This window comes from Dendropsophus ebraccatus, chromosome 8 (genome assembly GCF_027789765.1).
Source record: "Dendropsophus ebraccatus isolate aDenEbr1 chromosome 8, aDenEbr1.pat, whole genome shotgun sequence".
NCBI lineage: Eukaryota > Metazoa > Chordata > Amphibia > Anura > Hylidae > Dendropsophus > Dendropsophus ebraccatus.
The window spans coordinates 104069235-104213413 of NC_091461.1; positions in this window are offsets into that span (position 1 = coordinate 104069235).

Here is a 144179-nt window from a genome sequence, read left to right on the forward strand (position 1 = left end):
TGTTCTTATGTCTCCTGCTGATTACCCAAGATTACTGGAAGAAGAAAAGAATGAGGCGCCCAACATGCCAGCGTCATCTTGTAGATTCTTACTGCATTCCTGGAGCATGATACTCCATGTAAGGAGAATTACCAAGTGTAATCCACATCATCACCAGTACTACACTGACCGGTGACCTAGAGACCCCATACTGTGTGCTGTATGTAACCCAGGTCATACCCAATACCCAGGTTATACCAGCATGTTCCATATATACAAGAGATATGTAACGTATACTAACTGTACATATGTAATTATTTACAGGAGATACCCAGATTATCCCAGATGTACATATATATTATATACAGGAGATGCCCAGGTTATACCAGCTGTAAATATATAATTATATAGAGGAGATAGCCAGGTTATCCCAGCATGTTCCATATCAATATATACAGGAGAGGTATAACTTATGCCAGCTGTACATATATAATTATATACAGGAGATAGCCATGGTATCCCAGCATGTTCCATATCACTATATACAGGAGAGGTATAACTTATGCCAGCTGTACATATATACCGTGTTTCCCCGAAAATAAAACACCATCCTAAAGTAATACACCCCAACTACTCTACCCTCTAATGTACTGTCTTATTTTCTTTCTTCTTTCTTATTTGGTGTAACCAGTGTGTAGGTGCTGGTTCAATTATCACTGAGTCCCAGTAGTATAAATGAAGTATTGTAACAGGTGACTTCTGAGATACAGACTTGAGTTCACTGAATCTGTGCTGAGAGATGCTGAAGTGCTGAGGTAGAATAGCAGTGCTGGTTCAGTTGAGTTTTGAATAGAGTAGAAGAGTGGAGAAGAGTTTATCGGTAGAGCCGCAACCCAGTTTAGTAATGTGCTCTGCTGGAACTTGTAAGGAGAAATACTTAAAGAATATTTGTGAAGAAGAGAATACTTGTGCCTGTGTTTCGACTGAACATTGCTATAACCACCTTCTGCCCTGCAATGTTGGGTTACCGGTCCGACGAAGGTGACACAAGCCCAAGTCTTGGTTACCTGAGTGTAGCTAAGTGTCCGAATGTTTCCAGTGTCAACTGCGCTGCAAGATAGAGTATGTGGGCAGGGCTGGCGTTAGGGGGGGCAAGCAGGGCAAATGCCCAGGGCCCCCATCCCCCAGGGGCCCCCTACCGCAGTTCCAGTAGGAGAGGAGAGCACAGACAGCGTCCTGCAGCGTCTGGGAGTGATCCCTGGCTGCTGCTATCAGGGGTCACGCAGAGGCTGCAGGATGCTGGGCTCCATGTCTGCTCCCCCTCCCTCCAGCTCCTCTTACTGCACGTGACTTCCTCCTCTGGTGTGGAGCTGTCGGGACGATGGAGGAGAGGACTGCAGGGCGAGGATGACAGCCTACTGCTGCAAGGAGCATGAGGGGGATTCACCACTACACCCAGCATGCTAGAGGGGGTAAGTATACTGTACATGTAGTGTGTGTATGAATGCTATGTGTATAATGGATGAATGTAGTGTGTGTTACATGTCATGTGTGTGGTGGATTGACTGGATGGTTTGTATCTGTATAATGTGTTTTCATGTATGTGTGAGTGTGAGTGTGTGTGTGCATATATATATATATACAGGCCCGCTTCTGCCATGAGGCGGAATGAGCGGCATTATCTCCCCCCTGCTGTCATTTTTGTTAAGTATCACTTAACAAAAATGACAGCGGCCGCTCACCTGTCCCGTCGCCTGCGCTCTCCACATCCCGTCAGGTCCCGCGATGTCACCCTGCAGCTGTCACGGACCTCCAGGCTGTGGTGAGTGCCCGGGGTCGGTGGGGGACGCGCTGGGGTGATCGGGTCGCACGGGGCCGCCCTGCGCGACCCGATCTTCCCACTCACTCACCACAGCCTGGAGGTCCGTGACAGCTGCAGGGTGACATCGCGGGACCTGACGGGATGTGGAGACAGCGGAGAGCGCGGGCCGGCTGCGGCGTGGGACAGGTGAGCGGCTGGCTGCGGGGGGGGGGGGGGGATGCCGGCCATCACTCAGGCGGCAGAAACCCCAGAATCGGCCCTGTATATATAATGGTGTGTGTGTGTGTGTGTGTATTAGCACTGCTGACTCCAAGTGTTGAGGTGAATAGACTGTATTTAGGAGCTGCAGCCATTCTCTGGCCTCCTCAGTCCTATGTAATTGCTGCAGGTGACCACTGAGGCCGCTGATTGGCTGCAGCTCCTATGTATATAAGGCAATATGGTGTATTTTATTGAGAGAAAAAAATAAGGTGTTATTTAGTCCTTAGGTGGTGGTCACTGTATGGCGGTAATATTGGTCTGTATGTAGTGTCATTATGCAGTGGTCACTCTTTGGCATTAATATTGGTCTGTATATAGTGTATATATATAGTCATTACTGCCATAGATTGACTACCACATAATGACACTATATACAGACCTATATTACGGCCATACAGTGACCACCACATAATGACTCTATATACACTATATACAGACCAATATTACCGCCATACAGTGACCACCACATAATGACTCTATATACACTATATACAGACCAATAGTACAGCCATAGAGTGATCGCCACATAATATTGGTCTGGATACAGAGTCATTATGCAGTGATCAATCTATGGCGGTAATATTGGTCTGTATATAGTGTGTATATAGAGTTATTATGTGGTGGTCAGTCTATGGCGGTAATATTGGTCTGTATATAGCGTATATATAGAGTCATTACTGCCATAGATTGACTGCCACATAATGACTCTATATATACACTATATACAGACCAATAGTACAGCCATAGAGTGACAGCCACATAATATTGGTCTGTATACAGTGTATATAGAGTCATTCATTATACAGTGGTCAGTCTATAGCGGTAATATTGGTCTGTATATAGTGTATATAGAGTCATTATGCGGTGGTCACTCTATGGCGGTAATTTTGGTCTGTATATAGTGTATATAGAGTCATTATGGGGCGGTCACTTTATGGTGGTAATAGTGGCCTATATATAGTGTGTTTTCTTCAATAACGGTATGGAGGTAATATTTGGTCCTGATTATAGTGATTTTTTTTTTTTAAAGCAATTCATATAAATAGTTCTTGTGTTTACACCACTAGTGGCAGTCCTGACATGTAGCGGCAGTCCCAGAATATAGCGGCAGTCCTGACATGTAGCGACAGTCCCAGAATGTAGCGACAGTCCCAGAATGTAGCGGCAGTCCCAGCATGTAGGGGCAGTCCCGGCATGTAGCAGCAGTCCCAGAATGTAGGGGCAGTCCTGGCATGTTGCGGCAGTCCCAGAATGTAGGGGCAGTCCCGGCATGTAGCGGCAGTCCCAGAATGTAGGGGCAGTCTTGGCATGTAGCGGCGGTCCCGGCATGTAGCGGCAGTCCCGACATGTAGCGGCAGTCTCGGCATATAGGGGCAGTCCTGACATGTAGCGGCAGTCCCGGCATGTAGGGGCAGTCCGGACATGTAGGGGCAGTCCCGGCATATAGCGGCAGTCCCGGCAGGTAGCGGCAGTCCTGGCATGTAGCGGCAGTCCCGGCATGTAGGGGCAGTCCCGAAATGTAGCGGAGGTCCCGGCATGTAGGGGCAGTCCCGGCATATAGCGGCAGTCCCGGCATGTAGAGGCAGTCCCTAAATGTAGCGGCGGTCCCGGCATGTAGGGGCAGTCCCGAAATGTAGCGGCGGTCCTGGCATGTAGCGGCAGTCCCGGCATATAGCGGCAGTCCCGGCATGTAGCGGCAGTCCCGGCATGTAGCGGCAGTCCCGGCATGTAGCGGCAGTCCCGGCATGTAGGGGCAGTCCCGGCAACCTTCTGAACTGAGTAAGGGCCCTAATACATGGAGTTAAAATTGTCCGAATCAGGACGATTTCGCTCTGTGAGGACACCGGGGAACATGATCAGGTAGTATATATCACAGACACGGCCTGAGGACACCGGGGAACGTGATCAGGTAGTATATATCTTTATTGTTTACTATATACAGCAAGGATTGCACACACATCACTAATGATATACTGTATATACACATAGGGGGAGATTTATCAAACATGGTGTAAAGTGAAACTGGCTCAGTTGCCCCTAGCAACCAATCAGATTCCACCTTTCATTACTCAGATTCTAAGTAGGTGGAATCTGATTGGTTGCTAGGGGCAACTGAGCCAATTCTTCTTTACACCAGTTTGATGAATCTCCTCCATAGCTTTTGCTGCATCATAAAAGAGCCATGTAGTAGGCTCTCTAAGCGAGCTCCATTCTACCAGATTGGCGCGCACTTCTGCAGAATATCAGGCCGTATAATACGGCCTTAAAAGTGGCCGTACACTTCCAATAACTGCTGGCTGAACAATCCTTCAGCTGACAATTATCTCTCCTATCCGGTCCCGTCCTCCCCATACACAGAAATTTGGCACATCTGAGTGTTCCTGTGTTCTCTATGAGAGGGGAAAGCCATAGCCATACGGATCTGATGGTTACTTATCTCTCTGAGAACAAAGAGGTTGGGCGTTGATTTTCCATCAAGCCCGACCCCCTATGTCCACTGATATCATCTGTCAGAGGACTGTCCAGAGAGCCCCATACACCTTACACTGATGGCCGAACCCACCAGGAGCAACAGGTACTACCAACAAAAGAGTAAAATGTATGAGGACCTTAAATTGTTGCTAAAATATTTCAGCATTTGGGGCCCCACCTTCAACTTTGCCCAGGGCCACATCTAGTCTAAAACCGGCACTCTATGTGGGCGTGGGCTGGAGTGTTCTCTGACCTATCGTCTTCTAGTAACTTAGCACTGCATAGTGTCTGTAAGTATAGCTTGAGAAAAGAAAGTCTCTGCGTTCTCCATACACGTCTGGTCTGTCCTGGACAGGGAACCTGGCAGAGCCAGGCCCTGGCTAAGTACTGCAGGGTTGCCTGGGCTGTGTGTGTCCTACTCCTCGGAGAATCAGACGGGACCTAACTAGGGTGACGCTTACATTTCCTCTCCCCATGTGACTACTTCCTACAGGGTGTGTAAGGATCGCTGTGAGTGGTGGAGAAGAGAGTGTGCAAAGAAAAGAGGATAAAGATAGGCAGAAGGAAAAAAGCATCTCTCATTGGTTCACAGAATTACAAAAGAGTAACCCTATAGTGACTACAGCTGTGCAACATATACAAAAATCATACATAGTGATATCTTGTGGCGAAACTCATACATAACTTCATCACCACTTTACTTTTAAATACAAGACTTTTGCGACAGGTGTCCAGACTAGTAACACCCGTGGTGGGAAACCACACATTTACCATTATATCCAGCTTATAGCAGCATGCTCCATATCCCTGTATATTTATATATGATAGTAATATCTGTAGTAATCAGTGTTCGTGCGGTTTTCCCTGATTCTTTTGCTTTTCTCTTCCTACGCTATGACTTGTGTTATTTTATCGTCTTTCATCCTCCTTCAGCTTCTCGGTCTTCATTACGTCAGCTCCTAGGCGGCTTCGGATCCTTCACATTAGTTGTGTCCTGCCGTTTCTTCTAGATTACGTCGAGTGTTTTTTTCCAGACCCTGAGCTCTTAGAATCGTTCCTTTGTGATAAGCTTTATCTTAAGTTCCCTGAAAAAATATGGTTACCCTGTGTCCCCGCGGCTCCTCCTGCGCCTCTAGTCCATTATCAGGAACTGGACAGGAAGCGGTCGCTGCGCTCGCATCATGTAGTGACAGGGCGTCAGTGTGCGCACAATGCTGGCCAGGACATGAAAGAGACGACATTTACCAATTATACAGAATCACATATGAAAACATAGACAACTTAGGGGCTTTATTTTTTCTTTCCTTTCTACAGATATTTCACAGGCCTGGGGTAAAGATATTATAGCTGACCCACGCCAATGGCCCATACTGGTTTGGGAGGCCATTTGGCCTCTGAAGACAGATCAGATCAGATGTGACCGAGGCCCCTGACCTTCAGGAAGAACAGAGGAAGAAATAAAAGATCTGGAGGCATGATGTTCATAGCGTTAGGCCACACCACAGCCCACGGGGAAGATAAGAATGGGATTTGGAGGTCTGTATTAGTAAAACCGAATTCCTGTATAGATGTTTTAAGTAAGAAAGGTGCACGACTTCAATCTAATACCTGCTGCTCATTATGTTTTCTATGTGTGCTGTCAGTTTCCAGATCACAAGCAGCAATCTATACTTACCATTCACACTGCTTCTAATCCGGTATCTGGCTCTCTGCCTCCTCCGGCTGCTAATCATTCTGGAGAAGGCAGCAGCATGAAGATACAGCCGATGGCTGGAGGACTAGAGAACCAGATGCCGGATCAGAAGCAGCATGGATGGTAAGTATAGACTGTTGCTTGTGATCTAGAAACTGACAGCACAGATATATACATATCCTTTATACAGTCATGGCCAAGTTTTGAGAATGACACAAATATTATATTTTCACATGATCTGCTTCCCTCTGGTTTTTATGTGTGTTTGTCAGATGTTTTTATCACATACAGAAATATAATTGCAAACATATTATGAGTAACAAAAGCTTATATTGACAGTTAGAATGAGTTAATGCAGCAAGTCAATATTTGCAGTTTTGACCCTTCTTCTTCAGGACCTCTGCAATTCTCCCTGGCATGCTCTCAATCAACTTCTGGACCGAATCCTGACTGATAGCAGTCCATTCTTGCACAATCAATGCTTGCATTTTGTCAGAATTAGTTTTTTTTGTTTGTCCACCCGTCTCTTGATGATTGACCACAAGTTCTCAATGAGATTAAGATCTGGGGAGTTTCCAGGCCATGGACCCAAAAATCTCTATCTTTTGTTCCCTGAGCCATTTAGTTATCACCTTTGCTTTATGGCAAGGTGCTCCATCATGCTGGAAAAGTCATTGTTGATCGCAAACTGCTCTTGGACAGTTGGGAAAAGTTGCTCTTGGAAGACATTCTGCTACCATTCTTTATTCATGGCTGTGTTTTTAGATTCCCTTGGCTGAGAAGCAACCCCACACATGAATGGTTTCAGGATGCTTTACAGTTGGCAAGAGACAAGACTGGTGGTAGTGCTCACCTTGTCTTCTCCGAATAAGCTGTTTTCCAGATGTCCCAAACAATCAGAAAAGGGGATTCATCAGAGAAAATGGCTTTACCCTAGTCCTCAGCAGTCCACTCCCTGTGCCTTTTGCAGAATATCAGCCTGTCCCTGATGTTTTTTCTGGAGAGAAGTAGCTTCTTTGCTGCCCTCCTGGAGACCAGGCCTTGCTCCAAGAGTCTTCGCCTTACAGTGCGTGCAGATGCACTCACACCTGCCTGCTGCCATTCCTGAATAAACTCTGCACTGCTGGTAGCCCGATCCCGCAGCTGAAACACTTTTAAGAGACGGTCCTGACGCTTGCTGGTCTTTCTTGGGGGCCCTGGAGCCTTTTTGGCAACAATGGAACCTCTCTCCTTGAAGTTCTTGATGATGCGATAGATTGTTGACTGAGGTGCAATCTTTCTAGCTGCGATACTCTTCCCTGTTAGGCCATTTTTGTGCAGTGCAATGATGACTGCAAATGTTTCTTTAGAGATAACCATGGTTAACAGAAGAGAAACAATGATGCCAAGCACCAGCCTCCTTTTAAAGTGTCCAGTGGTGTCATTCTTACTTAATCATGACAGATTGATCTCCAGCCCTGTCCTCATCAACACCCACACCTGTGTTAATGGAGCAATCACTAAAACGATGTTAGCTGGTCCTATTAAGGCAGGGCTGCAATGATGTTGAAATGTGTTTTAAGGGATAAAGTTCATTTTCTAGGCAAATATTGACTTTGCAAGTAATTGCTGTAAAAGGGGTACTCTGGGGGGGGGGCGCACTGGGACCGGGGAGGAGGTGACCAAGGGAAAAGACATCCACTCACCTCCCCAGTTCCAGCGGCGGGTCCCGCATCGCGGCTCTCCGGTGCCCGGTTCCCGGACGCTTCCGGGTGTCTGATGCGGGCCCGAGTTGTGACGTCTCATGTCCGCTCAGCCACTCAGTGAAGGAGGCAGGATCCTTTTTAAGTCCGCTCAGATCCTGCCTCTGTCACAGACACCCGGAAGCGGCCGGGAACCGGAGCGCCGCGATGCGGGACTCGCCGCTGGAACCGTGTAGGTGAGTGGACGTCTTTTCCCTAGGCGACCTCCTCCCCGGTCCCAGCAAAAAAGTGCCCCCCCACCCGCTTGAGTACCCATTTAAGCTGATCACTCTTTATAACATTCTGGAGTATATGCAAATTGCCATTTTAAAAACTGAAGCAGTAGACTTTGTAAAAATTAATATTTGTATCATTCTCAAAACTTTTGGGCATGACTGTACATACCTGTGCTGTCAGTTTCTCTTGATCTTTCTGGGCTACACAAACCACTGTTTAGACAAAGAGATGTGGGGCCGATAAATTTTTGAGCAGGGACCTTTTGCACAGGCTGCAGGAATGTTTCTACCTATGCTCCTGGCTTGTAATCGGCCCATGTAAAAGGACCCTTACCTCTTGGCTTAAACTAAGTTGTTTTGTAATTACAGGTGGGCCAAACTTGTATCTAGGTTTGCCCTTATTACACATCTTTTTACAGTTTCCTGATACAACTTCTGTTCCCAAGATATGTTGGTTTATAGTTTGTCTGACAATTCAGTTAAAGGGGTACTCCGGAGAAAAAAATAGCTTTTAAATCAACTGGTGTCAGAAAGTTATAAAGATTTGTAAATTACTTGTATAAAAAAAAGTTGAATTCTTCCAGTACTTATCAGCTGCTGTATGTCCTGCAGGAAGTGGTGCATTCTTTCCAGTCTGACACATTGCGTTTTGCTGCCACATCTGTCCATGTCAGGAACTGTCCAGAGCAAGGGATGGTTTGTATGGGGATTTGCCACTGCTCTGGACAGTTCCTGACACAGACAGAGGTGGCAGCAAAGAGCACTGTGTCAGACTGGAAAGAATACACCACTTCCTGCAGGACATACAACAGCTGAGAAGTACTGGAACACTGGAGATTTTAAAATAGAAGTAGTTTACAAATCTATACAACTTTCTGACACCAGTTGATTAAAAAAAATATATAATTATTTAAATAAATAAATAATAAAAAAAAAAACGCATAGGGTCCCCCCTATTTTTATAACCAGCCGGGTTAAAAACCAAATGACAGCAGCCTGGTAACACCAGGGTGGGAAGAGCCATTGGTTTAGGCCCTCCCCAGCCTAAATCTTACCAGCCTGCTGCCGCCCGGTCCAGGAGCGCCAATTTTTACGCTCCGGGACCACTGGCACCCGGCTCTTCCCAGTACCCCTGGTGGCATTGGGTACTGGGGTAATAATGGGGGGTTAGTGTTAGCCATTTTATACCGGCTAACACTAGGCCCCAACTTAGTAATGGATTCCGTCTATTAGACGGCTTCCACTACTAAGTCTATAAAGTAAAGAAATAAAGAAAAGACACAAGTTAAATTTTTTTTTTATTCAAATAAAAACACCCCCACACCCCTCATTGACCATTTTATTAAAAAAAACAACAAACAACCGCTGGTCATCGACGTAGTCCACAGAATCCGACGTAATCCCCAGGATACCGATATCTGAAAAACAAAAAGGGAGAAACACACAAAAAACACACAAACAGGAGCACAACACCCATCATTGTGAGCGGTGTTGTGCTCCTTACAGTATGCAGCATCTTTACAGATCGCTGCTTACAGTCTGGCCCCCAAGGGGTTAAGGGAGGATGTATTGTATCCCCCTTAACCCCTTGGGGGCCAGACTGATGTCAGACTGCACCCATCCAAGCAAGGAAGGGGTTAAGTGACCCCCCTCCCTTGCTGGGAGGGGTGCAGTGCTGGGGAGGGGGTGGGGAGAGCTCTATACTCACCCCGATGTGTCCTCTTCGCTGGTCCGCAGCACAATGAAGTGACTGTACTGCGGACCGGCTTATTATATGTGCGCTGAGACGATCAGCCAATCAGCTGAGCGCACATATAATTCTAAATGTTTCTTCTAATGCTATTGTCACAACATAATTAGAAGAAACATTTGATGTTTTCATTAAAGTAAAGTGATGATTAGTACAGAATGCTCTATTGCCGGGAATATGAATTAACGGCTTATGGAGCTTCCTGTACTAATTAATATTTAATTAATAAAACACATTTTTGTTGAAATAAAATCAGTTTCGTTGTTCAATAATTTAATTCTAACGAATCCATCATTGTGCAATTAAATATACTGTCAAAAAATAAATATATATATAAATATACATTTATTTATATATATATTTATTTTAACAGTATATTTAATTGCCAAAGGGACTTTATTACAAAGAAAATCTGTTTTATTAATTTAATATATTAACTATTAGAGGCATCGGCATTCGGCATCATTGTCGGCTATTTTTAAAGTACTCCGTACGGACCGCCTGTCAATCCACGGCCGCATGTCCAGCCGCAAACAATGGTCTTGTTCATTTTTTACGGGTCCGTTTACGATAGGGCCGTAGATTCATACATAGTGTGCACTGTGCAGCCGTATATCGTATACTTTCCAGCGTACGCATGAACCACCAAAAATACCGCCGCACAATTACAGCCGCAAATACAGCCGCACAGTTACATAGTGTGAACCTAGCCCTATACTGGATATATAATTGTTTTTTACAATAATAAAACGAAAGAGCTGTTCCACTCCTTTACAGGACGCAGACTGCACAAATCAGTAGTAGCAAGATAACAGCTATTATCCCGCAATCAGGGCCGTATTTACCACTAGGCACCCGTGGTCCGGTGCCTAGGGCGGCGCCCAGCAGGGGGCGGCACCCGCAGGGAACAATATTTTTTTTTTTCTAAAAAAAAAATTTTTTTCACCCCCGCCGCCGTAGACACCGGCCCACGGGTGCCTGGTCCGCGACCGGGGGGGGGGGGGTGTTGTGCCTCTTCGGTCCGGTGAGCTTCCGGCACACGCTGCCTCTATCACTGGCCGGAAGCTCACAGCTGCAGCCCTGCGGTCCTTCTCTCCTGCTCGGCAGCGGCGCACGTGACGTCATCGCGCCGAGCAGGAGAGAAGTTCCTGGACCGCGGGGCTGCAGCTGTGAGCTTCCGGCCAGTGATAGAGGCAGCGTGTGCCGGAAGCTCACCGGACCGAAGCTGCATGCGAAGGGGGGACCTGCCAAGCCTGCCTCACCTGCCTCTGCTCCCCCGGCCGCTCCCTCTTCCCCCAGCCTCTCCTCCTGTACCCCCCCTCCAGCCTCTCCTCCTGTACCCCCCCCTCCAGCCTCTCCTCCTGTACCCCCACTCCAGCCTCTCCTCCTGTATCCCCCCCTCCAGCCTCTCCTCCTGTACCCCCCTCCAGCCTCTCCTCCTGTACCCCCCCTCCAGCCTTTCCTCCTGTATCCCCCCCTCCAGCCTCTCCTCCTGTACCCCCCTCCAGCCTCTCCTCCTGTACCCCCCCTCCAGCCTCTCCTCCTGTATCCCCCCCTCCAGCCTCTCCTCCTGTATCCCCCCCCTCCAGCCTCTCCTCCTGTACCCCTCCTCCAGCCTCTCCTCCTGTACCCCCCCTCCAGCCTCTCCTCCTGTACCCCACCTCCAGCCTCTCCTCCTGTACCCCCCTCCAGCCTCTCCCCCTGTACCCCCCTCCAGCCTCTCCTCCTGTACCCCCCAGCCTCTCCTCCTGCACCCCCCAGCCTCTCCCCCAGCCTCTCCTCCTGCACCCCACAGCCTCTCTTTCTGCACCCCACAGCCTCTCCCCCAGCCTCTTCTCCTGCACCCCCAGCCTCTCCTCCTGCACCCCCAGCCTCTTCTCCTGCACCCCCAGCCTCTCCTCCAGCCTCTTCTCCTGCACCCCAGCCTCTCCTCCAGCCTCTCCTACTGCACCCCACAGCCTCTCCTCCTTCACCCCCAGCCTCTCCTCCTGCACCCCACACCCTCTCCTCCTGCACCCCCAGCCTCTCCTTTTGCACCCCCAGCCTCTCCCCCAGACTCTTCTCCTGCACCCCCCAGCCTCTCCTCCTGCACCCCACAGCCTCACCCAGCCTCTTCTCCTGCACCCCTCAGCCTCTCCTCCTGCACCCCACAGCCTCTTCTCCTGCACCCCCAGCCTCTCCTCCAGTCTCTCCTACTGCACCCCACAGCCTCTCCTCCTGCACCCCACAGCCTCTCCCTCAGCCTCTCCTCATGCACCCCCAGCCTCTCCCCCAGCCTCTTCTCCTGCACCCCCAGCCTCTCCTCTAGCCTCTTCTCCTGCACCCCCAGCCTCTCCTCCAGCCTCTCCTACTGCACCCCACAGCCTCTCCTCCTACGCCCCCCAGCCTCTCCTCCTGCACCCCCAGCCTCTCCTCCTGCACCCCCAGCCTCTCCTCATACACCCCCCAGCCTCTCCTCCTGCACCCCCCAGCCTCTCCTCCTGCACCCCCAGCCTCTCCTCCTGCACCCCCCAGCCTCTCCTCCTGCACCCCCAGCCTCTTCTCCTGCACCCCCAGCCTCTCCTCCTGCACCCCCCAGCCTCTTCTCCTGCACCCCCCAGCCTCTCCTCCTGCACCCCCCAGCCTCTCCTCCTGCACCCCCCTGCTTCTCCCCCAGCCTCTTCTCCTGCACCCCCAGCCTCTCCTCCAGCCTCTTCTCTTGCACCCCCAGCCTCTCCTCCAGCCTCTCCTCCTGCACCCCCCAGCCTCTCCTCCTGCACCCCCCAGCCTCTCCTCCTGCACCATCCAGCCTCTCCCCCAGCCTCTCCTCCTGCACCCCACAGCCTCTCCTCCTGCACCCCACAGCCTCTCCCCAGCCTCTTCTCCTGCACCCCCCAGCCTCTCCTCCTGCACCCCCCAGCCTCCTCTCCTGCACCCCTAGCCTCTCCTCCAGCCTCTTCTCCTGCACCCCCAGCCTCTCCTCCAGCCTCTCCTACTGCACCCCACAGCCTCTCCTCCTACACCCCACACCTTCTACTCCTGCACCTTACACCCTCTCCTCCTGCACCCCACACCCTCTCCTCCTGCACCCCACACCCTCTCCTCCTGCACCCCCAGCCTCTCCTCTTGCACCCCCAGCCTCTTCTCCTGCACCCCCCAGCCTCCTCTCCTGCACCCCTAGCCTCTCCTCCAGCCTCTTCTCCTGCACCCCCAGCCTCTCCTCCTGCACCCCACAGCCTCTCCTCCTGCACCCCCCAGCCTCTCCCCCAGCCTCTCCTCCTCTACCCCCCAGCCTCTCCTCCTGCAACCCCCAGCCTCTCCCCCAGCCTCTCCTCCTGCACCCCACAGCCTCTCCTCCTGCACCCCACAGCCTCTCCCACAGCCTCTCCTCCTGCACCCCCAGCCTCTCCCCCAGCCTCTTCTCCTGCACCCCCCAGCCTCTCCCCCAGTCTCTTCTCCTGCACCCCCAGCCTCTCCTTCAGCCTCTCCTACTGCACCCCACAGCCTCTCCTCCTACACCCCCAGCCTCTCCTCCTACACCCCCAGCCTCTCCTCCTGCACCCCACACCCTCTCCTCCTGCACCCCCCAGCCTCCCCTCCTGCACCCCACAGCCTCTCCCCCAGCCTCTTCTCCTGCACCCCCCAGCCTCTCCTCCTGCACCCCACAGCCTCACCCAGCCTCTTCTCCTGCACCCCTCAGCCTCTCCTCCTGCACCCCACAGCCTCTTCTCCTGCACCCCACAGCCTCTCCCCCAGCCTCTTCTCCTGCACCCCCAGCCTCTCCTCCAGCCTCTCCTCCTGCACCCCACAGCCTGTCCTCCTGCACCCCACAGCCTCTCCCCCAGCCTCTTCTCCTGCACCCCCAGCCTCTCCTCCAGCCTCTCCTCCTGCACCCCACAGCCTCTCCTCCTGCACCCCACAGCCTCTCCTCCTGCACCCCACAACCTCTCCCCCCAGCCTATCCTCCTGCACCCCCAGTCTCTCCTCCTGCACTCCAAAGCCTCTCCTCCTGCACCCCACAACCTCTCCCCCCAGCCTATCCTCCTGCACCCCCAGCCTCTCCTCCTGCACCCCACAGCCTCTCCCCCAGCCTTTCCGTCAGCACCCCCCCCAGCCTCTCCTCCTGCACCCCCTAGCCTCTCCACCAGCACCCCCAGCTGCTCTCCCGGCCCCCCAGCTGCTCCTCCTGCCCCCCATCTTCTCCCCCTGCCCCATCTGCTCCTCCGCCTGTCCCCCATCTTCTCCCCCTGCCACCCCAGCTGCCCAATCTTCTCCCTGCCACCCCAGCTGCTCCTCCTGCCCCCCATCTACTCCCCCTGCCACCCCAGCTGCTGCCCCCGAGCTGATCCCTCTGCCCCACATTGCTCCCTCTGCCCCCCATCTGCTCCTCCCCCTGCCCCCAGCTGCTCCCTCTGCCTCCCCAGATTCTCCCCCTGCCACCCCTAGCTGCTCCCCCTCCTCGTCACCCCAGCTGCTTTCCTTCCCCCTGTCACCCCAGCGGCTTCCCTTGCCACCCCCAGCTGCCTCCCTTCCCCTGCCACCCCCAGCTGCCTCCCTTCCCCTGCCACCCCCAGCTGCCTCCCTTCCCCTGCCACCCCCAGCTGCCTCCCTTCCCCTGCCACCCCCAGCTGCCTCCCTTCCCCTGCCACCCCCAGCTGCCTCCCTTCCCCAGTCACCCCCAGCTGCCTCCCTTCCCCAGTCACCCCCAGCTGCCTGCTTGCAGACTAGTTGTGATCGGAGAAGTCTTCTTGATTGCTGCGCCAGATGGAGAAGAAAGCAAAAAGTGAGCGACGGCAATCGGAGAAGACGTCACCTGTGAGTCATTAGTAACTGCACTGTAATCACTTCTATAGTGTGCAGAGCCTGTGTACCATTGGGGTCTAAATGGGTCAGTGTATTGTTTGCGGTAGTGTACTGACACAGCCTTGCGGTCACTACAGTACACTAGCGCAAACTTTTAAACTAGGACCCAACTACAACAGCCGCAGGCACTACAACTCCCAGCATATGCTGAGGGCTGCAGACTGTCAGTAAATGCTGGGAGTTGTAGTGCCTGCAGCTGTTGTAGTTGGGTCCTGGGTGCATTATACACTGGATGCTTTGTAGCATATAAGAATACAGAGATCTGTGGGGGCTCAGTGCAGGGAAGTGACCCCAGAACATCACTAATAGGGGATAGTGGTAGATGTTTTTGTTCTATCCCCTATTAGTGCTGTTCTGGGGTCACTTCCCTGCACTGAGCCCCCACAGATCTATGTATTCTTATATGTCACAAAGCATACAGTGTATAGGACCTAACTACAACAGCTGCAGGCACTACAACTCCCAGCATGTACTGACAGTCTGCAGCCCTCAGAGTATGCTGGGAGTTGTAGTACAGTGTAGACAGATGTATTGCTGGACCTTCAGGGCTGATGGTTGTCACCCACAGATTGCAGCCACCAGGAGCCTCTGTACACAGTGATTTATTACAGGGTTGTCCTCTCAGAGACTACAACTCCCAGCATACCCTGAGAGCTGTATAAATGTAGGGATTTGTCACAAATACAGACGAATTCAGGAAAGGAGCGGGTCAGCATGTCGTGTCTCACTGGTTCTATATTGGTGGGCCCCAGGTCCCCCAGTCCGACACTGGACAGAGATACGTAACAAAGAAAGCGGCAAGGTGCACTCACCATTTTGCAGTAGTGTAGCTTTATTTAGGATGAAAGTTCAATCCATGCGGGTAATGTGGACGCCAACACCCTCCACTGGGATGACAGCCGTTTCACGCCCTAATTCGGCGCTTCGACACTGGACAGAAGCGGCCCCCAAACTAAGACGTCCCCGGCCTCCTTCCTTTCTCCATCACATTTGTTTGATGAGAACAGCGGGCATCAAGCAGAGCAGCACCCAAGTGTCAGGGTATATACCATGCATGTACAGTAATGGGGGGGGGGGGGCGCCTCAGCGTGCAAAGTGCCTAGGGCAGCATAAACTCTAAATACAGGCCTGCCCGCAATCACAATATATCAGTAGATGTCTGAACACACTGCCTGTCTCAGAACAGCTTCTAAATATATGGGTTTTTATACTTTTAGCCCCAACAAGGGCTTTTGGGGGACCCTTGCTACCAGGGGCGTAGCTAAAGGCTGATGGGCCCTGGTGCAAAATGTTAGCTTGGGGCCCCCCATCTCACCCGATCAGGCAAAGTCCTATCTAACGTTATATCCTATTACTCTTATGTGCCACCATGTTCTAATGCCCTGTCACTGCCTCCACCTCATGTACTGCACTACTGCCCCCTATAATTAATGGACTGTACTGTGTCATTGTCTAATCATTGTATTCCAATCTTTGACTCTACAGCTGAAAAACTACAACTCTCATCATGAACTGCCAGTTGGAAACGATGGGGGTTGTAGTGCTGCAACCTGAAGAGCCACATGCTGCAAAACTACAACTCCCATTATAAACTGTCAGCAGGGCATGATGAAGTTTGAACTTCTGCAACCTGGAGAAGTCACCTGATATCACCTGCAGTCCTATGTAACACCACAGATAACAGTGATATCCCTCTGAGTACAGATAATGTAGTAGTCATCTGCAGTCCTATGTAACACCACAGATAACGCAGTGATATCTCTGAGTACAGATCATGTAGTAGATGTCCCCTGCAGTCCTATGTAACACCACAGATAACACAGTGATATCTCTGAGTACAGATAATGTAGATGCAGCACAAGCTGGAGCTCAACGCAGTAAAGATACGGCCATAGGACATAGCTTGGGCCGCCAAGGCAGATGTCTGGAGGAGGGGGCGCTGGTACTTGCTGTCATCTGATTAGGTAAGAGGCCCAATCAGATGACAGCATGTGCCAGCGGGCGCAGCGGGACAGATTAGCGCAGTGCTTCCCAACCTTTTCCACCTCGGGGCACCCCTACTAAATGATGTTCTACAAAATAAGAAAACCGTCATACAGTGACTCACAGGTGACGTCTTCTTTGATCTGAGGCGTCACTTTCCCTTTTCCTCTCCATCCCGTCCAGTCCTCCAAGATGATTCCTTCCAGATACGTTTCATCCCCTTAGAACCTGCGAGACAAACAATTTAGGCTCCGCACATTTCTAGCACCTTCCTTCCCTTCCTCCCTCCTGTAGGCTCCCATAGTAACTGCACTGTTTGGTGTTATGTGCAGTAAAGTGAGTAGGAATGTGGGATGCCCCCTGTATGTAGGATCCCCTGCTGTGCCCCCATGAGCTAATAATGGCCCCAGAGGTGCCCCCATACAATAATAATGCCCCCAGAGGTGCCCTCATGAGCTAATAATGCCCCCAGAGGTGCCCTCATGAGCTAATAATGCCCCCAGAGGTGCCCTCATGAGCTAATAATGCCCCCAGAGGTGCCCCCATGGACTAATAATGCCCCCAGAGGTGCCCCCATCAACTAATAATGCCCCCAGAGGTGCCCCCATCAACTAATAATGCCCCCAGAGGTGCCCCCATGAGCTAATAATGCCCCCAGAGGTGCCCCCATGAGCTAATAATGCCCCCAGAGGTGGCCCCCATGAACTAATAATGCCCCCAGAGGTGCCCCCATGAACTAATAATGCCTCCAGAGGTGCCCCCATGAACTAATAATGCCCCCAGAGTTGCCCCCTATGAACTAATAACGCCCCCAGAGGTGCCCCCATGAGCTAATAGTGCCCCCAGAGGTGCCCCCATGAACTAATAATGCCCCCAGAGGTGCCCCCATGAGCTAATAGTGCCCCCAGAGGTGCCCCCGTGAACTAATAATGCCCCCAGAGGTGCCCCCATATACTAATAATGCCCCCAGAGGTGCCCACATGAGCTAATAATGCCCCCAGAGGTGCCCGCATCAACTAATAATGCCCCCAGAGTTGCCCCCATAAGCTAATAATGCCCCCAGAGGTGGCCCCCATGAACTAATAATGCCCCCAGAGGTTCCCCCATATACTAATAATGCCCCCAGAGGTGCCCCCATATACTAATAATGCCCCCAGAGGTGCCCCCATACAATAATGATACCCCCAGAGGTGCCCCCAAGAACTAATAATGCCCCCAGAGGTGCCCCCATACAATAATGCCCCCAGAGGTGCCCCCATACAATAATAATGCCCCCAGAGGTGCCCCCATACAATAATAATGCCCCCAGAGGTGCCCCCCAAGAACTAATAATGCCCTCAGAGGTGCCCCCATATACTAATAATGCCCCCAGAGGTGTCCCTAAAAAAACAAACATCCTACTCACCTAATCCGCGCTGTGCAGGCAGCAGCTCTTCCTCCTCCTCTTCGGGCTCCATCTTGCGAGCCGCAGGGACGGGACTTCCGGCAGGCATGATGACGTCACATGATCACGCCTGCCGGAAAGGTCACGTCCCGGCCTCCCATAGGCTGCTGGTATGAAGTGCCGGCAGCCTATGGGAGAGAATACAGGAGGAGGACGCTGACAGGTCCTTCTCCTGTATTCTGATCGCTTTAATGTTCCGCCCGCTCACTGTGCGGGCGGAACATCAAAGCGATCTGTGCATCCCGAGAAGCTGCGCGGCCGCAGCTTCTCGGGATGCTTAAAGTGACAGTATCACAAGTGGCAAGGGGGGGCCGTGCGGGCCCCCCTAGCGTAGGGGCCCGGTCGCCATGGCGACCCCGGCGACCCCTATAGCTACGCCACTGCTTGCTACCTAGCTTCACCTAAAAGCTTTCTCTCCCTGGTATACAGCCTGTTCCTCTCTAGCTCCAACCAGCAAGTGACACAAATCTGATTCTTATATTCAGGAGGTGACATAGTTTAGCCAGCCAATCACAGTTAGAGGGTTTCTTTTAAGTCCTGCCTATTTCTAGTGCCTGTCCCTACCCCTGCATGTTTATTGGCTGGAACAAAGCATTGGGGGTGGGGTGGGGGTGGGTTGCGCGAATTGAATTTTTACTGCGTTATCGTTCAAATATTCGAATGCAATTGAATAGTGTGAATAGCGTACTATTCACTCATCACTAAAAATAAATACAGGTCATAAATAATGAGCATGTTCATTACTTGTATGCCTGTACTCAACAACAGTCAATTCTGCATAGAATTCAATTGACCACCAGGGACCATAACACTAACATCTTTACTGCCCTAGACCACCAGGGATCATTACACTAACCTATTTACTGCCCTAGACCACCAGGGACCGTTCCACTAACCTCTTTACTGCTCTAGACCACCAGCGATCATTACACTAACCTCTTTACTGCCCTAGACCACCAGGGATCTTACATTAACCTTTTACAGCCCACAGACCACAAGGGACTGTGGAAATGCCATTTGACTGTCCCAGATCGCCAGGTATACTAACATAAACCCTTTACTGCCCAAGACGACAAGGGGATATTGGAATGCTAGAGGGGCTGCAGAAGGGCTGCACGGATGATCTTTAAATCCTCCTTTTAGTGGTGGCAGCAGCAGATCGTTGCTCTCGTCGTCTTTCATCTTTCAACACGTTGAAAGACGTTAAAAGACAACGATCAGCCGACATTGTGCATGTCAGCTGATGGTTGCCTTTTATTACACTAAGCAATTATTGGCCATAGTGGTCAATAATCGGCCAAGTACGCCTGATAATCACTTTGTGTAATAGGTCCTTTGTAATAGGTCCCTAAATCAACAACACATGACCAATTTTTTTAACATTGCCGGAAATTACACAGGACGATTGTCGTTTAAATTCTAACAATATAACGATTTTCTGCACGATAATCGCCCCGTGTAATATTGCCCTAACACTAACTTCAAGAACATCAGATGCCAACAAGCAGTTACAAGGTTCTTTCCTTAAAATGAATGCGCATCATTCCTTGACCCTTTCTGAATATATTATGTGATCGCTCGCTGATTTATATTGCGCGTCATTTCACAGAATAAAAATGACTTGTAGAAGGAAATTTCCTGGCAAAACCGAACAATTTCCACAGCTGTCGCTGCACATTTCTGGTACTGAGCCCAGACCCCTGTCCGCCAATGACGTCTTTTCTTTCTTTTTCTGCCTGTGTCATAGGACGGGGCTGGGTGTGGGCACAGTGACTGGTACCTGAGCGTGCAGAGAATATTACTAGGGCACTCTGGGTTCTTGTGTTTTACACTGTTAGATAACCCTAGTGATTCTGCTTTCAAACCAGACATTCCAGCTGATAAAGCCGGGAAACAGAAACCAGTTGTGCAAAGCAAAAAAAAGAACAACCGGATGATAGGAGTTTGGATCCAATAAATTTTTTTGCTCTGCACTGCTGCTCCATGCCAGTAGAGGGCAGACAAATACCATACATACATATGTACATAATATATAAATATATATATATATATATATATATATAGTCTTTTTAAAATTATTACACATGGATGTTAATACCCAGCTTTCCACTGACTCTGAGCAGCACATAAAATAAGAGGTTTAACTCTAGGGCCCCAATGCAAAATCTGCAAGAGCCCCCCAACACACACACACTCACACTCCATGTGCCATTTATAATACTGGGGTCTTTTTATGTAGCAGAGTTGTCTTTGGGCACCAGGGCACATATGCAACTGTTAGCTTTACACCCTCTATAGCAGGGGTAGGGAACTTTTTTGGCTGAGGGAGCCATGAATGTCATTTTTAAAAGATGTAATTCCGTGAGAGTCATATAATATGTTTATAACTAAATTAAAAGTAAATGTGTGCATTTTATGTAAGACCAACACTTGTTAAAGCGACTCTGTACCCACAGTCTGTGCCCCCCCAAATCACTTGTACCTTCATATAGCTGCTTTTAATCCAAGATCTGTCCTGGGGTCCATTCGGCAGGTGATGCAGTTATTGTTTTAAAAACGACTTTTAATCCGGCAGCGCTGTGTATAACGGCCTGGGCTTACATTAGTATATGCATTAAGCTGGTACACCCTCTCTGTCCTTCCTCCCCACCCTCCTCAGGATTAGGAATGCTCCAGGCAGATTGCTTCCTATTCCCCACCTGTGTGCATAATGAACATGGATCGTTAAGACACCTGTGCAAAGCTCAAACCGCAGTAAATGTTTCTGGATCATTCCTAATGCTGAGGAGGGCGGGGAGGAGGGAAGGAGAGGTGGTGCCAGCCTAATGCATATACAAATGTAAGCCCCGGCTGTTAGACACAGCGCTGTAGGATTAAAAGTTGTTTTTAGGACAATAACTGCATCACCTGACGAACAGACCCCAGGACAAATGTTTCTGGATCATTCCTAATGCTGAGGAGGGCGGGGAGGAGGGAAGGAGAGGTGGTGCCAGCCTAATGCATATACAAATGTAAGCCCCGGCTGTTAGACGCAGCGCTGTAGGATTAAAAGTTGTTTTTAGGACAATAACTGCATCACCTGACGAACAGACCCCAGGACAGATCTTGGATTAAAAGCAGCTATCTGAAGGTACAAGTGGTTTGGGGGAGGGGGGGTGTCAGATTGTGGGTACAGAGTCGCTTTAAGTACAATAAGCCTTTGAATTATTTTTTAGTAATGTTGCTATGTTGTTGCTAATCAATGAAGAATAAAGCACCTCTTACCATCAATGTGACTTCTGGTGCTGTATGGTTTTGTTGATGGCTTTGTGAGTGCAGCACATTTAAGGACCCACACATATTGCACTACTACACAGTATATGCAAAGCAACAGCAGCGAGATCCCACCTGGCCTTGTCTCATGTACCAATCTCTCTCATGAACCAGTCTCTCCTTGGCCTGATAATACCCCTGCCCCCAGGGACAGAGCTAAAAGCAAATTTATTATAGTTAAACCTCAACTTAATCTTACAAACAGCAAAAAAAAAAAGTTACCCTATCTGACCCCCCCTCCCCATCAGATCTCTGTGTAGCGCCCAGCATGCTCCTCCATGTACGTGTTGATTGGATGCGTGCTCCATGCACCTGCCCGCCTATATAGAATTTTTTTACAGGAGAAATACCAGCTTGCAAAAGTGGAGCAGGACTGTGGGGCCGGCCGTGAAGCACGCATACTGTCACTGTGGCTCCGGTGGGCTGTGGGCCAGATGTGGCCATCAAAAGAGCCACATCTGGTTTGCGAGCCATAGGTCCAGACCCCTGCTCTATAGTAATGTTCCCCTCTCTGTGGCTACCCATATGCGGCTCAACTACATCTCTCATCTACCATCTACACAATTTATTACTAACTTGGGGCTCTTCAGTGGTTGCACATCTACAACTACTATCATGCACTGACAGCCCTTGGTATCACCATAGCAGTGTTTCCCAACCAGTGGCAGTCTAAATGTTGCACAACTACAGCTCTCATCATGTCCGGACAACCTTTGGTACCCCCTATATCCCAACCTGGGCCTGTCTAGCTGTTGCAGAACCACGGTTTCCATCATGTCTTGACACACTTCAGCACTCACTATAGAAATGTTTTCCAAATCATAGCTCTACAGCTGTTTCAAAACTACAACTCCTAGCATGTTCTGACATCCTGTGATGCACACACCAATGCCTAGTATTCCTCAGTGCGTGGCTTTTCAATCATTACAAACTACAACTCCCAGCATGCCCAGGCACCCTTTAGCTCCTCATTTGGTATTAATTTGTGTATATGCAGCTGTAACTTTAGGTTTGTACATTGTACTTCATCCCTGAGGTCTCTAGCAAGAAACATATCTGAGGCTTCATGAGGTCAGCTGCTAATGACCAAAGAACCAAAACGCGCCTGCTATCGTCTCAACCCTGGAATTTTAGGCATTTTAATACGTCCCGTGCTCCAGGTTGGGCTCTGGCGACACCTATATTTATGAACATTCAAAATAAACTTCAATGGAGAAGTCATCTATATTTCATTTTTACACTTGACAAGTCAGGAAGCCTGCAGGTGTCACATGTCACAGGCACCCGCGTTTCTTTACTTGACAGCATCACCTCAAGCGAAATTCCAGTAACGTCTTAATGGAGACTCTGGTGATTCCCACTGAGGTCTCTGTGTTCCAGGAAACAAGAAGAATACTATAAATCAGTCCACAGTGTCCTTATCTGCAGCACTTCATATGTGCCATAGTCATGGTGCTAGATAATAGTGAGAACAGCGTGAAGTGTGATTCCAGGAGCTGACACTATGTTATCACCATCAGGCCTCTTACTTTACACTTATGTCAATTCTAATAGTTTATTATTAAAGCTTAATGTAGACTAATGAGAAAAGTCTTCTGAAAAGAATCTGTGGTGGGGCTATGGGGGTAAAGAGGGTACAGATGTATGTACAAGAATATAACTACTATAATTCTGCCCCCTATATACAAGAATATAACTACTACAATACTGCTCCCTATATACAAGAATATAACTACTATAATACTGCCCCCTACAGTATATACAAGAATATAACTACTACAGTACTGCCTCCGATATACCAGAATATAACTACTATAATACTGCTCCTATATACAAGAATATGACTACTATAATACTGCTCCTATATGCAAGAATATAACTACTATAATACTGCTTCTATGTACAAGAATATATCTACTATAATACTGCCCCCTATATACAAGAATATAACTACTATAATACTGCTCCTATATACAAGAATATAACCACTATAATACAGTCCCAATATACAAGAATATAACCACTATAATACTGCCTCCTATGAACAAGAATATAACTACTATAATACTGCTCCTATATACAAGAATATAACTACTATAATACTGCTCCTATATACAAGAATATAACTACTATAATACTGCTCCTATATACAAGAATGTAACTACTATAATACTGCTCCTATATACAAGAATATAACTACTATAATACTGCTCCTATATACAAGAATGTAACTACTATAATACTGCTCCTATATACAAGAATATAACTACTATAATACTGCCCCCTATGTACAAGAATATAACTACTATAATACTGCCCCCTATATACAAGAATATAACTACTATAATACTACTCCTATATACAAGAATATAACCACTATAATACAGTCCCAATATACAAGAATATAACCACTATAATACTGCTCCTATATACAAGAATATAACTACTATAATACTGCTCCTATATACAAGAATATAACTACTATATTACTGCTCCCTATGTACAAGAATATAACTACAGTGGTACCTCGGTTTTCGAACATAATTGGTTCTGGAGGGCTGTTCCATAACCGAGCAGTTCGAAAACCGAGCTGTAAGTTCCCATAGGGAACAATGTAAATGTGATTAATTGGTTTTTACACTCCGTGGGTCAGGTGCAGAGCACCCGGCCCACAGAGTGCAAAAACACTCCACATCCCCCGCAACAGTGAGAGGCAGGAGCGGGCGGCTATTTAAACTTGCCGCCGTGCTCCTGCTCCAATCAGCTGCGGGGGACACCCTGTAAAGAAGTGGGGAATCCCGTCATAATGATGGGATTCCCCACTTCTTTACACGGTGTCCCCGGCAGCTGAGAGGAGCAGGAGCACGGCGGCAAGTTTAAATAGCCGCCCGCTCCTGCCTCTCACTGCGGGGACAGGCTGTAAAGAAGCCGTCTCCCAGCGCTGTCCTCCTGTCTCTCCCCACCAGCCCCTCCGCCCCCCCGCCGGCCCGGAGCGCTGTACACCCCTATAGACTGCGGCGCGCCCGCAGCCCCGCTCGCCAGCTTCTTGCTTCGCTGCTCCCCGCCGCCTCTGCAGGGTAAGAGAGAGTCTGCAGAGGCGGCGGGGAGCAGCGGGAGCAAGAAGCTGGTGAGCGGGGCTGCGGGCGCACCGCAGTCTATAGGGGTGTACAGCGCTCCGGGCCGGCGGGGGGGCGGAGGGGCTGGTGGGGAGAGACAGGAGGACAGCGCTGGGAGACGGCTTCTTTACAGCCTGTCCCCGCAGTGAGAGGCAGGAGCGGGCGGCTATTTAAACTTGCCGCCGTGCTCCTGCTCCTCTCAGCTGCCGGGGACACCCTGTAAAGAAGTGGGGAATCCCATCATTATGACGGGATTCCCCACTTCTTTACAGGGTGTCCCCCGCAGCTGATTGGAGCAGGAGCACGGCGGCAAGTTTAAATAGCCGCCCGCTCCTGCCTCTCAGTGTTCCGAACACCTCTAACTGTCAGCTGAACATCAGTTCAGCTGACAGTTATCCCCCTGGTTTTGTTCGGATACCGAGCAAAACTTCAGGGGGAAATTTAGTTCGAAAACCGAATTGTTCGAACTCCGAGGTGTTCGGAAACCAAGGTTTTACTGTACTATAATACTGCCTCCTATGTACAAGAATATAACTACTATAATACTGCTCCTATATACAAGAATATAACTACTATAATTCAGGAAAAGAAACACGTAGTAGCACTCACCCGTACTTCAGCTTAGCGACTTTATTGCATCCACAAGTTGTGGGGAGGGGAAGAGTTCAGGTGTGTTCGCGTCCTGGGACGGCCGTTTCGGGGATACGCCCCCTTTGTTGACCTGGTCGACAAAGGGGGCGTATCCCCGAAACGGCCGTCCCAGGACGCGAACACACCTGAACTCTTCCCCTCCCCACAACTTGTGGATGCAATAAAGTCGCTAAGCTGAAGTACGGGTGAGTGCTACTACGTGTTTCTTTTCCTGAACTTTGGTATGTCTTGCCTCTGTAGTCTGCACCCCCACCCAGCAGCCGTATCCACATTTATTGTCTGGCTCAAGATCGTTCCACAGACCCATTCCACACAGTGTAATATTTGGAGCGGTGCAGGTCTCTACGTCTCACAACCTACATAACTACTATAATACTGCTCCTATATACAAGAATATAACCACTATAATACCGCTCCTATATACAAGAATATAACTTCTATATTACTGCTCCTATATACAAGAATGTAATTACTATAATACTGCTCCTATATACAAGAATATACCTACTATAATACTGCCCCTATATACAAGAATATAACTACTATAATGTGGCTCAGGGAAGAAACAGAGTGCTGCACATCACACCTATGGCTGATACTAGTGCCGCTTGGCTAAATAAAAAACACATCAGAATTTTGTGTATGAATTGATCAAGCCATACTGCCCCATGTACCTCGTGCCGGTATCTGATACACATGGGTCCCTACACTAAGTCCACACCGTGCCAGTCAGTGGCCACCAACCCCGCAGGCGTGCACAGCCAGGGAACGGGGGCCATGGGACGGCCCTGCGACCCCCATGCCACAGGACCAGACCCAAAAACACCACACCAGAACCCGGCCAGCACCGCCGGCGGAGAAGGTCGCCCCCAAGCAGCACAAGTCTGGATAAGGTATTGCGCTCACCATAGCTGCAGCAAACAGAATGGGAAAAAAAAAAAAAAAAAAAACAGGAGGGATTAAAACCATGTGCACTCAGGTGTCTCCTGCTAATTGCGGTCATGTGGGTCTCACCAGGAGGAGTGCAAAACACGGAGAAAAGAGAGAAACAAAATGTGGCTCAGGGAAGAAACAGAGTGCTGCACATCACACCTATGGCTGATACTAGTGCCGCTTGGCTAAATAAAAAACACATCAGAATTTTGTGTATGGGACCCATGTGTATCAGATACCGGCACGAGGTACATGGGGCAGTATGGCTTGATCAATTCATACACAAAATTCTGATGTGTTTTTTATTTAGCCAAGCGGCACTAGTATCAGCCATAGGTGTGATGTGCAGCACTCTGTTTCTTCCCTGAGCCACATTTTGTTTCTCTCTTTTCTCCGTGTTTTGCACTCCTCCTGGTGAGACCCACATGACCGCAATTAGCAGGAGACACCTGAGTGCACATGGTTTTAATCCCTCCTGTTTTTTTCCCATTCTGTTTGCTGCAGCTATGGTGAGCGCAATACCTTATCCAGACTTGTGCTGCTTGGGGGCGGCCTTCTCCGCCGGCGGTGCTGGCCGGGTTCTGGTGTGGTGTTTTTGGGTCTGGTCCTGTGGCATGGGTCGCAGGGCCGTCCCATGGCCCCCGTTCCCTGGCTGTGCACGCCTGCGGGGTTGGTGGCCACTGACTGGCACGGTGTGGACTTAGTGTAGGGACCCATGTGTATCAGATACCGGCACGAGGTACATGGGGCAGTATGGCTTGATCAATTCATACACAAAATTCTGATGTGTTTTTTATTTAGCCAAGCGGCACTAGTATCAGCCATAGGTGTGATGTGCAGCACTCTGTTTCTTCCCTGAGCCACATTTTGTTTCTCTCTTTTCTCCGTGTTTTGCACTCCTCCTGGTGAGACCCACATGACCGCAATTAGCAGGAGACACCTGAGTGCACATGGTTTTAATCCCTCCTGTTTTTTTCCCATTCTGTTTGCTGCAGCTATGGTGAGCGCAATACCTTATCCAGACTTGTGCTGCTTGGGGGCGGCCTTCTCCGCCGGCGGTGCTGGCCGGGTTCTGGTGTGGTGTTTTTGGGTCTGGTCCTGTGGCATGGGTCGCAGGGCCGTCCCATGGCCCCCGTTCCCTGGCTGTGCACGCCTGCGGGGTTGGTGGCCACTGACTGGCACGGTGTGGACTTAGTGTAGGGACCCATGTGTATCAGATACCGGCACGAGGTACATGGGGCAGTATGGCTTGATCAATTCATACACAAAATTCTGATGTGTTTTTTATTTAGCCAAGCGGCACTAGTATCAGCCATAGGTGTGATGTGCAGCACTCTGTTTCTTCCCTGAGCCACATTTTGTTTCTCTCTTTTCTCCGTGTTTTGCACTCCTCCTGGTGAGACCCACATGACCGCAATTAGCAGGAGACACCTGAGTGCACATGGTTTTAATCCCTCCTGTTTTTTTCCCATTCTGTTTGCTGCAGCTATGGTGAGCGCAATACCTTATCCAGACTTGTGCTGCTTGGGGGCGGCCTTCTCCGCCGGCGGTGCTGGCCGGGTTCTGGTGTGGTGTTTTTGGGTCTGGTCCTGTGGCATGGGTCGCAGGGCCGTCCCATGGCCCCCGTTCCCTGGCTGTGCACGCCTGCGGGGTTGGTGGCCACTGACTGGCACGGTGTGGACTTAGTGTAGGGACCCATGTGTATCAGATACCGGCACGAGGTACATGGGGCAGTATGGCTTGATCAATTCATACACAAAATTCTGATGTGTTTTTTATTTAGCCAAGCGGCACTAGTATCAGCCATAGGTGTGATGTGCAGCACTCTGTTTCTTCCCTGAGCCACATTTTGTTTCTCTCTTTTCTCCGTGTTTTGCACTCCTCCTGGTGAGACCCACATGACCGCAATTAGCAGGAGACACCTGAGTGCACATGGTTTTAATCCCTCCTGTTTTTTTCCCATTCTGTTTGCTGCAGCTATGGTGAGCGCAATACCTTATCCAGACTTGTGCTGCTTGGGGGCGGCCTTCTCCGCCGGCGGTGCTGGCCGGGTTCTGGTGTGGTGTTTTTGGGTCTGGTCCTGTGGCATGGGTCGCAGGGCCGTCCCATGGCCCCCGTTCCCTGGCTGTGCACGCCTGCGGGGTTGGTGGCCACTGACTGGCACGGTGTGGACTTAGTGTAGGGACCCATGTGTATCAGATACCGGCACGAGGTACATGGGGCAGTATGGCTTGATCAATTCATACACAAAATTCTGATGTGTTTTTTATTTAGCCAAGCGGCACTAGTATCAGCCATAGGTGTGATGTGCAGCACTCTGTTTCTTCCCTGAGCCACATTTTGTTTCTCTCTTTTCTCCGTGTTTTGCACTCCTCCTGGTGAGACCCACATGACCGCAATTAGCAGGAGACACCTGAGTGCACATGGTTTTAATCCCTCCTGTTTTTTTCCCATTCTGTTTGCTGCAGCTATGGTGAGCGCAATACCTTATCCAGACTTGTGCTGCTTGGGGGCGGCCTTCTCCGCCGGCGGTGCTGGCCGGGTTCTGGTGTGGTGTTTTTGGGTCTGGTCCTGTGGCATGGGTCGCAGGGCCGTCCCATGGCCCCCGTTCCCTGGCTGTGCACGCCTGCGGGGTTGGTGGCCACTGACTGGCACGGTGTGGACTTAGTGTAGGGACCCATGTGTATCAGATACCGGCACGAGGTACATGGGGCAGTATGGCTTGATCAATTCATACACAAAATTCTGATGTGTTTTTTATTTAGCCAAGCGGCACTAGTATCAGCCATAGGTGTGATGTGCAGCACTCTGTTTCTTCCCTGAGCCACATTTTGTTTCTCTCTTTTCTCCGTGTTTTGCACTCCTCCTGGTGAGACCCACATGACCGCAATTAGCAGGAGACACCTGAGTGCACATGGTTTTAATCCCTCCTGTTTTTTTCCCATTCTGTTTGCTGCAGCTATGGTGAGCGCAATACCTTATCCAGACTTGTGCTGCTTGGGGGCGGCCTTCTCCGCCGGCGGTGCTGGCCGGGTTCTGGTGTGGTGTTTTTGGGTCTGGTCCTGTGGCATGGGTCGCAGGGCCGTCCCATGGCCCCCGTTCCCTGGCTGTGCACGCCTGCGGGGTTGGTGGCCACTGACTGGCACGGTGTGGACTTAGTGTAGGGACCCATGTGTATCAGATACCGGCACGAGGTACATGGGGCAGTATGGCTTGATCAATTCATACACAAAATTCTGATGTGTTTTTTATTTAGCCAAGCGGCACTAGTATCAGCCATAGGTGTGATGTGCAGCACTCTGTTTCTTCCCTGAGCCACATTTTGTTTCTCTCTTTTCTCCGTGTTTTGCACTCCTCCTGGTGAGACCCACATGACCGCAATTAGCAGGAGACACCTGAGTGCACATGGTTTTAATCCCTCCTGTTTTTTTCCCATTCTGTTTGCTGCAGCTATGGTGAGCGCAATACCTTATCCAGACTTGTGCTGCTTGGGGGCGGCCTTCTCCGCCGGCGGTGCTGGCCGGGTTCTGGTGTGGTGTTTTTGGGTCTGGTCCTGTGGCATGGGTCGCAGGGCCGTCCCATGGCCCCCGTTCCCTGGCTGTGCACGCCTGCGGGGTTGGTGGCCACTGACTGGCACGGTGTGGACTTAGTGTAGGGACCCATGTGTATCAGATACCGGCACGAGGTACATGGGGCAGTATGGCTTGATCAATTCATACACAAAATTCTGATGTGTTTTTTATTTAGCCAAGCGGCACTAGTATCAGCCATAGGTGTGATGTGCAGCACTCTGTTTCTTCCCTGAGCCACATTTTGTTTCTCTCTTTTCTCCGTGTTTTGCACTCCTCCTGGTGAGACCCACATGACCGCAATTAGCAGGAGACACCTGAGTGCACATGGTTTTAATCCCTCCTGTTTTTTTCCCATTCTGTTTGCTGCAGCTATGGTGAGCGCAATACCTTATCCAGACTTGTGCTGCTTGGGGGCGGCCTTCTCCGCCGGCGGTGCTGGCCGGGTTCTGGTGTGGTGTTTTTGGGTCTGGTCCTGTGGCATGGGTCGCAGGGCCGTCCCATGGCCCCCGTTCCCTGGCTGTGCACGCCTGCGGGGTTGGTGGCCACTGACTGGCACGGTGTGGACTTAGTGTAGGGACCCATGTGTATCAGATACCGGCACGAGGTACATGGGGCAGTATGGCTTGATCAATTCATACACAAAATTCTGATGTGTTTTTTATTTAGCCAAGCGGCACTAGTATCAGCCATAGGTGTGATGTGCAGCACTCTGTTTCTTCCCTGAGCCACATTTTGTTTCTCTCTTTTCTCCGTGTTTTGCACTCCTCCTGGTGAGACCCACATGACCGCAATTAGCAGGAGACACCTGAGTGCACATGGTTTTAATCCCTCCTGTTTTTTTTTTTTCCCATTCTGTTTGCTGCAGCTATGGTGAGCGCAATACCTTATCCAGACTTGTGCTGCTTGGGGGCGGCCTTCTCCGCCGGCGGTGCTGGCCGGGTTCTGGTGTGGTGTTTTTGGGTCTGGTCCTGTGGCATGGGTCGCAGGGCCGTCCCATGGCCCCCGTTCCCTGGCTGTGCACGCCTGCGGGGTTGGTGGCCACTGACTGGCACGGTGTGGACTTAGTGTAGGGACCCATGTGTATCAGATACCGGCACGAGGTACATGGGGCAGTATGGCTTGATCAATTCATACACAAAATTCTGATGTGTTTTTTATTTAGCCAAGCGGCACTAGTATCAGCCATAGGTGTGATGTGCAGCACTCTGTTTCTTCCCTGAGCCACATTTTGTTTCTCTCTTTTCTCCGTGTTTTGCACTCCTCCTGGTGAGACCCACATGACCGCAATTAGCAGGAGACACCTGAGTGCACATGGTTTTAATCCCTCCTGTTTTTTTCCCATTCTGTTTGCTGCAGCTATGGTGAGCGCAATACCTTATCCAGACTTGTGCTGCTTGGGGGCGGCCTTCTCCGCCGGCGGTGCTGGCCGGGTTCTGGTGTGGTGTTTTTGGGTCTGGTCCTGTGGCATGGGTCGCAGGGCCGTCCCATGGCCCCCGTTCCCTGGCTGTGCACGCCTGCGGGGTTGGTGGCCACTGACTGGCACGGTGTGGACTTAGTGTAGGGACCCATGTGTATCAGATACCGGCACGAGGTACATGGGGCAGTATGGCTTGATCAATTCATACACAAAATTCTGATGTGTTTTTTATTTAGCCAAGCGGCACTAGTATCAGCCATAGGTGTGATGTGCAGCACTCTGTTTCTTCCCTGAGCCACATTTTGTTTCTCTCTTTTCTCCGTGTTTTGCACTCCTCCTGGTGAGACCCACATGACCGCAATTAGCAGGAGACACCTGAGTGCACATGGTTTTAATCCCTCCTGTTTTTTTCCCATTCTGTTTGCTGCAGCTATGGTGAGCGCAATACCTTATCCAGACTTGTGCTGCTTGGGGGCGGCCTTCTCCGCCGGCGGTGCTGGCCGGGTTCTGGTGTGGTGTTTTTGGGTCTGGTCCTGTGGCATGGGTCGCAGGGCCGTCCCATGGCCCCCGTTCCCTGGCTGTGCACGCCTGCGGGGTTGGTGGCCACTGACTGGCACGGTGTGGACTTAGTGTAGGGACCCATGTGTATCAGATACCGGCACGAGGTACATGGGGCAGTATGGCTTGATCAATTCATACACAAAATTCTGATGTGTTTTTTATTTAGCCAAGCGGCACTAGTATCAGCCATAGGTGTGATGTGCAGCACTCTGTTTCTTCCCTGAGCCATAACTACTATAATACTGCCCCTATATACAAGAATATAACTACTATAATACTGCCTCTATGTACAAGAATATAACTTCTATATTACTGCTCCTATATACAAGAATGTAACTACTATAATACTGCTCCTATATACAAGAATATAACTTCAATAATATAATACTGCTTATACTAGTTACATTCTTGTATATAGGAGCAGTATTATAGTAGTCATTGAGAAATCGACTGCCAGTCCACACACCATATAGAATAATGGCTGTGATTTATTACGACTGTTAAAATAATAAACATGCTCATTATTTACCACCTGCTTTTGAAAAAAACTGCTGTTTTTTCCCACCTGTTTAAACATTGTTTTATTTTCCCTCCAACTGACATCTGTATTTTGGCATTATTTTACTGTGTGTGTACATAGCCTGAATCTGATATTTCATTGTGTATTACAGTGATTGCAACAATATGAAGTGAATGTATCCTGTAGAATTGTAATATGCTGAATATTTCAGGTTGCATTTAGGCTTTTATATCCTCTGTGTACAGCAAAAGACTGGTACTACAGCAAAAGATGGTGGCTAACAGGTCAGTCAACATACTGCTGATATTTTCGGGTATTTTATACTTTTGAAGTTAACTTTTATGGCTCTTATATAATATATATAAAATATAAAATACAATTGAAGTAACTCTGATAAAGCAAATCCTATTGTTTTGTGTCTCCAACTCTTATGCTGCGTTTACACGTAACGATTATCGTGCAAATTTGCGTGATAACGATCGAATTCGAAAGATAATCGTACGTGTAAACACAGCGAGCGATCAAACGACGAACGAGAAATCATTCGTTTTGATCTTTCAACATGTCATCAAATCGTCGCTCGTCGTTCGCAAAAAATCCGTGTAAACAGTTGTTGCGCGATAGTCCGGCCGCCCGCAGCCCCGCCTGCTGCCCGGTCCCCCGCGCGCAGCCTGGCCCCCTGCTCATCCGCAGCCCCCTGCGCCGGCTTGAACGCCACCCCCCGCCGCCACTCTGATCGCCACCCCTGCCGCTGCTCCTATCGCCCGCCGCCACTCCGATCGCCACCCCCCTGCCGGGGGGCCGGGCTGCGGGCGGGCCGGGCTGCGGGCGCACGATCGCTAAACGTTCGCAAAAGATTTTTCCGTACGATATATCGTACCGTCTAAACGCTGATCGTTATGAAAAAAAATCATTACTCCGACATCGTTATTTCGTACGATCGGGCCAATCATCATTTCGTGTAAACGCAGCATTATGCAAAGCAATATGTTTCCATGGTTACAGACTACAAATAATCTAGTCAGATCCTGAAGTCATTTGTCTGTCTCCCACAGCCAATCAATAGAGTCAGCAAGATGCAGGGAGAGTAGAGTAAAACAGGACTGCGGGATCAGACTGCAAAAGCTGTGTTTGTTGTCTGTAACCATGGAGACACTTAGATTTATAATAGTAATAATAATATGCAATAGTAGTAACAATAATGCATTAAAGCGAATATACCATCAAGTACATTGTTTTAAAATGTTTACATCCATAGACTGGCATCCGCCTCCAGTGCTTCAGGCAGGGTCGGTGCCTGGGAATAGATCGGCGCTGTGCGTGGGAACTGCGCTGCAGTTCAAAAAAGGACTGGGGCATTTCCGCTGGTAGCGCAGTATTACGGTTTGAGAAACAATGCATAAATTTTAAATTCTAGCTTTTTCATAGATAAATGTTGACACCTGGAAAACATCAACAAGTTGCTGTTGACAGGTGTGGAAAAGTAGAAGCCGGCTGCAAGCCAGACCGAACCCATGCACTATATTAAAAGGGTTATCCAGCGCTACAAAAACATGGCCACTTTTCCCCCTACTGTTGTCTCCAGTTCAGGTGCAGTTTGCAATTAAGCTCCATTTACTTCAATGGAACTGAGTTTCAAAACACCACCTAAACTGGAGACAACAGTAGGGGGAAAGTGGCCATGTTTTTGTAGCGCTGGATAACCCCTTTAAAGGGGTGGGGTTTAAAACTCAGTTCCATTGAAGTAAATGGAGCTTAATTGCAAACCACACCTGACCTGGAGACGAGAGAGGGATAAACGTGCCCATGTTTTTGTAGCGCTGGATAACCCCTTTAAAAATACCTTTGGAAAAACAAAGCATAAAATGGATGTTATTTTAGAAAAAAAATTGGTGTCTTTGTTTGAACATACTGATGGTTTCCAGGAAGCAACAGATTTTTTTCTGCAATAAGTGAAAAATGATATCTCAAACATAGGTTTTGCTACATTATCAGTTTGCAAGGATTGCAGACAAGTGGCGCTCTCGCTCCATGAGAATTCCAGTCTAATCTGCTTGTTTTAAATTAGCATTAGTTCATTAATCCTCATGGAAGCTGAAGTGACCTGAGTTAGTGAAATGACGTTGGATGGTGATTGGCTGTGACATGACTCCCTTGACCTGTGTCGCATGACAGAACTGGTTACAGGAGAGTGACAAAGGTTTTGGTGCAGGATATTGTTCTGGTTCAGGGTCCTGTATGCGCATTGTCATGGAGTCTTGACCAGTGGCGGATCATAATGTAGGTGGTTCTGGAGGACCCTTTGGCCCGAGGCTCCTGGGGGGCCCACAGCTGCCCAAGCTGCCCACATCTGCTCTTGTCCTGCAGCAGCAGTTCGCCAAGTGAATTGCAGCTGCAGGGCCGTCCCCGAGCGCACACTATTCCATTGTTCAGCTGAATTCTATTGTTAAGCTGAATGCTGACAGCCAGTCGCAACTTTCTGCGCAGGCATCATCTGTCACACATGGTGCCTGTGCCAGAAAACAGAAGAGTCAGTGTTCACGTAAGAACAGCGGCAGCAACATATGAGCATGTGGGAGGTGAGTTTCCTCCCCCCCCCCCCCATCTTTTATTTTTATAATAGGGACCATCTACCAAAGAGGTACCTACACAGGGGGCCATCTACAAAGGGGGCCTGGGGGCCATCTAGTATATGGGGACTCCACAAGGGGCTTTCTACTATAGGCTGTCTATTATAAGGAGACTAAACAGGGGGCTATCTACTATATGGGACTGACACAGTAGGCTGTCTACTACAGGGGGACTACACAGGTGGCTATGTACTATCAGGTGACTACTATAGGGGGACCTACAAAGGGGGTTATCTACTATAGGAGACACATCAGTGTACTGCACAAGGAGGTGATTGCTGGGTTGACTTTTTATCATCAACAAAAAAGGATGAAAAGTTTTCAAACTTTGTAATAACATTAGTGTTCCATGTCCACCATTATCTAATCTCTGCTAGCTTTCAGCAAATAGAAACCTTGCTGCTGAGTATCCTAAAAGTTACAGCTGACCACCAGGGGGCATCAGTTCACTGTCAGGGACACTTCTAACATAAAAGTTTTGTAACCTTCCGATATAGTTTATGTTTCAAGTCCATCCTGTCCTGATCTCTGTTATCTGTCAGTGATCACAACATTTCCGACCCTGATCTCACAGGCTTGTTACACTGTATCTGCATTTCCGAGATCAGGATGAGGTTTCCATTCACTGACAGCAAGCACAAAATGAGAAATTGTAACAATATACTAGAAACAGAATAATATTTTTTTGGATAGAACTGGAAAACACATTAAAGGGTCCCGTTACCTTTTATTTGCCCTTTAAACATAATCCCAGGAAGCAGTGTATTATATTATATTACATTATATTATGGTATGTTACATTATATTTTTATTAGGTTACATTATATTATATTTCCATCTCATCTAGCTAGAAACTAAACGGCTGATAACCCTTTACTGTGTATAGTACCCCCTCCCCCCATCGCCAATCCACCGGCTGGACCTCCAATGAAGACTCCTCTGTATTACTTCCTTTGGCAAACCGACTGCGCCATTCCAGACGGCTTCCTGGAAATATCAAAGATCCAGCCTCCAAACCTCGCATTCCTATTAATGGGCAATTAGCGAATAAAATATCCGCCCGGCCGCCTGGTCTGTAAATTTCCCTTATAAAACCCTTCTAGCTCCTCGCAGCTTCTGCCAATTTTTTTGACGTGAATTTCTGGCAGGGGGAGCGCAACGCTTCTTCTTCTACCGGCTCCAAAAATGGAAGAAAAGCCAATTATTTTGCAACTAATAAACAGAGACTTGGAAATGTTGGGCTGCGTTCTGCGGGCCGGAGGCCAGCTAGGAAGATTCCATGAAAGCAGACAATTGGGATTTGTTCCTTGCAAACAAAAGGAATAATAATAAAGATATAATGGATAGGTAGGTAGCCCTGTGTGTGGGGGTGGAGGGGGAGGCAATGGGCTCTGTGTTCAGGTGGGACTGGAATAGAAACTGGATAACAGAGGTGACCCTGAAGCCCTGGTCATAAGGGGAAGAATTGTTTTTTTGATTATTATTATTATTATTATTATTATTAATATTATTTGTTGTTATAGCATTAACTTATACCGCAGCACTGTACATAGAGGATAAGGGTGAGTGGTAACAAATTACATTAAATTACAAGTCTCTGAAGGTTCTCAGCACTATTATAGTAACCATCCATGGTGCTCAGCTACTTCTCATTCTCTGCATTTAATGGGACTGTATCAGAGCTGGGCTGTTTTTAGGTAGTATGCAGGTTCATCCTTTCCATTTATTCTCTGGCCACAGTACAGCACAGCACATACTCCTTCCTGCTGTGCCACAACATAGTGCTGGCGAATGTGCTTGCACTGTGCTTGGCTAATAATTTATGCAGTACACTACTATAGATTGCATTTGAGGGGAGAAGTGGTGCACTGGATTTGCAATGAGCTGTGTTAGCAGAAAGGAAAGAAACAATGATAGCACAGCAATCAGAGGGTTACTGAAATCTTACAGAAACCCTTTGCTTGAGTGTACATTATCTGGAGACACAGCTTGTAGGTGTAAAGTCAAGGATCTCTAAAGATTTTGCTCTTTCTCTCTCCGATCTCTTGCACAGGGCACATGTTATGCCCCAATCCCACTTCCTGCAATCTGTCTTGCTCAGGCTGTTATTATAGACAGATTTCCCTTGACAACAAACAGTGGACGGCAGAAAAGGGAAAGACCTAGATGCCAAGACTTTGTAGTTGCTTTTTTGGAAATTATATAAGAAAAGCCAATTATTTTGCAACTAATAAACAGAGACTTGGAGACTTGGAAGCCAGGAAGATTCCATGGGAGCAGACAATTGGGATATGTTCCTTGAAAACAAAAGGAATAATAATAATAATTTTTTTTGTAGGTAAGGAGTCATTTTTGGTTAATTAAATGCTTTACAAAAATGAAAGGAAGGTATTTGAAATCACTGTGACCATTTAAATGGTTGATAATCAGGAGCAGGTATAGACTTATCATTTGTATCATATAAACTACTTATACCATGGCTATTCAGTATTCACCGACCAGTATTCACTGTCCATGGGCTCCATTAGCAGCACAAGGATTTGTAGCATAGTAAGATTATTATTATCTTTATTTCCACTTATTTTATTTCCATCCTTGGCCTCTACATTCCATGTCATATTATACAATTCCAAGAAAAAAAGTGAACCCATTGCAATTACTAGCAGTTACTTCCACTAAGAAACTTTAGGTGGTGGAATTTGATGATAAAAGATCTACAGGTTACTAAGTTCAGTTACTTTTTTCTCCCTGCACTGTGGGTATTTATTCAGTGTGCTCAATTAAAGAGATGAACCCTGAGCAACTGTCTTATTTACATTTGGGGGGAACTTATAAAAGCTGCGTCTAGCAAAAAATGTGTTCAGAATTTACTACACACACAGGCCTAAATTGTAGGGTAAATTCCCAGCTTGGAGGTGTGTATCGCTTAATAAATCTTTTGTGGGTAGAAGGGGCAGAATTTCGGTAAGTCTAAAGTATGGATAGGCCAGTCTTGATGAAGTCTCCCTTTGTGTTTGTTCATAATTGTGGGCTCTCTTAAATTGACCAATTATCTGGCAGATATTATTGAGACTAATAGGGCTAGTAATTAGCCAACGAACTAGCTAATCGCTCAGTTCTGTCAAGAATCTGCTGTCAGTTGCACAGCTCCCCATGTGAAAGGAGATGTATGGCTGAAAAAATGCTTTATATAGCCTTTAGGGAACAGACCATATTTTTTTTTATTAATCTAGGTAGCTCCACAGAATTCATTTTCTTTTTCTTCCTGCACAGTGGATGTTTACTCTGTTCTCAGTAAGAGGCACGAACACCACACCTGTCTGTGCGTTATTAGTTCAGTTATTTTGTGTTTATTTTAGTCATAATTATAGAAATCAGAATACATTACATTAATAATACACACAGAAATCCAGATAATTCCACAGGGCTTTTTTGTTTACTTTTCTTCCTGCACTGTGGATGTTTACTCAGTGTTCTAATTAAGGGCCTGTTCACACTGAGGCAGAAATTATGAGCGGAACCCCCACCATGGACTCCGCTTGAAATCCTGCCTGCTTGATGTCTCAATGTAATCTGTTGTGCGCCCGCCGCTCTTGGACGTACTCTGCTCAAAAGATTGAAACGTCAATTCTTTGAGCGGAGGCACGCACCAGATTACATTGAGGCAGGCGGAGTCCGCAGCGGGGGTTCCGATTGGAATTTTCTCCTTTTTTACAAATAGCTGTTTGCGTGTTACTAGTTTATTTATATTGCATTTGCCTATAATTATGACTTAGAGAACAATACAGTTCTAGTATACTGTACTGTATTGTATACAAAACAATAGAGTATTAGAGATGAGCAAAACAGTAAGTTCAGGTTTGCACAAACCGAGTGCTAGGCATTTGACTCCCGGTGGCTGAAGAAGATTGATGCCGCCTCTTTCCCTTATCTCTAATATTTTTGCATGTTGCAGGGTTGCTCTCCAGTTGCAGTAACCTCATCAGTGTGTGGGGGGGGGGATGTAGTTTTGTCTCACTGACCCCATGACTTTTGCCCTGACCTTTTACTACTTCCAGGTCCTTATCTTTCTTTTCCTTTCTTGTGTTGCTTCAGTATTTCCTGACAATTTCCTGTGATTCTTCACATTACTTTGACCTTGTCTATGACTTTGTTGTTAAGGCTTTTGACCTGTTTCTTGTTCTATGTCTGACACCTTAGATCTTTATGTTTTTTTTTACTTTCACCTTTTTGACTGCTCTAGGATGTATCTACAAGTGGCCATAGTGGTGTGGAGGGGGCATCTGATAGACTCTTAGGGCCCTATTCCACCGGACGATTATCGTTCAGATTATCGTTAAATCGTTCGAATCTGAACGATAATCGTTCGGTTGAAATGCAGTTAACGATTAACGACCGAACGAGAAATCGTTGATCGCTTTATAAGACCTGGACCTATTTTTATCGTTGCTCGTTCGCAAATCGTTCGCATTGAATAAGACATCGTTCGGTCGTTCGCAATAGATACGAACGCAATAGCGAATAAATAGCGAAGAGAAACGATCGCAATTACGATCATAAGTAACGATTATCGTTCCATGGAAATGACCGAACGTTTTCAGGTCTTTCGCAATAGCGGTCGTTTGAGATCGTTAATCGTTAACGATTATGCAAACGATAATCGTCCGGTGGAATAGGGCCCTTAGATCAGCCAGCAACGTGAAGATTCACTAAGGGGCCTATTCCACGCAGCGATAATCAGCCGAATCGGCCCGATTCAGCCGATTATCGCTCTGTGGAATAAATACAACGATCAGCCAATGACAACAATCATCGGCTGATCACTGATAAAGGTTTGAACCTATAATTGTCGGTCGCCGATCGCACATCATTTCGTGTAATAGTGGTGCGCCGTCGGCAACTGATGATTTACATTACCTATCCAGGCTGCAGGGCTCCTCTTGCGGTCTACTTCTCCCCTGGGTCCGGCGCGCTCCAGCTCTCAGACCGGCCTGTCTGAGCTGACAGGCGGCTCAGCCAATCACTGGCCGGGACCGCCGCGGTCATTGATTGGCTGAGCAGCCTGTCAGCTGAGACAGGCCGCTCTGAAGCTGGAGCGCGCGGGACTCAGCGAGAAGAAGACCGCAAGAAGAGCCCTGCAGCATGGATAGGTAATGTATAAAGTTTAAGCAAGGGCTGCTAGGACATCGGTAACTATGTCCTTGCAGCCCTTGTTAAACAATTATCGGGCCATGTAATAGGCCCAGTAAACAAGCGACGATCTAGCAGACTGGCGCTCGTTTACAGTTATTATCATCGGCCCATGTAATAACATCCTACTTCTGTGGCACTGACCTGTTCCTAGATTGTAAGCTCTGGTGGCATGTAGAGGCATATATTATAGCAATCCGACTACTCCCACAGGGACAACTTTTAATGTCACCCAGGTCAACAGGGGTCCATCTCTGGCTGGACCCTCTCCTATTCATTGGGGGCCCCTACTCAGAGCCCATTGACATTTACAGCAGTCACAGAGTCATGGGCAGAATGTAATTGCTCCATTTACCCCACAGACTATTGCTATATAAGGGTTTAGAGATCACCTTATTAGAGCACCACTAGTAATATGTAAGAAAAGTTGAAATAAAGCTAAATATGGGGTTTTGGCTCATAAAGGGAATCGACTTAGAGGAGAAGTCTGGTGAGGGGACTTTTTTTTTTTCTTTAAAAGGCAGGGGCAGGGGGGAACAATTAAAACAAGCCTAACTCACCTCTCCCCGTGCCTCTCCAGCATTGGATCGCCACTGCGTGACCCCTGCCGGGCTCTGGGATCTTCCGCCAGCCTACGTCACAACCCGGTTGATTGACTGCCAATCAGTGACTGGGGCAGGACGCCACTGCAGTCACTGATTGGCTAAGCGGGCAGTCCATCAGCCAGGAAGGCATTTTCCCTCGCATCAGGACATCATCAGGACTTGGGGGAAAATGCCTTCCAGCAGGGATCCTGGAGCCAGTGTAGCTGCATGGCGCAGGAACGTGGAGAGGTAAGTTAGTATTCCGTAGTAAGCTCCCCCCTGCTCCTGCCAGCTGCCCAAAAATAAAAATGGCCAAGAGGAGAAGAGCCAAAAAATATATAGTTTTGTGGGGGTGATTGAGCAGAACTAGGAATTATTTATTCATAACTGTCAGTCACTGATTAGGACCGCCCACTGGGTCCCTAAGACCAGAATGAGCAGAAGTTAAGAAAAATTACTATTTCTGCTATATATTTTCCCATTATGGGGGAGATTTGTCAGACAAGGTGTAAAGTGAAACTGGCTCAGTTGCCCCTAGCAACCAATCAGATTCCACCTTTCATTCCTCACAGACTCTTTGGAAAATGAAAGGTGGAATCTGATTGGTTGCTAGGGGTTTCACTTTACACCATGTTTGATAAATCTCAAGGAATTCCCTAGGGGTACAAAATTGATATCATATGGGGTGGTGGTCCATTTTAAAGATCTCTGCTTGCTGTAAATGTTCAGTATACTGAGCTGATAGTCCTGATTAGGGATGGTCCGAACCCTCCGAGGTTCGGGTTCGTATGAACCCAAACGCTCGGCATCAGATTCCCGCTGTCTGCCCACTCCGTGGAGCGGGTGGATACAGCTGGAGGACCGCCTGGAAAACTGGGATACAGGCTATGGCTGTATCCCAGTTTTCCAAGCGGTCCTCCCGCTGGATCCGCCCGCTGCACGGAGCGGGCAGACAGCGGGAATCATTACCGAGAGTTTGGGTTCGTACGAACCCGAACCTCGGAGGGTTCGGACCATCCCTAATCAGGACTATCAGCTCAGTATACTCTGTTCGGACCATCCCTAGTCCTGATAGGGTGTAACAATTGTATCCAGCCCGCTGCGATGGCTTCTGATACATTGTACCTGCCCTGAAACATTGTAGCAAAAAATCATGATAGACATCTAATTTGTGCTGATAATGAGTAGCTCACAGAGAATTGGATACAATTGTAACAAACCCTCAGCTGTGAGAACCATTAGATCAGGATATATGTTACAACCAGGATGCTAAGGGTGCCTTTACACGGACAGATTTATCTGACAGATTTTTGAAGCTAAAGCCAGGAACAGACTATAAACAGGAAACAGGTCATAAAGAAAAGACTGAGATTATTCCTCTTTAAAATCCATTGCTGGCTTTGGCTTCAAAAATCTGTCAGATAAATCTGCCTATGTGAAGGCACCCTAACAGTACTGCCCCGTTCCCAGCCAGCAGAGGTCTTGATAATGGGGATGAACTGAGATATTAGAAAGTTGCAGAGCTGTTAGTGATAGTTCGGTATACAGCTCCCGGGCTCTGTGGTGGGGTCCAGTATTTCAGAGTCTCTGGAGTCAATCACTTATAACCAGAGCGTGTCAGGGATGTATGAGGAGAAGGTGACACCTGGATTCATTTAGGTTTAGTTCTCTATGCGGCCATTAGAGCCATATTGTAATAAGCAGCTCCAGAGGCTTCTCCTGTGACCCGGACTGCCTGTCCAGGGAGGGCACCATGACAGCGAACGAACGTCCCAGGCTGAATTGCGTAACACTAGTGCGCTCCACCCGGGGCCCCCGAGGAAGGTGATGTTTATGGCCCGCAGCTTATTTTCCAGCAACACATGTTCTGGGCTCCTTGGGTGATACATTGTTCTCTGCTTTCAATTACCACTATCTGATGGAGCTCGTGTTTGGCGCATTTCACATTCTGCTTATGTGTAAACAACAAATCGTCACTCCGCTAACTCTCATCAGGTTCACTGGTCTCTGGGGCTGATGAATGGGACGATGTCACGGAACGCCGGTAATACGGTAGCATTGGACGCAATTTAGGAGCAATTTACATGTTATGTCATATGGTAGGTGTCTTCTTTTGTGGGGCAGAAAAGACACAATTATGGCCTTCATCAGGGATTACTGGGTTACTTCGGAGCAAAAAAAAAAAAACCCTTTTCAGATCAACTGGTGTCAGAGGGTTATACAAATTTGTAAATCACTTCTTTTTTAAAATCTCACATCTTACCGTACTTATCAGCTGCTGTATGTCCTGCAGGAAGTGGTGTATTCTTTCCAGTCTGACACACTGCTGTCTACCGACACCTCTCTCCGTGTCAGGAACTGTCCAAAACAGGGAGAGATTTTCTATGGGGATTTGCTACTGATCAGGACAGTTCTTCTCATGAACACATGAACACACCACTTCCTGCAGGACTTACAGCAGCTGATAAACCGCGATTGGCTGAGCACAGTTATGACGCGGCAGAGGGGGGGGGGCGGTGGCAGGGATTCGGCCGTCCGTCCGAAGATGACGTATGGCACAAGATGGCGGACGGGCTCGACACGGATCAGGTAATGTATAATGCACCACACTTCCGGGTACACGTGTGGGGGTGGGGGGACACGGGGAACGGGGCGATTCACAGACATAACATACATTACAAAGTTGTTTAACTTTGTAATGTGTGTTATTCTGTGAATAATTTATTAGCGCCGCACTACCCCTTTAAGGCTATGTATCATATACACACTAGAAGCCTTCCCTGGGGGCATCTACATAATGTATTCACATAGCGTGATGTGAATACAGCCCTACTGCACAGCCACACAGTTGTCTCTCTGATCAGGCAGAGCGATTTATGAGCACTCTGCCTGATCATTAAAGAAAAAACTCAGGGAGTCTGCTCAGGAAGTCCTGAGCCCGGAAAAAAGATAGCTTAGAATAGGATATTTGCGGTATGTGTGAATACTAAGAAGAGATCTATTATAAGAAGTCCACAGCAGCTTATTGAAGCTTTCACGTAGCCATAAATATTTTTTAAAAAAGGGAAAAAAATGTAAACTTTCTGATTATTACATCTGTATCTCTACTTCCTGCTGAAAGTATAAGACTGGGGCTATGTTCACACAACGTATTTTTTCGTAAAACCACGGCCATTGTACAACGGCCATGATTATTACAAAAATATACGTTACCTTGCTGTCTATGGGATCCCGGCCGGAGTGTATACACATAGTATATGCTCCGGCTGGGATCCCTAGCGCCACCGCAAACAAATGACATGTCAGTTTTCTGTGGCCGCATAAAACCCTTTCAGTGCACACTATGGAGCGAGCGGCTCCAGCCGCACGCTCCATAGTGTGCTGTGGGGAGTCCTGATGCGGGCACGCACGGATGCGCCGGCATCAGAACTCCGCAGCTGCAAAAATCATCCGGCTGGTACTGCAGTACCGGCCAGGATGATCTTTTCAGAGACCGGCCACGGCCTGTCTCTTACATAGTGTGAACATAGCCTGAGGCTGTGTTAACATTGCCATCTCCATCGGTCACAAATTCCTTCATAACACAGCAGCGGAACCCGAGAACTCAAGGGGTCTGTCAGTCTCCATTGGTATCTGTCATGTAAAAGGATCCAGAGTATATGACATACAAACGGATCATGGTAAGACCCTGTTCACATCTGTTTGTAAATACAGAATATTCCTTGTGCACAACCCTCATACTTCTGAACACAATCCCTCTGGTGGCCTCTGTGCACATATTTGTATTATGGAAAGATTTTCTGGGAAATTACACGATGCCAATGAAGTCTGGGACAATCTGTATCTCTCAGTTACAAGTGCACAGAGCGTTGGAATCCATCTCTGTTTATAGTCTTTATAGATTTTAGTGCTGGCTCAGAAGATATCTGCAGATCATCGCACATATCCAAAACATAAAGAGCTCAGTCCTATATATAGGATAGTGGACTGAACCACCACAATGACCCTAATGTCTCTGTGGCCAATACTGCCTGCATTTAAATAGCGATATTTTGCCAGGAATGGCTCAATTTGTGGCAAATTAGCGCTAATTAAATGCTATACGTTAACATAGCCTCATGGTGCGTTTATACGGAACAATTATCGTTAAAATTGTCACGATAACGATCGCATAATCGGCTCGTGTAAACACAGCGGATGATCGAGCAATAAATCCTGCATTGTGATCTTTCAACAAGTTCTCAAATCGCCGTTGGACGTTCACTGAAAATTCGCAGACTGCTTTGTGTAAGCAGTCTTTTACCGATTCACCCTATGTGTGAGATGGGCTTAAGCGATCTTAAAATGATCGCAATAACGATTTTTCGAAATGATATATCGCCCCGCCTAAATGCTGATTGTTATAAAAAAAACACATTGTTACTTCGAAATCGTTAATCGTTTGATGGGGCGAATTATCGCTCAGTGTAAACGCACCATTATAGGTACGCGTATCCTGGATTATATTCAGCTGTTCCTGGCTTGTTAGCCTCATAAAAACCGCGGCTTTATGGAGTATGGGGCCAACCAGACGTAGTATAACATAGTGTTGTAGCAACCACTGAGACTGACCCTGTTTGCTGTCATAGCACCTACCAGGGATTGCTCACTGTGTACAGATTCTAACAACCCCCATTGAGTTCATTTCTGTCTATATAAATATTTAGCAGTAAGCGTCTTCTAGTTGTGGCTGTACAAAGCAAAGCTACAGGCAGGCATAGCATAGCCAGATGGACTGTTGTCTTCTTTCAACTTTATTAACTATGTTACTATAATGTGGTATTGTACTAACCATCATGGCAGGGCACATGGCTAACCTTGCTTGTTGTCATTGCATGTACCAGTTATATATATAAACTAGTGGGCACCACTAATAATCATGGAGTGCTAAACCAATGCATATAAGTAGTACATCATCCTCTCAAAAGAAAAATAACATATGCACAAAAAATGGTAGCACATCACAAAAATCTTAATTATGTGACATCCCTGAGGAAGCCGCTAGACGGCGGAACGTGTGGGGTGATTTCTTATCCCATCCTAATTCTGTTGTACTGTATATGGTGATCTTTTCCAATTTTTTTCCTATTCTCCATTATTTGTGGTTATATTTTGTTTTACTGGGTCTCTGTCTAGGTAGAGATGTTGGATTTTTGTTATTGTACATACAGTCCAGAGTCAGAGTGGTAGATCAGTCCCGGCTGGAACGCCAGCAGGACTTATGGTGAAATTTTAGTGTTTTTAATGTAGAGCAGTATTTGGGGTGTTGTCTCCCTCATTTTACTACTCCTGTACATTCATTTATTTATGTGGTATTTTGTATCTATGTCAGTGCTATAATAAAGATTTTCGTGATGTGCTAACATTTTTTGTGGATATGCTATTTTTCTTTTGAGAGGATAGCGTGTACCAGGGCTACTTCAATGCACATAGACGTATGCAAGTCTCATTTCTATCTTTAAAAATCTGTATGGAGTATTTGCCCTCTAGTGGCGGCTGCTGGTAGCCAGAATTGTATCATTTTCCAGGAGGAAGGATTTTTTCTTAGTATTGGAGGATAGTGGTAGCAGCACACACATCCCTTGAGGGCACTGTTTTAAAAAAATAAATAAATAAATCGTTTTTCAATCTTAAACAACCAATTTAAAGGGGTTTTTCAATTTAAATGGACTTGTACCCTATCCACAGAAGTGTGAGATCGCAGAAGGTCTGACCTCTGAGCTTCCCGGCGAGTGCTGTATTGATTTCTCGCCGGTGGCTCCACAGAGAGTGAATAGAGGTACAGGTCAGGGACCAGGGTGCAGATCTAGAGATCCCAGGGGGCACAGCGGTTAGAACCCTGCAATCTCATTCTTAGATAGGGGACAAGTAGGGTTAAATTGATAAACTCCTTTAAGCAACAAATGACTGGACTACAACAACTTTTGTGCTCAGTCATTGTACTGATCTAATTATTACACCCTGCCTAAGGCCTCTGGTAGGTGGTGTGGTGTACCCCGGAGGTGTTATATAGGAGGGGAGGACGGCAGGGCCATTTCTACCACCGTGCACGCCGGGCGGCCGGCTGGGGCGCTGACAGGGAGGAGGGCGCAGTAACCCGCACTGACATCTGATCACCGCTCCCCCGGCACATATGATCGCTGCAGCGCCACCCCCCGGCACATGTGATCGCCGCCCCTCCTGGGACACCTGATCGGCGCAGTGTCGCCCTCAGGAACTTGTGATCGCCGACGACCCGGCACACCTGATTGCCGCAGCGCCGCCCCCCGGCACATGTGATCGAAAGCACTAATGGGGGGGGGGGGGTTGCGGCGATCAGGTGTGCCGCGGAGGGTGCTGTTAGGTGAAGTTGCAGCCCCCTCTATGCCTGGCTACATCCCCCGCCCACTGTGACGTGCCTACGTCACCTCCACGGTTCCCGGCTCACATCCCTAGCGCTGCCCTTACTACTCAGACGCCGCCCTCACGTTCCCAGGGCCCCCCTCTTCTCTCCAGCGCCGCCCTCGCCCCTGATCTTGTTCTTGGCCGCCATTTGCAGATTCCCGCCTGGCCTGTAGTGAGGAGCAGAGAAAGGCTGCACAGGAGCAGCAGCAGGTAGTAAAAATAAGTATAAATGAAGAAAACCGTGTGGAAGCTGGGCCCCTAGAATTAAAAAAAATAGATTATAATGAAAAATTTGGAACTACACCTCCCAGCATGCCCTGACACTGTCATTTATAAACCTTCAGGAACTGCTGGGAGTGGTAGTTCTCCCAACAAAATAAAAATAGATGTATTTTGTAGGGAGAACTATAACTCCCAGCAGTTACTGAAGGCATGCTGTCAGTGCATGCTAGGAGTTGCAGTTCCCAATCTATGTGGTTGGGTGTTACATTTTTTAATCATGTAAATGAATTTTCCAGAACTATGTAACACCCAACCCCATAGATTGGGAACTACAACTCCCTTCATGCCCTAGCAGCTAGAAACCTTTAGGAACTGCTGGGAGTTGTAGTTCTCCCAATTAAATGAACATAAAATAGGATGTTATAGGGAGATCTATAACTCCCAGCAGTTACTGAAGGTATATAGCTGTCAGGGCATGCTAGGAGTTGTAGTTCACAATCTATGCCAGGGGTATTCAACAACTTTTAGTGAGGAGCCACTTACTGGGGTCTATTGTCAGGTGAAGGTCTGAGCTGAACATCAGTAGTAAACGTGTTGCGCTTCCCAAGTTACTCCCCCAGTAGTATATAGACCCCTGTGCGCTCCCACAGTAGTATATAGACCCCTGTGCGCTCCCCCAGTAGTATATAGACCCCCTGTTACTCCCCCAGTAGTATATAGCCCCGTTACTCCCTCAGTAGTATATAGACCCCTGTTACTCCCCCAGTAGTATATAGACCCCTGTGCGCTCCCCCAGTAGTATATAGTCCCCCTGTTAATCCCCCGGTAGTATATAGCCCCCCTGTTACTCCCCCAGTAGTAAATAGACCCCCTATTACTCCCCCAGTAGTATATAGACCTCTGTGCGCTCCCCCAGTAGTATATAGACCCCCTGTCACTCCTCCAGTAGTATATAGACCCCTGTGTGCTCCCCAAGTAGTATATAGACCCCTGTGTGCCCCTGAATTACTACTGTTTGAAGCCTGTGTGCTCCTGTATTGCTGCTGTTCGAAGCCTAAGTGCTCCTGTATTGTTCCTGTATGGAGCCTGTGTGTCAGTATTTATTTTATTTTATTGACACATTATTTGCCTTTCAGAGTATTATTTGCTAAATTGTATTATTTGGAAATAGAGACGTTTAAAAAATGTATATGTATCCGAACCTTTTTTTTTTTTTTTTGGGGGGGGAGGCGCTTTTTTTTACATTCGCCCTGTAGCTAAAATGTCCTAGAAACTGCCCTGGCGGACGGTCACTTGCTAAGTGTTGTAGTGTGACGCCACTCCTTTGCTGGATGGCCGAGATACAACTGGACCTTAATGGATTGTCATATGACGCCAGTCTTATGGCACGCCTGCTTTTAATGTGTAAGGCCGGTTGTAACCTTTTCCTCTGTGGTCTGTGTCCTGCCGGGTTGCTACCGGGTCCCTTGGGATAGTGTCACAGATGATGTAGTCACAGATACCACAGAAAGGGGAAGTGTCCCAAGGTTGCAGTGTATATGCTGTGTTGGTGATGATGAATGACCACAGACTTTTGAGATAACGTTGAGTTGGTTTACAACTTGTAGATGTGCAACAGGTAATACAGAAGATCTTTGATATACACTTGACAAAGTTCCAATAAAAACTTGAACATAGGACAACCAGATCTGAAGGATAAGTGCAGTGTAGGAGATAGTTGTGTCGATAGAGTTGTGCTGAGGTTGAGTAGCAGAGAGGAGGATGCCGTGAGAGTCTCAACCCATGTAGTAATGTGCTCTGCAGGGATGTTGGAGGATATAATGAAATACTTGTAGAAAAAGAAGAACACCTATGCCTGTGTATTAACCTTTACTTTAGTCTTTTACACACCACCACTATTGGCCAAACCGTACTAATGGGTGACACAGGCCTTAGACCTTGTTGCCTGGGTTGAGCGGAATGCTAAGGGTTCCGTGCTGACTCCCTCACTGCGAGATGGAGTTTATAGGCTTACTGCAACTTTGCTTCAACCAGATCAGTTCCTAGCTGTTTGGCTCTATAGTGGATACTGTCCTACACCAGGGCCGCTTCTGTCATGAGGTGAAATGATTTTGCGCTCCTGCAGGGGGTGGGAAACAGCAGCTTTGCAGCCGCCGCGCTGTCCTGCCGCCAACGCTCACCGTTGTCCCCCGCCGGACTCCCACGCCATCAGCCAGCATCCAGCCGTCCTGTCCTGCTGCTGTCTGTTCAATGATGTCCCCCCGGGGCCGCGGTCGGATCAGAGCGCCGGGAGGTGGGTTGGTGGGTGGCTGCCGGTGGGAGATGGGGGATTTCTATTAGGTTTGTGCCGGGGGGGATTTCTATTAGGCTTGCTGCTGCGGGGGAGGGGGGGGGGGTATTTCTATTAGGTTGCTCCGGGGGGTTGCTAGTGAGGGGGGCCGCCTGAGGTTTGCCTCAGCCGGCAGGGACCCCAGAAACGGCCCTGTCCTGCACTATAACTTCTCCTTGTCCACGTCATAGGTTGAGGTTATCCTTTGGCTAGTCCTCTCCTGAGAGGTTTATCACTGCATAGTGCTTTGTGTGGGTACTAGTAAGAAGGTCGGTAACAGTGTGCTGTCTTGCGTCCTGCCCATGCGGGGTACTGGCTGAGACTTACTAACACTTCCTCTTTCCCGTTTGACTCACTTCCTCTACAGCGTGTAGGGTGCGCTTTGATTGAGTGAACAGAGTGCAATAGAAGAACAGAAAGGAGAGGCAATAGGAAAGAAGAAAGCAGAAATCCTACTGGTTTTACAGATTCTGGTACACACAAACACAATAACCCTTTGTGATCTGCAGCTGTGCAGCTTCCATACAATAGTACACAATACAGCGACATCTAGTGGTCAACTCCTAATACTACTTTCACCATAATACCACAAAAAGTACAGACTTTTGCAAAGGGTGTATGCAATAGTAACACTCCTAGTGGCACACCACAGTTGTACTAGGAGTACAATCATGGCTGGTATGGAGGCCATCATTACCATGACAGCAGACCTGTTTATTGTGACCTGTTGTTGGCTATTGACACTCATCATTGAAGGCCACACCGGATTATAACCTCCACTTCGACCCTGTAGACGCCACTGACGTCACAGAGCTTGCGAGTTTCCTCCCTCCGCTACACATCGGCTTCTGTTTCCACCAGCTCCATTCATGAAATGCCTCAATAACAATAATAATGTGTTTAAAAACTTTCTACATTTCCCCAAATTATTTAATGATAAAATATTACGGTCTCTTTTTATTGAACGTTTCCTACAGATCCGCGGAGGTTTTTTTTATGAGCTTCCCCAGGAACTGTTTGTCTTGTACCTGGGGAAATATTACTAAAAACCACATGGCACGGCACAGAGCTCCCGGCGGGGCCGCCAAATGTGTCAAAGTATCGAAAAAGGAGAAAAAGAAAAACACTGAAGTGATAAATGAGGAGGGTAACACTGAACAGTCTCTGCAGCGCCATGTCCCCCCTCCCCTCTGCCTCACCTGCTGCAGATAAAGCCAGGACCATTACCTCAGTAGGAAATATGGCTTGAATTACATGTAGAACACAAGGCCAGACTCCTGGGCACTACAGGGCCCCACGCTGACTTTTACAGTTCAGCTCAGAAAAGGAGGTTTATACTTTGAAAAGTTGGAAGAAAAGTTTGTTTTAAGTTCTCCTCCTGCTTATCGAGAAACTGAGTGATAAAAGGTGGAGGGGGCATCAAAAGAATCCCTGTGACAGGAGAGTATACAGTCCAAACGCCAAGGGGCGAAATCATAAAGTGAGGAAAACATTTTGAGCCAGACCACAACACAAGGGCCGTAATCATGGGGACTGGCTACAAGACCACCACTGAAAGCAGTGTTATCTAAGCACCAGCTTCAAAGGCTGTCAGGGCATGCTGGGAGTTGTAGTGATACAGCAGCTGGAGACCCAGAGCTCAACAATAGGATGCATCATTAGAATGTACTAATAAGGAATCATGAGAGTTGTAGTTCTGTAACAGCTGGAGAGACACCGACTGAAAAAAGAATTAATTAGTAGTATTCAGTGAATGCTGTCATGATGGGAGTTGTAGTTTTGAAAAAGCTTAAAATCCACAGGTTAAAGCAGGGATTAGGGAACCTGCAGCCCTCTAGATGCTGCAAAACCACAATTCCTATCATTCCTGGACAGACAAAGCCAAAGGTTTGCAATATTGTAGTATTGCAACAGCTGCAGGACTGCAGGTCCCCCCATCCCTGGGATAGGGCATGTGCACACTGAGGAATAGGCGAGGAATTGAAGAGGAATACGCTCTTAATTTCCGCTTGAAAGTTATCCCCTCAAATATGAACAGAGTGATGTCCCATTGCGTTCAATGAAATTTCCACTCTGTTGTTCACACTGCAGAATATTCTGCCGCAGATCTACTTTCCACCCAAAGAATTGACATGTCAATTCTTTGGGTGAATTCTGGTAGAGAAATCCTATAGAAGTCAATGGGGGCTGAAATTTCTCTCAAATTCCGCTCAAATTTTGCTCAAATTCTGCTGCTGTTCTGCTCCTATTCTGCCAGAGCTGACTTGGTGAGGAGTTTCAGGCAGAAAACTTTCCTCTTCAATTCCTCGTCTATTCCTCAGTGTGAACGCACTGAAAAGATGCAAAGGTGGGATGTACTGAAGGGTGTCAGAGCATGACGGGAGTTGTCGTTTTTTCTACAGCTGGAGAGGCAATGGTTGGAGGATAGGATGCATTGTTAGGGTGGGTTCACACCACGGAATCCTGGTTGATACCCGGCCATGGATTCCGTCACTCGTGCCCGCGCGCATCTCTGCCCGTATTCCGCCTGACCATAGAATGGAGTCTATTGCACAGGCGGAGATGCGCGCAGACGTGAGCCACGGAATCCGCGGTGGGTTATCCGCCCCTATTCTGTAGTGTGAACTCACCCTTAGGATACACTAAAGGCTGTCAGGGCATGCTGGGAGTTAGCTTTGCAACAGCTAAAAATAGCCAGAGGTTGAGGAATAGAATGTATCAATGTGTCTGGGGGATACACTAAAGTAGATAAGGTTTCACCCTCACAATGCAGAAGAAATCAGTAAGGGAAACTGACCTGTGGTGAGATCTGAGATTTGCATTTGGATTTTTTTTTCTCCCATGACATCAATGGTCACGATCTGAAATCTATAGATATCAAGTAGCTTCCAAATGCACGCAACTATTCAGCGACAAAACCCCCATGAGTTGCAGATATATCAGCACTAAAACAGTGGCCCTCAAGGATGGCTATATGTGTTGCGGATGAGCCATGGTAACTGCATATGAAATACTGGTTATTGTAGTTCTTCACTTGTGCTTTATAACAGGTCAACAATTAAAACAAATAATAAATAATATTCCATTGTGAATTCTGCGCCTTGTCATCTGTACTTGAATATTTCATTCACTGAAAGTAAGAACAAAACGGAGAGGATTGAAATCATAATTTGGATACAAAAGGGTTACAGGAGGGTTCAGGATGGTGGCAGGGGGGGGAGGCGGCTGGTGAGGGTCACATGACCAGAAAATAATCTGTTACATATTAGGCAACATATGGCATAAAACAAATCTTCTTCATTGCAGTAAACCTATTGTGGTCCTCATAAATGCATTACTCACTGCAATCCATAGTGATGGCTCTGCCTCAGAGGGGGCTCTCCCTTAGGGTCTCGCTGATATCCCTAATGGTATCCAGAAGGGCAGAGATATTACATCCCCCTGCCCATACCCGCTCTGATCTTGTAGATCAATAAGTCATTCCATGTTTCTGCTTCTTTTACAGAACACAACACTCATTCCAACCATCTGGATCTTGAATACTCCCCCCACCCCCGGCCCTCTGAGTCCAGGGCCCCACTGATTATAAATCTCTGTTGTATAAATGCAAGCTGATAACACAACCTGATAGGTGTCAGTCCACAGCAAGCAGGCCCCATAGATCTAAGCAGCGACTTACTAGAAAATATGAGCTGCTGAGACTGGGGGACACCACACTGAATGAAAACAGACTGCTCTCTGTGTATGGACATACAACCTGTCCACTGTGTAGACTAATGTAAAGGATCACATGGCGTGAACAAGACAGGGCCTAGTGTCCCTGCCATCAAGATTACCACAATGACATTCGAAGGGAAACTACTACAACACTACCTCCCTTATACAAGAATATAACAACTATAATACTGCCTCCTTTATACAAGAATATAACTACTATAATACTGCCTCCTTTATACAAGAATATAACTACTATAATACTGCCTCCTTTATACAAGAATATAACTACTATAATACTGCTCCTATATACAAGGATATAACTACTATAATACTGCCCCTATATACAAGAATATAACTACTATAATACTACTCCTATATACAAAAATACAACTACTATAATACTACCTGCCTTATACAAGAATATAACAACTATAATACCACCTCCCTTATACAAGAATATAACAACTATAATACTGCCTCCTTTATACAAGAATATAAAACTATAATACTGCTCCTATATACAAGAATATAACTACTATAATACTGCCCCCTATGTAGAATAAAAATACTATAATAGTTCTCCCTATATACAAGACTATAACTACTATAATACTGCTCCTATATACAAGAATATAACTACTATAATACTGCTCCCTATATACAAGAATATAACTACTATAATACTGCTCCATACTGCCAGACCTGACGAAGCGGAAGTCCGCGAAAACGTTTGTCTGATTGCACCCGCTCCTCCACCTTCCCCCTTCCCCGCTATGTTCATTCCTGGATGAATAAAGAATCTTCGGCATCTAACGTGGTGAGTGACCGCCTCAATTCTTCTACCTACTCCAAGTTGGACTGTTTGCTTTGGCATTGGGCACCTCCACTAGCCGCATACTTTATCCAGTTTTGAGCTTGCCTGTCCGCCTTATCGCATACTGATTATGCATATAGTAGTGCCAGCCGCTTCGTCTCCACTACAATAACTACTATAATACTGCTCCTATATACAAGAATATAACTACTATAATACTGCTCCTATGTACAAGAATATAACTACTATAATACTGCTGCTATATACAAGAATATAACTACTATAATACTGCTCCCTATATACAAGAATATAACTACTATAATACTGCTCCTATATACAAGAATATAACTATTATAATACTGCCTCCTATATACAAGAATATAACTACTATAATACTCCTCCTATATACAAGAATATAACTACTATAATACTGCCTCCCTATATACAAGAATATAACTACTATAATACTGCTCCTATATACAAGAATATAACTATTATAATACTGCTCCTGTATACAAGAATATAACTACTATAATACTGCTCCTATATACAAGAATATAACTACTATAATACTGCTCCTATATACAAGAATATAACTATGGCCCCCATGGCCCCCGTTCCCTGACTGTGCGTGCCTGCGGGGTTGGTGGCCACTGACTGGCACGGTGTGGACTTAGTGTAGGGACCCATGTGTATCAGATACCGGCACGAGGTACATGGGGCAGTATGGCTTGATCTATTCATACACAAAATTCTGATGTGTTTTTTATTTAGCCTAGGGGCACTAGTATCAGCCATAGGTGTGAGGTGCAGCACTCTTTTTCTTCCCTGAACCGCATTTTGTTTCTCTCTTTTCTCCGTGTATTGCACTCCTCCTGGTGAGACCCACATGACCGCAATTAGCAGGAGACACCTGAGTGCACATGGTTTTAATCCCTCCTGTTTTTTTCCCATTCTGTTTGCCACAGCTATGGTGAGTGCAACACCTCATCCAGACTTGTGCTGCTTAGGGGCGAACTTCTCCGCCGGCGGTGCTGGCCGGGTTCTGGTGTGGTGTTTTTGGGTCTGGTCCTGTGACATGGGGGTCGCAGGGCCGTCCCATGGCCCCCGTTCCCTGGCTGTGCACGCCTGCGGGGTTGGTGGCCACTGACTGGCACGGTGTGGACTTAGTGTAGGGACCCATGTGTATCAGATACCGGCACGAGGTACATGGGGCAGTGTGGCTTGATCAATTCATACACAAAATTCTGATGTGTTTTTTATTTAGCCTAGGGGCATTAGTATCAGCCATAGGTGTGAGGTGCAGCACTCTTTTTCTTTCCTGAACCGCATAACTATTATAATACTGCTCCTATATACAAGAATATAACTACTATAATACTGCTCCTATATACAGGAATATAACTACTATAATACGGTTCCATGGCCTCCCTTCCCTGCACGTGCACGCTTTGCGGGGTTGGCGGTCGCTGACCGACACGGTGTGGAGTTAGCGTAGGGACCCGTGTGGACCAGAGGACCTGCGCGGTGGTACACGGGGCAATATGGCTTGATCAATTCATATACAGACACTCTGGTGTTGTTTTTTAATATAAGCCAAGCGGCATTAGTATCAGCCATAGATGGGATGTGCAGCGGTTCCATTCTCTCCAGTTCGTGTTTTGCAATTCTCCCTCTCTGAACAGCTAGCACTCCTTTATAAGACCCACATGACCAAAATTAGCAGGATATCCCTGTGCTCACATGTCTGGACCCTATGTCTTCCCCATTCTGTGAGAGCAGCAATGGTAAGTGTAATACCATATCCATACTTGTGTCGTTTGGGGGCAGCCTTCCCCGCCGGTGGTGCTGGCTGGGTTTTGGTGGGGCTTTTTGGGTCTGGTCCTGTGACATTGGGGTTGCAGGGCCGTTCCATGGCCTCCCTTCCCTGCACGTGCACGCTTTGCGGGGTTGGCGGTCGCTGACCGACACGGTGTGGAGTTAGCGTAGGGACCCGTGTGGACCAGAGGACCTGCGCGGTGGTACACGGGGCAATATGGCTTGATCAATTCATATACAGACACTCTGGTGTTGTTTTTTAATATAAGCCAAGCGGCATTAGTATCAGCCATAGATGGGATGTGCAGCGGTTCCATTCTCTCCAGTTCGTGTATAACTACTATAATACTGCTCCTATATACAGGAATATAACTACTATAATACGGTTCAGGGAAGAAAAAGTGTGCTGCACCTCACACCTATGGCTGATACTAGTACCTCTCGGCTGCATAAAAAACATCAGAATTCTGTATGTGAATTGATCAAGCCACACTGCCCCATGTACCTCGTGCAGGTATCTGCTACACATGGGTCCCTACACTAAGTCCACACTGTGCCAGTCAGCGACCACCACCCCCGCAGGCGTGCACAGTCAGGGAAGGGAGGCCATGGAACGGCCCTGCAACCCCCATGCCACAGGACCAGACCCAAAAATGCCACACCAAAACCCAGCCAGCACCACCGGCGGAGGAAGCTGCCCCCAAACAGCACAAGTCTGGATAAGGTATTGCACTCACCATAGCTATCAAAGATAGAATGGGACAGACAGGAGGAGTTTTTTCCCATTCTGTTTGCTGCAGCTACGGTGAGTGTAATTCCTTATCCAGACTTGTGCTGCTTGGGGGCGACCTTCTCCGCCGGCGGTGCTGGCCGGGTTCTGGTGTGGTGTTTTTGGGTCTGGTCCTGTGGCATGGGGGTCGCAGGGCCGTCCCATGGCCCCCGTTCCCTGACTGTGCACGCCTGCGGGGTTGGTGGCCACTGACTGGCACGGTGTGGACTTAGTGTAGGGACCCATGTGTATCAGATACCGGCACGAGGTGCATGGGGCAGTATGGCTTGATCAATTCATACACAAAATTCTGATGTGTTTTTTATTTAGCCTAGGGGCACTAGTATCAGCCATAGGTGTGAGGTGCAGCACTCTGTTTCTTCCCTGAACCGCATAACTACTATAATACTGCCCCTATATACAAGAATATAACTACTATAATACTGCTCCTATATACAAGAATATAACTACTATAATACCAGGGCTGTGGAGTCGGACTCGGAGCTAGTTTTGGCTGGAGGCAGAGTCGGAAAAAAATGTACCAACTCCGACTCCAGCTTTAAAAAAATCTTTAAACAATTTAGAATTGAGTTTTGATATGAATTTTATAAGTTTTGCTCATTAATATATTTTATGAGCAACATTCTAATAGATCACTGGCCCTATTACATAAGGGTGGTCAGGGAAAAGTTGTCAGCCACTATTTGGCAGTTTGTTCCTGAGCTGGAAGAGTCCATTGTGTGGGGGGAGATCTGTGCTTTTCTCTTCCTGGATGCTGGATGATTGTATATGAGCAGCAGTGTAATATGAAGATATCCTGTGTAATATAGAGGAGGAGGAGAAGACATAAGTAGTGTAGCAGTAACCTCAGTCCTCAGTGTGGTGTTTTCTCTCTGGTAGAAGGTTGTGTGGTTTTCTTCGGTGTTCTATGGCAGCAGCTGTGTGTGTGTGTCAGCTATGGCTGCAGCAGGCTGTGTGTGTGTGTGTGTGTGTTTGTGTATGTGTGTGTGTGTATATGTATGTATGTATGTATGTATGTGCGCTATGGCTGCAGCATGCTGTGTGTGTGTGCTATGGCAGCAGCAGGCTGTGTGTGTGTGCTATGGCAGCAGCAGGCTGTGTGTGTGTGCTATGGCTGCAGCAGGCTGTGTGTGTGTGTGTGTGCTATTGCTGCATCAGACTGTGTGTGTGCTATGGCTGCAGCAGGCTGTGTGTGTGTGTGTGCTATGGCTGCTGCAGGCTGTGTGTGTGTGTGTGTGTGCTATGGCTGCAGCAGGCTCTGTGTGTGTGTATGGCTGCAGCAGGCTGTGTGTGTGTGTGTGTGTGTGCTATTGCTTGCCCCCACAGTGACCCTCAACATCACTTTGTGTGACGCTATCGGTAGGGCTGACCCCTCTGTATCAAAGGGATTTGGCAGTGTTAGCAGTGTTTCTGTGTGTATGGTGAATATTAGTTAGAAACATCGAAGATTGTCAGCAGGAAAAACCACCTGCTCCATCTAGTCTAGTTCTGAGTTGTTCAGGACATGGAGGCTGGAGGCTGGAGACTGGCTGAATCCTCTGCACACACAGGAGAAGCTGATTTATACACAGTATTCCTTTATTCACTCAGAAGTTGCACCAGGATCATGTAGGACATTAGGGAGAAGCTGCTGAACCAGTGTGATAAATAACCTTCCTGGTATCTGACCGGCCATTTATGAAGGAGCAGGAGTCGGAGTTGGAGTCGGGAGTCTGAGTCGGTCCTGATAAAATTTAGGAGTCGGAGTCAGAGTTGGAGCCGGAGCTGCGGCTTACCAACTCCACAGCCCTGTATAATCAGGGGCGGGCTGGGCCGGGGGGCAGGGGGGCATATGCCCCCCAGGCCGGTCTTCCCCCAGTTGTCAGGGCCGCATGGCTGCTGACAGCTGGCTGGAGTCCTCAGTGCCCTGCCTCCCCTGCTTACAGCCCCGCCCTCTTCAGTCATATTTACCTGTGGCTGTGGTGGATCCGGACTGTGATGGAAGCGGCCGCTGAAGCCCCGCCCCCATGTCGGTAAGCCCCGCCCCCTGTATGGCCACTATGCTTTCTATAAGCCTATGAGGCTTATGGTAAAAAGCAAACTGCTGTATCTTCCTCCGGCCACCAGAGGTCGCTCTCTCCTCCCAGCTGGCTCTTCTGCAACTGGGCTAGAAGAGCCTGAAGACAGAGAAGATGGTGTCTGCAGCAAGCCAGGTACCTACACAGGAGGAAATCTACACAGCAGGACATAGGGCAGGGGGAGGGAACCAAGGCTCTCCAGCTGCTGCAAAACTACAACTCCCATCATACCTGGAGAGCCATAGGCTGTCCATGGATGATGGGAGTTGTAGTTTTGCAACAGCTGAAGAGCCAAGGTTCCCCCTCCCTGACATAGAGGATACATATATACAGGAGACCTACACAGGAGGATACATATATACAGGAGACCTACACAGGAGGATACATATATACAGGAGACCTACACAGGAGGATACATATATACAGGAGACCTACACAGGAGGATACATATATACAGGAGGAGACATACAAAGGGGTACATAGAGCATACATATATACAGGAGGAAGCATATATACAGGGGTACATAGAGGATACATATATACAGGAGGAGGCATATATACAGGGGTACATAGAGGATACATATATACAAGAGGAGACATACTGAGGAGTATATAGAGGATACATATATACAGGAGGAGACATACAGAGGGGTACATAGAGGATACATATATACAGGAGGAGACATATATACAGGGGTACATAGAGGATACATATATACAGGAGGATACATCTATACAGGGGTACATATAGGATACATATATACAGGAGGAGACATACAGAGGGGTACATAGAGGATACATATATACAGGAGGAGACATATATACAGGGGTACATAGAGGATACATATATACAGGAGGATACATATATACAGGGGTACATATAGGATACATATATACAGGAGGAGACATATACAGGGGTACATAGAGAAAAAGAAATGGTGTGGAGACAGCATCCATCCAGTGAAAAAATATTTTTACTTTATTTTAAGCCATTGCATATAAAAAGATTACCGACGATTCGGCTCTAACACTTGAGAAAGGCTCAGGAGTGTTAGAGCCGAAACGTCGGTAATCTTTTTATATGCAATGGCTTAAAATAAAGTAAAAATATTTTTTCACTGGATGGATGCTGTCTCCACACCATTTCTTTTTCGCTATTGAGTATCAGGTGTGGGCCCACCTGACGGAGACTGTGCATCCCTGGGAGGTTCCGCTGTTCCAACCTTGGACTTTACCAGGGGTACATAGAGGATACATATATACAGGAGGAGACATATATACAGGAGGAGACATACAGAGGATACATATATACAGGAGGAGACATATATACAGGGGTACATATAGGATATGTATATACAGGAGGAGACATACAGAGGGGTACATAGAGGATACATATATACAGGAGGAGACATACAGAGGGGTACATAGAGGATACATATATACAGGAGGAGACATACAGAGGATACATATATACAGGAGGAGACATATATACAGGGGTACATAGAGGATACATATATACAGGAGGAGACTTATATACAGGAGGAGACATACAGAGGATACATATATACAGGAGGAGACATACAGAGGATACATATATACAGGAGGAGACATACAGAGGATACATATATACAGGAGGAGACATATATACAGGGGTACATAGAGGATACATATATACAGGAGGAGACTTATATACAGGAGGAGACATACAGAGGATACATATATACAGGAGGAGACATATATACAGGGGTACATAGAGGATACATACATACAGGAGGAGACATATATACAGGAGGAGACATACAGAGGATACATATATACAGGAGGAGACATATATACAGGGGTGCATAGAGGATACATACATACAGAGGAGTTAGGGCTGGGCGATTAATCAAATTAATTTGCCCAGAAGGTTAGAATCAATTTCGATTAAAACCGTAAATTCAATTTTCACAAAAAATCATTGCAGGTGGAGCAGCGTAGAGTGACGGGTTGGCGGCCGGGCAAGAGGTGCAGGTCAAGCAGGCGGTGCGGAGGTGAGGTGCATGGCGGGCGGCGGTGCGTGGAGTGTTGGGCCGGAGGTGAGGTGCAGGGCGGTCGGCAGTCCGCCTAACAGAGCCGCGACTGACCTACCCCAGCTATACATATCACGTCCTGCTCCCCTCCCGGCCACACGTGCAGGTCCCCGGTCTCTGGAGGAGGCTGCAGGGACTGTAGTGGTGATAACGTTGCTTCGGGTCCTGGAGCTGAACAGCGGGATCTGCATCCCCCGATCCCGCTGTACAGCTCCAGTAATGGCAGTGACGCTATCACCTCTACAGTCCCTGTGGCCTGCTTCAGAGACCGGGGACCTGCACGTGTGGCCGGGAGGGGAACCTGTGTACCGGGGTGAGAGGAGGAGGGATATGTGCACTCCTGCCCCAATCACCCCCAGTCTGCCTCAGTCCCCCTCTGTCACCCCCAGCTGCCCCAGTCCCCCTAGAGTCACCCCCAGTCCCCCTCAGTCATCCACAGTCTGCCCCAGTCCCTCTCAGTCATCCACAGTCTGCCCAGTCCCCCTCAGTCACCCCAGTCTGCCCCAGTCCCTCTCAGTCATCCACAGTCTGCCCAGTCCCCCCTCAGTCGCCCAAGTCTGCCCCAGTCCCCCTTCAGTCACCCCCAGTCTGCCCTAGTCCTCATTCAGTCAACTCCAACTGCCCCAGTCCCGCTTAAGTCAACCCCAGTTTGCCCCAGTCCCCCTCAGTCACCCCCAGCTGCCCCACTCACCCCCCAGTTTGCCCCGTACACCCCCAGCTCTCCCAGTCATCCCCAGCTGCCCCAGTTTCCCCCAGTATGCCCCTGTCACCTCTCATCTATACCTTTATTCCTACTACACCCCTCATCTTTACCTGTACTACTACAGCCCACATCTATACCTGTACTACTAATCCCCCTCATCAGTATTACTAATACCCCCCATATCTATACCTGTACTACCTCACCCCTCATCTTTACCTGTATTACTACACCCATTATCCACTATACCTCCACTACTACACTCTACCTAGATGGAGGCACCATGTGTCCCGCTACCCCCCCCCTCGCTTATCCCGGAAATGCCCCTGCCTGCATGTGTCCCTGCTACATAGAGGATACAAATATACAGGAGGGCATAGAGGATACATATATACAGGAGTACATAGTGGATACATATATACAGCAGTAAATAGAGGATACATGTATACAGCAGTACATAGAGGATACATATATACAGGGGGAGGCATATATACAGCAGTACATAGAGGATACATATATACAGGGGGAGGCATATATACAGTAGTACATAGAGGATACATATATATATACAAGAGTACATAGAGTATACATATATATACAGGAGTACATAGAGGAGGCATATATACAGGAGGACATAGAGGATACATATATACAGCAGTACATAGAGGAGACGTATATACAGAAGTATATAGATGATACATATATACAAGAGGAGACCTACACAGGAGTACATAGAGGAGACATATATACAGAAGTACATCGAGTGATATAAACTATTGTAAAAATACAGTAACCCCAGCTTTCCCAGCATCTTGCGTAGTAGTCAGTATAATGGAGGTCACCCAGCTTTCCCACCATCTTATCCTCAGTATAATAGAGGTCACCCAGCTTTCCCACCATCTTGTACTCAGTATGATGGAGGTCACCCAGCTTTCCCACCATCTTATACTCAGTATGATGGAGGTCACCCAGCTTTCCCACCATCTTATACTCAGTATGATGGAGGTCACCCAGCTTTCCCACCATCTTATACTCAGAATGATGGAGGTCACCCAGCTTTCCCACCATCTTATACTCAGTATGATGGAGGTCACCCAGCTTTCTCACCATCTTATACTCAGTATGATGGAGGTCACCCAGCCTTCCAGCATTTGTACACAGTATTATGGGGGTCACCAGCTTTTCCACCATCTTATACTCAGTAGGATGGAGGTCACCCAGCTTTCCCAGCATCTTATACTAAATATGATGGAGGTCACACAGCTTTCCCAGTATCTTGTAGTCAGTATGATGGAGGTTACCCAGCTTTCCCACCATCCTATGCTCAGTATAATGGAGGTCACCCAGCTTTCACAGCATCTTATACTCAGTATCATGGAGGTCACCCAGCTTTCCCATCATCTTATACTCAGTATGATAGAGGTCACCCAGCTTTCCCACCATCCTATACTCAGTATAATGGAGGTCACCCAGCTTTCCCACCATCCTATACTCAGTATAATGGAGGTCACCCAGCTTTCCCACCATCCTATACTCAGTATAATGGAGGTCACCCAGCTTTCACAGCATCTTATACTCAGTATCATGGAGGTCACCCAGCTTTCCCAGCATCTTATACTCAGTATGATGGAGGTCACCCAGCTTTCCAGCATCTTGTACTCAGTAGGTCACCCAGCTTTCCTAGCATCTGTCTATGGGACCGTTCTGTGTCATCACTGAGCCGCCCCATAGACTTATACAGGAAAGTGAGTTCTGACCCTTTCACAGGGCACAGTAGGATATTTGGTCACAAATGACTGGAAGGACCGAAGATGTTATAGGTAAGAGGCCAGAGTGGTCCTTTAAGGATGGGCTGCCAGCCTGCTACTCATGGGCCAGTGCTGTGTACTTGCCCCCCAGGCTAAAATTTGCCAGCCAGCCCCTGTGTATAATACTGCCCCCTATGGATAAATAGTTGCAGGAGTTAGTTTGAAGTCAATGTCAAGAAAAAAGGTTTTGATTGAGCATTGGCTGAATGTGGATCCGTGCACTGTATGGGAGTAGAAGGTGAGCTGAACTGAAGATACTTTGTAGTGCCTGTAGATCTCGCAGTGATGTTGTAGTCTTGCTATTTGTTTCCTCTAGTTTCCATGTTGCTGCGCGGTGCGGATCCTTGTGTGGTCTCTAATTAGTTTATTGCTTAATTTGAACATTGCCTGGAAAATGCTGACATTCTTCTTCTGGGCGCGGGACATAGATTGCGAGCTCTTGTGCAGAGAATAAGCTTTATATTGAATTATATTTTCTTGGCAGTTGATTGGATGTTAATTATAGGAGTCAGTATGATGCTGCGCAGCCCGAAGACATTCGCAGCACACGGCAGTGCTGTCATCTAAACAGATGTTGGGGGTTATGGTGGAGTTACAGTCGGACTGCAGGCAATGTGACATCATGACTGGTAATTGCATAGTAAAGCTCTGAGTGGATTGGATTCTTAAATCAGGAAATCAGGGATACTGTCATTTACGCAGACCGGAATTACTTTGACATTTTGATGAGATTTAAAACCTAAGTAAAGCAAAAAAACGTTTCTAAACATTCTGCTGTTTTTGTCAATTGTAGCAACAAACTTTCCAGTGATGTCACTGCTCTCTAGTGATGGATAGGCTGCATTCTCAGTGATGTAATTGCTCTCTAGTGATGGATAGGCTGCATTCTCAGTGATGTCACTGCTCTCTAGTGATGGATAGGCTGCATTCTCAGTGATGTCACTGCTCTCTAGTGATGGATAGGCTGCATTCTCAGTGATGTAATTGCTCTCTAGTGATGGATAGGCTGCATTCTCTGGTCACTGCTCTCTAGTGATGGATAGGCTGTATTCTCAGTGATGTCACTGCTGCTCTCTAGTGATGGATAGGCTGTATTCTCAGTGATGTCACTGCTACTCTCTAGTGATGGATAGGCTGTATTCTCAGTGATGTCACTGCTTTCTATTGATGGATAGGCTGTATTATCAGTGATGTCACTGCTCTCTAGTGATGGGTAGGCTACATTCTCAGTGATGTCACTGCTCTCTAGTGATGGATAGGCTGTATTCTCAGTGATGTCACTGCTCTCTAGTGATGGATAGGCTGTATTCTCAGTGATGTCACTGCTCTCTAGTGATGGATAGGCTGTATTCTCAGTGATGTCACTGCTCCCTAGTGATGGATAGGCTGTATTCTCAGTGATGTCACTGCTCTCTAGTGATGGATAGGCTGTATTCTCAGTGATGTCACTGCTCTCTAGTGATGGATAGGCTGTATTCTCAGTGTTATTTATCTGGTCACCAGTGATTGGACAGAGTGTATATTCCGCGATATCATGGCAGCTGGGCTGTAATATTAGTCTTTCTCTTTTGTTTATAAGGATGGACATCATTCGACCACTATGGTGACACATAGTCTACAGTGGACTAAGTTTTGTAGACCCATAGAAGTCAATTGTTATATATCAGAAAAGCATCTTTAAACAGCTCATAACAGTAATAAAGTGCAGGTTACAAGAAGATGTAAAACTGCCCTTTTGCAGTAACAAGATTTACAGTAACTTCGTCCTCCGAATTTATTGGTACCTGTTAAAGAGGATGTTCAGGATGCAGCGACGCTCCAAGTTTGGATACATTTTATAAGGCTTTAAACTCTCATCCTCTGCGCAATAAACTTCATAAACTTTTGCAACCGGCAATCAGCAAATGAATGAAAGCTCCAGTCATTTCCTCCAGCTGGGAGATGGGTCATTTCCACAGCCAGATAGCAGCTATCTAAACACTCAGGCAATTGGAAAAATATGTTGAGGTAAATCATATGACATGAAAGGGGCTCCGGACTGCTGAACGTCACCTTCCCCTGAAGAGGCTGCAGTAAACCATCTCGTAATATTCTTCGTGCTGTTATTAGTGATATTGATAATTGATTAGACCTTTACTGCTTCAAGTGATTTAATAGGAAGAAGTGATCTCCTGGAAGCCAAGAGAACACATAAACAGCTGGAACAGCTAAAAAATGTCAAGTATCTGATATTTCCACCATAAGAAATTCTCTCTCTTTGGATGACCAAACATCTACTTGCATTACATGAACTCAGCGTTGATTTAAAGTGTAACTGTCGCTTTAAAAAAAAAAAAAAAATTTAATGTTGTAGAGATGGTCGGGATCTAAAGGTTCAGGTACTGACCAATTGCTAGAACCAACCGGGAGAGAACATTGCAGCCAAGCACTTCTATCCCTACTTTCTATGCATGAGCGTGAGATGGTCCCATAGACTTACATCTGGAGTTTGTCTCAGTGGTGTGGCACAGAGCCCCCGGTCGGTGGTTGACCGTCCAGTCCCTGACCAATCAAAACTTTTAACATGGCTACAATGTGTCACAAGTAGAGATGAGCGCAATTCGAGCCTGGGATTTAAACTCAGAGTCGCGCTCATCTCTAGTCATAAGTTTTTAAGAAGGGTCAGTGAGAACATGTAATGCATAGTTTTTCCTGGGGTGGCGCTGTAAGGAAATAAAACATTTGCTGCCAAATTCCCCTGCAGATTAAAATCTCCTTAACTACATGTGGCAGCTATTTATATGATGAAATCACTGTATATCTATAGTATGAATGTCTTTTTTTAGAGTGTGCATTTAGACAGTATCCTCTGTGTTGTGTTTTTATGATGTCACTGCTTTCTTTTCACTGGTTAGGCCGCACTCTCAATTATCATATGTCTTTAGTAGAGATGGGAACAACAGGAGCATGCTGGCTCATCTCTAATCTTTAGTTAATGGATAGGCTGTACTGTCAGTGAGGTCACTGCTCTCTAGGAAATGGATAGGCTGCATTCTCAGTGATGTCACTGCTCTCTAGTGATGGATAGGCTGTATTCTCAGTGATGTCACTGCTCTCTAGTGATGGATAGGCTGTATTCTCAGTGATGTTACTGCTTTCTAGTGATGGATAGGCTACATTCTCAGTGATGTCACTGCTCTCTAGTGATGGATAGGCTGTATTCTCAGTGATGTCACTGCTCTCTAGTGATGGATAGGCTGTATTCTCAGTGATGTCCCTGCTCTCCAGTGATGGATAGGCTGCATTCTCAGTGATGTCCCTGCTCTCTAGGAAATGGATAGGCTGCATTCTCAGTGATGTCACTGCTCTCTAGTGATGGATAGGCTGCATTCTCAGTGATGTTACTGCTCTCTAGTGATGGATAGGTTGTACTGTCAGTGATGTCACTGCTCTCTAGTGATGGATAGGCTGTATTCTCAGTGATGTCACTGCTCTCTAGTGATGGATAGGCTGCATTCTCAGTGATGTCCCTGCTCTCTAGTGATGGATAGGCTGCATTCTCAGTTATGTCACTGCTCTCTACTGATGGATAGGCTGCATTCTCAGTGATGTCCCTGCTCTCTAGTGATGGATAGGCTGCATTCTCAGTGATGTCACTGCTCTCTAGTGATGGATAGGCTGCATTCTCAGTGATGTTACTGCTCTCTAGTGATGGATAGGCTGTATTCTCAGTGATGTCACTGCTCTCTAGTGATGCATAGGCTGCATTCTCAGTGATGTCACTGCTCTCTAGTGATGGATAGGCTGTATTCTCAGTGATGTCACTGCTCTCTAGTGATGGATAGGCTGTATTCTCAGTGATGTCACTGCTCTCTAGTGATGGATAGGTTGTACTGTCAGTGATGTCACTGCTCTCTAGTGATGGATAGGCTGTATTCTCAGTGATGTCACTGCTCTCTAGTGATGGATAGGCTGCATTCTCAGTGATGTCCCTGCTCTCTAGTGATGGATAGGCTGCATTCTCAGTTATCTCACTGCTCTCTACTGATGGATAGGCTGCATTCTCAGTGATGTCCCTGCTCTCTAGTGATGGATAGGCTGCATTCTCAGTGATGTCACTGCTCTCTAGTGATGGATAGGCTGTATTTTCAGTGATATCACTGCTTTCTAGTGATGGATAGGCTGTATTCTCAGTGATGTCACTGCTCTCTAGTGATGGATAGGCTGCATTCTCAGTGATGTCACTGCTCTCTAGTGATGGATAGGCTGTATTCTCAGTGATGTCACTGCTCTCTAGTAATAGATAGGCTGCATTCCCCTTTAGGAAAACTGAGGGTAGATTAAATGTGTTAGTTTTATTTTGGTAAACATCCCATAGGTTATTTGTTTTACCCGTCATGTTATACGTATCCACTTCCATCCATGTGGGTTGTGTTCACAATAAAATGCACATTCTCTGTGTTACTTCCAGCTTAGTTAAAGGTAAAGCAATGACAACACAATGTTCTCCTCCAAAAAGTGGGAACAGATGAGGTGAGTTGTGTGTCTTGTGCCAGGAAGCCCCTCATGGAGGAAACATATTGGCAAATCAAGCGTCTGAGAAGCAGATTTCAGAGGAACGTTCTGGTTCATTGTAGTGAGGTCAGCGCTGCGGTAAACATGCGTTTCATCAGGATTTCAACACGGCTCCTCAATGCACTGAAGTTAATGAGACAACGCTGAAGGGTGAAGAAAGGACGTGAAATGTAAAGAGTAATCAAAGACAATCAGAGGAATACTGCAAGCTCATCTAAGGCTCCATAGGAATCACGATTTCCATTGTTACAGTATGGTTCCTACATTGTGGCAACTATTATCTCAGTGCCAGCTACAGCGTTGCATCCCTGTGTTATTTTCTTACCTCTCGTCAGATGTCAACAAGCAAGTTAACAACTCGAGCTCCATTCACACTAGTGCTTTTAAGTTTCCCCCAAAGTTTATACTGGTTTATATAGCAAGAAAATTGTAACTGGCATAAGCCAATGGGGTCTGCCAGGAATCATCGGGATTCGTCTAAAATCTGCCATGGCTGCATCATCACTTAGGGTCCTTACTTAGGGTCCATTTACACAGAAAGATTATCTGACAGATTATCTGCCAATGATTTGAAGCCAAAGCCAGGAATGGATGTGAAAAAAAAAGAAATCTCAGTCTTTCCTTTATGACCTAATCTCTGTTTATAGTCTGTTCCTGGCTTTGGTATTACAGAATACACTCATGTATTCCTACAGGTTTTATAAGGGCCGGTTCACACTGAGCAAACACTGCGCAATTCTGCAGAATCCCGCCGTGCTCAGTGTGCTGCTTTGGGTGAATGGGAGAGCGCACGCCTGTCCGCTGCCGCCGCTCTTCGCTCAGAGAATGAAAATGTTCATTCTTTGAGCGGAGAGGAGAGGGAGCGGACAGGCGCATGGCGGGATTCCGCTGCGGAATTGAGCCGTGTTTGCTCAGTGTGAACTGGCCCTTACAGTAAAATAAGATAACACCATCATCACTGCGGTATGAAGTATGGAGGACTAAGCAGCAGTCTCTGATGGAGTCACAGATGGATGGATGAGCTGGAGTCACTGTACATAGCTGTATAGCAAGTACTACTGCAGTGATCTATAATCAGTGTTAGGGAACACAGCAATAGAGAGTGCAGAGCTGTCATTGTATGGTGGGAGTGGGAGTCTTTCAATAGGTGGGAGACTACTGCCTCCAATCTGATGAACTGTCAGATATTGTGTCTCCCCAGGTAAACCTTTAAAAAAGAAGTATATAACCTGCTGTTATGTCCCTATAGCCCACATGGGGGTGAGAATGAAGGTAATTCTCTTACTTTTATCCTTGTTGCTTTTTTCATGTACTTTGTAGTTTAATCCATATGCTAATGAGGCGGTTTGGTGCACTGGGGGTGGGACTACTAGTGCACGATCCACCCCGGACAGCCAGCTCCTTCTAATTAATCTGCAGATTGCCATATGGATATACATTAGAAGGGGCTGGAGGCCAAGGTGGATTGTTGCACTGAGGGCAGTAGTTCCGCCCCCAGGGCACCAAACCGCCTCATTAGCATATGGATTAAACTACAAGGTGCAGAAAAATAGCGCTAAGCATCAAGGTAACAAACTTATGTCCTTATAGCCCACAGGGCGCTGAGGGTGAAGGTAAGTATCTTACTTTGATCCTTAGCGCTGTTTTTCTATACTTTGTCGTTTAATTTATATGCTAATCCACCCCGGTCAGCCGCCCCCTTCTCATGAATATTCATCTGGATATCTGCAGATTAATTAGAAGAGGCGGGCAGGCCATGCTAGATCAGTGCACTGAGGGTGGTAGCCCCGTCCTGAATAATCCTAAATAACCCCTTTAATCTGTTATGTATAATGTATTAAATGTATAAGTCATTATGATAACATTGTTTCTATTTTGTCACAGTCGCAGCCCCCTCCCTCATCCATTTCCTTGAGAAGAGGTTTTATTACTGGAGAAGAAATGAACTTCCCTCAACTGCTTCATGAGAACAGACAGTCCTACAGAGGTGATCAGAACTGAGACTTTGTGGCAGGTCCATGTCCTGTACTCTTAATTATTTCCACCATGTTATACACTTGTGTGTTATATTATTTATATTATTATATATTGTTTTTTCTGTGTATATGAGTGATTATGCTGCTGGTTATCTCTTATTAAAACATATTCCGTATAACAGAATCTTTAGCTGTTACTCACGAGATGCAAACATGGCCGCTACTTACCCTGCACTGTCCAGTTTTTTTTTTATCATACTTGGATAAACGTCTGCTTCTTCTTGTTGGGAAATACAGTATAGTGCTTACATGGAACTGACAGTAGATGGCGCCGTCCCATTACTGCTTCATCTGCACAATTTTTTTTAACAGGAGGTGCTTTGTATGAGCTATGCTAAATTTTACGGTTATTGCGCAAAAATCATTAGACACAAGAGCCTTGATACATCTTGTACAATCTATTGCACAATTTATGCCGAAGGCTGGGTTTACACATCTTTTTTTTGCAAAAAACAACAACAAAATAGATTAAAAAAAACGGATGAAAACGCATCTTTTTTTTTTTTGCATACACAATGACGCAGTCAACCATGTGTTTTGTGAACAGAAAAAAAACGAATGCATTTTGATCTGTTTTTTGATCCGTTTTTTTATTATGTAAGTTAAAGGGGTATTCCCCCCAAAATTTATTTTTGCATTAATACATTGCCCACCCATAGCTTTGAATCTTTCCAATATAAAGTTATTATGGATTCTGCATAGTTTTGCTGTTATCTAGATGCATTCACCCCCACCGAATGCATAGAATCATCAAACCTCAGTACCCAAAACACTCCCTGCTCCTGGCCCCCACCCTCCGTGTCGGCATCACGTGTTCTCCGTCCCTTCAATAGACCGGGTTAGCGCTTCTAACCCAGGCAAACTGAAGTGAAGGAGGACACTGCCGGTGGTGGCTGCTGTAAGAGAGGGAGACAGTCCAGAGTTGCCACCACTGTCCAGAGCAAGAGAGGTTTTCTATGGGGATTTATCACTGCTGCGAAGAGTTCCTGTCATGGACAGAGAGGGCAGCAGAGAGCAATGTGTCAGACTGAAAAAATATACCACTTCCTCTAGGACATACAGCAGATGATAAGTACTGGAAGACTTGAGTTTTTAAATATAAGTAATTTACGAATTTGTATAATTTTCTGACAAAAGTTTATTTGTAAACTATTTTTTTAACCCCTTTAACCTCCTCTGTATTTGATGTTGCAGATTTTAGGTATTTATACTGATGCAATTCAGTGGATAGGTTGAGTGGTTGGGTAAGTGTGAACATCACAACGACTGGTAGCGCTCACGCTGAAAAGTCCTGCCAGTCATTTCAGAAATTAGAGGAGAATATATATTTTATGAGCTGTAGCCTGATAATAAGCTGGGGGCCTGATACTGGGGTTTGTAATATACTGGGATCTGTAATGCTTCCTTTGTATTTTCCAAACTGTAAGGTACATACAATGGGAGCAATATAGGGAACATTTTGCAAAAACCCACTGATGAGAAACCACACCCATTGCAAACCCCACCCACAATAGGTCACACACCACAAACCCCACCCACAATAGGTCACACACCACAAACCCCACCCACAATAGGTCACACACCACAAACCCCACCCACAATAGGTCACACACCACAAACCACACCCACAATAGGCCGCACACCATAAACCAAACCTACAACAGGCCACGCCTTTGTCAAAGTGTCCCTGGAAAAAAATTCAAATTTTGACAACTATGTAGTAGTAGATAATACACATAACTGACCAAGCAGAAGGTCAGGGCGGGTGAATTTTGGCCATGAGGTTGCCCACACAGGGGAGGACAGAGCAGACACCCTTACAAGGCTTTTCTTTGTGCTCTTTGGGTAACAAGCTAAATTCCCTTCATACAGGTTATGTATCTGTACGTGTATCTGCAATATGAGGAGAGACCATGATGCTAACTAAGCCAGTAATACACTGTATATGAATGCCAGATGATGCACGGCATGCTGGGAATCTGGAGTATAATATCGCCCAATGAAGTCTTCTCCTTTCTACTATGAGCTTGTTCATGGACCAAAGATCAAGGGCGTCTCGTTGTTTCCCAGATTTCCTGAGAGCTGAAAATGTATAGTGAACACTAACGCTGGATCATGCGGCCAGGGCCCAGCCCTAATGAATGAGGTCTGCGGGGCCTGATATACTGTGTATCCGTCTTCAGTATAGAAGAAAGTCTCCAGATCTAACCACTACCTTATTCAGCAGGGGATTCAGAGATTTATCGACTTCACAGTTACGCCAGCGTCATATTTCTGGATGCTTTAATACGTTCCATTGCTAAAAGAAATTACAACTTGCAGCTGGGGTTGTATCAGAGGTCCATAATACAATGTTAGGGTGCAGTGCACCCAGTTTCTTATATTGGAGTTATCACACTGAGCAGCTCCGCCGCGGAATATGGTCTGCCTCAGTGTGACACTTTCTCTATGGGAGGGCTCGCACGCCTCTGCTTCTGCCGCTCTCTGCCTAAAGAATTGACATGTAAATTCTTTCTAGCGAAGAGCAGAGGCACACAAGCCCTCCCATAGAGAAAGTGTCACACTGAGGCAGACCGAATTCCGCCACAGTTGCTCAGTGTGAACCCAGAAACCATGTTGCGTCACATTGTTGATATACAGCCCCAGTCTCAGTGGTTGGACATCATGATACGATAGTGATGCCATGTCCTAGCAGTTTGGTGTCAGTTTTCTGGGCTGGAATACGCATTTAGTCCCTATATACAACAGGAGAAGATGTGACATAGCTCGGAAGGGTGCAGCATTTAAGAGTTGCCAAAAGTGAGCAAGGTGTAGCAAAGTTATGAGAATGGCGCACTGTCTGTATATTTCGTGCCCTTTTCAACTCCTTAAACAGACACTATCAAGTTTGGGGTGTAAGTGTCACAAACATACAATAAATGTGATGGCCCTGTGTATTTCTCTTCAGCTAAAGGCTACAATTATTGTGGAGTGTTTACTTAGTTGTCAGCATATATTTCTCCTTGAGAAAAGACGTATTTTGGGAAGTAGGTCTCTCACGTGACGCACCCCTCAAGAAGAAATATGACCTCTCTGGTTGGCCTCTCAGCAGCCAACACCCTGCTCTGTACTGACAGGAGAGCTACTTTTCATATCCTTTTTTTGCCAACATATATCTGTCAAACTGGGACCATTAGGTCAGAATTGCTTCTAAAACAGCCAGGAATGCCACAAACTGGGCACTTTTGGTGGGAGTTTTGTTAAAGGGCAAAATTATTTTTTTCATCAAATAAAACACTTTTATTTATTTAAGTTATATGACTTTGCGATGTGTCTTAAAGTCGTACTCCAGCAACTTTTTAATTTAAAACCAACTGGTTTCAATAACTTATATTGATTTATAAATGACTTCTATTTAAAAATCTCAAGTCTTCCAGTACTCATCAGCTGCTGTATGTCCTGCAGGAAGTGGTGTATTCTTTCCAGTCTTAGGCTATGTTCACACTACATAAAACTACGGCCGTAGTTTTCGCCGCAGAACTACGGCCGTAGTTTTGCGGGGTGGAACATAGCCTATCTTCAATGGGATCTATGCAGCGCCGCAAATAACTGACAGTTCAGTTTTCTGTGGCCGGAATTCAGTGAATTCTGGCTGCAGAAAGACCTGTCAGTTCACACAGTGAAGCGAGCAGCTCCGGCCGCTTGCTTCACTGTGGGCAATGGGAAGCTCTGATGCAGGCGCGCGCTGATGCGCCCGCATCAGAGCTCTGTGGCCGAAAGATCATCCGGCCGGTACTTAAGTACCGTCCGAGATGATCCGGCCAGGGACCGGCCATTCCGTGACCCGGCCGGGGTCACGGAATGGCCGGTCTCTTACGTAGTGTAAACATAGCCTCATGGTGCGTTTACACAGGCAGATTTATCTGACAAATTTTTAAGCCAAAGCCAGGAACAGACCAGAAACAGGGAATGGGTCATAAAGGAAAGACTGAGATTTCTCCTCTTTTCAAATCCATTCCTGGCTTTGGCTTCCAAAATTTGTCAGATAGATCTGCCTGTGTAAACGCACCATTGGGCTATGTGCACACTGAGGAAAAGGCGAGGAATTCAGCTTGAAATTCAGCTCGAAATTCAGCTTGAAATTCCTCCCGTAAAAAATGTGCAGAGCAAAGTCCCATTGTGTTCAATGGGTTTTCTGCTCTGTTGTTCACACTGCAGAATTTCCGAGCAGAATTTTCTGCTGTAGATGTGCTAGAGGAATCCTATAGAAGTCAATGGGGGGCTTAAATTCTGCTTGAATTCTGCCTGAAAACTTTCAGCTACAATTCCTCGAGAATTGCTCAGTGTGCAAGGGCCCTTACACAGTGCTCTCTGCTGACATCTCTGTCTGAGACAGGAACTGTCCAGAGCAGTAGCAAATCCTCATCCAAAACCTCTACTTCTGTGGACCGTCTCTCCTGTCTTGGACAGAGATGTCAGCAGAGAGCAGATGAGAGAGCACTGTGTCAGACTGGAAAGAATACACCACTTCCTCCAGGACATACAGCAGCTGATAAGTATGGGAAATACAGCCCCCCCATAGGAATTATTGAGCATACTTACCTGATCACTGTTGATAATGCATTCTTCAGCAGATGCCATCATGAGTGGATGACACACAGCTTGCGCAGCTCCGATAGCCTCAGCAAGCAGTGAACTATCTGATCCAATTAACGAAAGGCCAAATGAGTAAGGGCCCTATTCCACAGTAACGATAATCGGTCGGATCGGCCCCATTTGGCCCAATTCGGCCGATTATCGTTCGGTTTAATAGAGAGATTGATCGTGTCATCGGCTGATCGTTCATTTAGGGCCAGACCTAAAATCATCGTTCCCCCACCGCGCATCGCTACGGTTGAATATCGGTGCGCGGCGGGCGACCAACGATTTGAGAAGAAGCAGCAGCATCATACATTACCTGGCTGCAGGGCTTCTTCTCCGCGCTGTCTTTATCCCCTGGTCCCGCGCGCTCTATCTTCTAATTGGCCGGTCAGCTGAAGGAGCGCTCAGCCAATCACAGGCCGGGACCGCCGCGGCCTGTGATTGGCTGAGTGTGGCCTGTGAGCTGACCGGCCATTCAGAAGATAGAGCGCGGGGGACCCGGGGAGGAGACGGAGCGGAGGACAAGCCCTGCAGCCAGGTAATGTATGATGCTGCAAGGACATCGGTAACTATGTCCCTGCAGCCCTCGCTCAACGATCATCGGGCCGTGGAGTAGGCCTAGTAAACAAGCGGCGATGTAGCAGATCGCTGCTCGTTTACATCGTTGATCGGGCCCTCCTCGGCCCGTGGAATAAGACCCTAAGTGCAGAAGTACAGAAGACAGCGATGCAGAATTTCGAGTGGTGACAGACTCTACAGTGAGGGTAAGTATGGAAATTATGTTTGGGGGGGGGGGGGGGCTTTTTTTATTTGCACTGGAGTTGTTCTTTAACAGAACCCTTTTGCAGACTGGCTTACAGCATGTATAGGGGCCCAAGCAACTCGGGGAACCCACTTAAATGTAGTGCTCTGATTGACAGAGTGAAGAGCCATTGGTTGCTCACTTTGGTAATCACTCTTATAGCAGCAGGCAGTATTATACATGTTGTCAAAGGAGGCCTCTCTCTTCCCCAGCACTCCGGCACTCAAGTGATGTCACCCTGTGAAGTAAAAAAACAGACACATATATGAGTGGGAAGGGCTCCTAAATACTATATGGTGGCACAGACTACTACTATATGGGGCCTAATTACTAAATGGGGGGGGGGGTGTAGCGAGAAACCTAGCGACTAATATGGGGGGGCTAAGTACTATATGGTGGTACGGAGGGGGCAGTACTAATATATGGGGGGCACAGGGGGGACAGTGCCAAAAAACAAACCACCATATAGTGCCCAATTAATATCACTCTACTGTAATACCACCACAGAGTGCTCAAATGATAACACCATAGCGAGTGTTCAGATAATACCACATAGAGTGTAAAAAAAATAAACAAAAAACAGATTCAGATTCCAGAGGCCAATATGAAAGCTACAATTGTACCCACATTTAGCTGTGAAGATCAGATATAAAACATGCCGACACATTCCCTTTAAGCCATGTTTTCTACTGCACAGACTTTCTCCATCCTTACTTATATTCTTGTAATTTTCCTTCAGGAACTTCAGCATCTACAGTATGTTGGGCAGTGACATGATAATCGCTCCCTACAGCCAAACCCGGGAGCGTGGGAACTAGTTTTTGTTTTGAACAAAACCTTAAATATTAAAGTTTCTTATGAGGGCGGCCATGATGGGGTCATGTGATTTACTGTACATAAGATGGGGTTATACACAGGGCTTATTTGTCTTGTTATAAACCGCGTGCAGCCGCCAGAGTCAGCCAGATGCTTGTACTGACCACCCAATAACATTGTTTCTGGCATGTGAGCCTTAATTCCATGTATATTTCCCCTTTATGTTTTATTATATTGAAAAAAGTTTTAAAACATGGAGACATGGGAGGAAATGCTTTCAAAGTTGTAAAGTACATAATCGGCTGAGGAACACCGCGCTTGCACTCTCATACTGTATATTAACACACATGGTGGAGGAGCTTTCAGCTTCTGAACATTGTTAGCATTTGCTGGAACCGTGCTGGGTTCATGGGTGATGTATTTGGTCCCTGTTGCAGTTTGGCTGTATTGGGGGAAGCCATCTTGGTTACTACTATAAATAGTAAAGGGTTCCTCCACCAGTTGGAGACACTGAAGGACTCCATCACCAAAAAGAAGAGAAGTGATCACTCTACAGTCAGTCAGCATCTACTCTCTGCTATGTCATGACATGGGTGCTGGTGAAAGTGCATTGGACTGAACAAGCTAATACTATGCTACTGTATCGTACTGATGATTTCTTCAGTACCGTACTATAGATGGCATTTGGGGGCAGAAGGGTGTTATTGATGCACTGTTTTTAAAAAGGACTGTGAACAGAAATTAAAAGAAAAAGCACCCATATCACATCAACAAAAGGATTGCACTAAGCACTAAACTGATAATGATGATGAGAGGGAAGCCTTGATTTACCTTTGAATCCTCAGGAGGAGGCAGACAGACTCACAGTTTGTAGACACACTAGCAAATTCCCACCTATTTCCCGTGTTCTGTCCTCATCTTTCTGTTACTAGAGACAGAATTCGCCTAACAACAGGCGGTGGACAGTAAATTACAAAGAAGTGAGACACCTATTTGCCAAGAGTTTAGAGCAGTTTTTCTGCCATTTCCGTCAAATGAAGTGTTAGGCCATGTTCCCACATAGTAAGACACTGGCCGTTCCGTGACCCGCCGGGTCACAACGGCTGGGGTCAGAGAAGATCATCCCGGCCGGTACAGCTGTACTGGCGAATGATCTTCACTGCCACTGAATTGAAATGCGTGTACATCCGTCCGCGCCCGCATGCGAATTCCCAGCTGCACACAATGGAGCGTGCGGCCAGAGCCGCATGCTTCATTGTGTGAGCTGACAGGTTATTCAATGAATAGCAGTCGCAGAAAACTGACATGTCCGTTTCTTGCGGCGCCGCTAGGGATCCCATCTGGAGTGTATACTATGTGTATACACTCCGGCCCATATTCCTTAGAAGGCAGCACTACATAAGTTCTGTAGTAATCATAATTGTTGTTGCAAATCGGCTACTTACGTAGTGTGAACATAGCTTTATATATCACATGAATGATCACATGGAGGGAAGATGTTTAAAACAACACTGCCTTACCATGTTTTGACCCCTATAACTCAGATTTTTTTCAACCACAAAGCTATTTGAGGGCTTGTTTTTTGTAGGGTGAGCTAAACTTTTTTTGCTGCCATTTAAGGTTACATGGGACTTTTTAATCACATTTTAATCATCATTTTCTGTTATTTTTTGAATATTTTCTACTTACCTGCTCTACTTCCCCAGGGTATGGGACCACCACATCTGGCAGATGAAGCAGATGAAGATTGAGCTGATGAAGGCCTCAGGCCAAAACGCTGCTTCCTCCTTATCTGTACCTGTATGATGTGACAATTTAATAAAAGAATACTAAGAATTGTTTTCTAATTCATGTCACACAATGGTTTTCATTGCACCATCACCATAGCTATTCGCTGACTACCACTCAGCCGGAAAGAGCTCTTCTCTGCTTTCTGTCACTGCAGTGGTGGAGATAGATAGAGCCGGAAGATGGAGATAAAGTCAGTGAGACTGAAAAGCTGCCAGACCCAGCACACAGGAAGGGAGACAGATAGGCAGACACCATTACCAAGATGAATGCGGTGCACTGGACGGGGCTGGCAGGTAGCAGCATCTGGTGGATTATGGCCTCCCAGGTTATCCCAATATAAGTCATGTAAAAGAGCCATGATTTCTGCAGTACTTACATATTACTGCAAGCTGAGGGAATCCCTAGCTGCGCCGTAGAAAACTGACATGTCAGTTTTCTGCGGCAGCTATTCAGTGAATAGCAGATGCAGAAAACCCTGTCAGTTCACACAATGGAGTGAGCGGCTCCAGCCACATGCTCCATTGTGTGCCGTGGGGAGTTATGATGCGGGTGCGCACGAATGTGCCTGCATCACAACTCAGCGGCGCTAAAGATTATCTGGCCGATGATCTTTTCTGAGACCGGCCATTCCGTGGCCTGGCTGGGTCACGGACGGCCGGTCTCATACTACCTGTGACCATAGCCTATAGATGTAACAGAGCCAAATTATACAGGATGCTATATGGCTAAAAGAATTGCAGAGACTCATACTTTGTAATAAACTGAGGTCCAGGGTTGGGACCTCAGACCCCAAATCCAAGCTCTTGAAAGGACACCCCCAACCATGAACTGTCACCAGCTCCATGTGAAGTAAAGGATATCCTTTCCTGCTGAGATGCACTATAATGCAACTAGGTTGCAAAGAGCGCTGTTCCCCAGACAGGTTTAGGAATAACATACTAAACAGCTAAAAAGAGAGATGTCATCCCAGACCAGGCCCCTAAATTATCAGACTCAACACCAGACCGCTAAATTATTAGACCCCAGACTAAATGGACTGTACAGATGTAACTGTATGGCTACACAGTTGTCTCTAAGATCATAGAGATGAGTGCTGGAAAGGTATAGAGAGGACTGTACAGTTGTAGCTGTATGGACACACAGTTCTCTCTCTGATCATAGAGATGAGTAAAGAGAAGGGATAGAGAGGACTGTACAGTTGTAGCTGTATGGACACTCATAGAGATTAGTAAAGAGAAGGGATAGAGAGGACTTTGCAACTGCAATTGTATGGCCACACCATTCTCTCATGATTGTATGGATGACTGCAGGGAGGGGATAGAGAGGACTGTGCAGCGGTACACTGTTCTCTCTGTAATCAAGCTGATCAGGTCAGGATCTCTCTGCCTGCTCCTTATGGGATTGCCTATGGGAACCTTCCTATATGGGAGAGGGGCTTTTGAGACCCCATTAGCATCAGGGCCCAGATGTTTCTGCTAATACAGCCCCTTATAGCCACCAATATAGCTATGCCCCTGGTGAACAGGACTGACAGCCCCCAGACATCTTCAAAATGGTAGATGAATGAACAACCATGTATAGTCCAGAAGTTTATATAAAGAGCTTTGTATAAGACTGGACTGGCCCTTTAACTAACAGCTGCTGGCAGTAAATGGCTATGATGTCAGTGGTGCCCACTAGAGGATATTACTGGAATAGGGTCAGAACCTTTGGTTGTATTTGGATGCTGTCAGCAGACGCTACACAGATACAGGCTGCTGGGTTTTGCAGATAAGGAGTTAACCAGGATTGCAGTTGTTTTCCTCTTTGTGTTGTTGCCCAGGACAGCAGATCACGGTCCGGTCCCCGGTCCCTCGCAGTCACGGCCAAGTGCATAATGTGGAAACGGTAAAATGATCTCCTTGCCCCAAATTTTCAATGCAAATTCCTGTTTGCAGGAGCCCCGGTGTCACATACTGTTTTCATAAACGTGTTGTTGTTTTACTTTTTCCTCTCGGTGTTTCCAGCGCTCGCCGCTGTCCGCTCAGTGGGATCCGTATGATTCAGACTAATTACTGCGTCTTTTCATCTGTCCACAATGCGTTGGCCTCGGGTTGCGAGGCCCGCTGAGAGGCCGAGTTTCCTCTCTAAACACAACCTGGTAACATTTCAACCTGATCGCTGGCGAACAAGCGTTGCTTCTCTTGGCCGGACCCGTCCGCGGTTCTTCTAAGACCCTGGACAAAGGCTGACAATCAGATCCGCTTGTTGGCCCGGACCCTCACAAGGTTCCTGCGAACTCAAGGAAGATGCCATTACACAGAGAAGACTCCGACTTTTATTATAGAGTCTTATTGATCTGTAGTTAGGTCATTCTTGGCCATCATGTAGCTAACTGCAGCACAGAGTACTTCAGGAGAGAAGGGTTCCTTCTTATTTTAGTGTTTAAGGACCAGGTGGGAAAGAAAAGAAAATAAGGGCAGACTTCAGAATTATGGGTCAAACCTTTTAATCTAGAAGGAGCAGGATTCCAAGCAGTGCAGAGTATTTCAGGAAAAAGTGTCACTGTAGTTTTTTTTTTTTTTTTTTGCAGAAATCAATAGTACAGGCGATTTAAAAAAAAAAAAACTTTGTAATTGGGCTTATTAGGCAAATATGCCATTATCTGCATTCAAAAAGACTTTCCCCAGCCCCCCCTTCCTCTCTCATTCACTGCTCATTATCTGGAAATCACAACTCTTTTACATCTGTTGTGCCCTGTGTAACCTATGGAGGAGGGAGACTAGTCACCAGCAGGGGGAGAGCTTCAAACTGCTTTTTCATGATAAAGAAGAAGCTGGGCCTTCAGCAGCACAGAGTGTTTCAGTAGTGTGAAGATTTAGCGCAGAACATAAAATTTATGGAGAGGAGTGTGCTGATATTGTGATGGGTCATAGGGTGGGATTTATGTATGTGACGGAGCACAGAATGCAGCAGCACAGAGTGTTTTAGGAGTGTGCTCATTTCCTGGAAGAGTTATGTAGTTGAAGGAGCAGGGCCTCCAGCAGTCTAGGGTATACTAGTAAAAGCAGGGCTGCTTATGGGGACAGTTCTGTAATGGGAGAAGCAGCACAGAGTATTTCAGCAGAGGAGCCTGCTTACCCGCTTAGTAAGCGTGCACACGCAGATTTGTATATTATGAGTTGGCAGATCTCATGCCTTCTATGAAGTGAGCTCTGTATATGGGGAAGGATGTGGAGGGGGGGGAGTGGATACGCTCCTCAGGTGTCCATATATTTGTGTTTCCAGCTCAGGTGTGCTGCACCATGTTTGCCGCCTCTCGCTGAGCACTAGTGGAGGAATATTTATTTCTATTTGGGCAGCTGCATCACAACAGCAGATTTTCCTTTAAAAAACAGCAGGCTACCATTAACTTTTCTTTAAACTTAATTTTCCTAGAAGCTTTAATGTCATCGTCTGGCGGCTGCACTGGTCTCCATTTTTTCCATTCTCTTCTTCCCTGTTCTCTCTGCAGCTGAAGGTTTCTGTGATCAATGCTTCCCTTATAATTATGCAGCCATTATGAAGAGGATATATAAAGGGGGCCTGATGTAGGTGGGCTTTCTCAAAAGGTAAATGATTTTCCTATTAGGTATAAGCCCCCCTGTAGGTAGGTAATCGTCCTCTCTCATTAGCTATATGCCCCAGGAGGTAGGTAATATCGTCTCGATTTAGTTGATACCTCTAGTAGAGAGGTACCCCCCCCCCCCCAGTGGGTAGATACCTTAATAATAATAATAATAATAATAATAAGAGGAGAAGTAGTTGAGGTAGCTTAGAGTAGGTATAGGGGCAATCTTGGGAGCCCCGCCCTGTTAGATAATACAAGCCCCAGGCCTTCACAACTTGGCATAGCAAACTTCCTGAGCCTTCCCAGGACAGATATGTGTAGTCAGTAAGATACTTCAGCTTGCCGCTCTTTGTCTTACTGGGGACCAGTTCCTGTCTGTGGTAGCTGTCCTGAGAAAGAAGAAGAAGGGTCCCTGGCTTGGACAGGGTGTAACTAAGAGGACATTTACACCTCCTGATGTTTTAGCACTGCATACTGGAGTAAAGCTTAGTAGAATAATCTCTTTGTTAAAGGAGAAGTCCGGCCAAAATTAATTTTTGATATGTTGTTACTTATGAAAAGTTATACAAATTTCTAATGTACATTAATTATGGGAAATGCTCATATAGAGCTATTTCCCTTAATTTAGTAGATCAGGAAGTGTTAGAAATATCTCTGAAGAAGTGACGTCACGACCCAGGGTGTAATTCCTATGGAGTGTCCAGCAGGGGGCGCTCTCTATATAGAAGTCTATGGGACTTTATTGTTTCTATGGGTTTCTATGTAATGTAATGTAATGTAATGTAGTGTACAGTGCTTTATTGAATGAATACATCTATGGAATACTTTGGGGAGCAAGTGTCCTTGCTCCCCAAAGTATTGCATAAATGTATTCATTCAATACATTCAATACACAGTAAGCCCGCCGATCCGCCGCATTCCCGCCGATCCGCCACACGCTGATCCGCCGCATTCCCGCCGATCCGGACCATATACATTGAACTACAGCTCCCATCATCTGCTTATAGTATGAACAGGTGATGGGAGCTGTAGCTGGGTAATGGATATGACATGCCGCCGGGCGCAGGGGGGAGCCGCTCAGTACACAGGAGCGCTCCCCCCTCCTCCTCCTCCTTCCGTGATAACTTCCGCCTATACCAATGCTGAGTCCCTGCCTGGCCGCCGCTCTCCGCTCTCCCCCCCATACATACCGGCTCCCGATGCATCCTGGTGTCCGCGCTGATGCCGGGAGCCGGTATATGTGAGCGGAGAGCGGCGGCCAGACAGGGAGTCAGCATTGGTATAGGCGGAAGTTATCACGGAAGGAGGAGGAGGGGGGAGCGCTGCTGTGTACTGAGCGGCTCCCCCCTGCGCCCGGCGGCATGTCATATCCATTACCCAGCTACAGCTCCCATCACCTGTTCATACTAGAAGCAGATGATGGGAGCTGTAGTTCAATGTATATGGTCCGGATCGGCGGGAATGCGGCGGATCAGCGTGTGGCGGATCGGCGGGAATGCGGCGGAAATGCGGCGGATCGGCGGGCTTACTGTGTATTGAATGTATTGAATGAATACATTTATGCAATACTTTGGGGAGCAAGGACACTTGCTCCCCAAAGTATTCCATAGATGTATTCATTCAATAAAGCACTGTACACTACATTACATTACATTACATTACATAGAAACCCATAGAAACAATAAAGTCCCATAGACTTCTATATAGAGAGCGCCCCCTGCTGGACACTCCATAGGAATTACACCCTGGGTCGTGACGTCACTTCTTCAGAGATATTTCTAACACTTCCTGATCTACTAAATTAAGGGAAATAGCTCTATATGAGCATTTCCCATAATTAATGTACATTAGAAATTTGTATAACTTTTCATAAGTAACAACATATCAAAAATTAATTTTGGACGGACTTCTCCTTTAAGTCTCTAGTACCTGGCAAGGGTCCTGGCCTGGGCCAGGCCCAGCTTCACTGCGAACGGAACTCTCTCTCTCTAGTTGTCTCTTCCCACCATCTACCAGCTGAAGACCTCCCACCAGAAACTAACTACCCTTTTATAGGGGAAACTAATGCTGCGTTTACGCGGAACGATTATCGTGCGAACTTGCACGATAACGATCGAATTCGAACAATCGAATTCGAACGCAGCGAAGATTAAGCGACGATTGAGAAATCGTTCATTTTGATCTTACAACATGTTCTAAAATCGTCGTTCGTCGTTCGCAAAAAAACTTGCAGATTGTTCAGTGTAAACAGTCATTCACCGATTTTACCTATGTGCGAAATAGGCTTAAGCGATCGCAAAACGATTTTTCCGTACGATATATCGTTCCGACTAAACGCTGATCGTTCTAAAAAAATATTGTTCTTTCGATATCGTTAATCGTACGATAGGCCGATTATCGCTCCGTGTAAATGCAGCATAAGGCTCCAAACTTCCATTGGTGGGGCTGTGTGGGCAAAGGAGAGGGAAGAATTGTAATAGGTAAAAACAGTGTGAGGTTACTGCACCTGTGGTTGGATAACATATAAACCAACAGAACAGAAGTTAGCCCATTACCTTCAGCTGTGCTCATATAAATAAAGATATAGAAATAGTGCGACACCTAGTGGGTAAACAGGAATAAGCACCTTCATCCCCTTTGTACGATAACTGACAGAGGTACTTTACCCAGGTGGAATAAAACTTAGTGAACCACCTGTAATTGAACACTACAGATGACCCAAGTGGAAACATAACCCCCCAATTAGGTACATACCCCTTATAAGTAGGTTATTCCCCCATTAGGTAGATGACCCCAGTAGGTAGATAATACCCCACTAGGAAACCCCTAATAGATAGGTAATTCCCCATTAGGTAGATGCCACACCACTGACTAGTGATTCTGACCCGGAATTATAAATTCTCTCAGATTTGCTTTTGCATCTTTCTCATTCTATTTTTATCTATTATTCTATTTTCTCTTTTCTGTTGTTCCGTTCTTCTACAATGCACACAGAGCCTGCTCTTTTCTGGAATCCTCTTGTTGTTCTGGCGTCTTTTCTATAAATCTCTCACTGATAAACATAGGATTCCAGCACTCACTTCATCTATGTATCCTCAGCAGCTGGCCTGGCACACGCGTGTGATTAGTCTGTACATGTTCACTGAGCAGCTTGGGACTGGAGATCATTGCTCAGCATTCAGCGAACACTCAGCTATGGAGCATTTCAGGTCAGTCGTAAGAATGCAGAACCTGAATACATTGGAGTGATACAGTAATACTATGATCAGCGATAGGATATACACTGGGAATAATAAATAAATGAGTGATTGCCAATGTAATAGCCATCATGCTGCAAGGGCTTCTTTTATGATGCATCTTTAACTTGATTTTTCCGATATTTTGTCCCGAATTACACAATCATGATCAAATGTTGATGCAAAAATTTAGCTTTTTTTTACTGCAGTTGTGCAATTCGCTGCAAAATAGTCGGAAAATCATGGCAAAAACGCATTATAAGCACAAAAAAGCCACGTGTGAACACAGCCTTATGATATGTTCACACATTCAGGTTTGTAATCGCAATTTATGAAAACAATGCCAGGAATGGATTTAAATAGAGGAAAAATCTCAGTCTTTTCTTTATGACCCATGCTCTATGACTGATCAGTTCATGGCTGTATTCACACATGGCATTTATTTTAAGTTATTGATGCATTTTTGCTTAAATTTTAGCTTACATTTTACAGCGATTGTGCAAATCACAGCCAAATTGCATTAAAATTGAGGCAAAAATGCGCCATTAGCATAAATTAAACCCCAGGGGGGACACTTCTGAAGTTCGGTGATTTTTACGCTGGGCTTACAAATGTCCCCGCAGCTCCGCAGCTCAGGGGATTTATGTAGAGGCGCTTTGCCTAAATCCTGTATGCACGGAGCCCGCCCGTGCCAAAATTTTGAAACCTTTCACGGTAAAAATGATAAATGCGGCGCATGCAGAGGCCACGCCCCCTCTGCGTGCAGCCGCACCCCCCCCGTAACGCCCCCTCTCCACCCCACTGGCGGAGGTGGGGCAGATGGGGAAGATGTGAAAAAAATATTCGCAAAAATACCGTTTGCGAATATTATTATTATCATCTGCGCCTAAAAAGGCATTTACGCCTTTTCATACATGTCCCCCCATGTGTGAACTGTGAACACACCTTTACATGGCTGTAAGGCTGGGCTGCACAAACAATCGTTCTCACAGCTGATGCCTTGCTCTGAATCAGCTATCTTGAAAATCAGCTGTGAATTGTTTACAGTAAAACTCCGATTGGCTTGCCTTCCTGACTTAAGACCCTATTACACGGAATGATTATTGGCCGTGTAATAGAAGGCAATGATCAGCCGACATGAACGAGGTTGGCTGATCGTTTCTCTTTCAACATGATGAAAGACAAAAGACTGATATAGCAGCGATTTGCTACCGTCGCTCCCTAGAATAAGAGTGGCGGCAGCAGACGGTCGCTATCCTCTATTGGCTCCCCGGACGATCTAGCAATCACCCGGGCAGCCCCCCTGCAGCTCCCCACGGCCTCCACTGCACTTACCTGCTTGCTGCAGCTGTTTGTAATGGTGGCGGCAGCGAACGGGAAACGAGGAGCAAACGAGCGCTGACAGCGCTATGTCGCAGCTCTATGTCTCCCCGTATAATAGGAGCTTTATGCAGTTCTGTGCAGATTATAGTTTACAGAGTACCTGTTGTTACAAAAAGCTTTTGACATGTCAGAGAGTGTTTGGACCCTGCCTCTCCCCACTCTGTGTCTGCTACTTGGATGACCCCATAGATTTACATTGAAAGTCTCTCCAGGTCATGTAACCCCCAGCTGGGAGTGAATCCCCTTGAATGCGCATGTGAATGCGCCTTGTCTCATTCTCCTGATTGGTTGTGGTCTTAACACTTAAACTTCAACCCCGACCAATCAAAACTAAAAGTTTTATTTTAATGACATTGGCCATTTAAACCCTCTTAGTCTTTACCTAGTGTTACTTACATCTGTATAGACAAAGGCTGGGTTCACACTACGTATATTTCAGTCAGTATTGTGGTCCTCATATTGCAACCAAAACCAGGAGTGGATTAAAAACACAGAAAGGATCTGTTCACACAATGTTGAAATTGAGTGGATGGCCGCCATTTAATGGCAAATATTTGCTGTTATTTTAAAACAACAATAATGGCCGTTATTTACTGTTATATGGTGGCCATCCACTCAATTTCAACATTGTGTGAACAGATCCTTCCTGTGTTTTTAACCCTTAGGGGACACAGCCAGTTTTCATTTTTGCGTTTTCGTTTTTCCCTCCTCGTGTATATAAGGCCATAGCACCTGCATTTTTCCACCTAGAGACCCAAATGAGCCCTTATTTTTTGCGCAACTAATTGTACTTTGCTATGGCAGATGTAATTTTTGCCTAAAATGTGCCGGGAAACCAGAAAAAAATTATATGTGTGGTGAAATTGAAAAAAAAAATGTTTTTTTTTATTTGGGGGGGGGGGGGGGGGGGGGTTGTTTTTACTATGTTCGCCCTGGGGTAAAACTGACTCGTTATATATGTTCCTTAAGTTGTTACGATTACAACGATATGTAACATGTATAACTTTTATTTGATTTGATGGCTTGTAAAAAATTAAAACCTTTTAAAGAAAATATATGTTCCTTAAAATCGCTCCATTCCCAGGCTTATAGCGCTTTTATCCTTTGGTCTATGGGTCTGTGTCAGGTGTCATTTTTTGCGCCATGATGTGATCTTTCTATCGGTACCTTGATTGCGCATATATGACTTTTTGATCGCTTTTTATTACAATTATTCTGGATTTGATGCGACCAAAAATGCGCAATTTTGCACTTTGGGATTTTTTTGCGCTGACGCCGTTTACCGTGCGAGATCAGGAATGTGATTAATTAATAGTTCGGGCGATTACGCACGCGGCGATAGCAAACATGTTTGTTTATTAATTTATTTATTTATTTTTATTTATAAAATGGGGAAAGGGGGGTGATTCAGACTTTTATTAGGGGAGGGGATTTTGTGTTATTAAAAATACATTTTTCTTTTACTTTACACATATACTAGAAGCCCCCCTGGGGGACTTCTAGTATATGCACTCTGATCTCTCATAGAGATCCATGCAGTATAGTTATACTGCATGAATCCATGAGATTGGTGTTCTATTACTTTTGGCTGCTGCAGCCAAAAGTAATAGAATGCCGAGCCGGGATCAGCGCCATTATGGAGCAGACCCCGGCCCGGTATGGATGCAGGGATCGCCCCCCCGCAATCGCGCCGCAGGGGGGCGATCCCCCCACTAGACCACCAGGGATGTATAACAGCAAGTATTTAGAAGCAGCTGTCAACTTTGACAGCTGCTTCTAAGTACTTAATTAGCGGGCACGGCGATCGGACCGTGTCCGCTAATAGCCGCGATCCCGGGCTACATGCAGCACCCGGGATCGCGGCAGTTCAGAGGGGGGTCGCCGCGCGACCCCCCTCTGAACTCCCATAGCGGCACGAGGACGTTCAATAACGTCCTGGTGCAGCTATGGGTTAATCCACTCCTGGTTTTGGTTGCAATATGAGGACCACAATACTGACTGAAATATACGTAGTGTGAACCCAGCCAAAGGCTGTATGCAAGTTTTTCAGGACTCCCTAGGACTGCATCCAACTTCTTCAGCCACCAGTAATCAAATGCAGAGACTTCTGGGTTCATATGATTTTGAGCATGCTTGAGTTTAACTCATTTCTAGTCCTCATCCATCCCCATCACATCAGGTTCCTGTCATCTATTGGTAATTTTTTTTTGTCTTGATCTTCTCATCATACTGTTCAACCTTACTGTAAGTCCTGGTGGTATCTGAGTACTGGGAGGCGAAGTTGGCACCTAAGAAAGGCAATTGCTATAGGTTAAAGTGTCACTGTCGTGAATTTTTTTTACAGACATCAATAGTCCAGGCGATTTTAAGAAACTTTGTAATTGGGTGTATTAGCCAATTATTTTTATTTAGAAGCCAAATGCATTTTTATTATGAAAAAGCAGTTTGAAGCTCTCCCCCTGTCTTCATTGTTCTCCTATAGAGAGAGCTAAATAAAACACCAAAACAGCAAGAGACAACAGCAAAGACAACAAAGAGTTAATCTACAAATACTTCACCCTTTATCTCCTCTGACAATCAGCTCTGACCTCTCTGAGCTCTGATTACAGCTGTCACCCAGCTCCGTGCCTGTAATCCTCTGTTCTCAGCTTTCTGCTGTCGCCTAACTCCCTTCTCCCTCCTCCCCCCTCCCCTCTCTATAGAACAGACTGGGTACGTCTGATCTAACAAGTCACAATTTCCTGATTTTTTGCAGTGGATGGAAAAGAGGAGGGAAGGGGGGACCTGGGAAAAGGCTTTTTAAATGCAGATTTTGGCTAATAAACCCAATTACAAAGTTCGCCTGGACTATTGATTTCTGCAAAAAAAAAAAAAAGACAGTGACTCTTTAAGCAAAAATCTGCCATCTACTGACTATCCTCTGTTTTCACACAGTCCCTTGTTCTGCAGGTTCATGTTGAAGACTCTTTGCTCCATACATCTGCAAAACTCTTTTAATGTTCTCGTAATGTTGTCTAAATTATAGGTAAGGAGCCTATTTTACCCATAGTTTACAGCTTCTGTATTCAGCAGATGAGGACCGGCGTCTATTAAAGGGGTATTCCACTCAAACATAACTTTACATATGTTGCTGCCCATGGTGAGACTAACAATTCCTTCCATATTTGTTATTATCTATTCAGTCTTCTTCCCCCAGTTCTGAGCTGCTGCTTTCTGCTAAAGACACAAAAATCTCTCCCTTCTGAGACAGCCAATGTAAACAAGTTCCTGACTGGCTTTATCTGCAACATTGTAGCTTCTTTGTAATGCTGGGAGGATTAATCACAATGAGATCATCAGCAACTTTACCTCAGAATAATCCTCCCAGCATTACAAAGAAGCTACAATGTTGCAGATAAGGCCTGTGGGGAACTTGTTTACATCAGCTGTCTTAGAAGGGAGGGGGAGACAGATAGAGAGGCTCACACACAAATATTTGTGTTTTCAGCACAAAGCAGCAGCTTAGAACTGGGGGAAGGATACTGAATAGATAATAAGTATGGAAGAATTGTTAGCCTCACCATGGGCAGCAACATATAAAAAGTTATGTTTGAGTGGAATACCCCTTTAACCCAATATACTCCAGAAGCAAGATGTCAAAAACTAAACATCCCCCAAAACAAACTTTTGTCTTTTTCTCCATGATTATATGACCACTAGGTGGCACTGTCGCTTAACTAATATTTATAGATGTTTACTGTTCAAGTTCATTGGTAGTTTAAGTATTATGGGAATCCCAACATAAAGCAACAACAGAAGAAAAATACATGTCAGGAAACTACACAGAGACTTTTGGACCTGGCTTTTACTGGATACGTCCTAGGATCAGCCGAAAATTCTCAACTAAAACAAAGTTAAATAAAACTAACTGTAATAGTAACAGTTATGCTACCGCCTGGAACTAGTAAAATCTATTGATGTCTAAATGTGAATGAATTGGTACCTCCTGATTTGCTGAGGCATAAGCCACCCTGTGCCTCGCTGATATAGTACAGATGACAAGATGAGAGGACTCCAGCAGCTAAACGCTAGGAAATAGTTACATAAGCAATCAGCTAATATATTCTGCAAAGTAGCTGCAATAAGGCAAAATCTCACTGGTTCCCACATAAATTAGGGGATAAGAAAAGAGAATACAAGATGTGGAGAACACTGACAGTGATTGTACTTGGAGATCAGTTCCTGTACAGGGTCCATGTTCCGGAGCGCAGTCTAGAACATCTGGATGCGGGAAGGAGATGTGCCCCATTCATCCTCCGGCTGCAGCTGCCTCATGTTTACTTTCTATCAAGGAAAAGAACCTGACCCCTTAATTTATTTATTTTGGTGATAATTGTACAAATGGGGTGCTCCGAGCGGAACCCCCGGGAAGCCACTCTGCTGAACCAGCACTTGTAAACCCTTCTCTTATAATAACACTGCTGCCAGAGGTAACAAAGTCTGCTCTACCAGTCTGCCATCTACCAGCCGGGAAAACATTGCTTCCAACAACATAATAAATTTATACTGAGAGGGAAAACTATGTGCTACACAACCAAGAAATCTCCAGTAACATCACAGAAAGAGGTCCTGTATTAGCCTATAAAATACCGTACACCCGTCCCCGATATACTGTGTCTACAGCCCCCTAAGTACAAGAAAACAGTATAACTACTATAATACTTTCCACCATGAATAAAAATACTGATGCTAGAATACTGTACCCTATCAATCTACTCCCCAGATAGCCTTATCTATGGACTTAATCACACTTCAGGACTTCTAAATGCATCTGGATAGTCTGTCTTAACCTTTGTTTGTTGACCTTGCTCAATGATGGTTTAATGTAAACTCTTGCATTGTGGAGCACATCACTTGTGGAGCACATCTGCAATATTGTAATTCTCTTGTAATACTGCTCCTTATGTACAAAAATATAACTACTTTAAGGCTATGTTCACACTACGTATCTTTCCGGACGTAGTGCGAACCGCGAATATACGCACATAGTTTTGAGGTTGATGCGTTCGCTTGAAAGTATACGATTTCCGGCCGCACAATGCACACTAAGTATGAGCTTACGGCCGGATCGTATACGGCGCCGTGAAAAATGAACAAGACCATTGTTTGAGGATGGAAATGTTCCAACTCACGGCCGTGGATTTCCATGCGGTCCCGTACGAAGTACTTATTTCAGCTAAATTGAACATGATTTTTAGATCCAAAAGGTTCTGTGAGTTTTATTGGGCTGGGCGAAGATTTCCAAGTAAATGACCTGTTTCAGATCGCTTCGAAACAAGCTAGGAAGCATAACTGTACTACGGGCGTATGTTTGCGGTTCGCCCGCATGTTCGCAATCTGGCCGCATGTCTATTTTTCCCACGGCCGTACTTTCAGCCGCACATGTACGGCTGCGTACGAACTACGGCCGGACTCATACGTAGTGTGAACATAGCCTAATACTGTTCCCATATACAAGAATATACCTACTATAATACTGCTCCTTATGTACAATAATATAACTACTATAATCCGACATGGAGAGAAAGGAGCTGCTGCACCTCACACCTATGGCTGACACTAATGCCACTCGGCTAAGTTTTAAAAACCAACGCCAGGATGTTGGTATACAATTTGATCAAACCATATTGCCCCATGTACCACTTGCCGGTCTCCTGGTCTCCTGGTCCCTACACTAATTCCACACTGTGTCGGTCAGCAAAGCGTGCACAGACAGGGAAGGGAGGCCATGGAATGGCCCTGAAACCCCAGTGTCACAGGACCAAACCCAAAGTGCATTGGGGTTGCAGGGCCATTCCATGGCCTCCCTTCCTTGTTTGTGCACGCTTTGCGGGGTTAGCGGCCGCTGACCGACACAGTGTGGAATTAGTGTAGGCACCCATGTGAACCAGGAGACCGGCACGTGGTACATGGGGCAATATGGTTTGATCAAATTATATACCAACATCCTGATGTTGGTTTTTAAATGTAGCTGAGTGGCATTAGTGTCAGCCATCGGTGTGATGTGCAGCAGCTCCTTTCTCTCCATGTCGTATTTTATTTTTCTCCCTTTTCTGAGCAGTTGGCACTCCCCTTCGTAAGACCCACATGACCCAAATTAGCAGGAAGCACCTGTGCTCACATGTCAGTACCTCCTATCTTTTCCATTCTATCTGCCACAGTAACAGTGAGTACAAGAACATATTCACACTTGTGTTGTTTGGCGGCAGCTTTCTCCGCCGGTGGTGCCAACTGGGTTTTGGGGAGGCACTTTGGGTTTGGTCCTGTGACACTGGGGTTGCAGGGCCATTCCATGGCCTCCTTTCTCTGTTTGTGCAGGCTTTGCGGGCTTAGCGGTCGCTGACCGACACAGTGTGGAGTTAGTGTAGGGACCCATGTGAACCAGGAGACCGGCAAGTGGTACATGGGGCAATATGGTTTGATCAAATTATATACCAACATCCTGGCATTGGTTTTTAAATGTAGCTGAGTGGCATTAGTGTCAGCCATCGGTGTGATGTGCAGCAGCTCCTTTCTCTCCATGTCGTATAACTACTATAATACTGCTCCTATATACAAGAATATAACTACTATAATACTGCTCCTATATACAAGAATATAACTACTATAATACTGCTCCTATATACAAGAATATAACTACTATAATACTGCTCCTATATACAGGAATATAACTACTATAATACGGTTCAGGGAAGAAAAAGAGTGCTGCACCTCACACCTATGGCAGATACTAGTACCTCTCGGCTGCATAAAAAACATCAGAATTCTGTATGTGAATTGATCAAGCCACACTGCCCCATGTACCTCGTGCAGGTATCTGATACACATGGGTCCCTACACTAAGTCCACACCGTGCCAGTCAGTGGCCACCAACCCCGCAGGCGTGCACAGTCAGGGAAGGGAGGCCATGGAACGGCCCTGCAACCCCCATGCCACAGGACCAGACCCAAAAATGCCACACCAAAACCCAGCCAGCACCACCGGCGGAGGAAGCTGCCCCCAAACAGCACAAGTCTGGATAAGGTATTGCACTCACCATAGCTTTCAAAGATAGAATGGGACAGACAGGAGGGATTAAAACCATGAGCACTCAGGTGTCTCCTGCTAATTGCGGTCATGTGGGTCTCACCAGGAGGAGTGCAAAACACGGAGAAAAGAGAGAAACAAAATATGGTTCAGGGTATTTTGTTTCTCTCTTTTCTCCGTGTTTTGCACTCCTCCTGGTGAGACCCACATGACCGCAGTTAGCAGGAGACACCTGATTGCTCATGGTTTTAATCCCTCCTGTCTGTCCCATTCTATCTTTGAAAGCTATGGTGAGTGCAATACCTTATCCAGACTTGTGCTGTTTGGGGGCAGCTTCCTCCGCCGGTGGTGCTGGCTGGGTTTTGGTGTGGCATTTTTGGATCTGGTCCTGAGGCATGGGGGTTGCAGGGCCGTTCCATGGCCTCCCTTCCCTGACTGTGCACGCCTGCGGGGGTGGTGGTCGCTGACCAGCACAGTGTGGACTTAGTGTAGGGACCCATGTGTATCAGATACCTGCACGAGGTACATGGGGCAGTGTGGCTTGATCAATTCACATACAGAATTCTGATGTTTTTTATGCAGCCGAGAGGTACTAGTATCAGTCATAGGTGTCAGGTGCAGCACTCTTTTTCTTCCCTGAACCATAACTACTATAATACTGCCCCTATGTACAAGAATATAACTACTATAATACTACTCCTATGTACAGGAATATAACTACTATAATACTGCTCCTATATACAAGAATATAACTACTATAATGAAATGAAAAGAAGCAGAGTCTTGCACTCACTAGCTGAAAGATGCAGGTGGTTTATTGCGGACACATCAGACTTGATTCAGCGGGGAGAGGGAAGGTGGTAGGCAGGTGCGTTCACAGGAGAGAAACAATGTTTCTCGCCTACTACGGTGCTTCGTCGGGCTAGGACGACGAAGGTTCCTATCTACAGCAGTATTATAGGAGGCAGTATTATAGTAGTTATATGCTTGTACATGGGGGGCAGTATTATAGTAGTTATATTCTTGTATATAGGAGCAGTATTATAGTAGTTATATTCTTGTATATAGGAGCAGTATTATAGTAGTTATATTCTTGTATATAGGAGCAGTATTATAGTAGTTATATTCTTGTATATAGGAGCAGTATTATAGTAGTTATATTCTTGTATATAGGAGCAGTATTATAGTACTCATATTCTTGTACATAGGAGCTGTATTATAGCAGTTATATTCTTGTGCATAGAAGGCAGTATAATGGTAGTTATATTCTTGTACATAGGAGCAGTATTATAGTAGTTACATTCTTGTATATAGGAGCAGTATTATAGTAGTTATATTTTTGTACATAGAGGCAGTATTATAGTAGTTATATTCTTGTATATAGGAACAGTATTATAGTAGTTATATTCTTGTATATAGGAGCAGTATTATAGCATTTATTTAGTTTACGTACCGTAATTATGCTTTCCTCGAGTCGTAGGCAGCACATATGGGTCCTCAGATCCCCTCGATCCCCTACCAGGACCGCCCACCTAGATCTACTTTACATAAAGAAAAAAAGAGATTTAGAGAGCACCAATAGGAGGCCAGGATAGGCCTTAAACATCGACACCTGGCATTCCATACTTGTGTAATAAATAGAGTCCAACAAAGAGATGAATGCAAGTAAAATTTTATTGGGAGGGTAAGTGTGCTGCCTACGACTCGAGGAAAGCATAATTACGGTACGTAAACTAAATAAATGCTTTCCTCTACGTCTGCGGCAGCACATATGGGACATGCCATAGATAACCAAGGGAGGGATTCACATAGAACTTTCAGCTACTGACAAGACACCTGTACTGAAGGCTGGGCTGCCTTGAATGTCCAATCTATAATGCCTGGAGAATGTGGAAGATGAAGTCCAGGAGGCAGCATTACATATGTCAATCAGAGGTACTTGCTGCCTTTCCGCCCATGAGGTGGCTGTGGCACGGGTGGAATGGGCCCTTAGAGGATGAGGTGGTTCTTTCCCATCTGCAACATATGCTTCAGTTATAGTACATCTAATCCACCTAGCTAAAGAGTCTTTGGAAGCTTTACAACCCCTCCTTGGCCCAGCGAACAGCACAAACAGATTCTCATCCTTCCGGAAATCTTGAACACGAGCAAGATAATGTTTTAAGGACCTTTTCACATCAAGTAAGTGCAGTCGTGCCTCTTCCTCAGATGTAGGATTAGGATGGAAATCGGGAAGAAACAGTTCACGGTTTATGTTTGCTGTAGACGGTACCTTAGGCACAAAGGATGGGACTGTCCTGAGACGCACACCATCAGGCAAGAACTTTGTGAAGGGCTCATGACATGACAATGCCTGTAGTTCTCCGAGACGTTTTGCAGATGTTACGGCAATAAGGAACAGTACTTTGAAAGATAACCACTTTAAGTCTATTGACTCCATTGGCTCGAATGGAGCATCTGTAAGTCTGTTGAGCACCAGACCTAAGTCCCAAGAGGCGACCGCAGGCCGTACTGTAGGTCTTAAATTCCTGAGTCCTTTGAAGAATCTTGTAATCAAAGGGTTGTTAGCATAGACTCCATCTGTGAGCGCATTGATAGCGGTCATGTGAACTCTTAGTGTATTTGATTTCAGACCCTTTTCAAAACCTTCTTGCAGGAACTGTAGGATAGAAGACACTGAAATCTGGAGGTTGTTGTCTGTTAGCCACAAAGAAAATTTTTTCCACATCCTTGTATACACAAAATTTGTTGATTTCTTCCTTGATGATAACAGTGTAGAGATTACCGTGTCTGAGAGACCTAGCTGCTTCAGTTTCTCTTCTTCAGGTACCAGGCTGAGAGATGTAGTCTGTCCAGCTGGGGGTGTAGAAAACCTCTCTGGAGCAGAAGATCCGGATACTGCGGGAGCTTCCACACTAGCCCCTCCGATAGATGATACAGTGTGGAAAACCAGGCTCTGCGGGGCCAGAAGGGAGTAATTATGATGGCTTCTGGTTTCTCCACCAGTATCTTCGCTAGAATCCTGGGCAGGATGGGAAGTGGAGGATATGCATATATAAACTTGTCTTTCCAGGACATTGTGAACGCGTCCAACACATCTGGACAGTCTTGTCTCCTTAGAGAGCAGAACTTGCTGACTTTCCTGTTGTCCTTGGTGGACATGACATCCCATTCTGGACACCCCCACTTGTCCGTTAGTAGATGGAAATATTTGGGGTTTACTTCCAGGGGCTGGCTGGCAAATTTTAGCCCGGGGGGCAAGTACACAGCACTGGCCCATGAGTAGCAGGCTGGCAGCCCATCCTTAAAGGACCACTCTGGCCTCTTACCTATAACATCTTCGGTCCTTTCAGTCATTTGTGACCAAATATCCTACTGTGCCCTGTGAAAGGGTCAGAACTCACTTTCCTGTATAAGTCTATGGGGCGGCTCAGTGATGACACAGAACGGTCCCATAGACAGATGCTAGGAAAGCTGGGTGACCTCTATCATACTGAGTATAAGATGCTGGGAAAGCTGGGTGACCTCCATGATACTGAGTATAAGATGCTGTGAAAGCTGGGTGACCTCCATTATACTGAGTATAGGATGGTGGGAAAGCTGGGTGACCTCTATCATACTGAGTATAAGATGCTGGGAAAGCTGGGTGACCTCCATGATACTAAGTATAAGATGCTGTGAAAGCTGGGTGACCTCCATTATACTGAGTATAGGATGGTGGGAAAGCTGGGTGACCTCTATCATACTGAGTATAAGATGCTGGAAAGCTGGGTGACCTCCATCATACTGATTATAAGATGCTGGGAAAGCTGGGTGACCTCCATGATACTAAGTATAAGATGCTGTGAAAGCTGGGTGACCTCCATTATACTGAGTATAGGATGGTGGGAAAGCTGGGTGACCCCCGTCATACTGAGTATAAGATGGTGGGAAAGCTGGGTAACCTCCATCATACTGACTACAAGATACTGGGAAAGCTGTGTGACCTCCATCATATTTAGTATAAGATGCTGGGAAAGCTGGGTGACCTCCATCCTACTGAGTATAAGATGGTGGGAAAGCTGGTGACCCCCATAATACTGTGTACAAGATGCTGGAAAGCTGGGTGACCTCCATCATACTAAGTATAAGATGGTGGAAAAGCTGGTAACCCCTATAAAACTGTGTACAAGATGCTGGAAGGCTGGGTGACCTCCATCATACTGAGTATAAGATGGTGGGAAAGCTGGGTGACCTCCATTATACTGAGGATAAGATGGTGGGAAAGCTGGGTGACCTCCATCATTCTGAGTATAAGATGGTGGGAAAGCTGGGTGACCTCCATCATACTGAGTATAAGATGGTGGGAAAGCTGGGTGACCTCCATCATACTGAGTATAGGATGGTGGGAAAGCTGGGTGACCCCCGTCATACTGAGTATAAGATGGTGGGAAAGCTGGGTAACCTCCATCATACTGACTACAAGATACTGGGAAAGCTGTGTGACCTCCATCATATTTAGTATAAGATGCTGGGAAAGCTGGGTGACCTCCATCCTACTGAGTATAAGATGGTGGAAAAGCTGGTGACCCCCATAATACTGTGTACAAGATGCTGGAAAGCTGGGTGACCTCCATCATACTGAGTATAAGATGGTGGGAAAGCTGGTGACCCCCATAATACTGTGTACAAGATGCTGGAAAGCTGGGTGACCTCCATCATACTGAGTATAAGATGGTGGAAAAGCTGGTAACCCCTATAAAACTGTGTACAAGATGCTGGAAGGCTGGGTGACCTCCATCATACTGAGTATAAGATGGTGGGAAAGCTGGGTGACCTCCATTATACTGAGGATAAGATGGTGGGAAAGCTGGGTGACCTCCATCATTCTGAGTATAAGATGGTGGGAAAGCTGGGTGACCTCCATCATACTGAGTATAAGATGGTGGGAAAGCTGGGTGACCTCCATCATACTGAGTATAAGATGGTGGGAAAGCTGGGTGACCTCCATTATACTGAGGATAAGATGGTGGGAAAGCTGGGTGACCTCCATTATACTGACTACAAATACAAGATGCTGGGAAAGCTGGGGTTACTGTATTTTTACAATAGTTTATATCACTCGATGTACTTCTGTATATATGTCTCCTCTATGTACTCCTGTGTAGGTCTCCACTTGTATATATGTATCATCTATATACTTCTGTATATACGTCTCCTCTATGTACTGCTGTATATATGTATCCTCTATGTCCTCCTGTATATATGCCTCCTCTATGTACTCCTGTATATATATGTATACTCTATGTACTCTTGTATATATATATATGTATCCTCTATGTACTACTGTATATATGCCTCCCCCTGTATATATGTATCCTCTATGTACTGCTGTATATATGCCTCCCCCTGTATATATGTATCCTCTATGTACTGCTGTATACATGTATCCTCTATTTACTGCTGTATACATGTATCCACTATGCCCTCCTGTATATATGTATCCTCTATGTAGCAGGGACACATGCAGGCAGGGGCATTTCCGGGATAAGCGAGGGGGAAGGGGGGTAGTGGGACACATGGTGCCTCCATCTCGGTAGAGTGTAGTAGTGGAGGTATAGTGGATAATGGGTGTAGTAGTACAGGTAAAGATGAGGGGTGAGGTAGTACAGGTATAGATATGGGGGGTATTAGTAATACTGATGAGGGGGATTAGTAGTACAGGTATAGATGTGGGCTGTAGTAGTACAGGTAAAGATGAGGGGTGAGGTAGTACAGGTATAAATGAGGGGTGTATTAGTAGTACAGATGAGGGGGATTAGTAGTACAGGTACAGATGTGGGCTGTAGTAGTACAGGTAAAGATGAGGGGTGTAGTAGGAATAAAGGTATAGATGAGAGGTGACAGGGGCATACTGGGGGAAACTGGGGCAGCTGGGGATGACTGGGAGAGCTGGGGGTGTACGGGGCAAACTGGGGGGTGAGTGGGGCAGCTGGGGGTGACTGAGGGGGACTGGGGCAAACTGGGGTTGACTTAAGCGGGACTGGGGCAGTTGGAGTTGACTGAATGAGGACTAGGGCAGACTGGGGGTGACTGAAGGGGGACTGGGGCAGACTTGGGCGACTGAGGGGGGACTGGGCAGACTGTGGATGACTGAGAGGGACTGGGGCAGACTGGGGTGACTGAGGGGGACTGGGCAGACTGTGGATGACTGAGGGGGACTGGGGGTGACTCTAGGGGGACTGGGGCAGCTGGGGGTGACAGAGGGGCACTGAGGCAGACTGGGGGTGACTCTAGGGGGACTGGGGCAGCTGGGGGTGACAGAGGGGCACTGAGGCAGACTGGGGGTGACTCTAGAGGGATTGGGCAGGTGGGGGTGATTGGGGCAGGAGTGCACATATCCCTCCTCCTCTCACCCCGGCACACAGGTTCCCCTCCCGGCCACACGTGCAGGTCCCCGGTCTCTGAAGCAGGCCACAGGGACTGTAGAGGTGATAGCGTCACTGCCATTACTGGAGCTGTACAGCGGGATCGAAGGATGCAGATCCCGCTGTTCAGCTCCAGGACCCGAAGCAACGTTATCACCACTACAGTCCCTGCGGCCTCCTCCAGAGACCGGGGACCTGCACGTGTGGCCGGGAGGGGAGCAGGACGTGATATGTATAGCTGGGGTAGGTCAGTCGCGGCTCTGTTAGGCGGACTGCCGACCGCCCTGCACCTCACCTCCGGCCCGACACTCCACGCACCGCCGCCCGCCATGCACCTCACCTCCGCGCCGCCTGCTTGACCTGCACCTCTTGCCTGGCTGCCAACCCGTCACTCTACGCTGCTCCACCTGCAATGATTTTTTGTGAAAATTGAATTTACGGTTTTAATCAAAATTGATTCTAACCTTCTGGGCAAATTAATTTGATTAATCGCCCAGCCCTAACTCCTCTGTATGTATGTATCCTCTATGCACCCCTGTATATATGTATCCTCTGTATGTCTCCTCCTGTATATATGTCTCCTCCTGTATATATGTATCCTCTGTATGTCTCCTCCTGTATATATGTCTCCTCCTGTATGTATGTATCCTCTATGTACCCCTGTATATATGTCTCCTCCTGTATATATGTATCCTCTGTATGTCTCCTCCTGTATATATGTCTCCTCCTGTATGTATGTATCCTCTATGTACCCCTGTATATATGTCTCCTCCTGTATATATGTATCCTCTGTATGTCTCCTCCTGTATATAAGTCTCCTCCTGTATATATGTATCCTCTATGTACCCCTGTATATATGTCTCCTCCTGTATATATGTATCCTCTATGTACCCCTGTATATATGTCTCCTCCTGTATATATGTATCCTCTGTATGTCTCCTCCTGTATATATGTCTCCTCCTGTATGTATGTATCCTCTATGTACCCCTGTATATATGTCTCCTCCTGTATATATGTATCCTCTGTATGTCTCCTCCTGTATATAAGTCTCCTCCTGTATATATGTATCCTCTATGTACCCCTGTATATATGTCTCCTCCTGTATATATGTATCCTCTGTATGTCTCCTCCTGTATATATGTATCCTCTATGTACCCCTGTATATATGTCTCCTCCTGTATATATGTATCCTCTGTATGTCTCCTCCTGTATATATGTCTCCTCCTGTATATATGTATCCTCTATTTACCCCTCTGTATGTCTCCTCCTGTATATATGTATCCTCTATGTACCCCTCTGTATGTCTCCTCCTGTATACACATATCCTATATGTACCCCTGTATATATGTCTCCTCCTGTATATATGTATCCTCTGTATGTCTCCTCCTGTATATATGTCTCCTCCTGTATATATGTATCCTCTATGTACCCCTGGTAAAGTCCAAGGTTGGAACAGCGGAACCTCCCAGGGATGCACAGTCTCCGTCAGGTGGGCCCACACCTGATACTCAATAGCGAAAAAGAAATGGTGTGGAGACAGCATCCATCCAGTGAAAAAATATTTTTACTTTATTTTAAGCCATTGCATATAAAAAGATTACCGACGTTTCGGCTCTAACACTCCTGAGCCTTTCTTAAGTGTTAGAGCCGAAACGTCGGTAATCTTTTTATATGCAATGGCTTAAAATAAAGTAAAAATATTTTTTCACTGGATGGATGCTGTCTCCACACCATTTCTTTTTCTCTATGTACCCCTGTATATGTCTCCTCCTGTATATATGTATCCTATATGTACCCCTGTATAGATGTATCCTCCTGTATATATGTATCCTCTATGTACCCCTGTATATATGTCTCCTCCTGTATATATGTATCCTCTATGTACCCCTCTGTATGTCTCCTCCTGTATATATGTATCCTCTATATACTCCTCAGTATGTCTCCTCTTGTATATATGTATCCTCTATGTACCCCTGTATATATGCCTCCTCCTGTATATATGTATCCTCTATGTACCCCTGTATATATGCTTCCTCCTGTATATATGTATGCTCTATATACTCCTCTGTATGTCTCCTCCTGTATATATGTATCCTCTATGTACCCCTGTATATATGCCTCCTCCTGTATATATGTATCCTCTATGTACCCCTGTATATATGTCTCCTCCTGTATATATGTATCCTCTATGTACCCCTCTGTATGTCTCCTCCTGTATATATGTATCCTATATGTACCCCTGTATAGATGTATCCTCCTGTATATATGTATCCTCTATGTACCCCTGTATATATGTCTCCTCCTGTATATATGTATACTCTATGTACCCCTCTGTATGTCTCCTCCTGTATATATGTATGCTCTATATACTCCTCAGTATGTCTCCTCTTGTATATATGTATCCTCTATGTACCCCTGTATATATGCCTCCTCCTGTATATATGTATCCTCTATGTACCCCTGTATATATGCTTCCTCCTGTATATATGTATGCTCTATATACTCCTCTGTATGTCTCCTCCTGTATATATGTATCCTCCATGTACCCCTGTATATATGCTTCCTCCTGTATATATGTATGCTCTATATACTCCTCTGTATGTCTCCTCCTGTATATATGTATCCTCCTGTCTAGGTCTCCTGTATATATGTATCCTCCTGTGTAGGTCTCCTGTATATATGTATCCTCTATGTCAGGGAGGGGGAACCTTGGCTCTTCAGCTGTTGCAAAACTACAACTCCCATCATCCATGGACAGCCTATGGCTCTCCAGGTATGATGGGAGTTGTAGTTTTGCAGCAGCTGGAGGGCCTTGGTTCCCTCCCCCTGCCCTATGTCCTGCTGTGTAGATCTCCTCCTGTGTAGGTACCTTGCTTGCTGCAGACACCATCTTCTCGGTCTTCAGGCTCTTCTAGCCCAGTTGCAGAAGAACCAGCTGGGAGGAGAGAGCGGCCTCTGGTGGCCGGAGGAAGATACTGCCTACAGCAGTTTGCTTTTCACCATAAGCCTCTTAGGCTTATAGAAAGCATAGTGGCCATACAGGGGGCGGGGCTTACTGGTATGGGGGCGGGGCTTCGGCGGCCGCTTCCATCACAGTCCGGATCCACCACAGCACAGGTAAATTTGACAGAAGAGGGCGGGGCTGTAAGCAGGGGAGGCACTGAGGACTCCAGCCAGCTGTCAGCAGCCATGCGGCCCTGACAACTGGGGGAAGAGCGGCCCGGGGGGCATGTGCCCCCCTGCCCCCCGGCCCAGCCCGCCCCTGTTTACTTCCCATTCTCCTGGGTGAAGGCTCTGGCGACTCAACAGATCTGCTTGGAGGTTCAGGGTCCCTTTTATGTGAACTGCTGCTAGGTTGGTCACTAGTGGTTCGGCCCATTCCATGATCTGGGCACACAGATTCTGTAAACATGGGCTGCGAGTGCCTCCCTGCTTGTTGATGTAATAAGTTGCTGTGGCATTGTCGGTTTGGATTAGAACTGCTTTCCCTCTGAGGTGTGGTTCGAAGTGCCGGAGTGCCAGCTGGATGGCTTTCATCTCTCTGAAATTCGATGACATCTTTGCAATGGATATTGGCCACACCCCCTGCGTCCAGAGGTGTTGAAAATGAGCGCCCCAACCTTTCTGAGATGCGTCTGTCGTCACCACCACCTGATCCTGCAGCAGAATATTTCTGCCGACCGATAACTTCTCTTCCAAGGTCCACCACCTCAGACTCCTGCGAGTGGAAATCGAGATTGATATTTTGGAATCGAGGAAGGCGATGTCCTTGTTCCAGGCCCGAAGGATTTCTGTCTGCAGACACCTCAGATGTGCCTTGGCCCAGGGAACTGCCTCTATCGAGGCTGTGAGGAGACCCAGAATGCTCATTGCTGTCCGGATAGGAATCTGCGGACTGTGGACTAGATGAGTAATTGCAGATTTTATACGAATTACTTTGTCTTCTGGCAGAAAGATCTTCATCACTGACAGATCTATGATCAGGCCTAAAAAACGTATCTTGGTTGTTGGATGTAGCTCTGATTTTTGGAGGTTTATGATGAATCCCACTGTCTGAAGAAGATTCATGGCCGTCTGAAGGTGTTCTTGCAGGATGGTTGGAGATGGAGCAATTAAAAGCCAGTCGTCGAGATATGGTACAATTTTTATCCCTTGCAGTCTGAGGGCCGCCACCAGTACTATAGTTATCTTGGTAAAGATTCTTGGGGCTGGAGACAGGCCAAAGGGAAGGGCTCTGAACTGGAAATGAAGAAAACCTGCTTTTGTTTGTAGAGCTACTCTGAGGTATCTTCTGGATTCTGGGTGAATTGGCACGTGCAAATAGGCGTCCTTCAGATCGAGTGAGGCCATATACTCTCCTTGCTGAACTAAGCCAATCACTGACCTTATGGTTTCCATTCTGAATTTTGTCTTTTGCAGATGTTGATTTAAAAAGCGCAGATCTATTATAAGACGCCACTTGTTGTCGGGCTTGGGGACAGGAAACACCCGAGAGTATACTCCCGTAAATTCTTCGCCTGGTGGCACTGGTTCTAGTGCTCCTTTTTTCAAGAATTCCAAGAGAAGGGATAATACCCGATTTTCTGCTGGATTTGGCATAAATCTTTCTCTTGGTGGTCGTAGAAATTCCAGACGATAACCCTGGCTCACAATATTTAGCACCCAGGAGTCTCTGGTAACATCTTGCCAGGCTTCCAAAAAATTTAGGAGCCTGGCGCCCACACTGGCAGTAGGCATGGCGTCAGAATTCTGTTTTTGTAAATCCCGTGTCGGATTGCTTTTTCTTATTTTTGTCCTGATATCTTCCACGGAACCTTCTGTCTGGTCTATCCTGGGGTTGGCGTCTGCGAAAAGATCCTCTTCCTCTTTGGTAACGAAAATTACGAGTACCTCTGTATCTGGAAGTAGTAGGGAGGTTCAGAGCTTTATCTTTCTTATTTTCTTCCAACATCTTGTCTAATTCTGAACCAAAAAGTCTCCCTGGTTCAAAGGGCAGAGCACAGAAATTATTCTTTGAAGACACATCTCCCGCCCAGGTTCTAAGCCAGATGGCTCTTCTCGCAGAGTTAGCTAATGCCATATTTTTTGCTGCAATCTTTACAGTGTCCAGAGAAAAATCACACAAAAAATTTGCTGCCAATTTTAGTGTAGACATTTGTTCCATCAAATCTTGCCGATGTACCCCATCCTCTATATCAGCTGAGAGGTGACTAAGCCATATTCTCAAGGCTCTAGCCACCGGTACAGAGGCGAGACCGGCTTTATTCAGAGAAGTGAGATTCACATGGGATCTTTTTAGAAAGGTCTCGGCCTTTCTATCCATGGCATCTTTTAAAGTCGCTGCATCCTCACCTGGAAAAAGAGACTTCTTGGCAATTTTTGCAATAGCAGGGTCCACTTTACTAGGGCCCTCCCAGGCCTCAGACTCTGCTGGGTCTAATTTGTATACAGCCTTGAACCTAGACCCTAAGTCCAATCTTTTGTCAGGTCTGCCCCATTCTTTTTGCATGACAGTCTTTAGAACCTGATGACTGGGGAGAACAGCAGATTTCTTCTTTGGAAAATAAAACAAACTTTCCTTGTCTTGGTCCTGACTGTCAGACTTTTTAGACTCCATGCAGCCTTTCACTTTAGTTATTAATTTATCAGCTGATTCTTTCTTGAAAAGATAATAATCCTCAGAAACATCTTCATCCTCATCATTATCATCATCAGATATACCATCAGCGTCAGAGACATCAGACAGGGAGAAGGATGCGGCAGGACTGGAGTAAGCAGGTTCTAGCCTAGGCTTTTTTGCAGCAGATGATGTACCAGTGACAGCAGATTCCATATGTGATTTAAACCAGTCAAAAAACTTCCTTGCCTCTGATACAAGCCCAGCTGCAGAACCAGCAGATTCCTCTGGGGGAGTGCATGAGTCACACACATTACTTAAGTGAAGTGGAGGCAGAGGTTGCAGGCACAGAATACACATCTTCTGAGTTGGTGCAGCAGGAGGAGCAGGTTGTTTATAACGAGCCACACAAGGGTCACACACATTCCCAGAGTGATCATCTGGTAGAGGCTGCTGGCAAATAGAACACATTCTGTGTCTTGACTTCTCTCTCCTTTTCCTGCTGCTGCTGCGGGAATGGCTGGACATCTGTAGACAATACAGATGCCATAATCAAAAACTATACTGAGCAAGCACTGTTATTGCACAGAAACATCATCTCAATCCTACCTAACTACAGATAATTTCGGCTGCGCAACTTCCAGAAGAAACCACCAGCAACATACACACTTGTGGTTTAGTATAGAACATATTTATATGTAGTGCTTACCCAGTTTTTGGCGCGTCCATGGCTTCGGACGCGGTTCCGGGCCGGAAGTTACGTCACTTCCGGCAAAAGCGTCACACGCTTGAGGCCGCAGCCCAAACTGGAAGTGCGTCATACGTAGAGGACGCGCGTCATCACCGGAAGCTCGCCCCCCCGGCATGGAGGGAGAGAGTGAAGCCACCGGAAGAGTACTGCTGGAGGAGGAACAGCGCGCCGGACCGGAAGCACAAGGTAAGGAGTACGAACGCCGGTACCAGCGCGCTATACCGCGACCAGCAATATCAGACAGGGATAGGGAGTACTTATCATATAGACAACACCGGGACTTCGCACCGGAATGTAAAACGGCACACACATCATAGCTGGGACCCCGCACCAACTCATGCGTCCGCAAGTGCGCATAATTTGATTGCCACCGGGACCCCGCACCGGACAGGCAATAGTATAGACCGGGACCCCGCACCGGTAAAATCATAATTTTTACACTTATGCCAGGACCCCGCACTGGCTAATGTAGCGATTAGCGCACTGAGCTCATATAATGAATAAAAATCAGTACTCAAAGTTCCCCTGTAAAAACATAGCTTCACTGTCGCCGGCTATATCTAAAAACAACAAGAAAACAATAAGAACACATACCTGAACAAACTGGAGGTGGGCTACCTGGTGGTGCACAGCACCTGAAGGGAAAGGAGGACTGAAAAAAACACAAGTATGGAATGCCAGGTGTCGATGTTTAAGGCCTATCCTGGCCTCCTATTGGTGCTCTCTAAATCTCTTTTTTTCTTTATGTAAAGTAGATCTAGGTGGGCGGTCCTGGTAGGGGATCGAGGGGATCTGAGGACCCATATGTGCTGCCGCAGACGTAGAGGAAAGTAGTTATATTCATGTATATAGCAGCAGTATTATAGTAGTTATATTCCTGTATATAGGAGCAGTATTATAGTAGTTATATTCTTCTATATAGGAGCAGTGTTATAGTATATTCTTCTATATAGCAGTATTATAGTAGTTGTATTCTTGTACATAGGAGCAGTATTATAGTAGTTATATTCTTGTATATAGGAGCAGTATTATAGTAGTTATATTCTTCTATATAGGAGCAGTATTATAGTAGTTGTATTCTTGTACATAGGGGGCAATATTGTAGTAGTTATATTCTTGTCCGTTTTTACATTTTGTTTTTCCTTAGGTGACTATTGTATATTAAGTCCACAGCGCTGTCTGTTACTGTATAATGTGGGAGCTTATCTGAAGAGATGGATATTTCCGGAATCCTATTAATGGTTAGGTGTTGCTCTTTAATAATACACAACCGGCTCTTTATTTAAACTCCACCTGCTTTGGATTAAAATAGTTTATATGACATTGAGCTCAATTACATATACTTTGAGTTTGGTCAAGATCTTACTTTAGTTATTCTAGATGTAGCAAAGCTTTGAGGCCGTGCTACTGATTGACTCCAGATTTAGGATTGGCTCTAGAAAAGTCAGTTGAGCACAAGTCGTTTTTCGCACCTCACCCTCTGAACATACACAAGTCAGCAGAATGTAAATAACCGATCATTCCGAGCCCAGATATTTCTGGTGCCGCAGTATAAAATTTCATGGGGTCAACAAATTATTCTTTAAACAAAATCTGCAATTGATCCTGGAAGTTCAAGAGAAATTCATTGTACTTGAAAACAAAATTTTAAATAATCCATATCTATTTCTCTTTCCTATCTATCTATCTATCTCCAGATATCTATCTATCTATCTATCTATCTATCTATCTATCTATCTATTATTTATCTATTTATCTCCTATCTATCTATCTACCTATCTCCTATCTATCTATGTCCTATCTATCTATTACTGTCTATCTATCTATCTATCTATCTATCTATCTATCTATCTATCTATCTATCTATCTCCAGATATCTATCTGTCTACGTTGAAAAATCCCAACAGCACTCCCAAATTTACTGCAAAAATGTGTAGGTTTATGCCATCAATCCAACATAAAGTGCAGCACAGCAAACAAGCGACATTTGCTGTGCTGCACTTTATTTTGGATTGATGGTATAAACCTACACGTTTTTGCAGTGAATTTGGGAGTGCTGTTGGGATTTTTCAACATACATATTTTGATCCTGGTCAAGTCTCTCATGCTGGCACCCACCATTCAGATGAGCTCCAAGCTGTGCTGTTCACTATCCTGCTGCATATCTATCTATCATCTATCTATCTATCTATCTATCTATCTATCTATCTTTCTGTCTGTCTATTTATCTCAACCGATTTTAGGCACCATATTATGATAGCAGGAGGAGACACTGGTTCACTGCTGGTTCACAGAGGACACATGCAGTTGACAAAGACTTTATAGTCGCATATGCCATGTGTATGTAAGATGCCTCCTGAAAGGATGTAGAGACACATTTATAATAAAGCACAATTTTTTTCTTTATCAGATATTACATGGACTCAGAACTATCTGGAGGTACACTGTGGTCCTATAGAGTTGTATGCCTGCACAACTTGTATTGAGTCAAAATACACTATAATACACTGTGTATAAGTGCAGGGAATGACTTCTGATGCAAGGATTGCGTGAAACAACTTCACTGAACAGTTCTTGGGCAAAAATCCAATATTCATACAGTCTCATACAAAACAAAGTAGGAAAAAAATTGACTGTAATCTACAGTATTTGTATTGCATCCGTAAACTGGATTTTTTGCAGATCAGCAATGAAGGAGAAGGTAATAGTAAAATCAGTAGGAATGGTTTAAAAGGATTGCTCACCATACACAACATGACTTGTCTCCAGTTCAGGTGTGGTTTACAATTAAGCTCCATGCACTTCTATGTTGAAATTGAGTGGATGGCCGCCATTTAATGGCAAATATTTGCTGTTATTTTAAAACAACGGCTGTTATATTAAAATAATGGCCGTTATTTACTGTTATATAGCGGCCATCCACTCAATTTCATCATTGTGTGAACAGATCCTTTCTGTGTTTTTAATCCACTCCTGGTTTTGGTTGCAATGAGGACCACAATACTGACTGAAATATACGTAGTGTGAACCAAGCCTAAAAGAAACAAACTTCAAATAACATAAATGTTCACAAAATATCACAACCCTACTGAGTAGCACAGTAGACTAGCAGAGACAGCACAACTCTTTTCTCCAGTTTGGGTGGAGTTCCGCAACTCAGTTTCATAGAAGTGCATGGAGCTTAATTGTAAACCACACCTGAACTGGAGACAAGTCATGTTGTGTATGGTGAGCAATCATTTTAAACCATTCCTACTGATTTTACTATTACCTTCTCCTTCATTGCTGATCTGCAAAAAATCCAGTTTACGGATGCAATACAAATACTGTAGATTACAGTCAATTTTTTTCCTACCTTGTTTTGTATGAGACTGTATGAATATTGGATTTTTGCCCAAGAACTGTTCAGCGAAGTTGTTTCACGCAATCCTTGCATCAGAAGTCATTCCCTGCACTTTGCCAAAAAAGACTTATACACAGTGTATTATAGTGTATTTTGACTTAATACAAGTTGTGCAGGCATACAACTCTATAGGACCACAGTGTACCTCCAGATAGTTCTGAGTCCATGTAATATCTGATAAAGAAAAAAATTGTGCTTTATTATAAATGTGTCTCTACATCCTTTCAGGAGGCATCTTACATACACATGGCATATGCGACTATAAAGTCTTTGTCAACTGCATGTGTCCTCTGTGAACCAGCAGTGAACCAGTGTCTCCTCCTGCTATCATAATATGGTGCCTAAAATCGGTTGAGATAAATAGACAGACAGAAAGATAGATGGATAGATAGATAGCAGATAGATAGATTAGATAGATAGATAGATAGATAGATAGATAGATAGATAGATAGATAGATAGATAGATAGATAGATAGATAGATAGATAGATATGCAGCAGGATAGTGAACAGCACAGCTTGGAGCTCATCTGGATGGTGGGTGCCAGCATGAGAGACTTGACCAGGATCAAAATATGTATGTTGAAAAATCCCAACAGCACTCCCAAATTCACTGCAAAAACGTGTAGGTTTATACCATCAATCCAAAATAAAGTGCAGCACAGCAAATGTCGCTTGTTTGCTGTGCTGCACTTTATGTTGGATTGATGCAATATGAGGACCACAATACTGACTGAAATATACGTAGTGTGAACCCAGCCTCAGGGTGTAACAAAATAGCTGCAGTATTTTATTTTAACAAAGTGATGAGACTGGAGCATCTGGCGGTGTGGGGGCGGGGAGGAGGCTGAGACACTGGTGCTGGGCCACAGCAATGTGGTTTAGTTTGGCAGGTGAAGGTTAGTGTGGTAAGAGGAGGCGAGAGGAGTTGGAAATGAGGGAAACCTAACACCCAGCTGGATAGTAAGGGATGGTGCAGAACGCAGCTTATAGAGGTCAGGACTTCATAACTAAATGTAATTCTCCTTTGTGGCTTCAGCTATAGGAAATGTTTCCATGTCAGTGGAGAGGAGAAAAAAAAAACATGTTTATAACAAACGCAAAGTAATACAAGAAACCTTCCACCGTCTAATGGGGATAGCTTCACTTCACTTGTTACAGTCACCCCCAAACCTGCATTCCAATTTGTTGTAAGTGCAATGGATTGTGGGAATTCAAGTGGCAGCAAAGCAGATAGAAATCAGGTGTCACATGACACGTCAGAAGAATCAGATCTTACACATTTTTGCCAGTCTAGTGCTCGGGGGCTCAGGTAGGGGGGGGGGGGCGGCATTTCATTACCAGTGGCTGAAGAAGCTCAATGCAACCTTGTCCTGGAAAACATGGATACAGCCTATTGCCTATATCTGTATCCATGTTTCCAACTTATTCAGTCACTGATAATTAAATTCCGCATGTGCGTGCTCAAGGTTCTCTCATCTCATCTAAATAGTATATATTTCATGGTTATACATTTAACGATATATGATTTTCTAATAATTATCTGTTCACTTTTTTATCCCCCTTTCCCTCCTTTCCCACTATATATTCCCCTTTTTTCACCCTGTCTAATTTATCAGTAAAATCTCTGCACCATGATGTACTGCATCTCTTCTTGGAGACTGAAATCATCTATGAGATGTCTCTGTCCATTGACTCCCATTCCCTGCAGCTATCATAAAGTGCACACAACCTGCACCATCTATTCTGCCAATACAGCAAGGAAGTGTGTGCCCCCAATATGGCCGCCTACAGGGATGTTGTTAAAAACAAAAATGACAAAAATTAAAATTTTTCTTCTCCAGACTGACATCTAATAAGTGGAGCTTTAATGACATACAAGATAACCCCTTAAGAGTGCGTTCACACGTACAGGATCTGCAGCAGATTTGATGGCCCAGAACTGATTTGCTTTTAATCTGCAGCTTCAAATGTACTGCAGATCCTATATGTGTGAACGCACCCTTAGGCTTTGTTCACAATCCGTGACCCCGGCCGGTCTCTGCCCGGATCATCGCGGCCGGTACTTAAGTACTGGCCGGATGATCTGTCTGGCCGCAAAGCTCTGATGGGGGCGCATCAGTGCGCGCCTACATCAGAGCTTCCCCCTGCACACTATGGAGCGGGCGGCCGGAGCCGCTCGCTTCATAGTGTGAACTGACAGGGTTTCCTACGGCCGCAATTCATTGAATTGCGGCCAAAGAAAACTGACATGTCAGTTAATTGCAGGGCCGCACGGGATCCCGGCCGGAGCGTATATGATGTGTATACGCTCCGGCCGGGATCCCATTGAAACTACGGCATTGTTCCACCCCGCAAAAACTATGGCCGTTGTTTTACGTAGTGTTAACATAACCTTAGGGTGCGTTGACACGTACAGGATCCGCAGCAGATCCGCAGCAGATTTGAAGGTGCAGATTTGATGCTGTGTTCAGTTATTTGGATGAAATCTGCTGCGGATCCGGTACGTGTGAACGTACCCTTAAAGGACAACTCCGGCGGGACCCCCCCCCCAAAAAAAAACATAGACACACACAGACACCATACTCACCATCCCTCCGGTGACGATCGCCACTCCATTCGCCCACCATCCGCCTCACCGTCACCTGCGTCCGCCGTCCAGCGATGTCTCTTGCTTCCGGGTCCATGAGAGAGAAAAGGCTGCCAGTGCGCTTGCGCACCGGCAGCCTTTTCATTGGCTGGAGCGCATCACATGGCTTCCAGCAAGCTCAGCCAATCAGGGCTGAGCAAGCTGAAAGTCATGTGATGCGCTCCAGCCAATGAAAAGGCTGCTGGTGCGCATGTGCACCAGCAGCCTTTTCTCTCCCATTCACTCTCAATGAAGACGCCGAAGAGGAAGAAGACCCGGACCGCCCCCCAGCTCTGACGTCACCCGACACCAGAGAAGAGGACCGTGACGACCGTAATAGGTAATGTATACATTCTTTAACTTACGAGGTGGGGGGTCGGGGGTCGGAAAGTGGGGGAAGGGGGCCAGACCGGGTATTTAACCACATTACAAAGTTATATAACTTTGTAATGTGTGTTAAATAAGCCAAACAATTTTTTCGCCGGAGTTGTCCTTTAAAGAGAATCCATTTAAAAATGCAGCATTTGCTTTTAAGGCTGGGTTCACACTACGTATATTTCAGTCAGTATATTTCAGTCATTATTGCAACCAAAACCAGGAGTGGATTGAAAACACAGAAAGGATCTGTTCACACAATGTTGAAATTGAGTGGATGGCCGCCATTTAATGCCAAATATTTGCTGTTATTTTAAAACAACGGCTGTTGTATTGAAATAATGGCCGTTATTTACTGTTATATGGCGGCCATCCACTCAATTTCAACATTGCGTGGACAGATCCTTTCTGTGTTTTTAATCCACTCCTGGTTTTGGTTGCAATACTGACTGAAATATACGTAGTGTGAACGCAGCCATAAGTTGTACATGCTTTGTTCTATGAGTTGACCTGGACCCGGTGTGGAAGGAGCCTTAGAATAAACCTAGACTTCCCTGGGAACTTTATTTGCAAATCAGATAAATTGTTTTACCCCTTGAAGCTCCTTTTCTCACACTTAAGTAGTTTCTGTTCTTACCTCCCAAAGGCAGAAGACACTATCCAAGTATAACCGCACACTGGCTGACCTCATGGGAGTTGATCTATTTATCAGCAATGTTGGGCTATGAAGAATTCCATGATAGTGGGCGCGTAACCACTAACTGAACTCACAGTCTCCATTAACATACAAGAGGGGGTGGGAGAGGTTACAGCAAGACTTTATTTAAAGGGATGTTCCATCAAAATATGAAAACCCCTCAGGTGATTACATAAAGGGATATATATGTTTTTGTAATATAAATTCTGTTCTGTCGTCGTAGTATCGACCATATCCCTTTGGTTACAATGAAAGGAAGTGTATAGTTGTAGGCAGCCATTATAGATTTTTGAAAGGATTATTCTTTTGCACTTAGAAGCTGCAGTGACAGTACAGAAGGTTGTCCTGCCTTCTTATGACTTTGCAGAAATAATCTGTCCAGTAGCAGAAAACTAGATTTTGATGAATTGGATAGGGCAAGGTATATTTCCCATGAATCATGGTTTCTGATCTGCGGGCAGCCTGTTATAGAACAAGAAGGGTTGGCCAGATTTGTATATAGTTTTGTGAAAAATGCGCAGGTAACTCACTGGTGACTTTGGGCTTATGAGTCCAGTGGGCGGTCCTGCCGAGCTGGAGGAGTGTCAATCATTACCCGACTCCACCCTCAGAGTAGGCAAGGATTAACTCACAAATAAAACCAAATAATCTCTTTTTGTCTCTATAAGAAAAGCTGCCTGTGCATAGGGTGCAGCAATTATTGGGACAGATTTTTTGGAATGTATAGAGTCATCTCATCATTAGAGGAAGAGTCAGAAAAGTCATCTCATTATCTTTAGAGGGCAGTGTGACCTGAGAGTCATCTCATTATCATTACAAGGCCGGGTTAGCAGAGTCATCCCATTATTACAGGGTGGGGTCAGCAGTGTCATCTCATTACGTTAAGGGTCTCCAATATGGCTGCCCCCAGGAAAGTTTTTTAAATGCAAAATTAAAAGTTACCATATTAAAGCGGACATATTGTTTTCCTTTTACATTCTCTTCAATAAATATTCTACTTTTTGTCCATGTTGGATAAATTAATTTTTTTTTTTTGCGACTGTATAAAAGTCTATAAACCACTTTAGGATTGGATTAAGCACTTGGCCGCAGGATTTATTACCCACCCCCTCCTAGAGACTACAGATGCCCTTGCAGACCAATATAACTATATACGAGGTGAAGGGCAAATCTCTCCAGTGACCTCATCATAAACATGGTGGAGACTTAATAGTGATTCACGGAAATGTTGTCATCTTATCTCTATAATTTGTGACAAGCGCAGGATTCGGTTGCATAAAACCAGTGACTACAAGTCTGAGCCTCACACTTAATGGGGAGATCCAGAGATAAAGACGTCAGATAGAGGAGTATAGTCCGGGCTTTAGTGTCCCACGGCTCCTCATATATGGAAAGTGACACCTGAGACATTGGTGAAGGGGAGAGCATGAGGGGAGGAGAGGTTCATGTACTATAAGTCTGGATACATAGAGGCATCTGGTTGGGGTAATACTGCACTGACACTTATGAATGTATGAAAACACAAGCAATATTGAAATAGTTATTTTCTTATACATAGGGGCAATATTATAGTATAGTAATACTTCTGTTCCCAAACAGAATCGGTTCTGGAAGGCTATTCCAGAACCGAACAGTTTGAGAACCGAGCTGTGTGTTCCCATGGGGAACAATGTATATGTGTTTAATTGTTTTTTACGCTCCATAGGCCAGAGTGTAAAGACTATCAGTAAGTAGCGGTGCATCGTGCACCACTACCTACTGTAAAGGAGTGGGGATTCTCGTCAATAATACGGTGGGCGGCAGCCAGAGAGGGGCTCTCTGTCTGCCATTTTGAGGTGCCCTCGGCGAATGGTAACTTGGAGTTCCTGCACAGTGATGTCCTCCCTCACAATCAGCTGCATAGGAGACACGTTGGCTGCACGTTGGCTGCCCGGAGAAGGAGGAAGTCAATGTGCAGGAGCTCCAGGGCTGCTTTCCTTCTCCTACTGCACTGGACTGCTGGTAGTATAAAGTGTATTAGGGGATGCTGTGGGAGATGCTAGTGTATTGGGGGTGAACCCAGCTCCTGTACAGTGTCATCCTTCTTCCCCAGGCAGCCAGCGTGTTTCCTATGCAGCTGAGCACGCCGGCCACCTGGAGAGGGAGGACATCACTGTGCAAGAGCTCAGGGTCACCATTTGCCGAGGGCACCCTGAAAGGCTCAGCAAGTAACCCTGTCTCTGGCTGTCGCCCACCATTTTAGAGCGGGGATTACTGTCATTAGGTTTGGAATCCCCTGTCCTGTAACCTTGGTATCTGAACACCTCAATAGCTGTCAGCAGGGAGAGAGCGGTCAGTCCTTGTGAGGGCAGGCTGCAACCATTTTGTGGGTGAATTCTGTGGTATCCTACCATGGGTGTTGTTAGTTTAAAAGTGAGGTGGTAATGAAGTCATGTATAAGTTTTGCCACTAGATGTCAGTAGTATGTATATTCATGTATATGTATGTTGCACAGCTGTAGTGAATTAAGGGTTATTGTTTGTTTGTGATCTGCACAACAATGAGAGCTGCTCTTCTCTTCTACCTATCCCTATCTTTCTTTCTCCTTGCACTCTCTTCTCCACCACTCACAGGGGTTGTTACATACACCCTGTAGGAAGTTGTCACATGGGGAGAGGAAGTGTTCACCCACACTTAGTCAGTTCTCATCTGTTTCTCAGAGGAGCAAGACACACAGATCAGGCATCTGTACTGAGTTAGCCAGGAGCATGGCTTTGCCAGGTTCCCTGTTCGGGACAGACCAGCTGTAGTGTACAGACGCTCATGGAAGACACAGAGACTTTTCTTCCTAAAGCAACACTTCTACCTATGATGCAGTGCTTAACACTAAAGATAAGACAAGTCAGAGATCACCCCAACCCACGCCTTGAATATCTCTAAGAGTGCAAGACAGTATCCTAAAGCAGAGGAACTGATCCGGATAGAGCAAAGCAGCTAAGAGCCTACGTACTCTATCTCGCAGCTCAGGTGAAACCAGATAACTTTGGACACCTTGCTCAACTCAGGTAACAAGGACTGGGGCTTGTGTCACCCTAATAGGACGGGTAACTGGACAGTGCAGTGTAAAAGGTCGTATAGCGACAAAGGTCGAAACACAGGCACAAGTATTCTTCTTCGAAAGTTCCAGCAGAGCACAGTGCTACATTGGGTTGGGACTCTTACGACCTACTCCTCTACACTACTCTGAACTCTCTCTAGTCATCTCAGCACACAACCAAGTTGCTATTCCACTCTCTACCTCATCAGCTCTCAGTGCAGATCTAGTGAAGTCAAGTCAAGTCTGTATCAGTCTAGTATTATTCACTTGTATCACAAAAGATTATTAGGTTAGAAGGAAGTTTATTTATTCTATTGGGACTCAGTGATCATTATACCAGTACCTACACACAAGACACATCGTCCTTTGGTCATCTCCCCTTTCTGTGGTGTGGGTGGGTCATAACTCCACTCCGGACCACCATGATAAGCGCCCAAGGAATCCATCACAACCTGACAGGTCACCGACCATTGGGGAAAGGGTATAGCTAGCCACCAAAACTAAAAGCAGGTTTACCCTTACACCTGTGTGCTCAGTCAGCACTGGCGTCACGACAACCTACCACCTGGCTGAGCTATACTCCATTGACCATCCACCACAGTAGTGGAGTCACACAGGACCATCTAGCAAGTCACTGGTCGCAACAGCACCACCACAATTCGCGCTTCCTTTGGCCAGAGGAAACAGGTCCTCACTCTTAAAATGGCTGTAGCCTGCCCTCACAAGGACTGAACACTCTCTCCCTGCCCTGTGTGAGTATTTCCATGGATTGAATGAAGTGCAGCAGAATCACCGCCATTCTGATTCTTGTCACAATTATCTTTATAATTTGGTGACATTATTCGTTTTGTGAGTCCGGAGCCAATTATTCAGAGCGGATCGTCCATTCATCCTCTGGTTACGCTTTGTTCTCATATGTATCATGTCAGGTGCCGGGAAAGTTCAGCCACAACATAAGCTGTATACCATTTGCCTTCATTAGATAATTCACCACAATCTGATGCAATTTAGACTTAAGATGAACATGTGGAGTGGCTATGGAAAATCTAGTGAGGTTGGTGGGGGCCGAGAAACACCAGCGCGACCTGTGATCTGAGATCAGTCTACAACCTAAAATAACCTATTATAATATTATAAGCTACAGCATTATGAAGAACAGAGATGACCAATATACTTCTCAACAATGGAAAGCAAAGCATCAATAGATGACCAGGGGTCATGTGCTAGATTATAGGACTTCAGGCATGCTCGGGTTGTGCTCATCTCTAGGAGGCTATTCAACCATAGCACCAGAACCTGGAGACGTCTCCATTACATTACAGGTCAATGACAGAGAAGTGAAATCTGAGCAATACAACTATTATGTAGGAAGGCCGGCAGAAAGGAATGTGGAAAAGGAGGGAGGAAAAAAAGTATGAGGTGAAGGAAGAGAAGTGGGATGAGGTAGAAGGAAGAAAGAAATAATGGAATCAACATATGAAAGATAGAGGACGAGGACGAATGAGGAGAAAAAGGAATATACTGTGGAAGTGACGGAAGCAAAGACAGTGGGAATGGAGGGATGAAGAAATAAGAGGGAGCAGGAAATTGACGAATGAAGAGTATATGAAGGGAGAGAGGTAGGAAGAGAGACAGGAGGAACGACAGCATGACTAAGGAAAGGAAGCAAAGATGGTGGGAAAGGAGGAATGGCAGATGGACAGAAGAAGCCAAGAATTGACTCATGAAGTGCTAGGAAGGAAGGGACAAAGATATGGTGGAAGAAAGAGAATGAGAGGAATAAATGGAGGAAGGTAGGTATAAATGAAGAAAGGTGGGAGGGAGGGAGGAAAAAAGTACGAAAGATGGAGATCATAATGATACATCGGCATGAGATTGATGAAGAGAGAACGGAAAGAAGAAGGAAGGAGGCAAAGATGAAAGAATGGAAAGAAGCAAGAAGGGATATGAAGATGGAAGAGGAAGGATGCAGCTGAGGTGGGATTGAAGGAAGAGAATAAAAAGGTGGAGGTAATATTGGTGGATGAAGGGCATGACTGTGTATAAGAGATGAAGAGGAAGGTGGAAGGAATATGAAGGAAGGAGGTGAGGAAGGAAAGCATGAAGACGGGATGGAAAAACAAGGGTAAGAAGAGATGAAAGTAAAATTGGTGGACTAAATGCCGGGTGTAGGGGGTGAAGAAAGGAGGATAGGAATGAAGAAGGAAAGACTAATGAAAGAAAGAGCAAATGAATAGAGGGGGAAGAAGGAGGTGAGGAAGGAAAGATAAAGGGAAGTAGGGAAGGTTGGAAGAAGAGAAGTAAAGATTCAAAGGAGGTAGAAGGGAAGAGGGAAGGCTGAAAGGATAAAGTATGGCCAATGAGTTTATTCTGTAGAGTAAGGGGAATATTTCTATACTTTGAGTGTCATATCTGGATTTGAGCACAGACTCCATTTCTTGTGGATTATGTGAGGTCCATCTGTTAGTATAAAGAAGAAGTACTATTGTTGAGGATATTATTAAATGCCTGTGGATTAATTGCTGGGGATGCAGAATATCCTCACAACTCGCTTTCAGTTTTTGTGTAAACCTCAGACTATGAAGGGGTGAACATTCCACATGACCCCGCACATCGAGCAGCTTATGGAGGAAGAACAAATTGATGCCAAATCCCTGTCCGGTCACTTGTGTCTGATGGACTCCATGTTGTGTATGGAGCTGGTGTGTCGTGTCAGTGTCCACATGGAGCATCTGCTGACTCCCTAGCCATCACCATGCGCAAACAGTCAGCCATACAGACACTGCATTGGGCTTTTCAAGGTTTAATCTCAAGGGCTTTGTTTTTCCATTCATGTAGCAGAAGCCATGCGAAGGATAAAGCAAATTGCTCCGAAGTCGCCTTGAGCTACTTGAGCCGAAGGATTTACTGGAAGAATTGTGCAATGTAATGAAAATACAAGGGCCGTGCCAATGTACTAATGATACACGCAAACCATAGATATTAAAAGATAATAAGATCTAATACAGAGCTCAGCCTGGTATGTAGTGACCAAATATAAAAGGGGTAGAGTGCTTCACCACATGACTTTCACATCCTCTATTTAGGAGAAGGGTAGTATAACCACTCCATTAGTAGGATCAGTAGGGATTGAACACCCACCCATTAGAAGGTGCTGGCCAAGACTTGATGGGTATATTATGTATATTCTGTTATTATGTATTCTATGCAGCAGCGCTCAGACCCCTCTATACCCATAATAATCTGTTTGTATCTCATATTTTCAGTGATTACTGCAGGGTTGTAACCTTCCTCTGATAACTTCCTGCCTTTCCCGTTGTTAAAGTGACTCTGTACCCACAATCTGACCCCCCCCCCCCCCCAAACCACTTGTACTGTTGGATAGCTGCTTTTAATCCAAGATCTGTCCTGGGGTCCGTTCGGCAGGTGATGCAGTTATTGTCCTAAAAAACAACTTTTTAACTTGCAGCCCCGTGCCCAACGACCAGGGCTTAGATTGTGTATGCATTAGGCTGGCACACCCTCTCTGTCTCTCCTCCCAGCCCTCCTCATCATTAGGAATGCTCCAGGCAGATTGTCTCCTGTTCCCCACCTGTGGCCGCCTGACACATGGGCTGGATGCTTAAGGCACCTGTGCAATGTTCAGAAAGGAGAAAATGTTCCAGTGGCATTCCTAATGATGAAGAGGGTGAGGAGGAGCGAAGGAGGGGTGGTGCAACGTTAGGGCACAAATATTCTAAGCCCCGGCACAGGGCTGCAAGTTTAAAAGTTGTTTTTAGGACAATAACTGCATCACCTGCCATACGAAACCCAGGACAGATCTTGGATTAAAAGCAGCTATCCAAAGGTACAAGCGGTTTGGGGGGGCGGAGGGGGGGGGGGGGTCAGATTGTGGGTGTAGAGTCGCTTTAATAATCAGCCTGTGTAAAAGGACCCTAACAGGGAGAAAAGGAGACAGACTGCAGCTATATCTAGTACCAAATGTCTGGAGACAGAAGTTCTGTGGTACTTATCACTTTATAATAATAATATTTATCTGTATAGCACCAACAGATTCCGCAGCACTTTTTTTACACAGACTTACTGCACTTAGATAAAATTAATTGCAGTGATGATACCCTGCCCCTCTGTCTCTACAAAGCCAGAGGCATCATGGGAAATATAGACTATATTAGGGAACCATAACCGAGGGAAAAGAGGACTCAAGATGGCAGACAACCCAGGCATACGACATCAGATCAAGTAGGTATACACAAGACATGCATACAGGCCTCTAATTAGTTATTTTTTCACTGACTTCTTTTCTCATGGCATTTTATATAGATAATGCAAAGGTTTCATCACATTACAGCTGGAAATGCCCGATATTAAATAGTACTGCCTTAGCGGTCTGCAATCTGATAAAATACGTTGTATCTATGTCATCCGAGAGACACCATATCAGATATGTAAGATAATAAGTCAGATTTGTCAGATATGTCTAATCTGAGATTATTAGTCAGATACGTGACATAATAGCTCTGATCTCATATATAAGTCTGATCTGTAAGATAAAAATCAGATCTCTGTGATCTCTTATATAATAAGTCAGATCTGTGAGATACAAGCTCTGTTCTCTAATATGATAAGTCAGATCTGTGAGATAATAGCTCTGGTCTCTTATATAACAGGTCTGATCTGTGACATAATAGCTCTGATCTCTTATATGATCTGATCTGTGACATAATAGCTCTGTTCTCTTATATATTGAGTCTGATCTGTAAGATAATCAGAACTGTGAGATAATAGCTCTGTTATATAACAAGTGTGATCTGTGAGATAACTCAGATCTGTGAGATAATAGCTGTGATCTCCTATTTAATAAGTCAGATCTGTCAGATAATAGCTCTGTTCTCTTATTTAATAAGTCAGATCTGTGAGATAATAGCTCTGTTCTCTCATAAAATAGGCCTGATCTGTGAGACAATAGCTCTGTTCTTTTATAAAAAAAAAAGGCCTGATCTGTGAGATAATAGCTCCAATCTCTTATAAAATAGGCCTGATCTGTGAGATAATAGCTCTGTTCTCTTATAAAATAGGCCTGATCTGTGAGATAATAGCTCTGTTCTCTTATAAAATAGGCCTGATCTGTGAGATAATAGCTCTGTTCTCTTATAAAATAGGCCTGATCTGTGAGATAATAGCTCTGTTCTCTTATAAAATAGGCCTGATCTGTGAGATAATAGCTCTGTTCTCTTATATAATAGGTCTGATCTGTGAGATAATAGCTCTGATCTCTTATACAATCTGTGAGATAATAATAATTCCCATTGCCCATTTTACCCATTGATTCATAGATTTCCTCCACAATGAAGCATATTGCACAGCCTTATGTAACTATTATTTATCACCTATCCCGTCATCCTCCCATCAGCCTCTTCTGAGGATTTCCGCCCTCACATATCATATTTGCAGTCGCAGTTACTGACGTTCTTCGGCTTTGTGTCCTGCCGTGATATTTATCACTGATGCTAAATGAAACTTCATATTGTTCCCAAAACTCCAATTTCCTGTGTCATCCATCTGGTTCCTGCGCAGCTTTGATCTACAATTACAGAGTAAACCCGTGCAGGATCAGATCTCACGTAACGCTCCCCACGTGTGTTACACACTCCTGTGCTACATCTGGATGAGTGCAAGTAATTGTTCATAATGTTGGGATAGAGAATGCATTCACAGTTATCACACTTGTTTAAAGGGGTCTCTGCTGTGGATATTAAGCACATTACAAAGCTTTCCTATTGTTGAGACCCTCAGCAATCAGGAAAACCCAGCAGTAAGTGTTCAGTTTCTCTGCTGCGCCCCCACAGGGGAAAATGAGTATAACATATTAGACTCATCCTAACAAGGTGAATTCCCATATGGTGTTATCTGTACAGATGGCAGGAAACCAAGAACATGATAGTAATAAATGTAAAATCAAAGGCAAAGGATTAGACGATCAAAGGTCCAAGAAGGGTTAATAGGAGCCCCGCTGTCATGTAGAGTGCAGACCTTATGTAGAGCAGCCATTTACATATGGTGGAGAAATAGAAGCTTCCTGTTCATGCAGAAGAAGAAGGCCCGGGCCTGGGGGGCTGTTTCTACAGGTGCACCCTCCACTGACCTCCAGGCCCGTCCTCCGATGGTGGGGTCACCCAAGAGGGATACACACCGCTAATCTGAGATGCTCTGCGGGGATCAGTGTTTTCATTGGCTACAAAATCAATACACCGAGGGTCCTGCGGGAGGGGAAAGAGTATAAAAGGAAGCTATACATGTAAGGGAAAGATACAAAATATCAAGGAGAAAAAGAAGAGAAGAGCAGAGATCAGAAAGAACAACACTGCGGCCTTTGATGTTCTCATATTCCCTTACATGTTTCTTGCTAATGTTTCTTAATCTTAACCTTAAAGGGATGTTCCACATTCAGACATCAGGTGTTTTCATTGTATTCACAAGTGCTCTGTTTTCATTGTATTCACAAGAGAATCTGATTCCTGGGGGAATGAACTTTTGTGGTGCTCTATTCTTTGTGGGGCAGCTGCATCCCTGTTTTCCGGATCGATCAAGGTATCAGCAGTCGGACACTCAGCAATCAAGTTGTTATGTTTATGGGAACGCTCCTCTAATGGGGACACCTAATTTAGTTGGGGGGGGGGGGGTTATCTACCAGCGTGAAGAAAGATCACTGTCTGACCCCTTGGTCCCCCATGTGGATCTGTAAGCCAATGAGAGTTCTTTCCTCTTCTAACCTATCATCTCTCTCTTTACTTTTTACATATGCACTCCCCACCCACTCAATTACATGCGCTGTAGGAAGGAAGTCAGATGGGTAGAGGAAGTGTAGCGTCTTTTCTCTTTAGACTCTGTAGAGGTAGGACGTTCCCTACAGTTTCTTCTCAAATATCTCCACTCAACACTATGCAGTGGTAAACTTTCACTAGAGAGGACAAGTCAGGGATCATCTCAACCCTTGCCGTGGACAAGGAGAGACACAGTGCAGGACAGTATCCATAGAAAGTAAAGAAACTGATCCGGATAGAGAAAAGTTGCTAGAAGCCTAAGAACTCTATCCCACAGCGCGGGTGTAGGCAGGGAACCCTCAGCGTTCCCCTCATCCCAGGTAACACGGTCTGGGGCTTGTGTCACCCTCTAGGACAGGTAACTCGGCACTGGTGGGCAATAGGTAGTGCAAAGACCAGTCAAAACACAGGCACAAGTATTCTCTCTACTCTCAATTATTCTTCTATTTCTACTTTCGAAGTTCCGACAGAGCACAATACTACTTGGGTTGGGACTCTCTCGACATCCTCCTCTCTACTCTTCTTATCCTCTTTTCTCCTACTTAGTATGCTACCCAGTCAGCACGACTGTACCTTTCCTTCTACTCTCAGTGCAGATCTGGATCCTAAAGTATTAAGCTACTTATTAAGTGTAAAGTATCGTGTCAAGACAAGGTTGTATTATCTTCTGCTTACCTCAAGTATCTTCAGAGTAAACAAGATTATATTTATGCTAAAGAGACTCTGTGATTCCTCGTCAAGCACCGACACAGTACACAAACACTCCTTGGGTCATTTCCCCTTTCTGTGGGTGACAGTGTCAATAGTCCGGGTGGTGGTCACTACTCCACTCTGGACCACTGTGATAAGTACCCAAGGGACCCCACAACAACCCGGCAGGTCACTGACCACAGGGGAACAAGGTATAGCTGGCTCATTAAATAAAATCAGGTGTGCCACCATACCTGTGTGCCCAACTGGCACTGGCATCATGACAAATTACCATCACTGGGCAAGGCTATATCTCGCCCAACCACCATAGAACTGGTGTCACACCTAACCATCTGGCAAGTGACTGGCCGTACCTGCACACCGGGGGTGTACACCATATTTGTCCAACAGTTATTGAAAGTGTATAGCCACCTTAAGATGTCCTAGTTGGAAGAAGTCTTCATGGTGGCTGGATAGAAAAGAAAACTAAAAAGAGCAACTCTGAAGACGCCCCTTGTGAGTCACTGGATGTAACTCCAGTGTAACCTCTTATTCTGTCTGCAAAACCTGTGTAGAGACTTTTCTCTAGGTGCTGCTAGCCCAAGCTACACCACTGGTGGGGGAAGCAGCATTGGATTGTTACAGCCATGTTTCTCTATTATTTGTCATCGTCCCCTGCAGCCAATCACAGGAAGAGCAGATGGCTTAGTGATTTATGAGGCAACTGTGGTGTTGATAGAGGAATCAGACAGTTCGTGGTGATCTCTTCCATATCTCTGTCACTCTCTACACTGCGGTATTCCACTATATGATGTAGCAGAGCCGTCACTCTGTGATAACCTCTACTTCACTTTATATTCAGGGGATGTAATGGGAACCGTTCTTGCTGTGCTGAGATTTTACATGACGAGTACAGTAAATACATCCAGTCTAATAGAGATTAATGGACGGACTGCAGCAGCTGGGGTTGGGGTGGGGGGAAGGGGGTACCAGGAAATGTTCCTACAAAGGGGTCGCGACCTCCGCAGAGTATCGCTGAAATACAATTTACCTTTCGGGCTCTTTCAAACAGTAAACACAAAGTGAAGAAGCGTGGAGAATGGCGGAGGCCGTAGGGTACCCCTGACCCCACACCATGTTTACACATCACTCTAATGATCGCTTTGACCTCATCAGCGTCTCTCTGCGGCTGGACCCTCTCGGAGGTGGTGGTGGGCATCGTGGTGACTGGCTACCACCCCCTAACATAGACATAGTGTTTGTTTATGCGCCGTATCTAATGACAGGAATCTGATTTGCTTCTAGAAACCAGAAATGAGCAGCGAGGAGCCTCCGGGTTCTGTGTAAATAAAACTTCATTGCCATATAATGAAGCGCAAGGCAACTTTCTCATAGACATCCTGGCTTGCTGTCAGTGAATTGGAACAATCTGATTGCTGGCAAAGGCTGGAAATTGGTCCTTACCTAAAACTTCTCACAGCTGCGGCTTTGCTACTATTGCATATCTAAGAGTCAGGAATGCCAACATGCAGGTAGCCACTAATAATGATGAATTCCTGGTTACACACTTGGTTTCCAATCTCAGTCTTGGTCCTTTCATAGTTCCCCTCTTATTCTCATTCCTGGTCCCATATATGTGCTCCCATATTGATCCTGGTCCCCAACTTCTCCTTCCTGATCCCATGTATGGCTTCCTATCTTACTCCTGGACTGAAGCCTGGCCCTTCATCTCAGTCCTGGTCCCTATCATTGTGGTGGTCACTACTCTCGGCCAATGATGTTACAGTGTTGTGACGCCAGTGCTTGTCCAGCACACAGGTGGGATGTTGGTACCTGCTTTTAGTGTGGCCAGTTTGTAGTGTTCCCCAAATGGTCAGTGACCTGCCCGGCTGTGATGGGTCCCTTGGGCTTTTGTTACAGTAGTCCTGAGTGGCAATTGACCCACCCACAGAAAGGAAAAATAACCCTAGGTGTACCGCTAGTGTGTATAGGTTCTGGTGCAGAGAAAAGCATGACTGAGTCCCAGTTATAGAAAAATATAACAGCTTTACTGTACAGTCTGTTTACACGGACTGTCGTGCTTGAACTTCCTGTGCTGAGGAGATACTTGAGAGAATAGAGTAGAGTAGAGGTAGTTGTAGTGGTGCTTATGAAGTTGAAAGTACAGTGTAGTAGCATAGAGGAGAGGAGTTTGTAGAGGGAGTCCTAACCCAATGTAGCAATGTACTCTGCCAGAACTTGTAAACAGTGGCGTAGCTATAGGGGTCGCCGGGGTCGCCATGGCGACCGGGCCCCTACGCTAGGGGGGCCCGCACGGCCCCCCCCTTGCCACTTGTGACACTGTCACTTTAAGCATCCCGAGAAGCTGCGGCCGCGCAGCTTCTCGGGATGCACAGATCGCTTTGATGTTCCGCCCGCACAGTGAGCGGGCGGAACATCAAAGCGATCAGAATACAGGAGAAGGACCTGTCAGCGTCCTCCTCCTGTATTCTCTCCCATAGGCTGCCGGCACTTCATACCAGCAGCCTATGGGAGGCCGGGCCGTGACCTCTCCGGCAGGCGTGATCATGTGACGTCATCACGCCTGCCGGAAGTCCCGTCCCTGCGGCTCGCAAGATGGAGCCCGAAGAGGAGGAGGAGAGCTGCTGCCTGCAGCCACAGCGCGGATTAGGTGAGTAGGATGTTTGTTTTTTTAGGGGCACCTCTGGGGGCATTATTAGTTCTTGAGGGCACCTCTGGGGGCATTATTATTGTATGGGGGCACCTCTGGGGGCATTATTAGTTCTTGGGGGGCACCTCTGGGGGCATTATTATTGTATGGGGGCACCTCTGGGGGCATTATTAGTTCTTGGGGGCACCTCTGGGGGCATTATTAGTTCTTGGGGGGCACCTCTGGGGGCATTATTATTGTATGGGGGCACCTCTGGGGGCATTATTAGTTCTTGAGGGCACCTCTGGGGGCATTATTAGTTCTTGGGGGGCACCTCTGGGGGCATTATTATTGTATGGGGGCACCTCTGGGGGCATTATTAGTTCTTGAGGGCACCTCTGGGGGCATTATTAGTTCTTGGGGGGCACCTCTGGGGGCATTATTATTGTATGGGGGCACCTCTGGGGGCATTATTAGTTCTTGGGGGGCACCTCTGGGGGCATTATTATTGTATGGGGGCACCTCTGGGGGCATTATTAGTTCTTGAGGGCACCTCTGGGGCCATTATTAGTATATGGGGGCACCTCTGGGGGCATTATTATTGTATGGGGGCACCTCTGGGGGCATTATTAGTTCTTGGGGGGCACCTCTGGGGGCATTATTATTGTATGAGGGCACCTCTGGGGGCATTATTATTGTATGGGGGCACCTCTGGGGGCATTATTAGTTCTTGAGGGCACCTCTGGGGGCATTATTATTGTATGGGGGCACCTCTGGGGGCATTATTAGTTCTTGGGGGCACCTCTGGGGGCATCATTATTGTATGGGGGCACCTCTGGGGGCATTATTAGTGTATGGGCGCACCTCTGGGGGCATTATTATTGTATGGGGGCACCTCTGGGGGCATTATTAGTTCATGGGGGCAACTCTGTGGGCGTTATTAGTTCATGGGGGCCACCTCTGGGGGCATTATTAGCTCATGGGGGCACCTCTGGGGGCATTATTAGCTCATGGGGGCACCTCTGGGGGCATTATTAGTTGATGGGGGCAACTCTGGGGGCATTATTAGCTCATGGGGGCACCTCTGGGGGCATTATTAGTATATGGGGGCACCTCTGGGGGCATTATTAGTTCATGGGGCACCTCTGGGGGCATTATTAGTTCATGGGGGCACCTCTGGGGGCATTATTAGTTCATGGGGGCACCTCTGGGGGCACTATTAGCTCATGGGGGCACCTCTGGGGGCGTTATTAGTTCATGGGGGCACCTCTGGGGGCACTATTAGCTCATGGGGGCACCTCTGGGGGCGTTATTAGTTCATGGGGGCACCTCTGGGGGCACTATTAGCTCATGGGGGCACCTCTGGGGGCATTATTAGTTCATGGGGGCACCTCTGGGGGCACTATTAGCTCATGGGGGCACCTCTGGGGGCGTTATTAGTTCATAGGGGGCAACTCTGGGGGCATTATTAGTTCATGGGGGCACCTCTGGAGACATTATTAGTTCATGGGGGCACCTCTGGGGGCATTATTAGTTCATGGGGGCCACCTCTGGGGGCATTATTAGCTCATGGGGGCACCTCTGGGGGCATTATTAGCTCATGGGGGCACCTCTGGGGGCATTATTAGTTGATGGGGGCACCTCTGGGGGCATTATTAGTTCATGGGGGCACCTTTGGGGGCATTATTAGTTCATGGGGGCACCTCTGGGGGCATTATTAGTCCATGGAGGCACCTCTGGGGGCATTATTAGCTCATGAGGGCACCTCTGGGGGCATTATTAGCTCATGAGGGCACCTCTGGGGCCATTATTTGTTCATGGGGGCACCTCTGGGGGCATTATTAGCTCATGAGGGCACCTCTGGGGGCATTATTAGCTCATGAGGGCACCTCTGGGGGCATTATTAGCTCATGAGGGCACCTCTGGGGGCATTATTATTGTATGGGGGCACCTCTGGGGGCATAATTAGCTCATGAGGGCACCTCTGGGGGCATTATTATTGTATGGGGGCACCTTTGGGGCCATTATTAGCTCATGGGGGCACAGCAGGGGATCCTACATACAGGGGGCATCCCACATTCCTACTCGCTTTACTGCACATTACACCAAACAGCGCAGTTACTATGGGAGCCTACAGGAGGGAGAAAGGGAAGGAAGTTGCTAGAAATGTGCGGAGCCTAAATTGTTTGTCTCGCAGGTTCTAAGGGGATGAAACGTATCTGGAAGGAATCATCATGGAGGACTGGGCCGGATGAAGAGGAAAAGGGAAAGTGACGCCTCAGGTCAAAGAAGACATCACCGGTGAGTCACTGTATGACGGTTTTCTTATTTTGTAGAACATCATTTAGTAGGGGTGCCCCGAGGTGGAAAAGGTTGGGAAGCACTGCACTAATCTGTCCCGCTGCGCCCGCTGGCACATGCTGTCATCTGATTGGGCCTCTTACCTAATCAGATGACAGCAAGTACCAGCGCCCCCTCCTCCAGACATCTGCCTTGGCGGCCCAAGCTGTGTCCTATGGCCGTATCTTTACCGCGTTGAGCTCCAGCTTGTGCTGCATCTACATTATCTGTACTCAGAGATATCACTGTGTTATCTGTGGTGTTACATAGGACTGCAGGGGACATCTACTACATGATCTGTACTCAGAGATATCACTGTGTTATCTGTGGTGTTACATAGGACTGCAGATGACTACTACATTATCTGTACTCAGAGGGATATCACTGTTATCTGTGGTGTTACATAGGACTGCAGATGACTACTACATTATCTGTTCTCAGAGGGATATCACTGTTATCTGTGGTGATTTCTCCAGGTTGCAGAAGTTCAAACTTCATCATGCCCTGCTGACAGTTTATAATGGGAGTTGTAGTTTTGCAGCATGTGGCTCTTCAGGTTGCAGCACTACAACCCCCATCGTTTCCAACTGGCAGTTCATGATGAGAGTTGTAGTTTTTCAGCTGTAGAGTCAAAGATTGGAATACAATGATTAGACAATGACACAGTACAGTTCATTATCTATAGGGGGCAGTAGTGCAGTACATGAGGTGGAGGCAGTGACAGGGCATTAGAACATGGTGGCACATTAGAGTAATTGGATATAACGTTAGATAGGACTTTGCCTGATCGGGTGAGATGGGGGGGGCCCCAAGCTAAAATTTTGCACCAGGGCCCATCAGCCTTTAGCTACGCCCCTGCTTGTAAAGAATACTTTAGAGTGAGGGATACTTGTACCCGTGTATAGACTATAGTCTGACCACCTTCTGTACTATATCACCACTCAACCTGGAGTAAGAAGCTTTTAGGAGAGGTGCAAAGGAGGAACAGGAAACACCCGTGGTGGGACACCATATCATGAGCCTCAATCTCAGTCTCAGTCCCAAGTATGGCTGCCCTATCTCAGTCCTTGTCCCCAGCATAGCTCCCCATCTCATTCATGGTCTCCAGCATAGCTCCTCATCTCAGTCTTAATCCCCAGCATAGCTCCTCATCTCAGTCCTAATCCCCAGCATAGCTCCTCATCTCAGTCTTAATCCCCAGCATAGCTCCTCATCTCAGTCCTAATCCCCAGCATAGCTCCTCATCTCAATTCTAGTCTCCAGCATGGCCCCTTCAGTCTGCCTCCTATCTAATTAAAACAGCATCTCTACAAGTCTCCACCTCCTTTTTGCTCTGGCTTGGTAATATGGCTCAGCATGGAACTGCATCTTTCTCTTCTCAGGAGGCTTTATTGTAGTCAGTGGCGTAGCTATAGGGGATGCAGTGGTCGCTGTTGTGACCAGGACCGTACACTTGGGGGTCCGCTGCCCTCCCCCCCGCCACCACCACTTGCTGTCACCTTCCTCCTCAGCATCCTGGGGAGATTTGTCTTACCTGCTGAGAGTTTCCCTTTTAAACAATACTTCTCTAATATTTAGGAGCAATAACAGTAATGAATGACATTGTTAAAAGTGAATATAGTCTAAATTTGTTGCAATGAATGCAATAGAAGAAAAATAACCTTTTGTTCGGGCTAAAAGCTTCATTTCTGCAAATCTAATCCCCGCAGTTCAGATCAATGGTTTTATAAATTACTGTAACATTCTAGGGCATTACTACTGATGTCCATTGTGTATAGGGGAAGAGGGTGAGAGGTGAGCTGCATTTATGCAATTACAATCACATGTAATATTTATAATTAATCACTAGATGGAGCAAGAGTTCACTTTCATTCCCATAAAATTTAGTTAAAGGAAAGTTCATGGTGAATGTTTTTTTTTCTGATCCAGAAACATCCTGAGTATCGCTGTCAATCACCCAAGTAAGGTTATTACAGAAGAAATATAATAAGTGAGGTTATATGAAGTCTTAAAGGGGTTGTCCATCGAAAATCTTTTTCTTTCAAATCAACTGGTGTCAGAAAGTTATAGAAATTTGTAATTTACTTTTATTAAAAAATTTCAAGTCTTGCCATACTTATTAGCTGCTGTATGTCATGCAGGAAATGTTGCCGATGTTATCTGACTACGGCCGATAATTGTTTTGTGTAAAAGGGCCTTAAAGAGGATATACCACCAGGTACATCCTCTTTAACCTGAAAAGATGGATCGAACTGCGCCGGCACGGGGAAGCCGGTGCAGCGGTCCGTTTTCCGGACCGAGGCCCGGTTCCCGTGCACGGCGCCGTTCTATGCACCTGAAACGGCCAGTGCTCAAGCACTGGAGGCGGGCCGGACCGCCCCCAGTGGGATGGAATTCCCTCCCCTCCATGACGCAGCTCCATTCTTTCTATGGGAGCCGCATCATACAGGGGAGGGAATTCCCTCCCACTGGGGGGCGGGCCGGCCCGCCTCCAGTGCTTGAGCATCGTCCGGTTGCGGTGCATAGAACGGCGCCGTGCACGGGAGCTGGTGGTACATCCTCTTTAACACCTGTGGTTAGCATTGAGCTGCAATACCAGACTAGCCTAGCAACAAGAGTGGTGCTGTGTCTGGGAGGAAAAAGGTAACCCCTTTCCTAGGCCAGGACAATCACTTAAAATGAAGAGCGGAAAACCCCATCTATACCTACTCCAGTGGTTACAATGTATCACAGTGAAGCCATATATTTCTGGTCCAAGACTTATAGCTCTGATGTAATGTAACAAACCCCAAGCTGTAAAAAGTCAGAGATCTGGGTAGATATGATGTGTAATATACTACACTTAAAGGGGTAGTGCGGCGCTAAGAAATTATTCACTAAATAACACACATTACAAAGTTATACAACTTTGTAATGTATGTTATGTATGTGAATGGCCCCCTTCCCGTGTTTCCCGACCCCCGCCCGTGTACCTGGAAGTGTAGTGCAGTATACATACCTGATTCGTGTTGACCGACCCCGTCTGTAATCTTGTCAAAGACATCATCTTCGGGAGCCTGGCCGAACCGCTCCTGCCCCCTCATGCCGGCCCCCCACTGCCGCGTCATAACTGTGCTCAGCCGCGATTGGCTGAGCACAGTTATGCTCAGCCAATCGCGGCTGAGCAGCTGATGATGCGGCCGCGTAACTGCCACATAACTGTGCTCAGCCAATCGCGGCTGAGCACAGTTATGATGCGGCAGAGGGGGGCGGTATGAGGGACGGCAGGAGCGGGGCGTCCGGCCTCCCGAAGATGACGTCTTTGACAAGATTACAGACGGGGTCGCTCGACACGGATCAGGTATGTATACTGCACTACACTTTCGGGTACACGGGTGGGGGTCGGGAACACGGGAAGGGGGCCATTCACATACATAACATACATTACAAAGTTGTATAACTTTGTAATGTGTGTTATTTTGTGAATAATTTCTTAGCGCCGCACTACCCCTTTAATATTAAATATGATGTCAGTATAGGGGGTGCAGGAGGGGGCACTCGAGACCCCCACCCACCGCAATAATCGTCCTTTAGCCCCATGCATGGAGGGACCATGTATAATTCATAACATGGAGACTGCTGACATTTTCCCATTGGATTTTTTATGATCTGGGTAATCGGCTGACGCTGTGTTGTTTTAGGCACAAGGGATGATGGAATCAATGGCTATAGGATCATTGCTGCAGGGAACAGGCATTAAGCTATAGGCTTTACTAGGAAAATAGCGGCTCCTCATTAGCGGCGATAAAAGCCACCAAGTCACATTATTAAGAAGATGGAAATAAATCCAAGACCAAGCCAAGAAAATCATTAATGAGTCTGAGAAGATCCAGTGACACGAGGCAGGAGAAATATCAAGTGATATAGAGCATGCTGGTATAACCTGGGTATCTTCTGTATACAATTATGTATGTAAATCTGGCATAACCTGAGAATCTCCTGTAAATATTTTGTTATGTACAGCTGGTGTAACCTGGGTATCTCCTGTATATAATTATATATGTACAGCTGGTATATCCTGGGTATCTCCTGTATATAGATATATATGTACAGCTGGTGTAACCTGGGTATCTGCTGTGTATAATTATATATGTACAGCTGGTATAACCTGGGTATCTCCTGTATATTACAGTATAGGTACAGCTGGTATAACCCTGGGTATCTCTTGTATATAATATATGTACAGCTGGTATAACCTGGGTATCTCCTGTATATTACAGTATAGGTACAGCTGGTATAACCTGGGTATCTCTTGTATATAATTATATATGTACAGCTGGTATAGCCTGGGTATCCCCTGTATATAATTATATATGTACAGCTGGTATAACCTGGGTATCTCCTGTATATAATTATATATGTACAGCTGGTATAACCTGGGTATCTCCTGTATATAATTATATATGTACAGCTGGTATAACCTGGATATCTCCTGTATATAATTATATATATAAAGCTGCTATAACCTGGGTATCTGCTGTGTATAATTATATATGTACAGCTGGTATAACCTGGGTATCTGCTGTGTATAATTATATATGTACAGCTGGTATAACCTGGGTATCTTCTGTATATAATTAAACATGTACAGCTGGTATAACCTGGGTATCTGCTGTGTATAAGTATATATGTACAGCTGGTATAACCTGGGTATCTCCTGTATATTATAATATATGTACAGCTGGTATAACCTGGTTATCCCCTGTATATAATTATATATGTACAGCTGGTATAACCTGGGTATCTCCTGTATATAATTATATATGTACAGCTGGTATATCCTGGGTATCTGCTGTGTATAATTATATATGTACAGCTGGTATAACCTTGGTATCTCCTGTATATTACAATATATGTGCAGCTGGTATAACCTGGTTATCCCCTGTATATAATTATATATGTACAGCTGGTATATCCTGGGTATCTGCTGTGTATAATTATATATGTACAGCTGGTATAACCTAGGTATCTCCTGTATATAATTATATATGTACAGCTGGTATAACCTGGGTATCTTCTGTATATAGTTATATATGTATAGCTGGCATAACCTGGGTACCTCCTGTATATAGTTATATATGTACAGTACAGCTGGTATAACCTGGGTATCTCCTGTATATAATTATATATGTACAGCTGGTATAACCTTGGTATCTCCTGTATATTACAATATATGTACAGCTGGTATAACCTGGGTATCTTCTGTATATAATTAAACATGTACAGCTGGTATAACCTGGGTATCTGCTGTGTATAAGTATATATGTACAGCTGGTATAACCTGGGTATCTCCTGTATATTACAATATATGTACAGCTGGTATAACCTGGTTATCCCCTGTATATAATTATATATGTACAGCTGGTATAACCTGGGTATCTCCTGTATATAATTATATATGTACAGCTGGTATATCCTGGGTATCTGCTGTGTATAATTATATATGTACAGCTGGTATAACCTGGGTATCTCCTGTATATAATTATATATGTACAGCTGGTATAACCTGGGTATCTCCTGTATATAGTGATATGTATAGCTGGCATAACCTGGGTACCTTCTGTATATAGTTATATATGTACAGTAAAGCTGGTATAACCTTGGTATCTCCTGTATATAATTATATATGTACAGCTGGTATAACCTGGGTATCTGCTGTGTATAATTATATATGTACAGCTGGTATAACCTAGGTACCTCCTGTATATAGTTATATATGTATAGCTGGCATAACCTGGGTTCCTCCTGTATATAGTTATATATGTACAGTACAGCTGGTATAACCTGGGTATCTCCTGTATATAATTATATATGTACAGCTGGTATAACCTGGGTATGTCCTGTATATTACAATATATGTGTACTCATGTGTCCTTCTGGGAAGATAACATTTTATATGTTTTTTGCTCCAGATCGCCTGCAAAGTTTTGCCAGAGTTTCCGATGCAATAAACTTGTTCTCTCTACAAGCCTTTGATATGTTGGGCCACAGGGATTTTGTGTAATCGGCTGTGTGTCATAGGCCCAAACCTCTGGCGGGCGACTCACGTATGACTCCACAAGCTGCTTTACATAAAAATGTGACACAGAGGAACAGCGTGTACAGCAGAGAACAGTGTCCGAGGCTTCTATGTGCCGGGAGCTCACAGCGCTCTTCTGTCTTCTACAGTCTTCTCTTATATATTATAGGCGGAGGTCACTTCTTATAGTATGCGATTATTTAGTAGTTTTTAATATGTCTTCCATGGACAGACTACAGAAGCATACGCAGGGGCAGACTGACACTAACCTGAATCCCTAGAACAGAAGTTGTGTTGGATCAGCATCCAGATAACCACCTAATACTGCCATAGGCTATAAAGTAATTGGCTCCACTGCTGGTGTTGGCAATGTGAAACCAACGAGAGGTTTGAGACAGTCCCCCCCCCCATCCCCATTGACGGTGGCTTGGAGGAATCTGCCACACAGGCGGACGATTTTTGCCCCTGTGCACGTCCTAAATAATCATATAAAATCTGAAAGATTTTAGAGCAAATGTGCAATATTTCTGCAGTGCCTGCGCAGGAAAGATGAGGGATTGCATGGTACCTAGTGAATGCAAAGGACTTTTTGTGTAATTCATAGACATACTGGGTCCTCCACCAGATTGAGAGTGGTTCTGTATGGGACACGGTTCGTCCACAGATCCACAAATTAATTCTGTAATCACTAAATTCATTTTGTCACACAGAGGACATTTTGTATTGCAAAATGTACTGTGGACAAATGACACCCCTTAGTTCTGGGGGGATGAGTAAGGACCCCTGTAACAAGGGAATCTAGGAATTCATAACCCTATTGTAATGGATGGAGCAGGCATGCCGAGGTGGATCCTCTGGATCATCGGGGAGTGCTGATGAAGCTTCTCCAAGGAGCAGAGTCTATGGAGCCCCCGGTTTTCACCAGAGCCTGCCACAAGGTGGGATGGACTTCGCTGCAGGAAACTCCCAGGTGACTACCCTCAGAGAAGGTCCCCGGGGACCACCGACTGCTGGTAGTAAAGAAGTACAGGAGTCCGGAACAAGATGCCCTTCCTCTGCGGTCACACTTCAAAATATCAGAAGGCAATATTTATATTGGAGCTGAGCTGAAAATTAGAAATGGAGCAAGATCCAAATGGCTATAAGGATGCTAGGAAGCAAGAAAGTGGAGGCTGTGGCTATATGTACCCTCATACCCTGTGGGCTGATCTATAAATACAGGTAAACAGGGGAACACCTGCCACTAAAGGAAGTCCAATCCTTCAGGAAGGCAGCACAGAACAGGAGATATTGCTGGAAGACAAGCATATTAAGTAAAAGCAGGAGAGTGTGCAGATGACCACAGGACCGAGCGACCTGCAGCAGGTAGGGGATAACCGACTCAACCACGTGCTGTTACAGTACTCTCCTCATCTTGGACTGGAGTTGGTGAAAACTGATCAATTTGGGGGCATTCATGTTATCTTGAGGTTCCCAGGACCTCTCTTCTGGTCCACATCCTTTCCAATCTACTAGATAGTAAACTCAGCCTCTCGAACATTTCATATCTGAGATATCTTTAACCTTGTAGACATCTTTAGTGCCAGACACAGGGATAGGAGAAGTGCTTTTACAAGAGTACCGGTTAAGGATGAGTGACTTGAGGAGAGACGTAAAACAAGTTTGAAATATGCAAGGATGGAGGCAAGTGGAGCTTGTAAGTAAATGGATTAATTTGTCTTAGAACAGCAAAGGGTCCTAAGTAACGAGGGTCTTCAAACTAGGGACCCGTAGGCAAATATTCTTAGATTACAGACAGACTTTGTCACCAGGTTGGAATTTGGGTGCAGGCCCGCGTTTCTTGATGGCTTGTCTTTTGATGTTTGAAGAGGCTCGGAGAAGGCTTCAACAAGCCTAATGCTAAATTTGGATAAATTCACAAACTTTGCTCTCAACGGCTGGAACTTCCGAAGTCATAGGAAGCAGGAAAGGAAATCTAGGATGTTGGCTGTAGACTATGTGTAAGGGAGTGTCCCCGGAAGAGCCGCTAGAGTGGTTATTATAAGTGGCCTCTGTCCATGGCAGCAGAAGAACCCAATCGTCCCGATGGGTTGAGATAAGGGGCGAAGATAGTTGCCCAAAATCTGATTCATCCTTTCCACCTGGCCATTGGATTGGGGATGGTAGTCCGAAGACAGGTCCAGCTTGATTTGGAACTGAGCACAAAGAACATGCCAGAACATAGAGTTGAATTGAACTTCCCTTTCAGAGACGACACATACCATGTAAAAGGAAGATGTTTTGGATAAATAGGGATGCCAGTTTGGTTGCTGAAGGAAGGCCTGAAAGAGGTGTGAAATGTACCATTTTAGAAAATTGGTCCACCATGACCCAGATTACAGAGCAGTCCAAGGAAAGGGAAAGATCGGTGACAAATTCCATGGCAATATGTAACAAGGGAATTTCTAGCACAGATAGTTGCAACAGGAGACCCGCAGGCTTTTGGTGGGAGCTCTTATTGTGGGCACAGTCCGTTCAAGCGGCCATAAAGTCTTTAACATCTTGAGCTAGAGTTGGCCACCAAAAATGCCAGGAGATGACATCAAGGCATCAATACAAGAGACATTCTATTCGTTGTCCTTAGGAATACAGGTGAGGTTATTGTCACCCCGGAAATCCAGTTTAGTGAATATTCTGGCACCGTGGATCTGCATCGAGTTGATGGGGCAGTCATATGGCAGTGCAGTGAAAGAGTCTGTTTCTTGCAGAAGACATTGGTACAGGACCAGTTAGCTGGAGAGGTAATCACGGAAGCGGAAGACAGGAACCATAGCATTGCTGTTCCCATTGTCTTACCTCTCCAGTACTCCAGTTGCGAGTGGGTTCATGTTTACGCAGCTTTAGCAGACCTAGAAGTATGGTGTGAATGAAGCCTGGGAGTACAAAAAAATATTCTCTTGATGTAAAACACCTACCTGCATGCCAAGCGGCTGTGTCCGGTGCCGGATGATGCAGAGTACTTGCCCATTCACGGAGGAGATGGAAAGGGACTTGGGCAGGGTACCAGGCAGATTGTATTGGGCCACAAAGGATGCAATCTGCAGACGGATACCCAAAGGAAGAATCAGGGTGACCATCTTGGCCAATGGTGGAGAGGAGGTATTGCTGCCCAAAAATGCCTCTCCTACGAGGTCTAGGCTCTGAAGCTTTTCCGGATCATGGGACATTCCTTCAGCTGGTGTCCTTTGGCCCTGCAGTAGGCATACACACCCAGGTTTCATTTACAGACAAACAGGTTTTTTTTTTCAATCTGCATGGGCTCTTCCCATGGTGGCATGAATATAGGCTGGAGAGGATGTTGGAAGGCTGGAGCCAACTCAGGAACTCAACGGGATAGGGAAGATTTCCTGCTGTTGTTCAGCGAAGCAGATATGAATATGTGTGGCCAGCGTAATGAGGTCGTCCAAGCTGATGGGCAAATCAAAACCAGAAAGTTTGTCATTAATCTGATCGGCTAGCCCCTCCCAGAATGCGGGCACTAACTATTTATTGTTCCAGGCTAAGAGGCCAGGGTCTGGAACTGCACCACATACTGACTTAAAGAGGAGTAACCCAGGGTAACCCAGTAACCCGCTGCAAGGCAGGATGGGCTTCACTCACAGGTCGTTACCCTCAGAGAAGGTCCCCAGTGATCACCAACTGATGGTAGTGAAGAAGTACAAGAGCCTGGAACTGGATGCTCTTATTTTTCAGTAACACTTCAAAATAAGGTGCTGTTTATACTGGAGCTGAGCTAAGAATTAGAAATGGAGCAAGATCCAAATAGCTATAAGGATGCTAGGAAGCGGGGAAGTGGCAGATAGACAGGGAGCACAGATGTGGTTTGCTGACTGAAGCACACCAATACCTGAGCACAGAGGTGTGGAGGTTGTGGCTATATATACGCTCAGTTGAATAACCTGGAATTCTTCAGAACGTGTGGGCTGAGCTAAAAATACAGGTGAACAGGTGCACATCTGCCACTAGAGGGATGCCAATCCTCGAGGAGGGCAGCTCAAAACAGGAGAAATTGCTGGAAGACAAGCACATTAAGTAAAAGCAGGAGAGTGTACAGATGACCACAGGACAGAGCAACCTGCAGCAGGCAAGGGATAACGGACACAACCGTGTGCCAGTACAGCTATTTAAGAAATCCATGTTAGCAAAGGAGGGTCCCCTGTTCACAATCCTTAGAGTGGAGAGCAGCGTCTCTTGCTCTGGAGGTCACATCTTATCCAGCATTAGACAGACACCGGTTGATTTAAAGGAGAAGTCCAGCGAAAATTTTTATCAAAGTATTGTATTGTCCCCCAAAAGTTATACAAATCACCAATATACACCTATTACGGGAAATGCACATAAAGTGCTTTTTCTCTGCACTAGGCTTCACTTTCTGGTTAAAATGGTGATGTCACTTCCTGGATAACATGGTGATGTCACGACCCGACTCCCAGAGATGTGCGGGCAGTGGCTGCTGGAGAGGATGATGGCAGAGGGATGCTCAGTGTCCCTCCAGTGCCCTGTGTCCCTCAGTGTCCCTCTGCCATCATCCTCTCCAGCAGACACAGCCCACACAGCTCTGGGAGTCGGGTCGTGACATCACAGGAAGTGTTATCCAGGAAGTGACATCACCATGTTATCCAGGAAGTGACATCACCATGTTATCCAGGAAGTGAAGCCTTGATGCAGTAGTAAGTGCAGGGAAAAGAGCACTTTATAAGCATTTCCCTTAATAAGTGTATACTGGTGATTTGTATAACTTTAGGGGGGCAATACAATACTTTAATAAAAAAAAATTGCCAGACTTTAATGGAAGATATGTAATGCTACATTTATCCTGTGGTGGTGCTATAGAGAAATTACATGCTGATTGCCAGATTTTCCCACAGAGCGTAGCTGATCTCTGGGAGTCCCAACACAGAGATACATCTAGATACACCAACACCATTAAGCACATAGCTGGGATGATAGATGGGGATCGGTGAAGCTTTGAGCCCATTTGTAGCTACATTCTGATTCGTATAACATTTTTACAGCCATGAAAAGGTGCAAAGGTTATTTAACAGCATAGTCTTCAGAGGTCAAGACTGGATGACATCATGTATCTGCTCATGTATCTCCATAACGGTGCTGACACAGCTGGTTCCAATAATATTTATAATAATGCTCCTACCTAAGCCCCCACAAATCATCCTATAATGGAGGGGCACATACGGTATAGCTTAGCCTTGACATCCGCAGAAGTATATTACATGGACATGTATCTAAAGTCACTTCAGAACAACAGGTCAACATAGTATAGTTGGGATAGATGTAAGGAGTTAGGGGTAGACAACAGTGATGGGTTCATCGTGAGGAACATTGTGATTACCTGTCAGGCAGGTTAAGAAAATTGCTCTCTTGTTTGAAGCCTTGATTCTTCTTTCACTTTTCCAAGATCTGGTTACAGTCCTCACACTGGTGGTGGTCCACCAGCCACAATGTGGTGAATAAGGACAGGAGCAGGAACTCCTGTCAAAGTCAATTCAATGAATCCTCCAGAGACTAGTTCTAGGAGGTTCGCTCATCTCAAGTGATAACTTTTATTCGTCTCCATATAAAAATCCAAAAATACAGCAGTGTTTCTCAAGCTTTTCAAGCCAAGTACCCGCATGTGATGAGTAGAGTTGATCGAACCTCGGAAAATCCTAGGTTCGATCGGACTCGAACATTCCCGAACCTTCTGCAGTAGATTGCTGATGCCTTCCCGGTCCGTGGGGAAGGAGGAGAGTGCCCGGGTACCACTTGAAATTCCGGGATTCAGTCTATTACCTAGGCTGAATCCCAGAATTCCAGGCAGTCCCCGGGCACTCTCCTTCTTCCCCACAGATCGGGAAGGCATCAGCAACCTAATGCAGAAGGTTCGGGAGTGTTCGAGTTTGATCGAACCTAGGATTTTCCGAGGTTCATTCAACTCTAGTGATGAGATGCTCGAACCATCTACCCCCCAAGAACGCCATTGGTTAATTCATTAACACCTCTGCCATACACACTGTATTAGATTAGATGCCCCCATAACAATGTCAATGATCTGTAGGTCTCAGTGATAATGCTCACATAAGGGGACATTTACTAACCTTGCATCTGTGGCTTAGGCCAGGGAGAGGGCACAGATTACTCCCCTTCTCCCTGGCGTCCACCGGTGGTGCTGGCTGGGTTTTGGTGGGGCTTTTTGGGTCTGGTCCTGTGACATTGGGGTTGCAGGGCCGTTCCATGGCCTCCCTTCCCTGCGGTTGGTGGTCGCTGACCGACACGGTGTGGAGTTAGCGTAGGGACCCGTGTGGACCAGAGGACCTGCGCGGTGGTACACGGGGCAATATGGCTTGATCAATTCATATACAGACACTCTGGTGTTGATTTTTAATATAGGCCTAGCGGCATTAGTATCAGCCATAGATGGGATGTGCAGCGGTTCCATTCTCTCCAGTTCGTGTATAACTACTATATTACTGCTCCCTCATACAAGAATATAACTACTATATTACAGCTCCCATATACAAGAATATAACTATTATAATACTGCTCCTATATACAAGAATATAACTACTATATTACAGCTCCCATATACAAGAATATAACTATTATAATACTGCTCCTATGTACAAGAATATAACTACTATAATAATACTTCTGCTATTTACAAGAATATAACTACTATAATACTTCTCATATTTACAAGAATATAACTACTATATTACTGCTCCCACATACAAGAATATAACTAGTAGTTATATTCTTGTATATGGGAGCAGTAATATAGTAGTTATATTCTGTAGTAGTCAAATTTGCATTTTTTATCATCTATATTTTCTGAGATGGTTTACTTGACTGCAGGAGTTCGAACCCACAATAATCTCTCCTTGTGGTCACATCAACATAAACAGTTCTTAGTATACTGTGTATAAGGAACCATTGGCAAGTTCCTTCAGCTTTTCTAAGTATTTTATTAATGTTTCATCCATTGCCTCCAGCGCGACCGTCTCATTTTCATCTGGAGTAAACGATATATAATTCTACATTATCGCTCTATTTTGTCACGCAGCGAAATTACATTGCACATTTCTTTCTCCTTCTTGAAGGAGTTTGATATTAGGAGTCATTTTCTTGGCTGCCCCGTACCTGCTTCACTTTCCTCTGTCTTTCATCAAAAACATTTGCTCTTTGAACCTAGGACCACAAGCCCTTTGCTTCCACCACATTCTATGGTCTATAACCCTGAGTGTCAGATATTGAGCAATGAGCGGCACATACGGTGAATGCCTGTGAGACCAGCGCCAATGGTAAATTATTATGATGTTTTGCATTGTTATCAGGAATCCCAATCAGTGCTGCGGTACAATGAATGATGGGGAGAAGCTTGTCAATGAGCCTGTATACATTACTTGTTGTCATAATTATTTCCTGATGGGTCCAGTTAAATGCAAGCAGCTGGCAGGGCAAAATTTTTTGGAAAAAAAAGTCCCTAGAAGGAGGGTACATAGGGTCAGAAACAGAGTGTGCTGGGATCCTGACTTAGTTTGCAGTATGTTTTTCTTGGATAAAGTTTACACCCTAAAGGGATTGGAGGAATGAGACCCAGATCAGGGGTGTTGGAGGAAATCTCTCTGCTGTTGTCTATGTGTGGATAGAGGAAAATTCACTATTCACGGTTTAACTGCCGAGATCAATAGTTTCATCGCTCCTTCCTTCTCTGTATATTTATGTATTGATTTTACTTGTAAGGATTTGTGCATTTAATATTCAGCCTCAAAGAAAACAGTTGTCGGCACAAGTGGAGGAGAAGAGGCTGCACCTCAAACCTGAAGCAGATGTGAACTTTACTGACAAAAAAAAAAAACCCCTAATAATTCACAATGAAGCTGCATAGTGTTGTATACAGAGGAGGGAGCAACTACCTAAATTACTACTGAGGAATGGGACATTAATAATATATATAGCTGTATAATGTGATTTATATTAAACTATTAGGTGAATCATTACTACTATATACTGCTCCTATATACAAGAATATAACTACTATAATACTGCTCCTATATACAAGAATATAACTATGATAATACTGCTCCCTATATACAAGAGTATAACTACTATAATGAATGGAGTAGAAAAATTGAGGCGGTCACTCACCACTTTAGATGCCGAAGGTACTTTATTCATCCAGACATGAACATAGCAGGGAAGGGGGAAGGTGGAGGAGCGGGTGCAATCAGACAAACGTTTTCGCGGACTTCCGCTTCGTCAGGTCTGGCCAGACCTGACGAAGCGGAAGTCCGCGAAAACGTTTGTCTGATTGCACCCGCTCCTCCACCTTCCCCCTTCCCTGCTATGTTCATGTCTGGATGAATAAAGTACCTTCGGCATCTAAAGTGGTGAGTGACCGCCTCAATTTTTCTACTCCATTCTTGCTGGACTGTTTTTCTTTGGCACTGGGCACCTCCACTAGCCGTATATTTTATCCAGTCTAGAGCTTGCCTGTCTGTTACATCGCAGTCTGGTTGTGCAGGTAGTAGTGCCAGCCGCTCTGTCTCTACTACATAACTACTATAATACTGCCACTATGTACAAGAACATTACTTTAATACTGCCCCCTATGTACAAGAATATAACTACTATAATACTGCTCCTATGTACAAGAATATAACTACTATAATGCTGCTCCTATATACAAGACTATAACTACTATAATACTGCCCCTATGTACAAGAATATAACTACTATAATACTGCCCCGTATATACAAGAATATAACTACTATAATACTGCTCCTATGTACAAAAATATAACTACTATAATACTGCTCCTATATACAAGAATATAACTACTACAATACTGCTCCTATATTCAAGAATATAACTACTACAATACTGCTCCTATATTCAAGAATATAACTACTACAATACTGCTCCTATATTCAAGAATATAACTACTATAATACTGCTCCTATATACAAGAATATAACTACTATAATACTGCCCCCTATATACAAGAATATAACTACTATAATGTAAATGTGAGAGTCCGGTGGCCGGCACTACTACCCAACAGCGCAAGATATATTGGACGGTAGGTCACAAAGTCCCGTATACAGTGCAGCAATCGGCTAGTGGAGGTGCTCGACGCCAGGTAAACAGTCCAACATAGGTAACAGTGAGGCGGTCACTCACCACAAAGTTGCCGTGAATACGCTTTATTGGTCCGGGTAGTGAACACTGCAGGGAAGGGGGAAGGTGGAAGAGCGGGTGCAATCAGACAAACGTTTTCACGCGGTCACGCGCTT